The sequence below is a fragment of the Rhineura floridana genome, chromosome 2, assembly GCF_030035675.1.
Source record: "Rhineura floridana isolate rRhiFlo1 chromosome 2, rRhiFlo1.hap2, whole genome shotgun sequence".
In the NCBI taxonomy this organism is placed as follows: domain Eukaryota; kingdom Metazoa; phylum Chordata; class Lepidosauria; order Squamata; family Rhineuridae; genus Rhineura; species Rhineura floridana.
Window position 1 is genome coordinate 94,900,822 of NC_084481.1, and position 144,179 is coordinate 95,045,000.

Consider the following 144,179-nt stretch of genomic DNA (forward strand, 5'->3'; position numbering starts at 1 on the left):
GGGCGATGAGAGCGAGACAATTTGTTATCGATGACCTCCTTCTGCAACACATATGCATTTTATCTTTGTTGTATATAATAAACATTGTTAGAACAAAGTCACACTATTTGCTTTGGTCCTTCCTTTGGGTCTCTTCTGGTTTGATAGAAAATGCCCCTACGACCCCCTTTCCTCGACGCAACCCTAAGGGACAAGGGTCTAGAGGAGATTTGGGTGGGTGGGATTGTAGAATGAGGGGCTGGCAAGGGATTGGTTAAAACTTTTGGTTTCAGGAAACACAGCATTTATATAACCAGATGGCTGCAGGTGTGTTTACAGGCTCAGGAATGAATGAATTGTCCATGGGAGGGGTGGGGTGGGGTCATCAGCGCCCATCCGTCTGACCCTGGAGTGTGTCTGCAAGGGGCAGGAAGAGGATGATGGCTCTATCCACCCAACACTTTCTTTTAAATCCCAGGCAGGCTGCAAAGCGCCCAGCTATCCTCATTTTCCCAGAGGCAAATCTGTGCCACCGTCAGCCTGCTGCCTTTAGCGCCTTCTGAATTACCTGGCACTTTCTTATATTTCGGAGATGTCAATCTTGTTCTTAAGGGGCCCCAGCAAAAGCCTTGCCCTTCTGCACCCCAGCCACTCTTGGCTGAGGACATCAGACCATCCGGAAGAGGCTGGCTGCAGGGTCAAGCCCAAGGGGCCCATCGAATCATCCAGCACCCTGTTCTGACAGTGCCCAACCAGATGGCCCTGTGCGAATCCCAAAATAAGCAGGACCTGAGCACAAGAGCAACTCTCCCCACATGAGATTCCCAGCAGCAACTGGCATTCAGTTGTCTGTTTGCTATGCATTTGGACATCTCTTAAGAGTTTATTTATTTATTTATTATTTTATTTATACCCCGCCCTTTCTTCCAGCAGGAGCCCAGGGCGGCAAACAGAAACACTAAAAACACTTTCAAACCTCATAAAAAGACCTTAAAATACATTAAAATGAAACAACGTTAAAAACAGTTAAAAAAACCAACTTAAAAAACATCTTTAAAAAAGGGGGGGTTAAAGACATTAAAAGACCTATTAAAAGCAGTTCTGACACAGACGCAGACTGGGATACATCTCAACTTAAAAGGCTTGTTGGAAGAGGAAAGTCTTCAAAAGGCGCCGAAAAGATAGCAGAGATGGCGCCCGTCTAATATTTAAGGGGAGGGAATGCCACAGGGTAGGTGCTGCCACACTAAAGGTCCGTTTCCTATATTGTACAGAACGAACCTCCTGATAAGTTCAGAATCAAATTTTGCATGATGGTTCCTGAGATCAAGGAACAGGATGCAACTGGATGCCATTTAGAATCAAGATGGCAGACTGAACTTTCCTACTGGTTTTATCTATATTGTGATACGTGCTATAGGATTGCCATACTCAGAGCAGACTCAATCAAATTAACAGACATCACTTATTTAGGTCTATTCATTTCAGCGGGTCTATTATGAGTGGAACTCAGTTGCATACAACCCGTAGTCTGCTGCTTTTTAAAGTCTGTTTTTAATCGGGGGGGGGGGAGGAGATTAATGAATGTTTTATATTATTATGTCAACTGCTTAAGAGTTTCTCTCTGAATATAACAGAGGAGGGCTATTAGCTTCCTGTCCTGCTTGTGAACTTCCTAAAGACATCTAGTTTGCTCCTGTTGAAAGCAGGATGCTGGACTAGATGGGCTCTGCCATTTGATTCAGCAGGATTCTTCTTATGTTCTTATACATAAGTTTCAAGGTTATAAACTCTGAAGAACAGTTGGTCATTGCATATGGCTGATGTTTATACTTTGAGACCAAATAATCCCACATTCTGTGGCTGTCGTTGATCCAAAACTGGTTATATGTACGACGCATAACTGTGCAGCATGCTATAAAATGTGATGTTTCCTAGAATGTGATGCCTAACTTCACCTGTAATTTTTCATAGATGGTAGTGAACTGTGTGATGAAACACAGCTCCTCCTTTTTTAATTGGAATAATTGTGGACTTTGCATGCTTTGCGATACAGAAAGATACTGAATGAATGAATGAATGAATCTTTATTTTTACCCCGCCCTTTTTCCAAAACTGGAACTCAGGGCGGCTTACAAATAAAAACTACACATAGGTAAAAAAACATACAAAAATATACAATTAAAATAGAATTAAACTACTTGCGACATTAAAACCGTGAAACATACACTTAAGATACTAAGACAATTTAAAACATTAAGAATAGGACCATAGAACGATACAACAGACCTTATGAGGCCCTATCTTAAACATCTTCTAGTCCAAAAGTCTGTCGGAATAAAAAAGTCTTTGCCTGCCGACGGAAGGATAGCAAGGAAGGATACTGTATATAGCCAAGGAGGTCTCAGATAAAAAAGCAGGGCTATGGCACTTTAAAGACTAACTGGTTTTACTATGTCAGAAGATTTCATAGGCAAAATCTTTTTTTCTAGAATCATAGTCAGAGAAGTTGGTAAATATATGCTTGAGTTGAAGAATAGTAGTTTTGCAGCTACAGACTAATATTGGTCCTGATTCTCACTTGCATACGTTGGTCACAATTTGGCTACGCCACTGGGACTCAAGACGGCTGAAAGAGAGTATGAGGCAGGAAGGGAATGTAATCAAACCTCTTTCCCAGTGAGATCTAGCTAAGTGGAGATGAAACATAAGGTAAAATACAGTTTAGAATTCCATTAAAGGCTACAGTCCTAAGCATATTTATTTGACAGGACCTCCCACTGAAAAATAGGGCTTGCATGTGACAGTAAAAGCATCTTTGGGTTCCTCTTGCACTGCGCCATCTGCGAATGTGGCTAACACAGAGCATATAGCACCGAAGAGAGACACACTTAAAATCAAATGTACATGTTAATGCATTATATTGCAGGATGGGGCTGTCCATAAAGTGTGTCATACAGCTTCAAGCGATGGGGAGAAAGTAGGGGATGTGTGAGAAAGGAAGAACTGGAGAATGGCTTAAAGTGGGGGAAAGTGCAACAAGGTAGAGAGGAGGGGTTTATAAAAAAATCCTAAATGTGAATGACACACTTTATGGACAGCTCTAGAAAAAAAGAGGGTTTTCACAACACAATCCTATACAGGTCTACTCAAAAGTAGGTCCCCTTGAATTCAATGAGACTTACTCTGAGTAGGTGGAAACAGGATTGAACTCAGTGTGACTTCCTTTTGAGTAAATAGGATTTTATTACATATGTAAAATGTGATTGTGACACCCTGTCCTCTGCTAAGTTAGCAGCGGTGAATGACTGCTGGTTTCAAAAGGATTCAGAATAATCAATTGATAACCTGCATATTTTTCTCCCCTTGGCAACTTCATCCCATCCTAAACTGTTAATTGTGTTTCTCCAAAAGTGTCCATGTAAACCCAGCTTCCTAAGGTGGAGGATCCAAGCTGCTAATCTACACGTTACAGATTGTGAGCTGAGGCACGGAAGAGGTGTCATCTTTTATCAAGGCTACACAACACACAGCATGATAAACACATTTCACTGTTTGTCATAGATTACCTTGAAAACAACAAGCCGCCCCTTTTCAGTACATATTTGTAAGCAGATTAAAATTCAACAATTTAAAACGGCATCTGCAGATCTTTACCATATTAAAGATTTCGATGTTGGGCTCAACCCCAAATCTGCTGTTCAGTTGAAAATTCAGTTTTAAAATGCTGCAGTGCCTTGGCTTCAATTACATCAGGTCCTCCATTTTATAACTTTAACAATGGTCAAAGCACAAGTTACAAGACCCCTTACGACCTTTCAGACTTTCATAGACAAGTCAGTGAGGTTTGGCAGGGGCACTTTATTTATAATCTATAATATTTTACTGGAAGAAACTGTTGGTTCTCACAAAACTTCCAAGATGCTGTGGGAACAGCACCTTAATCAAAAAATTGACGATGGCTCTTGGCAGGCAATATGGAATAAGAACCCATTAGATCTGTCTCTGCTAGGGTTTGGGAGAATGCTCTGAAGATAATATTCTGCTGGTACCTCACTTCTCCGTTGAATAAATAACTCGCTTTCACTACTTTGCCGGAGGGGGTGTGGGGAGAGATGAATGCTTTTCCACATCTGGTAGTCATGCTCAGTGACTGAAGTATTCTGGAAGGATGTCTTTCAAGAAATTAATATGATAACTCAGCAGTCATTAGCACCGGATGCACTGTTAGCCCTACTACTAACGGGTCTGCTAATGCAGCTTTGCACAAGGAGCTAATTCACTTTCTCCTCATAGTGGCTAGATTGGTGATGGTTGCTACTTGGAAATCTCATGATTCTAATTAACTACAGAGATGGTATCAGGAATTCTGAAGCTTGCTCTAAATGAAGAAGCTGACTAATAGTCATAGAGCAATAAGACAAAGAAACAACACTGATAAGGATTATGAAAGGTGGTACTGTTTTATTGTTCATGCATGCAAGATAATAATTGTGACCTGCCAGCCACTCCTGGACACTTTTGGTGATTGACTCTGGTTGAAACCTATAAAATATAATTGTAGACAGTTATCATTTCTTGTTTTTCCGACTGGTATCACTTACCTTTGTTAACATGCCATTTTTCAGTGGTAGTATCTCTCCATAACAATATTAATAACATTAATGATTCCTTTTGTTCTTCACTGTTGTAATGTTATTTTTGTTATCAGTTTTATTACCATTAATCCTGTATGATGTATGCTGTATTCATTGAAAACAAAGTTTTTTTAAAAAGCAAACAAACCATCATTATATAACACAGTGTAAGCAAGCACTGCCCTATTCTGTAAGAAAATAGGGATATGCTACCAAAAGTGTGACACCTATGAACACCCAATCATTGGCATGGCTGAAACTCTATGTGCACTTACCCAGGAGTAAGCCCCATTGAAAGCAGTGCAGCTTACTTTTGAGTATGTTTAGGATTGCACTGCAAGTCATCATGACTTGGGCAGGACTACTGCAAACACAGTTCTCTTCTATATATTAAGCTCCATAATGACATACACGTGTGTTCCTTTTTTGTACTCATATTGGTTGCTATGGCAGATCTATATGACAGTGGCCTCTCTTCCACCAGAAATGAGAGAGTTCTCTGAGCGTCTCCATGTACACAGACAATTTTTTGTCTTTCTAGTTCAAGCAACGTGGTACATGGTGACTGACAGAGTGCAAGAGCAATCCTTACATTACTGTTCTATTTCTGAATGAATTATCTCAGATTGTTAAATAGGGAGGAATCAAAGCAGGTAGAGAATGCATGATGGTAATATATAATGCTTCAAGATGCTAGCAGGCCAGAGAAACAATCCTTTTATCCCAAAAGTTACAAGTCTAGCCCAGGAAAGATTCAGGCTCTTTGTCTGAGGAAACCATTGATGGGTCTGTTTCAAACTGTACCACTGAAGTTGAATGTCACTGTGACGCCCTTCCCTGGCTCTCCCTGTCAGGTTCCTACCTGCTCATGGCTACTGCCTTTCACTAGGCACCACCAGGGACTCCACCAGTCCGGACTGTCCTTTTTTATGGTTTCTCTCTCCGCTCTAGCACAGATCTCAATAGATCCCCCTGCTAGGCAGCACTACCAGTCACGTTCTACAACCAATGTTCCCAGAGACCTTGCCTGAGTCTCTCTGTCCGGTTACATTAATGACTGCATGCCTATGCTGTTCCCAACCCCCTTGTATCAATGCAGATAACTCATAACTCGGGGTTGCTCTGGATACTTATAATGTTATCTTCTCCTCTTCACCACTGCCACCATTTGTTACTGTTTCCCTTCAGCCTTGGTCATTACCTTACCCTCCCTTCTGGTCTCTGAAACCCCAGCCAAGGATCAGGCCTTCGGTAAACCAAAATAGTATTTATTAAATAACATTAATAACAAGATAACTTTGATAATGATCTACAAGCTTATGGTTTCATCTATTACTGTGATATTTGACTTATTACTAATCCGAACTCCACCTCCCTCTTTCTCCACACTCTCTCGACATACACCAACTCACACCCACCTCCAAACTCCACCAAAACAACCTACTAACGTCCACCCAGATTCAACTGTCATCCTTCCATTTATACTCTCAGCCATCCAAACACTCAGCCAATCATCCAGCATTCTACTGCTCATTTACTCCCCCCTCCTCTTTCATTCCACTTACTACATATCTTCTATACAAACAGCACTTACCATATATACATTAATACAGGAACATCACAGTCACCCATTCACTTTTCCCACATCATACAGAAAATTTGGTTCATTTTAGTCACCTCCTCTGGAAAATGGGGACAGTAGAAACATGGGACGTCTCAAGTCTCCCCACTGAAAACGCTAAATAAATAAACTGATACAGAAACACTAAAATTAACTGAGGTTATAATAATAATTTTATTACTGTTGTTGAGGCAATGCCGTCTGTTTGACTTTCTGCATTATCCTTCAGTTAGTAGGTGTGTAGTAACAAACCTGCCTGTGTACTCACAGCCGGCGTTCTATGTCCTCCTCATGTAATATGAAATAAAACATCAGTACTAAAGATAGCATTGAAGGAATTGTCCTGTTTTAAACTCTGAAAGTCTAAACCAGTTTAGTCACATTTTATGCTGTTTTTTCCAAACTACATATGAAAAGGGCAACTATATTGGTTGTTCTCAACATGTCTGACCCATTCCAATAAAAGGATGCGGCGGTGGGGTGTCTAATGGGACATTTTTTAAAGTGAAGTAAATGTCTATAAACATGTCTGCCTCTTGGCAACTTTGGTCTCTTTTACTAGTACTTTAAACCATTGCACATTTCATAAGAAGCTGCTTTAAAAGTTGAATTTCACTACCACCAAGATAAATTTGGGAGATATATCATTTGGGTCTGGATGAGAAAATCTAGAACTGTTGATTAATCTCAACCAGGGGAATTTACATAATGGTTTCATGTCCACTTACTCTGGCAGTGAAGGCTATCTATGTCAATGAAGAGAAGGTGATATTATTTTAATTACCAGCCTCTGGATACCAAGAATGTTACATCATCCATTTTCATATAAAACAGCAAATACCTTTTCAATGGAACAACATTTGTGCTATTTTTAAGCTTCCTGCTCTCCACATTAAAGCAATGAGTTTGGTGAAGTTATTGCATCAGGGCTGTTCCATTCTTCTGCTCTTGCTTAAGGACATTACACTTCACAAAGTTTACATTATCAGTCTAAGAATAAAGCCCCCACCCCTTGCAGATTTCAATATAATTCTCACACTTTAGTTCACACCTTACAGTAAGATTCATTGGAACACCATTCCTTTAAATTGTGGAGCAAGGGCTTCATAAACTAAACAAAACCTTTTTACTTTTTCTTGAAGTTCAAGATAGTAGCCTGAACAAGGACAGCTCTAACAATTTAGATCCACAACGCATAAATTCCTCTTGGCTTACAGATCTAAAGATTCACCCTCTGAGCTTTTCAAGAGAATCCTTGGTTCAGTTGTGATCACTACCAAACACTTCCCAGTGACTGGATACACTTCCTGTATCCAATTCTGTGATAGTTAGCTCCTTGCCACACTTCTAAATGTGCTCTCCCTGAGGCAGCAGTCAAGTGGATAATTTCCTGTGCTGTTGGATGTATTACAACATGGCAGAGGTCAGCATCTCCAGAGGAGATGAAGACAATCTTGATTTGCCTTAAGTTGAAAACATCACTTGAACAGGAGACCAAAATGTCTACCTTGCTTTATGCATACAACAACAATTAAAGAACACCTGTATCATAAATGATATGGCTAAAGAACCCTTATTGGAGGAATTTCATGGTAAACAACTTATAGCTGGATAGGAGTCTTATAAAAATATTGGTTGATTTAAACGCCTTTCCATTTCTGCTCTTCTGCCCTGGAATGCTTGCACACCAATTCATTTCTCATACATCTACAGCTATTTGCTACTGCATTACAATTGCTATGAGGGCATAATCAAGTAGATGACTTTGCTTGCATTTTGGAAAAGAAGCTGCTAATTATTCTTTCCATATGGTTACAGCAAGCATGTCTGTGGGCTTCAGCATTGTCCACAGTCACAACAAAGAGTCTTGTGGCATCCAAAAGACTAACAAATGCATTATGACATAAGCTTTCATGGACTAGAGCACACATCATCAGATGCATGAAGCATTATCCTAAGTTGCAGTTTGCTTCTGAATCTTGGAGAAAGTCGGTTAACATTCCTCAACTTATTATGAAGCAGTTTTTAACTCTTTCCACCCCCTTGTTTCTGTGGAGATTCCCTTCCCTGATTTTGTGAATGGAGAGCTTTATTTGGCCCTGTCCTACATCAGGACCTTAAGCATATTCAGTGGAGGCTATTCCATTAGGGTGTACAGGACACTGCCCCACCAACCTCAGTCTGCCCTCAGCTAGCCCTCACCTGCCTGCTGCCTTCCTTACAGGGGGAGGCTATGCCTGTCATTGGCTCTGGCTCCAACTGCTGATGGGCTCCCTGCCTTTTGCCCCACCAGTCCTAAAGAGCACTAGCCACCATTGTGCATATCCAGCCTTGTTTACCATCTTCCCTTATTTACTTCCAGTGATCTTCCATTCTCTGTTCTCTTTAGTAATCTGCATTCTTAACAAGAAAGAGTTCTGTGGTACATTTACACAGTTAAGCTGCAATCCTAACCTGATTTACCTGAGATCTAGCCCCACTGAATTCAGTGGGATTTACTTTTCAGTAAATAATATGGACAGTACAGGGATACACATTTCCCACGGGGGGGGGGAGACTATTTCCCAGGGGTAGAGGTTGCCTTGTGTCTGTTCCTAATAAAAGAAAGATGAGAAATGCAAATATTTTAAAGCTATTATATTGCACAATATAGGCTGGCCTTATACTCTGCCCAGATTGAGAAATATTTCAGTCCCTTCAGTTTCAAGAGAGGCAAAAGTACACGCAGATTTTCTTCAATGAGATGTCAGCCCTTTCACTGCCTATTTGGGGGCACACAGTGAGAGGAAACTAAGAACTAGACTGAAGAAACATCACACCTCTGTGCCATACATCCAATTGCACTGAACTCAGCTGTGCTTCTTACAGCTGCTGGGTTTGGTTGAAACACAGCTCCTTTGTCTCAGTTTTAACTAATTTCACTCCAAGTGCATAATAATTTCTCTTTCTTGAACAAAATCCTCTCTGTGAATTACATGGGGCTGATAACTAGTTTTAAGTACTGGAAATGCAAGATAGGCAGATGAAAAATTACCAGTATAACCCTCTTGGCAGATCCACAATTAAGCATACTTATTCATCCCATAGCAGGTGAGCAGCACTCTGGCACAGAGGTTGTGTGTTTGTTTGTGTATGAGAAAGGAGGCCCTAATGCAAAATTTGAATCCACTACATCACTCCACCTCCCATCAGCCCCACACAGCATAAAAGGTCAGGGATCATAGAAGTTGGAGTCCAGCAACATATGGAGGGCCACTGGTTTCTCAGCCCTGTTGTGCTGGCTACATAATCCTAAGAAGTACAGTTTTCTTAACCTGCAAGGATACTGGGAACAAAGCACAGTCACTATAAGTAGGAGTTATTTCTCCATCTGGAGACAGGCGAGAGAAACTCTTCCCACACACCACCTGTCCAAGCTGGGAAGAAGAGAATCGTCTCACTGCAGCCATCCTAGAGTTTCCCAGAAGGCATTGTCTGCCCAGCTCAATCACTATGCAAGCAAAATCACTCCAAATAAACTGGTATATGAAGAGAGAGGAGAACTCCCTTTTCATACAGCATGAACAGCTCTAATAAAATTGTGGTTTTCAGAAACTCTTCTCTTTCCCCTTCAACCCGAAGCAGGGCGTATTGCGTCAGAGAGGATTCTCACCTGGGATCAGAACGTTTAGTTGTCCCTTGCCGCAACCATTCTCCCCTTTGGGACCAAAAAAAAAAAAGGCGCCGCATGGTGGCGGCAGTGAGGCACCGTTTCTGCCACCAGCGCTTGAAAGCACATTTTAACACACTGTTAAAGCATAGCAGCGCGCTCACATCTTTCTTGTCTGCAGCGAGCTGCCGTAGCCGGGCTTTAGCCCACTACCTCTCGAGCTGCCAGCCTCCTTTGCGCGGTTTGAGCGACTCTGTAAGATCATGGCGGCGGTAGCAGCGGCTGCTGCTGTTGCTTCTACCCACCCCGTCCCCGACAGAAGACGCTACCGACGCGGCGGCATGGAAGCGGGTCGGGAGAGGCTGGAGGACGACGGAGTTCGGACCCTCACTTCGGCTGAGCAGGTGGGACTTCGGAGCCGCTCCCAGCTCCTTTCGAGTGGGACTACAAATCCCAGCATGCACTCCGCGCGCGTGTGGTTTGGGCGGAGGGGCTTAGTCGGTTTATCCGAACAGGCAGAGTGATGTCCTGGTTGCCGCATATTCTATATCTTTTGTGTTTAGTACTTCAGAAATTTCGAGGGTTGTGCAGTGGGTAGTTTTTATCTTTGAATGCTGTTTTTTTAAATTTGGTTTGTCTTCTAGTTTGCTCTAGTCCATGCGCTATCTTAGTCCATTTCAAGTAGCCTATTGCCTGTGGCAGTTCATGCATCCATATGTGGCAAGCCGTTTATAGAAACCCATTACATTTTTCCTTCTATGTTTTTGTAGTTGTGTGGTCTGCAGAGTTGTCCACTTTCAGACTCAAAAGTTGGAGTTCCTTGCCTGTACCCCTTGGAGAATTTATTTGGATTTTCTCTTTTGTTGTATCTGCCATGGGAAATCAGTTAGTTTTGTGGGAAAACTGAAGAAAGGTATGATATGGCTGAGTTTATCATACTTTTTGAATTTGGCCCCCAGGCATCCACTGGTGTGTAAGAGTTTATGGACTGGGGCAAATGGATATTTGAGGTGGTTTTTGCAGCTGTGCTTCCCCATCAGTCACACTTGCGCCCAGACCAGCTTATCCCTATTTGTAGTTAGAAATGCACTTATTTATATCTAGACCTTACTGTATTTTGGAAGACTACTGTGCAAGGGGTGTAGTCCAGGCTCTCAGGAAGTCTTAGACCCCTTACTTTTTTGGGACCAGGGTCCCAGCCAGGTCCCTATGTCTCCAATGGCCTATGAGACAATCAGCATGAAAGGGTAGGGTGTAAGCCACTGAGAAGAATCTTCTAACATGTTTCCTTGTCCTTTCCTGCTGATTGGAGCCAATCAGAGTGAAAGGATGTGAGTCGGCCATTGAGAAGACTCTCTTCATTAGCTGACACAGTCCCCTTTCAGGCTGATTGGCTCCTAGGGATGTCTGTTGTTATGGGAGAGGACACACGCAGGAAGGACTGAGGAGTGTGGAGATTATGACAGAGAGTAAGCAAGTTTGGGGATGCTAATGTGAGGGTGTGTGGCATGACTGTCATGAAGGAACCCTGCACTTCTGAATTTGCCATTACGCTACTGATGCAGTGTAACACTGTAACCTGAAAGGCTGCTTACTCTTATGCTTACAGAAGTGGTCTCAGCAAAATATATGGCCGTCCCTATTTATGCAAAGAAGGTGGTAATCGTCATCTGTGCTGAGGATTCAGAAGGATTCAAATAGTGAGGGGATGTATCTCACACCAGTTCCTCTACCCCACCTTTTCACCGGCTGCTATCTCCTGCCACCCACCTTACTTAATTATGCAACGGACCTTCTTTCCTCAACTTGCTGCAATATTTTACAACCCAATAAAATACAGCAAATACATAAACTAATACTAATTTCTGTAATTCTCAGAATATAACTGAGTTTTCCACGTATTGATGATATGTGGTATTAGCTACGATTCTGCACTTACTTGGTAGTAATATTTTTTGCATCCTCTAAAGAAGAAAAGTTCAGTTTCTGTATTCTTAGGGGCCACTGTATTCTTAGGGGCCACTGTATTCTTAGGGGCCACTGTATTCTCCAGAGTGGTCCGTTGTTCGGAAGTGTATTTCACTATATAGACCTTTTGGTGAGTGGACGGCTGTTATAATAATACGATTTATTTTATATAATAGGATTTATTATTTATTGACAATCTTTATCTACAAATAAATGCCATTGCAAGACAAGGCTATCGGAATGGGGTTATTTCTATGAGTTAATAATAAAAAGTAAAACATAGTGACATCTAACACTGAAGATTCACAGTATGGAGAATGTAAACATGGTATTGTGCTTAAATATTACTTACTGTGTTGCAGCATGAATTTGTTTTCTTTCTGAGGAAAAATTTGGTATGGCCACTGCGGAGGCAAGTCCTGACTGCCAACTGGCCATCCTTAGCCTAACAAATGGCTTGTGGGTAATAATAACTGCAAGGACACAAATAGGAGACTGTGTCTTCTTGAGACTTATGTAGTGTCTTCTTTGAGTAGATGAAATAAAATTATGACAAAATTGGCAAAAGCCTTGTACTGCTCCAGCTCAGCCAGCAAGGAGTATTTAAATCCTAATGTAATCTTTCTAGGTTTAGGCTCTATCATGTGTTTTATGTGTGCTCTATACCAAACATGTAGTGCAATCCTCTGCATATTTGCTCAGAAGAAAATTGCTTTGAGGAAAGTCGCACAGTTCTGTGGGACTTACCCTAAAAAGTGAGTTTAGAATTGCAGACTTACAGTGTGATCCCATGTGTCTACTCAGAAGTAAGTCCCATTAAGTTCAATGGGACTTACTCCCAGGTAAGTGTATAGAATTTTAGCCTTAGGGGGTTTGAACCAGGCGTTTTCGCTTAAACCATTATGGGAGCAAAGTTGAAGCTCACAGAGAGTTATTGTAGGAGTTGGAGAAAGCAGGACATTGGTGGGCTGCCCTGACTCCTGTGGAGCCTACCCAAGAGCTCTTACCTACGCTACCTGCTGAATACACAAGCGCCAACATGTGTAAGGGGGGCCTGCCCCCAATGTTCTTTTGTGTGTCACACACCCTGCTTTTATCAGGGTCCCTAATTGTGTGGACAGATCAAGTGAAGACAAATAGAATCCCTACACAGCCCTTTCCTATGGAGGGTTGGAGACTGAATGAAGGGGAGTGTGCACAGTGGCAATCATGGTAGGACTTGAGTGTATAATTGGTGTTCATGTGTTCAGGCAAACAAAGCTGCCTGTTATGTTGTAAAAACCTTATTATTTTGGTCAATAAAAAGTAAATCTTCAGTTAATGCCCCCCCTCCATCTCCAATACTTAAAATTAGAATTTCAGTGGTAATGAAGAACATAACTTCCATAACATTTTTTTAAAATGAAGGGAATAGTGCACCAATTAAACTGTGTTCTGAACTAGCCAAAGCTTTAACATCCTTGGGGACAAAGGCAGAGGTGTAGTTGTCCAGGGTATCAGGGGGTCTTAGACCCCTTCCATTTTGGAGAGCAGGGTCCCTATGTGTCTAGCATCCTACAAGCCAATCAGCAAGAAAGGGGAGTGCATTAGCCACTGAGAAGAGTTTTCTAACATCCTTGTTCTTTCCTGCTGATTGGAGCCAATCAGAGTTAAAGGAGGTGAGTCAGCCACTGAGAAGACTCTTCTCAGTAGCTAACACTATCCTCTTTATTGCTTATTGGCTCATAGGGATATTTGTTGTTGTGGGAGAAGGCATTAACAAGGATCTCATTCTCAACCCTGTAGTAAAAAGGGTGTGTGTGGCTGTGACTAACATGGAGGGACCCCACACTTCTGAATTTGCCACTAAACTACTGGACAAAGGGCTAGAATACTAGCCCCTTCCCAGGCTTTTAAAGCTATTTCTTAACAAATCAGACATAAGTATTTTGAGAGAAAGAAAATTGGGTATTTTTAGTACACTGATATGAACCACAGTAGATAAGCATTTACTGTATTCTTGCTGAGCCATAACTACTATGACATATATTAACTCTCTGCCTTTATGAAACCTGTTTGAAATCTGCACAGTAATCCGTTCCTGACCTGCCTGGCTATCAGCACCTTTGTAACATGCACATTCTTTGAAATGTTGTTTTAGCAGCTGAGAAATATTTTGTTGGACTGTCTTGGTATGCCCAGGAATGGAGCGTTGTTTGCAATGTTCATGGCAAGTATAGCCTTGTAATGAGGTGGTCTTAAATCATAGCCAGCATGGATTTTTTACATTTCGCAATGTTAAATTGAAAATACCCCCCATGCCATTGTGCCGCTTCCCATAAGCTCATTTCAAAACAAAACCTTACAAAACTGATTGTCCTGAACTCAGGACAATACACAAAACACTCATTAAGAGTTCAAAGTGTAAAAACAAGAGAAAATAATCCAGATCCTGTTGGACTTTCTTCTGTCAGTGGTCTCATAATTTGTTGAAATTAATTAAAAATCAGCTATGTTCACAGAGTATCTGTAATCCTTTTACTGACCTTGCCCCATGCTCTGACCTTCATTGTCTGCAGTTTAAAACTTAAAACAATGCCTGGCTGATTTTAATTAATTTAAGAACTTTAACATTGGAGTCAATGATAAGTGTGGGCATGCTCAGTAAGAACCAACTATCAGTGTTCTAAAAGTCAGACTCACAGCTGTTTTGGCTTGGCTAACCGTGGCCACACCCACGCCACACCTTTATTTCACTTTAGACAGTCATGGCTTCCCCCACAGAATCCTGGGAAGTGTAGTTTGTGAGTGGTGCTGACAGTTGTTAGGAGACTTCTATTCCCCTGACAGAGCCCCAGTGGCCAGAGTGGTTTAACAGTCAGACCCTCTTTTGGGGATTGTAGCTCTGTGAGGGGAATAGGGCCTCTCCTAGCAACTCTCAGCACCCTTCACAAACTACACTTTCCAGGATTCTTTGGGAGAAGCCATGACTGTCTGAAATGAAATAAAAGTCTGGTTTGGATGCAGCCAGGGACAACTTTGGTTTACATTTTGGTGGGAGACTACATGTGCCTGCTGTCGAATAAAAAGGTGGTGGAAACTGCAAAACGACAATACTGCTCACAATGTTTTCCTTTTGGAAAAGAAAGGAGCTTTCCCTCTGCCCAGTGCCCACCCATCCAATCCCCTCCCCTCTCCACCCTGCCCTTCTCTCCCCCTTTCCCCCCTCCCTGCCCCTGTCCTGTGTCAGTTTCACCTATCCTAAGCATGATTGTACAGGAGTCAATACCACTGAACTCAACAAGCATGCAAATGATCAAACCTGCCCTTCCCTCCTCCTCCCTTTTGCCCCTGCCCTCCCCGTTCCTTTGTGTCTCCCTCCCCCCCTCCACCTGCTCCATAGTCCTTCCCTCTCCTCTCCCCTTTCCCCCTTCTTTCCCCCTCCATGGTCAGTTTTACCTATCCTAAGCATGATTGCATGAGAGTCAATCCCACTGAAAATAGGCATGCAGTCGATCAGACCTGCCTTTCCCCTTCCCTTCTTTCCTCTCCTTCCTCTCCTCTTCTCATCCCTCCTTCCTCCCCTGCCCTTTTTCTTCTTCCTCCTCCCCTGCCCCCTCCCTCGTGGTCAGTTTCATCTATCCTAAGCATGATTGCACAGGAGTAAATCCCACTGAACTCAATAAGCTTGCAAATGATCAAACCTGCCCTCCTCCTCCCTGCTCCCATTCCCCTCCGCCCTTCTACCTCCCCTCCCCATCCCTCCATGGTCAGTTTCACCTATCCTAAGCATGACTGCAGGGGAGTAAATCCCATTGAACTCAATAAACATGCAAATAATCAGTCCAATCTCAGCAGACTTGCACAAGATCCCATTTCTTACCTCCCAGATTAAAAAGCAGAGAAATTCACTAATAGGCAAAAAAAACCCTTGGGGTTTAAGAATGTACCTATAGTCAACAGCTATTTCTATCAAACTTTAAAAAGCAGGGAAATTGGGCAGCTATAGTGAATGCACTATTTATTTGTTTGTTTGTTTGTTTGTTTATTTGTGGCATTTGTTAGTCCCTTTTTTCCAGCTGTAGAACTCAAAGCAACTTACAAGAAAAAACACAGGAGGAGACCTGAACTCTCTGAGATATTGTACTGCCCTACACATTTGTCAAAATTCAAACACAATTTGGGTTGGTCTTTCACAGTACAATCCACTTCCTGGGTAGCTTGAAAGAATTTGGTAACACGTGCCTTGGAGCATATGGTGAGCAGTGGCAACACTTTAAAGTTTGATAGAAATATCTGTTTGCTATAGGTACAAGGGTCTTTTTGCCTATTAGTGAATGTTTTTTTAACTTGCCACTGTCCTTAGGATGATACTTCTAAAGTAGCAGATGATGGGAAGTTATATCTCTTTCCTGATATACATGCTTTTATGGCCCATGAGCAGCAAGAGATAAAGGAATAAAAGGCTTGAAGCAATACAGGAGCCAGGCAGCAGGCTTGGAATCCGGGGGCTGGGGGCAAAAGGAGGAAGACGTGAAGGCCCCAAGGTTTGGGTATAAAGCATGGGAGGGTGAGCCACAATTAGACCATCAGGTTTCAACACTTGGGTTGCCAAGAGAATAATTGTGTGGATATGGGCAGGAAAGGATCTTTTTGGTATTTACAAGTTACAAGACTTCATAGGATAACTATTCAAAGCATGTTAGCCACAGGAGTGCCATCATATGATCTGGAGTGTGTGTGTTTCAGAAACACTTGACAAAATATGAGGGTGACATTTTTTCCAACTGCTATTGAAACACTCAGCAGTTCTGTTGAGACTAAGGCTTTTTTCCAGTTAGGTTATCACAATTTTATTTATTTATTATTTATTTTATTTATTTTTAAAACTTATATACCGCCCGACTAGCAATAGCTCTCTGGGCGGTGAACATAGATACAATAAAATACAATATAATACAAAACATCAGTCTAAAATCAAATTTCACAATCTAAAAACAGCAAAGGCTAAAATCAAATTACAAACATTACAATCATTAACAAAAAATTAAAATGCCTCGGAGTAGAGAAAGGTTTTAACCTGGCGCCGAAAGGATGATAGTGTCGGCGCCAGGCGAACCTCCTCGGGGAGACTATTCCATAGTTCGGGGGCCACCACTGAGAAGGCCCTTGATCTTGTCACTGCCCTCCGGGCCTCCCTATGGGTCGGGACCCGGAGGAGGGCCTTCGTAGCAGACCGTAGTGTATGAGCCGGTTCATAGCGGGAGAGGCGTTCCGACAGATATTGAGGTCCGCACCATATAAGGCTTTATAGGTTAATACCAACACTTTGAATTTTGCCCGGAAGCGTATTGGAAGCCAGTGCAAGTGGGCCAAAACAGGTGTTATATGGTCAGACCGCTTCGTTCTTGTTAGCAGTCTGGCCGCCGCATTTTGCACCAGCTGTAGCTTCCGAACCGTCTTCAGAGGTAGCCCTACGTAGAGCGCATTACAGTAATCCAAACGTGAGGTTACCAGAGCATGTACTACTGATGTAAGATCCTCCTTACTCAGGTAGGGACGTAGCTGGGCTACCAATCGAAGTTGGTAGAACGCATTCCGTGCCACAGAAGCTACATGAGCATCAAGTGACAGGGAAGAGTCTAGAACGACTCCCAGACTACGAACCTGTTCCTTTAGGGGGAGTGTAACCCCATCCAGGACAGGATATGTATCCACCATCTGATTGGAAAAACCATCCACCATTTTATTGTGTAGCAAATTGTTTCACATGTTTTAGAGATGTCTTGTATTCATTCAGGGTACCTGCGGAAATTCATCTCTGATTTACATCTGGTGGTTTGTTTCTGGGGGAGACATCTTAATTATTGGCCTGGAGATAAAGGGGGCTGTGCTTTAGTAGTAGGACATATGTTTGGAATATGCAAGTTCTTCTCAGTTTCTGGAATTAATCTGTGACAGAAAAGGCCTCTATCTGACACCTGGACTGACTGTTCTTCAGTGCTGGTTGACTAGGTGGACACTTAATCTGATTTGGTGTAAGGTGGCCTGTATTTTTAAGTGGAAAATGTGGTAAGTATTCATGTCAGTAGACTTGCTGCCCTGTGGTTATTGTGTGGTAAGAACCACAGATACTTTCCCTGAGACATATAGATGGTTGAATGGTGGTAATAGGAACATTCACAGCTACCATATACTGAGTCAGACCATTGGTCCATCTTGCTCAGTATCATCTGCACTAACGTGCAGCAGCTCTCCAGAGTTTCAGACAGGAGACTGAGACAGTTCCAAGCCCTACCTGGAGATGCCAGGGATTGAACCTAGGACCTTCTGAATGCAGAGTAGATGCTTTACCACTGAGCTACAGCCCTTCCCCCTAAATCCAGAAAAGACGTTATTGTAGGAGTAGGTTTTTATGTTGTACATCACTTTGTTATAAATTTATGAAGTGTGGTTTAGAAATATTTAAATAAAATGTATATATACAGCACATGATGCTCAAAAAGTCCATTGGTAAACAGGACAGTTGAAAGTTTTCCAGAGCTGCAAGTCTCAAATCACTTACTCTGTTAACTTCATTCAGCTAAAACCTGTCTTATCTTCTTCCATAATAAACATTTTCAGTAATATTTCTGACAGGATATCATTGTGTTTTATAACTGTGCAAAACTTGTAGGGGTGTGGCCCTTTCCTAAGAACTGAACTTTTTGGCCTAGGATGGTCAGACTGTTAAGGTCTTCTCAGAAAGCTTCACAGGCTTATAGCAGCAAAGGGTTTTAAACATCCACCACATAATTCTGAATGAAGACAACCTTGGGAATATGTTAACCACTTAGGTATGTTAGGGATATGTATGTTCACATCAGACTTAATTTTTTCGGTTTTGGCTTATATGTTGTAAGGAGCTTACTATAACCAGGTAGCTAAAGCACAGCTGTGCTCCACTATGACTAAGAAATACTTAATGGGATTGCATACTTTGTGTTAACTTCAGCATGGTCATAGGTTATAACCAAAAACTTGGTTTCTTTTAAAAATGAGTAGGGAACCTGGGGCCCTCCAGTTGTTGGTGGACTCCAATTCATATCAGTCCTAGCCAGCATGGATAGCAGTCAAAGATGATGGGAATTGTAGTCCAATAACCTCCAGAGGGCCACACAGGTGTCACACCTCTGCTTCAAAAACTTGCTTTTCCAACTTTCCTCCACTTGTACATCTGAACGAAAGCCCACTTTGAAAAGTTCCTCCAAACAATATTGATGGTGTAAATAGTTTGCCTGTAGAAGATGAGATTTAACAATGTTGCTTTTATGAAATCAGATTATAAATTGATAAGTAGTGTTGGGTAGACTTGCTGAGTACAGCACTGATGGTGATTTTTTGTTTTTGGCTTGGTTGTATAAAAATGTTACACAGTAAATCTTTTCCAGTGAAACCATGGAATTAACTACACCAGAGTCGTGCAGCTTAAATTATCCTTCTACTGGTTGTAATTCAATCCTGTTAGTCATGGAAACATTTCATTCTTTAAAGCTGAACTGGCTGGACAATGAACAAAATATGACTTTATAAAGCATGCTTAATTGATCATCTTTACCTTGATTATCCCATTTTCTGTATAGGACAACTCTGAATCTGTGAGAAAAGGATTAGTCTAAAGCTAGTCATTCTTTGGATTCATTTGACCCATCCCCCAGTCCAGCACTCAACCCTTGAGAGTCACTCTGAAACTGGAGAAAAGCTAAATGCCTTTCCTAAGGCCCTGAGGAAAAATTTGCTAAAGTCAAAGCACATGTGGCTGGCAAAACACATGTTGGCTGTGTTAGAAACTGAATGCAATTGAGAAACAATCCTGGATTCTATGGCCTAATTCTGATTTCACTTGTTCTTTCCGCCTCCCACCATTAAGGCCAAAGTGGCTGAAATTACAGTTGTCACCCAGTTGATAAGATTACTACTTGGATTTGAGCTGTGTTGCTGGAGGCTTGAGACATCTCTGAGGGGCAATTGCTGCTCATTATCTCTCTCCAGAATCTGACCTTTAATGGAGAAGAGAACCCTCTTCCAATCTGAAACAGTGAGAACATATTAGACAGCAGGGCAAATTAGCAGGAAAGGGTCAATTGAGGCTTTGTTTCCTCAATTAAGCTAAGCTGCAGAATGAGGAAGTGAATGTAAAGGTAGCTTTCTGTGTTCCTCGTAGCCCCAGAACATGAATACTGCATAAACTGGCCAGAGGCCTTCACAAATTTCCCTATTCTGTTGCTGGCCATTTAATGCTGGTTTCTCCCTAACCTGTCTTGTGGAAATCAAGACTGGGGATTTTGATGTTTAGGCAAGTGATTAAAACTAAGTGCATGCACTGGGTCTTGCAATTACTACTTGTAGGAGCTTTTCCTCACGTATCCCAGTCAGTCTCATGACTTGTTGAGCTCCTTTCTCTCTGTCTTCCCTGCTATTACTTCTCTGCCTGACTCGTGGCTCCTAATGGCTTCCTCTCCCCTATATATCTTTCATAGCTGTTCCCTTCCTCTTGCAGGGAGCTGGAGCAGCAGCCTCTTAGAAGATAAAGGATTCTGGAATGCTGTGGTTGCATTAAAATGACCTGCTGCCATAGTTCTCCCCTCCTTGTACCTCTTTCCCACTGGACACCATGATTGTATTGGCTATCTGCCTCTAAGATGCACCCCATTAAAGTGGTGGTGTTTGATAGGTGATATAGCAATCCATGATGCCACTGTATTAGTGGCCATTTTGTTGTGGGAGAGACAGCAGGCAAACTAAGCCACAGCTTAGCTTCCTAGATGCAAGAGCGACAGCAGTGAGTTGTTTACTGTGTGTGTAGGGTTGATTTCCAAGTTTACTCTAGGAACTGTTGAATCAATATATTGTTGTAAGCAATACAGTAGAAAATTGTGCAAACTGAATCTCTTGGTGTCTTCTAAAGGTGCACATTAGTTCTGTTTTCCGTTCTGGGAGTTTCTCACTTGACTGGGAAATGCTCTCTATTGCCCGGTTTTATTCATTTATTTGTAACAATGCACTAAAACTACTCACATTTTATCCTTATAAAGTACTAACAACAAGATTTTATACAGAGGCTAGTGTCATGTCTTCTGCTGCCTAAATATATAAGTAATCTTGTCTGATGTCACCTGCCAACTCCCGATTTTACTCCCATGCATTCTCTCTGGTGGTATATTACATTGCGGAGATGGGCTGAGGTAGGGCTTCATTACATGTCTTGATCTTAGCACTATGCTTTCAAGGGTATGGATGCCAGGAAAGTGCACATGGCCATGAAATACTTTTTTTGTTGTTGTTGCATGATCCAGATGGGCTGTGCATATTGCATGGGTAGGGGTACCCTGGCAGCAGGAAAAAAATATTTCTGTGTTTCCGGCTGGAGTGCTGCATCACTGAACCGTAAATACACAGGAAGCGCCTTAGACCAAGTCAAATCATTCGTTCCATCTAGCTTAGTTTTGACTGGTAACAGCTCCCTAGGACTTTAGGCTAGAGTCTTTCCCCCAGCTTTTCCTAGAAATGCCAGGGGTTGAATCTGGAATCTTCCATGTGCAAAACATGCGCTCTGCCTCTGAGCTGTGGCCTTTCCTCATCAACAGCTGTTGTGTGGATGTGATGTACTGAAGGAGCTATATAAAGGAGCGGTTTGTTATCTATTGCTTTTACCAGTCTCTATGATGATTTTTAAAACTGGAGCAGCAGCAGCAGCAGCAGCAGCCCTCTTGCCCTCTGACATCCTTTTAACAATTACCCACAGCTGCTGTAGACACTTTTGTCCTTGGCATGCCATGCCCTGTTGCTCCATTGGTCTTGTGATGAGTGTTGCTTAGCAGTGTGGTCTTCTGGGTGCATCGGAGGTTCTTGCATTCTAATACTAATGCACAGTGTTCTCTTCACCCTCCCCTCCCATATTTTCTTTGCCTCTTCTTTGTCCCTTTGGCTGGCTGCAGACAAAAGTAGAAGTCATAGTCCAAGAAGTCTTTGACGCTTACAAGACAAATCACCATGACTCGCAGTAAGTTATTGTATCCATGCAACCTTTCCTCTACCTGCAGTTTTAAAAAACAGATCGCTAAGAGCTTTTCATTTTGGTTTTAGAGCCAATTCATAGACTGATTACCTCATCCCACATTGTTCAGGAGGGCCCCCAACCCTCTGGAGAGGTTTGTGTATGTGTGTGTGCAGGCAGCTGCAAGGGGAAGGAAGGGCTGGAAGATATTCCTTCTGTGAACTGCCTTCCTTTCTCCTAGGATTCAAGCGAATGTCATTATATAAAGTTACAGTACACCCACATTTAGAGTACTGAAGACAGTTCTGGTCATTCCATCACAAAATGGATGTAATAGAACTAGCCCCCACACTCGCTGATGAGTATGGGAAGGAAAGCTTCAGCTGGCACAACAGAAAAAACAAAGAATATGCCCTTTGACTTCCCAATCTGCATCGTTCCTCCTTGCATCTTCCTTCAACTTGAATGCCCTTCCCCTCTTATTAAATTCAAGAGTCTCTTTAAGACCCACCCTGGCTTTTTTGAATTGACCCTCTTTCCTTTTTCTTTCTTCTGTATACTGTCTTGTCTTTAGATTTAGACTGTAAGTCTGTGGGTAGGCCTGCTTTTTTAATTAATTTTTGTTCAGCAGTTAATGATTTTAAGGGCACTATATATTTTTAAATACCTAATAACAGCCATATAGCATGAATAAGTAGAACTGATTTTTACCCTCTTGCAGTGCTAGATTTTAGAGTAGTCCATTGAAGCTGGGTGGCAGTAAGTTCAGGGCACACAGAAGGAGACGTTTCTTGATGCCCTGTATTGTTACCACATGAATTTCAGATACCCATTATCCTGGATGGCATTAAAGTAGAATTGAACAAATCCTGTCATCTGTCAGTGGCTATAAGTTATTACACATTCCTCCATTTTCACAGACGGTGCATCTCAAACTGTTAAATGCTGGGACAGGGCACGGCTAGCTCAGTCAAGTCCTGCTTGCGAACTTCCCAAGGGCAACAGCCTAAGAGCCATCAGAGTAGAGGATCTAAAGAATTTCCTTTCCCCGACAGCAGCTCCAGCACCCGTAGAACTGAGGGAATATTTCCAAACTAGACTGTGATGTGGCATGGAAGACAGCAGTAGAAAGGGGGAAAAATCCACTAGCCTAGCGCAAGATGCTTTTTGAGAGCCTGAGCAGTTCTTTGGATGCCAGCCAGAGTGCTGGTTTAATAGACCTTTGGTCTGATCCAGCACAGTAATTTTTATGAAGGACTTGGAGTCAAAGTTTCATGGCAGGCTCACAAAGCGATTAAATATATTTAGGTGGTACTCAATGCTAGTCCTACTCAGAATAGACCCATTGAAGTTAATGAACATGACTAACTTAGGTTCATTAATTTCAGTGAACCTACTCTGAATAGGACTTACATAAATATAAAGGGTTGTATTCAGCTCTTAGCTAATTCTTTTGCTCTTTTTAATTGGTCTGAATGAAAACTCTACATCACTTACATGACTTTATGACACTTTGATAAATTGTATATTTTTTTGATCCTATCCTTCAGGTTTGTTTTGCAACGAGAAAAACACTTCCATTACCTGAAGAGAGGGCTGAGACAACTGACGGATGCCTACGAGGTAATTCTTACAGATTGAAGGAGTTTGCACTGTTTTCTTCCTGCTTATTTTCTGTTAGTGGCAAATGATTTGACTGTGGGTGACATGATTCTGGTGCCGTATCTTGCTTGCTTTTAATTTTTTTCTCAGGAACTTGAGGTATCAAGGGACTTGCTTTTACTGTCTAACCAAGGGGCACTTCTGTAGCCCATGGAAACAAGGGTTGCTGGCCTAGTTAAATCCAGTCTCCAGTAGCCACTTCAGTTGTACTTGTGACTCCTTGGGGGACAGATTTGTTTCCCGTCTTTTGTTCTGTCCATGTGGTGATAAATGAAAAGAAGTATTGATGTTAGCTTAGGGCTGGGCAAATAATGAAGCTGTTTTTAAAGAGTTGTGGAAATTTCCTTCATAAATTGGCATCCTTTCTCCTAAACCTGCTCTTTACTTTCCAGTAATTTTGTTCTGATTCATCTTCACTGTGTTATCTCCCGCCCCCCCTCCTGCTGTGGTGTTAGCAAATGCAGCTGTGTCAGTCACGGATTTCAACAGCTGCTGTTTTCTTCTTTTTCAGTGTCTGGATGCCAGCCGCCCGTGGTTGTGCTACTGGATCTTGCACAGTCTGGAACTGCTTGAGGAACCCATCCCAGGATCTGTATCTTCAGAGTAAGCGTTGTTTTATATTTGACCTCTGTTCCTGCTAAACGCTTAACGACTTACTCCAAGCATCGCAAAATCTGTAATGCAAGGGCAGTGAGCCTTGGCTTTCATTTTTTGAAAGTTCCCAACCCTTTATTGGAAGAAGCTCAGAAATTACACAGGTGGCCTCTGTTGATGGCTCAGAAACCCAAGAGAACCTTTGGGCAGGGCTTTGCATTTTGTTCTTTCACAGTTCTCTCTTTTGCTAACTATTTAATAAAGTTGTCTATCTAGACAATTGCAGGTAAACTTACAACTCAGAAAGCTTGTGTGAGAGAAATAAATGCGAAGGATAGCTTGAAATAACTTCCTGCTCCACTTTCTAACTTATAAATTATACTAGAAATTAACTCCCAGAAGTCTTCATCTTCTTTGCCCAGTGTGTGGCTCTCTGGGCGTGCCTCTCTGCGTGATGCTTGAGAGTGTTTTTTGAAACACAACAGTGCATTGTCTTGTTCGTTTTGCTCCAACAGTGACCTCTCAATAGTTTCTCTCCGGTTAGAAGCTTTTGGTGCTTCTTGTGATCCACATAGATGGTGGCAGTAAGAGCTCAGCTTCAGCCTTTAAGGAAAAGAAGCCCGTTCCCTGTGGGGTTGAAAATCCATGTTGATAGGAGGGTGGTGGTGTTCAGGAGAGCAGATGAGCAAAGTTCTTTCTCTCTGTGAAAAAAATCTTTTTTGCAAAATACTTTTGAAGAAGAAAAGTTCTGCAATTTGTGAGAAGGGAAAACTAGGAAGTTTGGATTGTATCGTGAGCCAAGGATGTGTATAAGGAAGGGGAAAATCAGGAAAGTTGCTGGAATATAGCAGAGCCATATATTTCCACCCAGGAGGAGCCACAAACAGAAGCTTGGGTTATCCAGAAACAGCAAAACAAAAAGTCTCTCTGGTCATTTGCCTTTTTAGAGAGACATATAAAACAGTTGAAATGATGCAAAGTACTGTAGCAATTAGTTGTTTTAAAATGTTTGAGGCTTGCAACCCCACAGGTGGTTCTTTTATCAGGCTCTAGAATATGTTTCAAAATAAAATGGACTTTCAATCCAAGCTATTTTAAGAACAAAAGCCATAAAGGTGAATTTTATCAATTGAATTGAGACGCTTAGGGCCACTTCATACATTAAGTGCTTCATTATGGAAAACGTAGAATATGTATAGGAAAATATGAGATCTGTATATAGTTAATGGCTGTGTTTGGACATGTACTTGTGCCACATCACCACTTTGCCTGCTCTGTGGCTACCCAGACTTGATCATGTTTTAAAATAGTATGACTAGCTTCAGAGTCTTCTGAATTCAGTTGAACTATATCCAGGAGTTACTATTACTGCAAAATGTAACCATTACAGAAAGGAGTCTCTGTTATTTGATCAGCATGCCAAGAAGTTAAAACACCCGGGGTGCTGATTTGCAAGATTGTCGCCATCTACAGTGTGTTGAGTAGATTTGCACTTTCTGTGACCCTGTTTGGTGCTGTAATTATTGCACTGTAATGTGTAACTGCTGGAGTTGTGTCGCAAACATCTCCATATACACATATATCTATTGTGTGTGTGTTAATCTTCAATAAAAATAAAGGCTCATTTTTTGTGAGGGTATGTCTTCAGTATTACTGATTTCTCAAGTTGTAAAACGTGAAGTATGGTAGGTCATTAGGCAGCCAGAATCGGTGCTCAGAACTATGTAACTGCATTTTAAAAACTCAAAAACTTTAAGAACTGGTGCCTTTTTCCTCATGTGCCTCATGCCTTTTAAATTAGCCCCCTGCCTCGAGGCTTATATCTTGCTACTGCTTTTGCTAAACCATTTTGAGAGCTTTTTTAACTGAAATGCAGGCTACAAAAGCTATAAGCTGCCTCCTCTACAAGGCCTTTAGCTTCTGAAGTGTATTCATCGACAATTCACCTTCAGCAATGAGGGTTTTCTGAGCGACTTTTGGGTTGTAGCCAACATAAGTTCTATCCAGAGTAAAATGGAAATGGACTGCCTTCAAGTCGATTCCGACTTATGGTGACCCTATGAATAGGGTTTTCATGGTAAGCGGCATTCAGAGGTGGTTTACCATTCCCTTCCTCTGAGACTGAGAGGCAGTGACTGGCCCAAGGTCATCCAGTGAGCTTCATGGCTGTGTGGGGATTCGAACCCTGGTCTCCCAGGTTGTAGTCCAACACTCTTAACCACTATGCCACACTGGTAAACCCATTGAAATGAGTGAATCTAAGTTAGTCATATCTATTAATTTATTTGGGTCTGCTCTGAATGGGACTGACATTGGAGACAGCCCTTTGAATTGCAGACTGGGGTCGGTTTCGGCTTCTCCCCTCTGAGGAAGTGGACAAGGTGCTTTCATCTGTGAAGCCAACCACTTGTCTTACTGATCCTTGCCCTTCGTGGCTCCTTGTGAGCTGCAGAGAGAAATTGGGCGAGGGGATCAAAGCGGTGGTAAATGCATCCTTGAGAGAGGGTGTGATGCCATCAGCCTTCAAGGAGGCAATTGTAAAGCCCATCTTAAAGAAGCCCTCCTTGGATCCCCAAGTATTTGATAACTTCCGCCCAATTTCGAATCTGCCATTTCTGGGCAAGGTCATTGAGCGAGTGGTGGCCAACCAGTTGTCAGCACACTTGGATGAAACGGATTATTTAGATCCATACCAATCGGGTTTCAGGACTGGTCACGGAACTGAAACAGCCTTGGTCGCTCTGGTAGATGATTTGAGGAGGGCATTAGATAGGGGAGAATCCACCTTTCTTGTCCTCCCCGATCTCTCAGCGGCTTTTGATACTGTCGACCACAGTATCCTTCTGCTTCGCCTGGAGGGATTGGGAATTGGAGGCACTGTATTACAGTGGTTCCATTCCTTTCTCTCCGATAGGTACCAACAGGTAGCGTTGGGGGAGGAGGTATCAGACCCTTGGCCTCATGAAGCCGCTGGGGGCAATCATCAGGAGATTTGGGCTGCAGACTTCCGGGAAGGGTGACTTAGCCTGTGCCTGCTTTTGAGACGGGCTCCTGCCTCAAAAGAAGCTTATTCAGATATATCAGTCAGATTTTTTTTTTTTTTGACTGATTAAACTTCTCCCGGGTAGGGAGAAACGAAGAGATTAACCTCAAAGCCTATTTTTGTTGGGACGACCAGATCTCATTAATTTATGGGACGAGGTCCAGCCGACGAAGGTGGGACGGATTTTCAACAACAAGCTCTATCTGATAAAGCGAACGTTCATCTTATCTTCTAAGAGAGAACGCACTAACAGGCAAGCACCCTTCTTTCTATATTTTTCTTTTACTTGACTTAAATTGTTGCTGTTTAAAAGAGATTTGCCAGATTGATCGGTTTTTGACATCTCACTGGGGAGCCATAACTTCTCTCTGCTACTCACTAATTAATAGCTTATCTCTGTTTTTGTTGCAAAAAGCTGTCCTGGATTTGCATTCTAAAGATATACACAGAAGAGGGATTTCTATTCCAGATTTTTATTTTGAAGAATATTATATTGTCTGAGACTACTCTCTTTTTGGTCTATTTTATTTTGACGAATCTGTTTCCTGACGACCGCCATTAATTGTTTCGATCCTGGGAACTGCATTTTGTTTACTTAAGCATGGAGAGATAAGGCTGTCTGCTCTGTTTATACTGTGATGTCACCAAGTTTGGAGTATTAACCCAATTGTTGCTGAAATAAGAAGTGGTTTTCCTATATTTTTCTTTTAAAATGGCAATTAAGAAAGTGGCTGAGAAGCTGGAAATAACTATGTTTCAGAAAATAATGGATGAGATTGAGATAACGAAACAAAACCTGCGACAGGGTTGTAAGGAGCTGAAAATTGAATTGAGTAAAATGAAGCAGGAGATTAAAGATATAGGGGTCCCTGTGAGAGAGGTGACCCTGGAAGGGGTCCCTGTGAGAGAGGAGACCCCGGAGATTGGAACAAACGTGGAACAGGAAAAAGATTTGGAGTCTATGGACTTTAGAAACAAAATCTATTGTTTGGAGACACAGGAGATTAAAGACATAGGGGTCCTTGTGAGAGAGGAGACCCTGGAGACTGGAACAGGGGTCCCTGTGAGAGAGGAGACCCTGGAGACTGGAACAGGGGTCCCTGTGAGAGAGGAGATCCCGGAGATTGGAACAAACGTGGAACAGGAACAAGATTTGGAGTCTATGGACTTTAGAAATAAAATCTATTGTTTGGAACTCAATGTTATCTCTGAAGAAATTAATGAAGATTCTAGAGATAAAGTTATCAATGGCATGGATAATCTTCTGGACTGGAATGATGTGATGGAGCCCAATATAGAGAAAATCTATGGAATTAACTGCAGCCATGTGACAATGGAAAAACTTTCAAGAGATGACCCAGTGTATTTTGAAAAAAAGAACAGAGATATGATTTTACAGCTGTATTTCAGCAACCTATTCAGAATGGATGGCAAGAAAATATTTGGGATAGAGGTAATTCCCATCAGACTCTTACTATATGACTATGGCTTTGACAGCAAGATTATTATGGAATACTGATAATGGAAGATTGGATACTGAAATTACTGGACTTAACAAGACTACTGAAGATGGAAGATGGAAAATGGAACTAATAGGGATAATAGAACAATGGCTACTGAAATTACTGAACCTAACAGATTCTGATGTGATGGATTAATTGAAATGTTTATTTTGACTATGGTTATGACAATAAGATTATCATAATTAGTAATGAGATGGATTAATCGATATGCTTATCTGGAAAAAAAAATTGATAGATATATTTCTTAAAGAATTGAAACCTCTCTTTGACTTTTTGTGGAAAGAATAAAGTAATGTTTATGAGATTTGATGATTAAGTAAGATAACTACTGGAGGAAAGTGATTTTATAATATGACTTAAGAGACAGGATTGTTATATATTATAGACTTATAACTGATTTGATCTTTGACAAATGGGAAGTCAATATTTTACTCTTTATTTTTTATTTTTGTTTTTTTTTTCTTTTTTTCTTTTTGTTTAACTATTTTTGATTTTGTTTTTTGTCTTTGAATGTTTTATGATTTTGTCTTGTATGTTTTATGAAAATCTGAATAAAAATTATTGAAAAAAAAAAAAAAAAAGGAGATTTGGGCTGCAGTGTCATCAATATGCGGATGACACTCAGCTCTATCTCTCGTTTAAATCTTCACCAGAGTTGGCTGTGGAGACCTTGTCCAAGTGCCTGGAATCCGTGAGTGGATGGATGGGAAGGAACAAGCTGAAGTTGAACCCTGATAAGACCGAGGTACTACTTGTGGGGGACAGGAGAAGGTTGGGCGACATCGACCTGAAGTTCAACGGGGTGAGTCTACCCCTAAAGGACCAGGTCCACAGCCTTGGGGTTGTGCTTGATTCCAGGCTGTCCATGGAGGCTCAGATTTCGGCAGTGATCCGGGCAGCCTGGTACCAACTACACCTCATATGAAGGCTGCAACCCTACCTCCCTGTTCACCAGCTCCCACTAGTGGTACACGCCCTGGTCACCTCTCGGTTGGACTACTGTAATGCGCTCTACGTCGGGTTACCCTTGAAAACGGTCCGGAAATTACAACTGATACAAAATGCGGCGGCTCGACTACTTACGAATAGTCGCCGCCGAGATCACATCACACCAGTGTTGTTCGACCTACACTGGCTACCAGTTGTTTTCCGAGCCCAATTCAAGGTGTTGGTATTGACCTTTAAATCCCTACACGGTTCCGGCCCAGTTTATCTCACGGAGCGCCTTCAACGCCACCAATTATGCCGCCCGACAAGATCGGCCACACAGGGCCTTCTCTCAATCCCGCCAACAAAAACAGCTAGATTGGCGGGTACTAGAGAGAGGGCATTCTCAGTGGCGGCCCCCACTCTCTGGAACTCCCTCCCACAAGACCTCCGGCACGCCTCTTCCCTAAATGTGTTTCGGAAAGCCTTAAAGACCTGGCACTTTCAGCAGGCCTTTGGGGTATCCGGGGAGGGTTAATTGTTATAACTGAAATGCCTCCTGCCCAGTTTTAATATTGTTGCTGCAGATGTGTTGTTTTTTATATTGTATTACTGTATTTTATTAATTGTATTTTAACAATTTTGTAAGTCGCCTAGAGTGGCCATTGGCCAGATAGGCGACGAAGAAATTAAATTTATTATTATTATTATAGACTAGCATAATTTGCATTGCAAAATTTTGTATTTGTGTAGAAAAACTTTCCGATTCTCTAAAGAGTGATCTAATTTAGCATGTTTAACTTTATGTATATTTAGTAAACAAAGCTAACTATTTTGAAGTGGCCATGCTAGCCTAATACTGTATTTACAAGATTTTTTATTTTTAAGACGTTTTGTTTTTGAGATGTTTTTAGTATTTTGTTCTTTTATTTATTTATTTTATTTATTGTATTTGTATACCGCCCCATAGCTGAAGCTCTCTGGGTGGTTTACAGCAACTAAACTTAGTTTGCTGCCCTGGGCTTCTTCTGGGAGGAAGGGAGGGATAGAAGTTTAATATTGATGATGGTGGTGGTGATGATGATGATAATAAATCTTTGACATGTCTTAACCCATACTGTTATATAACCATTTGCTTTGATTCTCTTTGCTTGTAAGATTGTGGCAGTACCTTGGTGTTTTAGTGTTATATTGTTTTGTACTTGGAGTTTGTGTTGTCTTTAAAAGTTAATAAAAATTATTCATTAAAAAACCCTACCTATGTCCCAAATCAATATTTTAAGGATGGGGTAGGGGGGCACAAACCATTATTTGGTTGCAAAGGCCCTCCATTTAGGCAGCTTGTGTCCCAAAACAGATCAGGGGAGAGCAGAACATGTGAAAAGGTGTCCGTGATAGACTTTGTATGTTGAGATAAAAACACTACAAACAAATGGAATAGCATGCCAAAAAATGAAAGGAATCCTTGTTTGCTGTTGAGATGCAGCGAAACGACACTGGTGAGAGAGAACCTTTTAGATGAGGCATTTCAAGTGGCTAGGGTCCAGAGGGTCCTTTGTGCAAGTGCAAGGTCCTCCGTGCTTTCTGCTGATTTCTTCCTCTCCCACTGCAGTCCCCTGTACCTTCAACCCACACGTGACTATTGGGAGCAGCTTCTGGAGTGTATGAAAATGGCTGCAGAGGGAAGTGTGAGGGCCCCATTACATGACTAGAGTTCTGCTCAGGGTGCTCTGGAATGCAACCCAATTAATTTAGTGTGCAAGTATTCATTTCAAATTGTCCTCTGTGTGGCAATGGAGTGTAGTGCCACTGATGCGGTGTCAAAAACTGGTGCTAGTAGAAAAACTATAGGAGGTAACCCACTAATGCATACCATCAGTGCAAGGATTTCCGCTTGTGCAATGAGATCCCCCCCCTGGTACATCTCTGTGCCCTCAAATTTGCTCTAGAGAGTTGAGGGAACCCCTAGAAGGGATTTGGGGGGGAGGGGGGAAGTTGCATTGCGCAAGCAGAAATTCTTGTGCTGGTGGAGCTGTGAGTTGGTGCTACTTTGGATACAATCCCATGTTCTTTATTTCTAAGTTAAAAATGGATGATGCTTGTGTTTTGTTTTGTTTTATGCTGTCTATTTCAAAACTAATCTTGCCTTTGGGTTTTTCCTCTGTGCCTAGTGTGTGCCAGTTCCTAAGCCGCTGTCAGAGCCCCAGTGGAGGCTTTGGAGGGGGACCAGGCCAGTACCCACATCTCGCTCCTACTTATGCAGCTGTCAATGCTCTCTGCATTATTGGCACTGAAGAGGCTTACAGTGTTATCAACAGGTAAAATCATAAGAGTAGGACAGGATCCCATGGATCATCTAGGCCATCTTTCCCCTCCTCTCCTGCTCTGATCCAAGATGCCTAAAGCATCCCTGACCAATGTCTGTCTGTACAATCTTGCTCTTCAGCCTTCCCACTTACTGAGGAAGGTGGCAGGAAGTCCTTTACTCTCACAGCCTTTGCTGCAGTGTGCTGCTTGGTGTCTATATCCACCCCACCGCCTTCAGTCCACTCATTTGCTGCTTCCTGAATATTCCTGTGGCGGTAGGTAGATTGAAGCCCTGCTCTGATCTCAAGCCTTGGAGTCTTTCTTGGTCAAGATGGGAGACCTTGACACAAAGAGTACTTGATGATGTCTTTGTAGGTGGCTTAGAATTTGGTTTGTCGGGCCTCTTGCAGCACATAAACTGACCAAAAGAATGAAATGCCCCACTTGATAGTCCACCTAGACTTTATGTTCCTACATTTGTGTGCAGGGAGCAGAGTCTGCCTAGTGGAGAGGTGGAGGGAGAAAACTCTTTCTTCTGTGCAGCGGTGCTGAAGTCCTGGAAGGAAAGCCTCTGTGTATTGTTACCTGCATTCAGGGGTTAGGTCCTACATGAAATCAAGGAGAGGAGAGTCTTTCTGGCTCTTCTTGCGTTTCTTGGTGCACTGCCTCTCTTGTTCTCCAGGACTGCAGAAGGGTTAGGGTCATATTTAGGGGAAAGTCTGGGCGGTCCATGTTTTTCAACCAAGGTTCTATGGAATCCTTTGGGTCTGCTATCATCTGTCAGGCATTCCACTTCACTCCTCAGGCGCTTCACTTTCTCCTCTTACTCCAGCCAGGAGCCCTCAACTTGAAAAGTGGGAGTGACCACAAGTAACACATGGCCTGATCTAGTCCCATGGTGCATCATGTGACATTCAATGTTGAAATGTTCAAAATTAGTCTTTCTGAGTGCTGGGACAAAACAGGGAAGGGTGCGTATGTCATGATGTATTTATTTGGGTTTATCTTGCAGGGCAATGGTATTGCAGTCTTATTCTGGAGTGTGAGGACTTGCCTTGAATATTAAAGCATAGTGGTGAGAACAAAGTAACCACTGTGAGGAGGAGCTACAGAAACAGCTTTTGGAGGGAAAGTGAGAGGGAACTGATGTTGGCTGGGAGAAGGGGTGCCGTGGAATATCATGACATGTTGCTGGGGTTCCTCAACCAATAAAGAGCTGAAAACTATTGATCCTGAAGCCCCTTTTCACTCACGTTGGTTGATTCTTAGGGCATCTCAGTTTGTTTGTTTTTTCTCCTAATAGGGAGAAATGTTTCCTAATGTTCCTTGAACTTGATTTTCAGAGAGAAGCTTCTGGAGTATTTGTATTCCCTGAAGCAACCTGATGGCTCTTTCATCATGCATATAGGGGGTGAAGTGGATGTCAGGTATGTTGGAAACATTCGAAGTTTTTCTCTCACATAAAGCTAACAGTGGCTTTGGGTTGTTACAAGACTTCTGCAGCAAAGGTGTTCATAGAGTGTTTTATCTTAGCATAGCAAACGTTAATCTTGGGCAGTTTTGTCATCATGCAGCTAAACTTGAGTGGAGGAATAAGGTCCTGGCTTCTAATGTTAGGAAGATTATGGGAGGTATAATTTGCTTTTTACCGCTGTAAGTGTTGTTTAACATTCCTGGTTTGCCTCTCTAGGGGACAGGAAAGGGCAGTCATTGAGAAGCGATATGTTTGTGGTGGGAAGAATGGCACACATGGTCAGAGTTTTATTTTGGTGTAGCAGATGCTAATGCTAAAGAGACAAACCACTTTTTCAGCTTGTACCGTGGCTTACCACTTCAGCTGTGCAAACTGCTGTGACAAAACCAATATAAATGAAGCTCTGGTTGCTCATTCAGGGAAGAATGTAGCTTTCTTTGGATTGTTCTCCTGGGTTTCCAAGAAATAATATTGTGTGAAGGGCCTTTTTGCCTTAATTAACAATACTAAATCCGCTCAGTATCCTTCTGTAGCTAGTAATATAAATCTAGGAAAGCAAGCCATCAGTATCTAAGACTGATGACGGGAACAAATGGATGCACAGGGATAAAGTCTTCTCAATTTAACTCTTGGTGTAACTTCTGTCGTAGTTATTTTTAAACAAAAACATAAAAAGCAATATAGCAATTGCAATGTAAGAACATTGGAGAGAGTGAACATGTTACATCCAAAAATAATTTGGGATGTAGATCAATGTCCAATCATGTTTCCCCACACGTGACCATGTGTGGTAGGTGGTTGTTGCCTCTGTTCTGATGAATTTAATAAAAGGATACCAAGTGATGGAAAAATTGTCTGATTTTGTGCATCCTTATGCTTTTCGAAGTTCACAATTTTTCAGCTAGAACAACAGTTCAAACCCAACCATACCATGTCCAGGGAAAGACCCTCCAGTGTGTAAACCTCCATTCTGATAACCTTTATAAAGGTAAAGGTATCCCTGCACTTGTAGTGCGAGTCGTTTCCAACTCTTAGGGTGTCGTCTTGCGACGTTTACTAGGCAGACCGTATATATGGGGTGAGATTGCCAGTTCCTTCCCCGGCCTTTCTTTACCCCCCAGCAAATGCCGGGTACTGATTTTACCAACCACGGATGGATGGAAGGCTGAGTGGACCTCGACCCCTTTTACCGGAGATTCGACTTCCTCCTTCTGTTGGAATCGAACTCCAGCCGTGAGCAGAGCTTTGGCTGCATTACCACTGCTTACCACTCTGCGCCACGGAGGGTCTTTCTAATAACCTTACCCAGAGTCATTCTATTTAAAAACAAATAATGATTTCTCTCTTCAGATTTTAAAACTTAGTCCTGAGTGTAAAAGGGCTTAACATTCGAGTGCTATCTATGTGGTCTAGATTGTGTCATTTGATATGATTATGACCCCCTAAACGGCAGTGAATCAGTTTGCATTCTTCAATCACGTACAGAATGTAAATAGTCTTGTATTTAAATCATAGGAGTGCCTATTGTGCTGCATCAGTGGCTTCGCTTACCAACATCATCACACCAATGCTTTTTGAAGGGACAGCAGAGTGGATAGCAAGGTACGCAAATCCTACCTCTTGGTTTGCTTTGGAGACCTGGTGCTCCTTGGATTGCCAGCTTTTACATGTGGCAACCAGCCAGCAGTAGGATCATAGAATCATGGTAGAGTTGGAAGGGGCCTATAAGGCCATCAAATCCAGTCCCCTGCTCAATGCAGGAATTCAAATTAAAGTATACCCGACAGGTAGCTGTCCAGCTGCCTCTTCAATGCCTCCAGGGTTGGAGAGCCCACCACCTCCCTAGGGAATTGGTTCCATTGTTGTGCCTCTCTAACAGTTAGGAAGTTTTTCCTCATGTTCAGCTGAAATCTGGTTTCCTGTAACTTGAGCCCATTATTCCGTGTCCTGCCCTCTTGGACAGTTGGGAGGAGATTCTGGCCCCCCTCTTTGTGGCAACCTTTCAAGTACTTGAAGAGTGCTATCATGACTTCCCTCAGTCTTCTCTTCTCGAGGTTAAACATGCCCAGTAGGAATCTAGTGAGCGAACAAGATATTTGTTGTATTGCTGTTTTGGGAAGAAGAATACATATCCTGCTTTTTCCTGTTTTTGTATTTATTTTGAATTAGATGTCAGAACTGGGAGGGTGGGATTGGTGGCGTCCCTGGCATGGAGGCCCACGGAGGGTACACTTTCTGTGGACTGGCAGCCCTGGTCATCCTGAAAAATGAGCACGTCTTGAATCTGAAAAGCTTGTTGGTAAGTAACCGTTTGTCACCCTTGTTGGTCTTCCCTGTGTGCTCCTGCTTCAACATTTCTTCCCTATGGCTTGCATATTGTGGGTGTTTATTATGCTTACTGTACTTTTACTTGGACCCTCATGCATTGTGGGTTTATTCTTGTTGGATCCAGAGTTGCCATGAGCAGAACTCCGCTCACAGGTCATGAAGTTAATTTCAGTGTTCCCTGTAAACCTGCTCCAGACAGTTAGGGGACCCTCCAGAACAATGTGGAAGGTGGTGCAGGGGAGTCCGTGAAAATCCTTCCCCTCTCCTTCCAGTGGGAGCCTCCCCTGGGTCTCACTTCCCTTTCTCTGAAAGGGGTATTCTGGGTCCAACCTTATCTCTCGAGTAGGGACCTTTGTGATCATCGCAATGCCAAAACTTAAGATCCAACTAGATTTTAGTAGCCAGGATTGGGATTCTCCCTTACATTTGCCCCCCTTTTTTATATCCACTTGTTTTAGCAGTAACTCCTCTCATTTTTTGCTACTCCTATTCTACTGCCTGAAGCTTATCTATTCATCTACTGTCCATTATATTATTGGTTTCTTTAAATAGTCCTTCTTCCCAAATAGTCCTTCAGGAGGAAGGGCAGGATATGCATTCAATAAATAAATAGTTTGTCAACATCTCAAATTTGAATTTTAAACAGATCTTTGATGTTCACCAACCTGCTTTTCCATTGTTGGATTGCTTGGTTGCGTGCATCCACATTTAATTTTATTGAGTGCCTCTTCACGTGTTCCATGGCAACTTGAGTGTGCTGGATTTTGCTATAGTAAATACATTAAGCATGAAGGGGAGATATGCGTCTTCAGACATTCATTCTGAATTGGCCTTGGTCGCTCTGATGGATGACCTTTATCGGGAGAAAGCCAGGGGGAGTGTGACCCTGTTACTCTTACTTGATCTCTCAGTGGCTTTTGATACCATTGACCATGGTATCTTTCTGGGCCTACTTGGTGAGATGGGTATTGGAGGCACTGTTTTACAGTGGTTCTGATCCTATCTCCAGGGTCGTTTTCAGATAATAGCATTGGGTGATTGTCTTTCACCCCCCTGGCAGTTCTGCTGTGGGGTGCTGTAGGGTACCATATTGTCCCCCATGGCGTTTAACATCTATATGAAGCCCTTGGGAGTGGTCATCAGGAGATTTGGAGCGAGGTGTCAGCAGTACGCTGATGGTACCCAGTTCTATTTCTCTGTAACATCTGAATCGGGAGAGGCCGTGCAAGCGCTGCACCGTTCCCTGGACTTGGTGGTGGGCTGGATGAGGGCCAGTAAACTGCGTCTGAATCCTAGCAAGATGGAGGCGCTGTGGGTTGGTGGTTCCCAAGTTCAGATAATTGGTCAGTTGCCTGCTTTGGATGGGGTCATACTCCCTCTGAAAGAACAGGTCTGTAGTCTGGGGTGTTCCTAGATCCATCTTTGTCACTAGAGGCCCAGGTGACCTCAGTGGCTAGGAGTGCCTTTTACCAGCTTTGGCTGGTAAGACAGCTACAGCCATTTCTGATCTGCAAAAGCCTGACCACTGTTGTCCAGGCACTGGTAACCTCCAGGCTGGATTTACTGTAATGCGCTCTATGTGGGGCTGCCTTTGAAGTTGGTCTGGAAACTGCAGCTGGTGCAAAATGTGGCATGACTGCTCACTGGAGCAGGGTATCACCAACATATCACCCTGCTGCTGAAAGAATTGTGCTGGCTGCCCATTGCCCATTAGCTACTGGAACAAGTTCAAAGTTGTAGTTTTGGTGTACAAAGCCCTATACAGCTTGAGACCAGGATATCTGAAAAACCGTCTTATCCCTTATATACCCAATTGATCACTGCGCTTTGCAGGTGAGGGCCTCCTGCAGATATCATCTTATCAGGAGGTCCATTCTGCGCAACATAGGAAATGGAGCTTTAGTGTAGTGGCACCTACCCTTTGGAATTCCCTCCCCTTAAATATTAGTCACGCGCCATCTCTGTTATCTTTTTGGCACCTACTGAAGACCTTCCTCTTTCAACAAGCCTTTTAAGTAGAGACCTTATCCCAGTTTGCGTCTGTGTTGAAATTGCTTTTAATATTTTTAAACCTTCTTTTTTTTGGAAAAATATGTTTTTAAAAAATGTTTTTGAGGATGTTTTGTTTTAATGTATTTCAAAGTCTGTTTTTATGATGTTTTAAAGTGTTTTTAGTGCTTTTGTTTGCCACGCTGGGGTCCTACTGGGAGGAAGGGCAGGATATAAATCAAATAAGAAATAAAAATAAATAAATGAATGAAATTCAAGGATGTGTGAGGAGACTGCAGTTATCTGTGACTCGCTAAAGTATGCCTGCTGCATGTAGCGTAGGTCCAGTGAGTACAATGAGCAATAGCGATGGTTGCTTTCTCTCCCTGCTAGCACTGGGTTGCAAGCCGCCAGATGCGTTTTGAAGGAGGGTTTCAGGGTCGTTGTAACAAGCTGGTAGATGGCTGCTACTCATTCTGGCAGGCGGGTTTGCTGCCTCTCTTACATCGAGCATTGCACATCAGAGGTGAGTCTCAGTATCACAAGTTTGTCCGTGATTCCCCAGCTGTGCTGCCTTTCTCAAGTGTTTCCCCCCAAGCTGATAGATGTATACATTTTTGCTTGAGGATGCTAGTGCAAGCGAAAGGCAGAAGGTGAAATTCATCATAGCACTAACTCTTAGTCCATCAGTGCAAGGATTCTTCTTCCACAATGAAATATTCTTACCTCTCCTCCCCACTCAATCTGTTCTAGGAGTTCCCCCCACCTTCTGGAACATACTTGGGGAGAGGGGGGGGCGGATGGGGGGGGAAGTCTCCACATCTAGATGCAAGAGAAGTTGAGTACCGCCTATAGGGACATAAGATGTGTTTCACTGTGGCATTTGCATTTTCTGACCTTGTGAAATCTAATAAATATCAACATTATAGTAGAACCAGAATTAACAAATCTTGGAATTCAAAAGAAGAGGATTTGGGGGACCCTGGAAAAACATCATTATATGTGAAAGTACTATTTCCCCTCTTCCTCAAAACTTTGCCTCCCCACCCCCGTTGTCTCTTGCTCACCTAATTTCCCCCCTGCTTACCTCTCCCAACCTTCACCCTCACACCTTCTTCATCTCCCTCCTACTTAGCTGCTGCCTTGCAGAGTCTTTGTGGAAATAGTGGGCAAAAGGATCTATATACTCTGAGAGGCACAAGGGACCCAGGCAGTGGCTGCACTTCAAGAACTTAGAACATGGCTCCGGCCTAGGAGAAGCCCTTTTGTGCTCAGTGGCTTGGCAGAGGCAATGGGGATGGTGGGTGTGAGGGGAGGACCCAATGGGTTGACTGAGATTAAATGAGATGACTTACATGGCTTCATCCAGTACAGTTCTCAAAGACCTGGGGCTACCATTTGGGCATGGGGACATTCCCCAGTACCATGACGGAAGTGTGTATGCACAAAGCTCACCCTGAATGGGTTTTAGGGAGGGGTACCTGGGAAGGTGATTTCTGGACAAAGCAAGGGGGTAGGTGCTCTCCTTTCTTGCCCAGCTGTCCACATCTAGATGCACGAGGGCACATAGTAGATGATATTTTTGTCAGAATGCACAGTTGCTCCACGGAAATCTCTCCTCACTGAACTAGCAGGGTTTAACTTAATTATAAAAGGCCCTGCACATCTATGAGAAAAATAAGGTTATGGTTAGTTACTAAGCAAAATGATTCATATGTACCAGGGTGTCTCCAATACTTTTCTCAGTTATTGAATGCAGGATGCTCTCTTGATACCTTCTATGTGTCTGTCTATTGATACTTTGCTAAGTTTTCCTGAAATGTCTGTATCTGGCCAGTGCCAGGGGACCAAGTGGAAGGCACACAGGGTGTGAGCTGTTTGTTTTAAACATAGCTATGCAAGGTTGCTGATCCCTTTGGGCACAGCCTCGACATACGAGCACAGCGTGTATATAAGCATCTCTGTTGTGCTAACACTGCACACGTGGGAATTGGCAACAGCTTAAAAGTGACACCAGCATGGGTACGTTGTGTGACTTTTTTCAGTTGGATCTCGGAGACGGAGTAGTAGCCTCGATAAACCATTTTGCACTAATATTGCTTAATATAGGAGATAACTTCAACGTGCATTCTGTTCACAGGCTGTTGTGAATATCTCTGTTATTGTTAACTGGCTCAGATCCACTCTGCAAGCACATGCTGCTACTGCTGTGCTTCCTTTCAACCCTTCAGTGTTCCATCCCCTCCACAAGCTGTTGCTTGCGCTCTGCTCACTATCCTCAGAGCACACTTGCCTTTTCCCATGAGACTGAGGAATGAGGAAATGATTGCCTAATAGTGAAAAGGCAAGGCTGTTGTGAGGACAAGGGCAGTGAGTGGGCGGCAGCAGCTCTCCCCTTGCAAAGTAGAAGAGGTGAGGGAGGAGTGGAAGGAGTCATTCCAGCACTGTGTTCACATTGGCCTCCTGTATCCCCAGTGGAACTCTTAGTTATTGTAGTTTTGTTCCTTTTAGGTGACCCTGCCCTCAGTATGACACGCTGGATGTTTGACCAGCAAGCGCTGCAAGAATACATCCTGCTGTGCTGCCAGTGCCCTGCAGGGGGCCTCTTGGACAAACCGGGCAAGTGAGTATTTTCTCTCGCTGGTTGAAAGTGTCAAGTCACCATAAACAGGAAAACTTCAGCTGGTCATTCAGTGTACAGCGGGAATACTCCTGACTGGGGTTATATTTACAAGCTTTTTTAACAAGAGACACACTATAAAGTGATAGAATATCACAAAGAAGACAGCTATGGGGAACTCTTGGAACTGGCTCCAGAAACCAAGCTTGGGGCTCTGTGTACTCTGCACCGAAGCAAATGAAATTTCTGCCCCGGAGGGCAACCCAGATTTTGTGACAAGCTGCAACCTGCATGAGCTATGTAACTCTGCTTCTCTCTTTGCTTAGTGTGCCCTACTGTTCTGTCACTTCTAGTCATGGGGAGGGACAACTACCTCTGCTGGATATGGAAGACCATTCCCAGCCGCTGGCAGCCCTCTTAAGAGCTCTTCTTGCTGCAGAGATTTCTCCCATGCAGGCTTGAAAGCACATCCCCCCTTTGTGTTCCAAAGGGCAGAATGTGACGCCCTTCCCTGGCTCTCCCTGTCAGGTTCCTACCTGCTCGTGGTTACTGCCTGTCTCTAGGCACCACCAGGGACTCCACCAGTCCGAACTGTCCTTTATATGGTTTCTCTCCCCGCTCTAGCACAGATCTCAACAGATCCCCCTGCTAGGCAACCACCAGTCATGTCCTATAACCAGTATTCCCAGAGACTCTGAATACTGGTATTGTTATTCTCTTCACCACTGCCACCATTTGTTACAGTTTCCCTTCAGCCTTGGTCATTACCTTACCCTCCCTTCTGGTCTGTGAAACCCCAGCCAAGGATCAGGCCTTTGGTAAACCAAATTAAGTATTTATTAAAGATAACAAAGCTAACAAGATTAACAAGATTTCTTCTTAAGGCACATAAGCATATGGTTTTACTCAATACTAATCCGAACTCCACCCCCCTCCTTCTCCACTCTCTCCTGGCAAACAACTCTCTCAAACCCCACCAAGCAACCCACTCAGTTCACCTCATCCACCACCACCACCTCCCAGATTCCACTGTCTCTCTTCCTTTTATACGTTCAGCCATTTTAAACACTCAGCCAATCATCTAGCATTCTACTGCCCATTCACTCCCCCTCCTCTTTCACTCCACTTACCATGTATCTTCTAAACAACCAACACTTACCATATATACATTAATATAGGAACATCACATTTCCCCCCCCTTAAAACAACAGCAGAGTATTATTCCTGTTCCAGGATTTATACGTCGCGTTAACAAATAAAAGTCTCTATGGGGAAAATGTCTTTCTTTGTTCCTCCGTCTGGTCACGTCACTGCAGTCCCAGCCACTTGCCTGGAAAGTCCATCGGCCAGTACATTGTCCTTGCCTTTGATGAACTGGAAGTCCACTTGATAGTCCTGTAGGGCCCAGGACCACCTCTGCAGCATAGTGTTATGGTTTTTCATAGTCTGCAACCATAACAAGGCCCGATGATCCGTAGTCACTGTGAATCTTCGTCCCCACACGTATGGGCGCAACTTGTTCAGTCCCCACACGACCGCTAGGCACTCCTTCTGGACCGACGAATAGTTTTTCTCCCTCGGCGTCAGCTTGCGACTCAGGTACGCCACTGGATGTCTGGTGCCTTCTCTCTCCTGTAGCAAGACGACTCCCAGCGCGAGGTCCGACGCATCTGTAGCCACGATGAATGGTTGCTCATAGTCTGGTGCTATTAATATGGGTCCTTGGCACAAGGCTTGCTTCAGTAGATCAAAAGCCTTCTGACATTCATCCATCCATACCACACGCTCAGAACACTTCTTCTTTGTTAATTCATGCAAGGGGGTTGCTATTTCCCCAAAATGTCTCACAAACTTCCTATAAAATCCAGCCACACCCAGAAATGCCCTTACTTGTTTTTTGGTTAAGGGGATCGGCCACGCTTGTATTGCCTCCACCTTGTTCCATAAGGGGGTGACTTTCCCACTCCCCACCCCATGTCCTACACAGATTACTTCACTCACAACTTTCCCATTCACACAGCACGGTACAGATCTGACTGGGGCATGCTCTCCAGTATCAATGGAATGTCTGGCTATACTGGTTCGGCCAGGTTTATTACTAAAGAGATTCCTATAAGTTTTCAAAACTCTCAGAATCTCTTCTTTTACTTCCTCCTGCACCTCTTCTGACCATTCCACTTGATCTACCCCTCCTTTGTCTTTGCTTTCCTGTACCAAATCTGGAAGTTCAGGCCCACTTCCCTCAGGGAATAAGGTAACTTGCAACACCTGTGCATCCCTGGTATGGTAAGGCTTTAACATATTTACATGAACCACTTTGCTTTTGTTTAATTGGTCTGTGGTGATTACATACGTCACTGTGTCAAGCCTTTCTCTGATGGTATATGGTCCTTCCCAGTTAGCCTGTAATTTGTCATGTTTCCTGGGTATGAACGCCATAACCATATCTCCCACATCATACACACATTCCCTGGCTGCTCTGTCATACCAGTAACTTTGCTTCTCCTGTGCTTGACTCAAATTCTTTTTCACCACCTCCATCACTGATGTTAATTTATTGCGGAATTCCAATACAAAATCTACTACAGATGTTTTGTACTCTCCCAGGGTTCCTTCCCATGATTTTTTTAACAGTTCCAAAGGTCCCCTCACTTTTCTAGTGAACATGAGTTCAAAGGGTGAGAAGCCTGTTGACTCCTGAGGGACTTCTCTGTATGCAAATAAGAAGCATCCCAACCGTTCATCCCAGTCTTGTGGGTGATCTTGAACATAGCTTCTGATCATGCCCTTCAAAACGCCATTGAATCTCTCTGTTAACCCATTAGTGGCGGGATGGTAAGTAGTGGTCTTTAGATGTTTTAGACCACAACATTTTCACATACATTGCATCACTTCTCCCATGAATACACTGCCTTGATCCGTCAGCACTTCATGAGGGAAACCCAGCCTCATAAAGATTTTTAATAAAGCCTCTGCCACTACAGGGGCTTCTACAGATGTTAGTGCTTCTGCGTCTGGGTACCTGGTGGCAAAATCCACCACCACCAATAGATATTTCTTGCCATGCCTTGTGGGTTTGGAAAAAGGGCCCACCAAATCTATTCCCACTCTATAAAAGGGTTGTCCAATTATAGGAAGGGGCTTTAAGGGTGCCTTAGTCTTTACTCCACTTTTTCCCACCTTTTGGAATATTCCACAAGATAGACAATGTTGTTTTACATCTTTGGAGTTGTTTGGCCAATAATAGTGTGCCGCCAATCTCCTCTTGGTCTTTTTTATTCCCAGATGTCCTGCACATGGGACATCGTGGGCTACCTCTAGCAATCTGGTTCTGTATTTGCTAGGTACTATCAATTGCTTCACTGGTTCACATTCATCCTTTCTCTCAGCGGGCATCCACAGTCTATATAAAATCCCATTCTCACACACAACTTGATTCCTCAGTTTGTCAGTGAAAGGAATCTGTTGGGTCAGAGCTTGTTCCTTTATCTGCTTCAAACTTATATCTTTATGCAGCTCTTCCCTGAATTGCTCTGCTTCTTTCTTATCAGAGACCACTTGATACAGTTTGTCTCCTTCAGCAGGCCTGCTAGTGGTTGCTATGGTGACCTGAGGCTGGTTAACAGATTCCACCCTGTTTGTTTCAGCCCCCCTTAATATGGCTTCTTTTTCTCTGCCAATTTGCTGTCTAGTCACTACATATATCTTTCCTTGGGCTCCCATTACATCTCTTCCCAGTATTACTGGTTCTTGTTGCTGGGCATTAATGCCTACTTTATATCGGCCCTCTCGGCCTCTCCAAGTCATTTCCACCAGGGCCACAGGCAAACTTTCTGGTTGACCCCTCACTCCTTGGATAGTCACAGTTTCCTGAGGTAATATTACCTCAGATTTTATTAAATCTGGCCTCAGTAATGTCTGAGCGGCACCAGTATCAAGCAATGCCCAATAATTTGCCCCTTGTACACTCACTTCCTCTCTCAGACTTGAATCAAGGTCTGTTACTTCTGTCCAGTTTATCTGGCAGAACTGAACCTTTTTCACTGTTTCTAAAGCCTTGGGCTCTGTTTTCACTGCCCTTGTCTGAGCAGGATTACTAATGGGGTTGGCAACCTCACATTGAAAACGTAGGTGCCCCAGTCTACCACATTTGTAGCATAATTTCTCCTCACTTTTAGGGTACACAGATCCACTCTGGGGTGTCCTGTGCCCTTCAGATTTTACTGGAGGACTCACTCGCTGTGGTACCACATCCCTTCTGCCAGCATTATATGGTCTGGGTTTAAAATCTCTTGATGGTTTCCCCACCCAGCCAGTTCTGTTGGAGGCGAAGTGATCCGCCATCTCTGCGGCCTCCTGCACCGATGTAGGGGAACGGTCTTTGACCAGGAGCCTTATTTCTGGTGGTAACTGATGGTATAATTGATCCAATATCATGAGGTTTTTCACCTCCTCCACAGACTGAGCTTTGGCACTTGTCAGCCATTTCCCAAATATGTCCATCAGTTTTGCCCCCAGCTCCACGAAAGACCTCCCTGTCTGTATCTGGCAGTTTCTGAAAAGCTTTCTAAAATAATCAGGCCCCGGTCTGAATCTTTTAAACACTGCTTCTTTGAATTCAGCATAGGTGACGGGCCTGTCTGAGGGGAAATATTGGTATACCTCAGCCAATTCCCCTTTAATCAGGTTTGCTAAATACTGCATGTATTTATCTTCAAGTAGCCCCCACAACTGAGCTGCTTTTTCAAAGGTGCTGAGGTAAATTTGAGGATCTTGACCAGGCTCATAGACAGCAAAGTCCTTTGGAGTAATTTTTATTTTTGCTCCATCTCTGTCCTTTCTTGTTTCATCAGAATGAAACTTCTCTCTTTCAAATTTTAACTTTTCTACTTGTAATTCAGCATCCACTGCTCGTTGCTTCTCCCTCTCCTCAAACCCCATTCTCATTCTCTCAGTTTCCATCTTCAACTTCTCAGTTTCCAACTCCCTCTGCTTGTCTTTTTCCTCAGCCTCCCATCTTAACTTCTCTCTCAAGTACTCTATATAAGCGGGATTGCTTAAGTATCCTTCTGGGGTCTCTTCTCTGACAGGTTGTTTTTGCTGGGCAGTAGCAAATCCTGTAAGTGCTACCCTCAATTCATCTACCCCTTTACCCTTGTGAGGTAAATTGAATGTTATGCACTTCTCCACCAGCTCCTCTCTTTTCATTTTTATGTATTCAGCCATGGTGTTTGAGTTCACTCACTCTTTGCCACACACGCTTTGCCAGTCACTCTCACAAATAATCTTGTTTTGTTATTTCTGTTTGCCACACCACTGTTAGGGATTCTCTAGTATTCGTATCTCACTGCTACAGCCAACACCTGTGACGTAGTCTCCTTTGTCACCACGTGTCTTTGGGATTCTCTTTGGTTCGTATCTGGATTCTCTGTTGTTCGTATCCCACCGCTACTGACACCACCTGTGACGCCCTTCCCTGGCTCTCCCTGTCAGGTTCCTACCTGCACGTGGCTACTGCCTGTCACTAGGCACCACCAGGGACTCCACCAGTCCGGACTGTCCTTTTTTATTGTTTCTCTCCCCGCTCTAGCACAGATCTCAACAGATCCCCCTGCTAGGCAACCACCAGTCACGTCCTAATACTGGTATTCCCAGAGACTCTGAATACTGGTATTGTTATTCTCTTCACCGCTGCCACCATTTGTTACAGTTTCCCTTCAGCCTTGGTCATTACCTTACCCTCCCTTCTGGTCTGTGAAACCCCAGCCAAGGATCAGGCCTTTGGTAAACCAAATTAAGTATTTATTAAAGATAACAAAGCTAACAAGATTAACAAGATTTCTTCTTAAGGCACATAAGCATATGGTTTTACTCAATACTAATCCGAACTCCACCCCCCTCCTTCTCCACTCTCTCCTGGCAAACAACTCTCTAAACCCCACCAAGCAACCCACTCAGTTCACCTCATCCACCACCACCACCTCCCAGATTCCACTGTCTCTCTTCCTTTTATACGTTCAGCCATTTTAAACACTCAGCCAATCATCTAGCATTCTACTGCCCATTCACTCCCCCTCCTCTTTCACTCCACTTACCATGTATCTTCTAAACAACCAACACTTACCATATATACATTAATATAGGAACATCACACAGAACATATCCATGTAATATGATGAAAACGTGAAAATAAATTCTTTTGCAGTTATAAGGGCCAGGAAATTGGCTTTGCTAAAATAAAAGCTGAGATGCTCAGGAGGCTAAATTCTAATACTAAATTTAATGGGCTTTTTGCGCTAATGGATTACCCAGTGTGTGTGTGGTGGGAGAAGCAGTGCAGGGTACACAAGGCCTCAGCAGTGCAGAATTCTAGCTAGCCTCTTTCTCCAGTTTCTTAGTTTTCAGTCCGTGCTGCCCATGTTTTCATAAATGTCTTTGCTTCCAAGAAAACGTCATATAACATACAGATACACTATCTGTAAATCCAGATATTATTCTGGGTTGTATCCAATGCTCTCCATTTCTTTTCTCCCCTGAGTGCATGAGCAAAGCTGCAGCGCTGAGTACAGCTCATACTATGTACATATACATATACACATGTACACTCTCTCTCTCTCTCTCTCGTGTGTGTGTGTGTGTGTGTACACACACACCTCTAGTTATCTACTTTTTGCATTTATATACTGCTTTTCTGCCAAGGCACCCAAGGCAGTTTACAATTTTAAAATACTCAAAGTAAATGGCATAAAATACAGAGCAGCATAATCCTCAGGCCAACTGATTGTCTCTTCAGGAGCCGATGGAACGTGCTCCCTAGCCTGGGCTTCCTGGCTTATGCCTTCCCTCACAACCCCCAGTCAGGGAAGGGGTTCCCCAACAGTTCTCTCTGGCCATTGACGGTCCCTTCATGATCCCATGGTATGTGCTCCCATTTTGTTCAGGTGCAGCTCCGTAAGATATATAAAAATATATCCCGCCTTGCAGGAAAGCGTTGTGCTTGGATTATCCAGATGTGGAAGGGAAGACAGCTGTTTAGTCAGAGCTGACTATGAGCAGCTGAATGGAAGAGTCGGGCTTCCAGTTTCTGGCTTACCTCAACTTTGTGCATGTTTCTACCTTCAGGTCCCGGGATTTTTATCATACCTGCTATTGCCTGAGTGGGCTGTCAATAGCGCAGCATTTTGGCAGTGGAGACCTCCTCCATGAGGAAGTGCTAGGAGTGCCAGAGAACCGCTTGGTAAGCTTTGCCCAGATGCAACTGGTTATATGTCTGGGACTTAGGAATGAACAAATGTAAAAGTAACACAGACTGATCTGTCCATCCCTAAGTCTGTTCCATTCCATTTAATCTGCATTTAATCTGTGATTTGTTTGTTTTTTTAAAAATTCATATGAATATTTAAATACGCAGTCCTGGAATATTTTGACACAAAACATGTATTTTCTGAAATTTTGTCTCAAAATACATTATTTTTAAACCCGTTTTAACCTAAAATACACATTTTTAAACTATTGTGTTTAAGCTGAAAAGTGCATCACAAAACAGGGAAGACCGCAAGTGGATTGATTCCATTTACTCTTTTGCCACCTCACACTGCACTGATGATGGCACCTCTCATTGCCTTCACAGTAGGCAGCTTTCAAGCACTCCTGCTGTTGCTAAGAGGCATAAGATAGGACAGGGACACTGAATCTCTTTCTTTCCTCCTATAGCCATGATAAAGGATCCTCAGACACAGCTGCTCCTGTTACTGAGGGAGGCAGGTGATGGTTTCCACAGGCAGCAGTAGGCCTCAAGATTTTGTTATCTCTACATCTTTCCAGCCCCACCTCTTAAAGACTAGAGTAGAAACATCTCAAATTTCCACATACCTGGTGTGTGTGGTGGTTTTGGGTCTCCTTTTATTTTAACTCTTCTCACCAGTAAAGTGTGCCAGAAATTTGGCATAAACCGTCCCTCTCTGTGACATCTGCTGCATAGCCAGTGGCAGAAAATGATGCCACATAGGACTAGAAGTGGGGGGGGCAGGGGGAAGGATCCAAGCAGTGCACTTAACACACTAAATTTTTGCAAGTCCTGCAGTTGTAATGCGTGCTTAATTTTTCAGCATATGAGGCAACAGGGTTTGACAGGACAGGAGGAAGGGGAATAATCCCCATGATTTGGGATAGGGCATAGTGAGGATAAAGCGTAATGTTGAAGGAGAAGTACTTGGTGTGAGGCTTTTGTGTGGGAGCTCCAGGCATGGTTTCTTTTTGCTCTCTCAGCTTTCAACAGGCATAGCCTTCCTGTTCTCAAACGCTCTTCTGCGACCCCCCATTCCGAGCCAGAGTCCCCTGCTGTGTGGTATGCGTCAAGTATGAATATAACCCTGAACGATAAACTCTGCTTGTCTTTGTACATTCTTTATCCCTTCATGGGAAATGTTCCTCTTGTGCTGGGAACATTTTGAGGAGAAGCATTTTCTTGTGAGAGTGCTGTCTTTAGTATTATTTAATTTATTGTCAGTGCCTTGCTCTTCCTCCTCAGAGAGGCTTGTGCAAGGCCAGCTCCAGGTTTTTTTGGGGGGAGGGGCTTGGCAAGATGCCCTCTCTGAAAGGGGGTCCTTCCCTCCTCTCCTCTGGTCTTACTGCTCACATGGCCAGTGAGTTGGTGGGCAAGGGGGATGAGGAATCCTTACTGCCAGCCTGAGGGGAGAGGGCAAAGGAACTAGCCATGGAGTCTGCAGTTCCTTGCCTCTGTTATTGCTTGTCCACCTGTGTGGGTGACAGGCAGGCAAGCAAGTGGTGACAGAGTAAAAGGGGCCCAGGTCAGCCCTGGGGTTTTGGCATCTTCTCAAGGACGCTGACTCCTTGTGAAGTTGAACTTGAAAATATATGGATAATGTCTAGTTAAACTCTCAGTAGCTAGAGTGGAGTTGAGGAAGACTTCTTCCAGTGGTCAGGAGGCAGGAACCTGTGCAGCTCCTTACACTTTACTATGTCTACTAAAAGCAAAATATATGTACAAGCTGGCTTGATTTCCATAACTCATCTAGGCTGACAGATTAGGCTTTGCTTGCTATAGAACTGGGGGGAGCAGACACAGTAACAACTATAATTTCTGTTTGTTTCCTTCCCCCCCCCAAACAGCAGCCTACACACCCTGTATACAACATCTCCCCTGACAAAGTGGTGCAAGCTGTGATGCACTTCCTGAAGAAGCCTGTTCCAAGTACAAAGGAGGACCCTGTTGCTGACTGAGAGGAGCTGTTGCCCTTTGTAGACACTGTGCAGTGTGTTATTCTGCCCTTCTCAGCACATGGTGCTGCAAGTCGTCTTGGCCATTGTGGGGCCCAGCCACTGGACTCAACCTTTTTTGTGTTGTGTTTTGAGAGAGCTCTGCTAGCCATACCAAAAAACTGATCAGCTTTCAATACCTAGTAGCAGATTGGCTGTATGGTGGCATATAGTTGGCAGCATATAGCTGGTCACTTTTATGGGGAGCTCTCTCGCCTTACAAGCAGGAGCAGTTTTGGTTTTGAAAAAATGCAGCATGTTAGTATCTTAAGCATCTGGCAAACCAGCTCTGTTGTTTTATTTGCACTATACTAAGCATCTTAGGAGGGCAGCTTCCTAATAGGCTGAATACTGGCCTGGCCAGAGTTGGTGCCCTGATCTCATACCCTTCCAGGCAATATCCATTATGTCAATTTATATACTTCCTGAGGTATCTCAAAATACAGCTAGTTGGGAGATGGGACCCCGGCTTCGGAACTCAAGCATATTCTGAATCAACACTGTCTACTTGTGTGTCAGCTGCTGGAGCATCACAGGGGTGTGGTTTTGGACATCCCCCTTGTAGAAAGCTCTTTCCATCGTGTAAACTGGTGTTGAAGGTCTCACTCTCTGCATTGAGCAAAAAGAGGCAGATTGCAAGATTCTGCACAAAACTTCCCCCCCTTGCATATTGGTACTAGCCTGCCTTGGGGTGGGACTTGTGACTGTGTCATGATGTTTGTGCATTTTATTAAAAATATACTAATTCCTTTCTTACTGTTTGTCCAGATGCAATTGTTCCTAGAGCTTTTTACTCATAATGTGTTTAAGGTTTTAATCTAAGTCTGCTAGGAAGATCCCTTGGTGCTAGTCCACATATTTGAGAAAGGGGTGGCAAATGGGATCTGACCTCCCTTCCATCACCTGCAGGCAATTTTGATAGGTGGGTAGGGCCGCCTGCCTGTCAGTCACCTGACATCAGGTGAAGCATTTCCCTTTGACTGCTCAGTTTGAAATCAAACAGTGCAGGCAAAGGCACAGGGCTTTTCAGGCATGGTTGATCAGTGATGACTGCAAAGCCTGCTTTTGGCAAGGACCCATCTTTACCTGCCTGACACTTGACAGGAGGTGGGGATGGCTGCGGGAAAACAGCCGCGCAAGGCAAATTATGACCCCTGTGAGGCCTCAGACCCTGAGCTGGACGTTCCCCAGTGCTGATTTAGCCATATGGTCCCTTATATGCATTCCAAGTTGTACAAGTGGAATAGCCTGTCATATGTGGGTTTTTTTACACATGTATATTGGCTCACCCCAAACACATATTGGGAGTGCTTCAGTATGTAAATGGACAGCAGCTCCAGGTCTGCATAAGAGGCCCTTGGCTTTTGATGGATCTACTGCCATGTTGCTTTTTAAGATGCACTTAACAGCATCTGTTTCTAATGAATGGTCTGAAGCCACGCAACGGTTGTGTTGAATCTAAGGAGGCCTGATATAAACCCTGCCTGGAAACTATATGTCAGTTGAACTCTGGAGGAAGTGAGGAGTTAAAGTGTAAATAATCCTGTCCTTCAACAAGCAGTACAGACTAATACACAACCTGTAAAACTTCTGTCATCCTTAATGAGTACAATAGTGGCTTCAACAACAGGGCTTGAGATTTTAGCTCCATGCAGTTGACACTGTATAGAGCAGCCTTTCCCAAGCAGTGTGGCTCCAGATGTTGTTGGACCACAATTCCCATCTTTCTTGACCATTGGCAATGCTGGCTGAAGCTGATGGGAGTTGTGGTCCAACAACATCTGGAGGCACACTGGTTGGGAAAGGCTGGTATAGACGGAGCGGGGCTGTTGTCTTCTTGTAGCCTTTTCCATATATCGAGGGAAAGTCTGAAGGGGAGAAGCTTGATGAATGAGCATCAGCTCTTCTTGTGAGTCTACGGGATTCGGGCTCCTAAGGGCAGCCTACGTGTGTCAAGCATCCTTCTCCCTGCCCCCTTTCAGACCTTCCTGCAACATCTAGACAGCATGGGGGATGTTGCAAGGAGGCATAACACCTATACAAGGCTAACATGACAAGAAAAAGTCAATTTACCTCTCAGGCAGCTGCTATTTCTTGGTCTACTGACCTTGGAATGATACTAAAATAGAAATAGCATCTTTGTCTTCCGTAGGCACTTAGATTTATTATATGGGGCAGCCTTCCCTGTTCTGATACCCTCTAGATGTTTTGGACTACAACTCGGTCAGCTTGGCAGTGCTGGATGGGAATTGTAGTCCAAAGATTTGGCAGGCATCAGGTTAGGGGAGGCTGATACAACGTAATATCCAGAGCTGCTACTGCCACCAATGGACTTTAGAAACCTAAATCTATTGGTTTCAGTGGGTCTACTCTGAATCCAACTAATGTTTATCACCCATAGACACTGAAAAAATCTGCATGATTTTTTTGTTTGGACAGGCACACCTATGTCTGTCCTCTGCTGTGCATTGTTGTTCTACTTGTAGTACTTGTGTAGACAAGAATGGCTTCTGTGTTAGGGATGCTGTCCACAAATTGTTACAGCCTCTTTCTGTGAATGATTCTTTGGGCTGGTACACTCAGCTCAGTGCTACATTGGTTTTTCTCTCTTTTTGGGTGTACCTGTACCTTGAGCAGCTAAGCCAGGGCCTGCTCAAATAGACGCCATTTTACCACAATCCTAAGCACATTTAATTTGAGAGTATGTTCCATTTAAATCAATGAGGCTAACGTCCACATTTATTGGGATTAGCATGTATTGTTTTTACTTTCAATCAGGATGCGGTGTTAGTCATTCGTCTTTGGGTATTGGTGACAGTGAATGTGCTTTAAGAATCTATCCCTTAAATCATGCTGGTATCTGAAATGAGGTGAAATAGTGACTTTAATTGCCTGTTCATTTGCAGGGTTGTGTGTGTGTCATTTTCTTAGCAGTAAGGGTTCAGCCTCCTCCAATCACTGCCAGCTGTTAATCATAGCAAAACGTAAATTGTTCCTTCCCGTTCACACTTGTGGTGAATCCTGGGTCAAACTGTGTTAATGTTTTTAGCCCCAATCTCAGGTAGATGAGTATGACATCCGAATGCTTTGAAGGAGAAGAATTAAAGTGTGTTGAACTGCTGATTGAAACTTTCAGTCCTACCTCAAATTGCCAGTAGGTTGGTAAAGCTGTCAGCAGGCTGCATGTGTGTCCTTTGATTCCATGCAAATGCTGAGCAGCTGTAGAATTTGGTGTTGGGTGTAGACTTGGCTGGATAATGCTTGGTGAAATCTTTAAAGGAAGGGAGATACTAAGAGAATTTCTGAACAACAAGCATAGATGGATTTAAAACAGCAGCACCATGTATCCTTCCCTTCACTAGCAAAAGCGGATTATGTTAGACAAATAACTGCACATGGATCTATGTAATTCATACAGAGGGGGTATAATCCAGCTTTTCGGATACAGAATTTGAGGTTCCTTTGTGCAAAACTCAGTGCTATTTACAACACTATTCACCTCTTCCTCTATAAATGATCATGGCTTCCTCACTGTCTTCAAAACCTTTGCCTGACAATCTGAGCAGGATCTCTGCATGCAGCTTCCACGTAGCCAGGACTGACTAGGCTGCTGTGTGGACAAGACTTTGAATCGCAATAGATCTTCTATGCAACAGTGAAAAGGCTGTTTATAAAAGTTATTTTCCACTTAGGGGGAAAATGTGATTTTCAGGGAGATGTTTGTGCATATGTAGCAAAGCATGCACTTATTAAAGAACAGCTAACTGGATGACAACAGAAGTGGTGTCCTCCACTGTAAACCAGAATGATAGGTTTAGCTGGTATGAAACAGGAATGGGAAATCTGTGGCATTCAAAATGTCGGACTACATCTCCCATCATCCCTGATCATTGGCTAGGCTGACGGGGGCTGATGGGACTTTTCAGATGTTGTTGACACCAAAGTTCCCCATCCCTGCTTTAAATATGAAAAGGTCAACTTACTGATGGAGGCAGCTTTGTTTACATGTTCAGCAATGCCAGAGTGGTTAGTCCCACATTAGTGAAGCAAGGACTCCCTGGACTTTTTAGCTGCACTTGTGAGATGTGCAATTTTCCTAACACAATTTACCATGGAAGTGGAGCTAGCATCTCAAGAGGGCTAAACTTCTCCCTCCTTACAATGTTTTTCTGTATGCAAGAAGAGTCTGTTACCATGAGGAGCATTTAAAATGGGGTTGTCCCACTAGCACTTTGAAGTGGTGTAGTCTCTTATATTAGAGACTGGCCTAGAACCTAAGCTACTTTTTGCAAGCCTTGAGTTCTACACAGTGTTTTCAACAAGTTTAAAACCAAGAGAACCAGAGAGGTCTGCCTGTAGAAAACATTATCCTTGATTGTATGGTTGAGGTCACAGGGAGTTGAGGCTGGTGTTCTGCTGATCTGATTGTTACAGAACAAGGCCAGTTTCCAGCTGTCAATGAGTTGGGCTGTGAGAGGAAATGCTTCCTGGATCCCTCTTCCTCGTGATTGTTCTAAGAGATGCTTCACCCCCACCCTCTTGCATATTCCATCAGTGCTGTGCTGAAGCAAGGTCTATCACCCTCTGCATTTCAGGAGCTGAGAAACCGCTAGTGCCCATTTGTGGGTTTTAGAACTGCTAACAAGCTAGACACTATACCTTTCAGGAAGCTTGCATACATCCAGAAATTGAGCAAAATCCTGGAGATGCATGTGAGGCTGTAGCTGATTGTGCTGCAGTCCCAAAGGAGGAAGCACACAGGGCCAGGAACTGTTGCAATCTTTAACATGAAAACTAGGAAGGAACTAGTACCATTTCCTGTTACATATATGTATGACATAGCACACGACATGATGGTTTGTTTGGCCATCTGCTTTAATTTTTTATGAGCACCTTACTGCAAGGGTACTTTGAAACCATGAGAGCAGACACCTTCTAAGACCCATTCCAAGATAACACAATTCACAAATAAGTAATATACCCAATATATGAGAGCACAGGGAAAGACTGTGTCTAGATGCAATAGAGGACAGGGCTCCTTTACCTTTAAAGGTTGTATAAAGATATTTCTCACCCTTATCTGACAAGCTGCAGCTGCCAATATTTCCTCTTCCATGCAACTACTACTCCCTTCATCCTTGACCACTGGCCTTGTTGGCTTGGGATTATGGTAGTTGGAGTCTAACAGCATGTGGAGGACCACAGGTTAAGCACCCTGAGTGTAAAGAGCTGTGAGCAGCTAAGGCAGAGACCTCTTAGGGGCAAGAAAAATGGAAATGAACTGCCTTCACGTTGATCCCCACTTACGGCTACCCTATGAATAGGGATTTCATGGTAAGCGGTATTCAGAGGGGGTTTACCATTGCCTCCCTCTGAAGCTAGTCCTCCCTAGCTGGCTAGCGCCTGCTCAGCTTGCCACAGCAGCACAAGCCAGCCCCTTGTCCGCAACTGCCAGCTGGGGGGGCAACAGGGCTCCTTGGGGCTATGCAGCTTGCCCACAGCTGCACAGGTGGTAGGGCATGTAACCCGAGCCACTCACTGTGGGGTGATCTTTAGCTGGCCCTTGACACGCAGGAGACATGAGCGGGGATTTGAACTCACAAGACTCTGGACTCAAGCAGGATCTTATTCCATACCGCACCTACAATATTACACAATCCTTAGACACAACTGGTTGCTTAGTTTCTGGACTACTACCTTGGGTTTAAGTGTGCTCCCAAGTAAGTGGCTGCTTCCTCTTGAATAGAATCTGCTCATCAGCTCACCAGCTCACTTGTAACATCCCCGATAAGGATGGACCAATGGGACACTTTGTCCCCAACTCCCGCCTCAATGTAGTTTTTTAACCAGAGCCAACAATGTTATAGCACTAGCTTTAGGGCAGGGGGCACCAGCATTTTTGGACCCATGAATATATTTACTATTTTGAGAGCATCATGGTCACCCCCCATCTGCTTATTTTGCCCTTCATCTCCCCCCTCCATGACAGAAACACCCACAGAGAATTTACTTTTACAAGTCAGATCCGGTAGAATTAAAGCAGATCCTCATGAATTTGCATGATTTAACATGAGGTCACCAGAAAGCTATTAATAAAGCTTACATTGGCAGACTGCATAGTAAAAATCACAGATCCAGTGCTTGCCAGCTTCATAAAAACACTGATCCAAGGCGCAGATCTTTAATTTTTCTACAGTATAGCAACAGAACTACCAACAAATCAATGAACAAATAATGCAATTTTAAGAGGAGTTGGTTTACTAGCTCTGACATGCATGCACGCAAATCTTCCCTCTCTCCATGGTGGCCACTTCATTTTCTTTGCCCTAGTGTCAGCAGTTGCTCATCTTTCCCACCAACCCCCCGTTTTCTGTTCAGCTGCTGAAGTGCCGGTTTGAGCATTGATGAGTACATACATATAGGCGAAAGAGGAAGGGGAAAGAGCATTGGTTTTCCAACCTCTTCTTCGGCTGTATGTACAAACTTTTCAAGGGAGAAAAAGGCAACCACCCTTGCCACCTCATGACAAAGGGGGCAGAGAGGAGAGGGTGGGAGGAGGCTCAGAGGCTTCACAGACACCATGTTGGTGACCAAGAGGCAAGAGGATCTTCAATGAAATTTAGTGGGGAAAGCACTGCAAATTTATTCTTCTACCCAGGGCAGGAATGGGGAACCTATGGCCCTCTAGATGTTGATGGGCTTCTTCTCATGAACTCTGACAGAGTTTGGAAATACTAGAAGCACATACTCTGCATCTTCTGATGTTTTCCTTTATAAAATTAAAATAGTAATTCTATACATACCTGGGAGTCAAGTCCCGTTAAACTAATTAGGACTTGCATCTTAGTAGACATGTATAGCTTTGTACCAGAAGCATATATACTTTTGAGACTGCAATCTTATTCTTACTTGGGAGTTAAGTTTGTATACCACTTAGAAGAGAATACTATGCATGATTTTTAAAATCATCATGTGTAGACCCTTACACAAGCAGCTGAACACAGGTATAGCTGACTTTCTCTGCTCCTAAAGATACAGAATCAGTTTCAGGCCCTGAACGTGGCAACCCTAACCACGGCACAAAGAGTGGTTTGTTCCCATATAGTTATGAGAGAATCCTGTACTGGGGAAATGCTTGCTCCTGCCTGCCTCCTTCCCCTTGTGTAGCTCAACAATAGCTTTTTGTAGCCTAGCCACACAACATCTCATGATGTGGTGCATCCTTAGCAGTACCTTTGTCCACACTTGATGAGCTAGCGCGGTACCACCATCAACACATTAAGCAGCGCTACATGGTGGTGGAGGTGTGCTGGACACAGCTGTCACTGGGAGGATTAGTCTTTTACAGACTAATCCCAGTATGGCTTGAGAAGCAAGTCTTACTGAATTCAGTGGGGCTTACTCCCAAGTAGGTGTCCAGAGTTGAGCAGCTTTAGTCTATCAAGTTTTTAATGCAATATTCCATTTATTAACCAACTTTGCAGAATTGATTTGTTTTATGATCCCCCTATCCCACTTGTACACCGCCCAGAGAGCTATTCGCTATGGGCGGTTTAAAAATGAAACAAATAAAATAAAATAAAATAAATTGTTCTCAGGTACAAGACAACACATGAACACCCCTTGTAATTAAGTGGCATAAAAATTGCCTAAATAAATCAATAGGCTTCCCTAAACAGATGGGTGTTTCTTCTAAGTAAATATACACAGGCCTGCTCTGTAAATTTCATAAATGTACCAAATACAATTTTATATATGAAGTTCTAAATTATGAATTTTATATTAAAGCAATAAAGCAAGCACTGCATATATTTGTTTTCAAAATTTCCACAAAATATTACGTTTTTTCCTCACGGCTTAAAAACCTCCAGAATTTTTTTGCATCTCAGCTGAGATCCTTTTCCCTTCCATCATCTCACGTTCTTTAGGAACCCAAAGCCCAACAAAAACGAGAAGGCTCCCACCATACCTTCCAACTTCAATAAAGGTGGATAGCTGGGCATGCATGCTGCCCTCAGAACAAAAGAAGGCAACCAATGTTTTCCCATTGGTCTTAGGGCATACCCTGCTAGATAAGGCAGGCAGGCCAACTTCACTAGACTGCTTTCATATGAAACTCACCATAACCCCCTGGCACAACACAAGGTTTCCAGACTTTTAATAGTTTGAAGCATTTAGCAGAGGCAATCTGTCTTACCCCTACCAGAAGAGCTATACCGGTCAAAGTTCTTCCTTTGTTCGATACACCTACTAAAGGCACAGCAGCACTTTACAGTAACTCTCCTACATCAAAGGAGTGCAACTTTTTTGGATCTCAAATAACTGTTGAGTTTGGGCAGTTATCTCTTCTGAACCTGGTCAACAAACTCTCTGCCTGCCTATCAGTATCTGGGCTACCAGCCAAGGTTTCAGCAGAAAATCTTGATCTTTTCAGTAGACGGTTCAGACCAGTGTAACCACATGGTATGCTCCAGCACTAGCCAAACTGGATATATGGACATGAAATTATACATGCAAGTTTCCAAGGGGTAGTGTGGCAACAAAGCAGAAGAGCAGCAATTGTGAGAAGGAAAGCACTGCTCCCAGTGAGTCCAAGTAGCTTTTTTCAAAAGCTCCACAGAGCGAGCTGTGATGTATCCTGGGTGTGATGCTTGACAAGGGCTGAGCAGTAGCTTTTCCATCAGAATAATTCATGGTTCTGCCCAGACAATGGACACATTAACTTGGCCTGACATGTATGGAATCAATCTGTAACCCACACTCCTAGTATTAAACTATTCAATCTACTTAAATGGCTTCCACCTACTCACATATACTGTTTATTCCTTAATAAAACTAGAATTTTACTGAGTTTTCAGCCATCCTACATCACCTATTCTGCCATCATACCACTGGGCAAAGTCAGCCTTTGGTTTATTTCAGAATGAGAGCTATGGTTTAGACAAGATGTCTTTCACCACCACCTTAGGGACAAATTAGGCATGGCATTTCCATCCAGGCCTATTCAGGGTTCTCCATCCATGGTAGAGGATGGCAAAAAAGTTTCTATCTGGATGCATATAACAAAATAGGTTCTAGCTCAAATTCACAAGTCACTAAATCCCCAGAAAGTAGAAATTGTTACACTCAGAATATTTAAGGGAAAAGCACCTCCTCTCCTAGGTTGTTAGTTGACTCCCAATCATTAAGCGACAAAACAGCAGAAAAGCACATCTTAAGCCTCATGAGTGATTAAGAACTTTTTTCTTCACAATCCAGAGTTCTGTCCTCTTACCAAGACAGCAACATCATCTGAAAACTATGTATGACATGAACAGACTCATCCAGGATCCAAACTAAGTCTGTTGGGCATGCATGGGATATGGAACCTGGAGTATCTGAAGAATGCCTTTCACACACCATCACATGGTCCTGGTTAAGCTAAAGTGGGTTTTACATCTTAAGTTTAGCATACTGTTTGGTTTTTTTTTAATGTTTGGGGATTGCAGGTAAAAAGTAGAATACAAATCTACTGAATAAACAAATGTAGAGCCCTGTGTTGAGAATCAAAAGGCCATTTCCCCAAATATACATTAGGGATTTAGCTTTTGTGTTTTTGGAGTCCCCAAGATGTTACCCATCCTAATTAATGGGAAAATGCAAGTGTAACAGCTAACAGGCATACCCTCAGCCGGCAACTGTCCCAACAAAGACACCAGTACCACTCACAAGGATAAAATACTTTTTTATTTATAGTCTTATAGTAAAGGGAAGCCTTAACTTGCAAGACAATTCTTGGGCAGTATGTACAACATACTTCAGTTCTGTGGAATAGACTCACACCTGGACAGAGACCAAGCTACACTTGTATACACTAAATTCAGAAAACATCACAAACAAGAGTGGGAAGAAGACAAAAATATAAGGTCACACACACATACACACACACATGCACACTCATGCACATGTGCGTGCACATACACACATACACACGGCGGCCTTTGCTCACTCACAGCCTGTGCCCCTTTAACTCACGTGGGTAACTGGCCCATTTTCCAGAGGGCAGGAGGTCCACGCTTTGATGCAGTTATTAGTACCAAGTAACAAAGCTTGTGGTGTATTTACATTATAAAAGCTGGCTCTATTTCTGAGAAATTCAAAAAGAGGGAAGAATTGATCATGGTATGAATCTGTAGCTTCACATTACCAATGTCCGCAGCAAGAGGAGGAATCTGACCAGAATGAGTTTCCATAGAAGGAAATAAATACCAATTAATCACTTGCCAAAATACAAAAAGGAAATCCATCTCCCTGCATCACTCTGAATCCTGCACCATCACTTCAGGAAACGAGGGACATACATACCGAGTTCTGCATGACCCTCTCCCACACCAAGATTCTTCAGGGGACTTTTGGCTTTGTTGTCATAAATAAAAATATTTTGATAAATGCGACAGTGAGACTGGTGCAGCTCTAGTGAAAGAATGGAGAGGTCACTGTCCCCACACAGCCCAGGCAATCACAGACCCATGAATTCATCAAATGGTCTGGGCATTCCTGACACTAGAAACTTGCACCCATGAGGCAGGACAAGGCAAAACTACATCCTGCTCCAAGCTATGGCTGGTATCTTCCAGAAGGCAAGCTGCCAAGCCAGGGGTTTGGGTTAATTCAAAAGGGGGCAGGCCAAGGAACAGCAGAAGCTGCAGTCCAAGAGCCTCTACTAAAGAAAAAAAAAAGGAAAGTCCTTAAGCAGCCAGCAAGTGTCTAATGGCAGCGGGAACTGAGGCTTCTTCTAGCTGGCCTCCATACGAAGCTTCTTCCGGCTCTGAGGCTCTTCCAGCTCAGACTCTGAACTGGAGTCGGAGCCTCCATCAAAGGCCGAGATGGTACTGCCCTTGGGATTGGTGTAGAGGCTGTTGTCTGAAGAGGAATAGTTGGCCTGCAGCTGAGCACTTGACCTTGCCTTCTCCAGTGCACGAACTAAAATGCAAGAACAAGAATATGGAAATGGACAAGGGAAAGGCAGGCAGTACATACAGAATCACAGACATGAGTGCATGTTCACATATTAGCACTTGGCTCAGAGAATTTTATGGATTGATTTGGGTATTTCTATCCTGCTTTTTAAAAACAGCCTTCCCAAAGCAGCTTACAACATAGCCAAGATAGTATAAATATAATTTCAGAAATGATTTTTTAAAATTCCTAAGTCTCTTCCAGTTTTATAACTAAGACTGGTACCTCTTGGGGGAGGATTGAGAAAAAACTGGAAACATACCATCTTCTTTCAGGGTCTGATACAGAAAAAATGGCAATTTGGGGGGAAATTCTGTGAAATAATCATCTATTGGAAAAAGCTTAGTGAAATTATGTTAAATGCATTATAGGGACATTATTTGTGTTCTCTCTCTCTGCATACATACACACACTTCTGTATATGTCATGCAATTGTATCCAACTAGGTTCTACTCAGAGTAGACCTACTGAAACTAATGGACCCAAGTAAATCATGTACATAAGTTCCAATGGGTCTACTCTTACAACTAACATTGGATGCAACCCCTAACATTTACATACAATTTCTAAGCCTCTATAATCATACTACTAATACAATAACCTTCCTTTTCCCTTGCCATACTGCTGAGTTTCTATTTTCAAAATAAATCAACCAGTACAATTTTACATGTTCATTGCCAAGCTGGACATAATGCACTTATAAATGTCATGCTTGACCCTATCTGCCTGCTTCCTCTGGGCAAAAAATGGAACTTTTGTGGTCTCAAAAAAACTAGGTACCCAGGAGTTGCTGGAACAGGGGCTTCCCATGTGAAAGGATAAACATCATTACTGCTCTTAAAAATGTGGAATGATGCTATCATGATTGAATCTGAAATGCAAGGAATAACCTTTGGTACATACTACTGGCAGTTACCTTCAGTGACTCTCTGAAATCAATGGGTCTACTCTGAGTAGGTCTAATGTTAGATATTACCCACTGTTTCACAGTAACAGTTATAGTCCTACTGGGCTCCTACTGGGAGGAAGGGTGGGATAGAAATCTAATAAATAAAATAAAATAAATATTCATTACAAAAAACCAGTAGTTAACTATAAGCCTGTTGATTATTAGATTAACCAGAGAGTTGCTTTCAAGTTAAATGTTCAGCCCTGAGTCCTGGTGTATGTCTACCGGCTTCTGAGGTAGTTGGCTAGGATGCACGAATAGGGTCTTGTCTGCAGATGTATTCAGAATGTGGAACTCTCTGCCTTGGGAAGTCTAGCTCCATTTTTAGAATGTTCTACTGCTGACTGAAAATCTTATTTTTTCAGCAAGCTTTTGACTTACACGCCATTTAGCAACGACTGCTAGTTTACTCCTTTTATTGTTTGCTGCTCTTTTGTTCAATTATTTTTATAATTGAATTTTGATTGTATATTTGGTTTTAGTTAAGTAAGCTGTCTTGCACATATCCTTCTGGAATTGGAGAAATCGAGTAAAAAATTTCTAACAAATGCCTGGTATAACCTGAAATGAGCCTATGAAGTTCAGTGCTAGATCCTGAAAAGTCCTTCAACATATCTTTACAACTATTAAGGGGTCATTGTACAGACCCTGTTCCAGGTATCAGAACAAGAGATCAGATGGTTAGCTTCTTAAGGTTAGATAATGCTGTGCTTGCACATACGCACACCAATAGGACTGCAAAGTTTGCTACCCCATCTTTTTTCCTTCTTTCTGGTTTTAAGTTGTTTTTATGCATTGATTTTATCTTGTCAAGTCACTTTGAAACTTTTATTGTCCAAAGCAACTGATAACTGTACTAAATCATCATCATCATCATCACACATCCACTGTGAGCAGCAACTTACCAGGCTGCTTTAAATGTGGCATAATTATCTCACATGGCAATTAAAGCAGTCATGCAATACTCTGTATGCTTTAAGATGGGAACATGCTACCTACCTTGCTGTTCCAGCAGGGCATTCTGGCGCTTTAAATCATCTATGTCCTGCTGGTGTGTGTGGTTTTTCCGGCGCATGTACTGGATGTACTCTGTGGCTTTATCTAGGATTTGGGCCCGGGATGCCTGTTGCAATAGTAGGGAAAAAAAACACCAGATAAAGTCCTAGTTCACACAGGCATTAAGTCCGATACTCCCTTTTGTAGGGAGACTAGGGAGCTGGTTCCTCAACAAAGTCCACATTTGACGGAGGTGCAGCCTTAGAGCCCATGTAAGATTTGCAGAACTCTAAAGACAGAGAGGCTTTGAGACTCAGGATATGTTAACTGTTCAGCTCCTGATTAGTACAGTTTTTTCTATATAACGACACGTGGTCTCAACACTAAGCAATAGCAGATGGAGAGATGAATGAAACTCCTACAGGAAGCTATAGACTTGGATCATTGCCTACACCAACAATTCTGTAAGCAAATCCTTCTGTGCCCACACAAACTTCTTTAGCAAAGTGGAAATGCTTCCAACTGCTATTGAGTATCCACAGAACAATTTGATATTTTCCCTCTCAGAGATAAACCTAAATATAAATATAAATGATTCCTATGTATGTCATCAGTACTTGAGCTTAATGATCTCTGACCATCAAAATATAAACGCTCAAATCATTAATGGTGAAATCCAACATTGTGCAAGAAGGACCACTTCTACTCTGCACTGCAGCCCCCCTCCACACCCAAAATTGATCCAGAGGGTCCCCCAACCCTCCCAAGCAGATTTTGGAGCATGCACAGTGGAGGAGAGGAACAGGAATGGGAAGTCCCACTGTGCAAGCAGAAGTCTGCTCCACTCTTGTATGGACACCACTGGAATTCATCCTAAAACAGTTATGCAATTCTCTGCAGCACCTATACCTCCCCAGGTTTGTATTTTCACTCAGCAACTGACCAGCAAACTTAGCAGCAATCTGAAACTGTATAATAAAGTAACTGCTTACCTGTTCTCATAAAACACTCAAGTTTGAAAATACTCTTGGAAAGTTTTTCAAAGCCGCTTGTAGCCTGTGTGTGTCTTATATGCATTTTTATTGTAGTACTTATATTTGTACTGAAGTTAATGATTGGGAGGCTCAGGGTGGGATGAGAAATAAGAAAGGAGATGCAGATGGATGCAGCTGCAGAGAACAGTCTAAGAATCAGCTGGAAAGAAGGGGGAAAGGAAGGAAGGAGAGTCCCAACTGGAATCATTTTTGCAGAGAATACTTTCTTCATTGCTAGATGCTGGTGGAGCAGACAAACCTGCCCTGTAAAAGGAGAAGCAGCCAGACTGTATTGTCCAAGGGGCCAGTTAGAATGGTCTCTTTTGATGGGCTTGGATTTCCCATCTGGAAGTGAGAAGAGAATTATATCACATGCTCCTTATTTGAAGTTGTTTTGTTGTAATATGCTTTAAAGTTTTTTGTTTTTAGTATGTTTGAGTGCTTTTAGTGTTTTTGTTTGCCATCCTAGGCTCCTTCTGGGAGGCAGGGTGGGATAGAGATTTAATAAATAAATAATAAATAAGACATTTTATGAAAGGCACTATTACTCTCATTAAAGTATGTAAAGCTCAAACTTGAATAAACAGATTTGACAGACTTTAAAGGTACAGGGGTCCCTTGCTCAAGACAGTTGCATCTATTTTATTTAGCAAAATGTATCATTTAACTGTAAAAACCTCTAAGTGGTCCACAGATTTGGACTGCATTACATGAACAGAGTTAAGTATTTAGTAGTGTCATTGTTCCTGTGTGGAAAGAGGAAGGGTAGCCAAGCACACCCCACCACCTGTAAAAAAAACCAAAAAAACAAACCTGCCTCTTTTAAAGCACTGTTAGCAGAACTGTTTCAAAACATGAAACAAGACTGATAAACAGCTAAGTTTTAGTTTCATTTTCATATTGTGAATATTAACAGCACAAGTATTTTTATGGTGGTACAGTAAGATGGTAGACTACAGGTAATATCAACATGTATTTGAATGGCTACATTTATATTAGTCATTGTCTTACTTTTCAGACATTCCAGTTTTTAACATTTGCTTTTGGCTTTTATAACAGGAGCACACAGCTCTAGTTAAAACATTATTATATAAGAACAAAGAGATGCAGTTATCATTCAGGATCCAGGTGGCCACATACATTGCTAGTGTTTTTTTTAAAAAAGTAATGACAAGATCAAAGTTCTTTCTCATTTTAATTGGATCTATCCAAAAGGGTCGAAATTATTTACTCTCTATTGCTAATTTAGCTGGACAGCGATGTATGCCAAAACAAAAACAACCTCTATGAAGATCTATACCATCTACATAGCTTTGTTTTTAGTTTGATTATATTCCATTTTTCAGAATTAAAAAAATGGTACTTGCTGATGTCAGACTATTTTCCCTAAGACTTGCACCACCCTTGTACTGTGAACAACCCTGCTTATATGCAAATCTCACACAGCTTTACTATGTTGCATAGTAAACTGAATGGGTTGTCCTTTATGAATCCGTTTTGGGATCACAAAAACTATAAAATTTGTTTGCATATAAATGTACCATTGATTTTGCTTTGCTTGTGTGTGTCTGTTTACACACATTTATAATTTTCTCCTTTGTAATATTTCATGATATTGGGCACAATTTGGTAGAAGTTAAACTAGATTCTGCACATTTTTTCTTTTCCTATTGATGTTTGTAGCATTTTTTCAGAATGCAAATTAGGCTGGGCAAAACCCTGTCTGTAATTAGCCAATGAGAAACAGCAGCAAATATGTAACTTTTGCTAATTAAATCAAGTGACTGTACTTCCCCCAGCACCTGCATGCATCAGCCTAATACTACCCACTACTTTATGGCCCATGGTCTCAGTATAATTAAGTATTTCTGCAGTGTCCAGCCTGCCCCAGCTAGGTAATTATATTTGTGAAGATGCCGCTGGCCAGTGATCACCAAGTGACTAACAAGCATGCAAACTACTTCTGAGCTGGTGTAGCATAGTGGATAAGAGATTGAGGTATCAAGCAGAAGATCCTGGTTGGAATCTCTCTTCTGCCATAAACACAAGAGGTGGATTTAGGCAAGCTACTGTCTCTGCACCTCATCCTGCATATTGCAGGGGTGCGTGTGGGATTAGTAATGCCAACTTTTGTAAAGATGACATTTAGATAATGCATATGAAGTGCTTTGAACACTCGAAAGCACTACACAAATGTTATTTATTACTACTAACCAATGCAAATTTAAGCAATTCACTATTTAATTCTCTACATTTGGAAAAAAATCCACTGTATGCCTATTGCTCATTTCTTTCTAATGAACTACTATTGCAACTCTGAGAGTTACGCAAGCCAATCTGAAACGTATAGGTTCTGCTAGAACTGAATTCAAACCTAGGAGACAACAAGCTCCCACTTCAGTTTATTTGATTGCTTTTAGCATCTTGGAGGCAATTTACCTCAAGCCTGTACAACAATTTTTACTTAGCTCATATCTGGTTTTCAGCTAACTAGGTTGCTGGGTCTCAAATGTGCTTTGAGTTTATCTATTAAACTTGAATTGCCTAAACTTCTTACAGAAACCTGATTTTGTGCTGAAAAATGGAAGCTCTAAGTTAGATTTGCATCCAATCACATTCCAGTAAAGCATCCTCCCATTAGAGCCGAGATGGAATGAGGAAAGATTCAATCACAGACATGGCATATTTACTTATTTAGACACATTTTACACTGAATATATAAAAGTATAAGCAAGAATTTAGGCCCTTAACCAAAGTCACAGAATATTGGTTTCATGGTTATTCATTTTAATGCAAAGTTCCAGAACCATGCCCTATTAGCATCAAGAGCTTTTCTGTTTTCAAAAACAGAAGCTGGGCTTCAAGTGGAACATAAGGAGCCTGCCTTTTCTTAGAGACAGATCATTTCTTCTATGATCAGTGGCAGGAGCCCTTTTAATTCTAATTGGGTGCCAAGTTGAAACTGCAAAGGTGTGCAGCACACATCCTCAATGGCTGAGCCACTGTTAGAAATATATTATCCCCTCAGAAACTGGAAGTTTAAACTTGAGCAGTTTTTCAGAAGCATTGTAAGATCTCCAGCTAGACTGACCTTTAGAGATTGGAGTAAACTGGCAGGCAGGTAAATTGGGGGTTTATTGTTTATTCATGTTTTTTATTATTTTATTTCATTTTTTAAAAAAATTAAGTGTTACCTGTCCCAAGGGTTTGGAACAGAGCAGGTTATAATTTAAAGTGCTAAAGAGGCCATTATTTGTCCAATTTAGCCTGTTAATCAATGTTAATCTAGCAAACCATATGCTCTGATCAAAATCCAGTCATGCTTTAAAATGGTTATTTATGCCCAACTAGTTGCACTAGAACAGGGCTTACCAACACGGCACCTAAGCGTGCACAGAGACCTTCCCTGGTATCCACAGGATTCCTTCCCTCTGTCCCTTCCCCCACTGAAATTAGGCTTGAAATAAGCATTCTATTGTAGCCAACAGCATTGGATGCAATGTGTGTGCGATCTGTATGTGATGCCCTCAACAGTTTCTCCAATTTGCAAATGTCCCCACGGATCCCAAACAATTAGTGACCTCTGCACTACAATGCGGATGTATATTATTATATGCAATCAGATGTGCATCAAATAAATTATAACTAAAGCTGGCATGTTTACATAGCAAAACACCACTGCTAGGGTTCCACACTATTGGGAGTATTAGATCACTGTAGATATTAAACACTGGTGTTGATCGCATGATGTCACTGCATCTCAGATATACAAAACAATACAAGCAGCATGGCTTTCAAATATTTTGACCCCCAATGGAGTTGCCATCATCACACACAAACCCTGCCATCATTCACCCAGAACAGGGCCTAAAGTTTGTTTGTTTGTTCCTCCCAGTAGAAACCCAGGGCAGCAAACAAAAGCACTAAAAACACTTCAAAATAGCATAAAAACAGACTTTAACTATATTAAAACAAAACATTTCAGACGTTTCAGACCGTTAAGTACTCAGAAGCTTGCACTAGCCTCAAAGGGGAATTCAAAAAGCAGAAAGTTAGGTCACATATTTTAACGAACAGATTGCCTATATTGATTATTTAAAACATGTACAGGCCACATTTATGAGCGAAACACGCTCATGAAAACTTAGGCTGTGTACATACTATACATTTAAAGCAAATTTAAAGCACATGAATTCCTCCAAACAATCCTGGAGACTGCACTACAGTTCCCAGGATTCTTTGGGTGAAGCCATGTGCTTTAAATGTACGGTGTGTGCACCGCCTTAAAGAGTAATACATAAAAAATACAGAGTTGTGTCCAATGCTAGTCGTACTCAAAGCAGACCCACTGAAATTCATGGACACAACTAACTTAGGTCAATTAATTTCAACTGGTCTACTCTGAGTAAGACTTAGGGGATACAACCCACAAATTGCAAAGGTAATATAATAAAATAGCATAAAAATAGACTATATACAACAGAGTCTTAACAAAAACCAGCAATAAAAACCTGAAATCTTTGTCTGCGTGACCTGAGTAATAAATGGGTGTGTCTTGACGTTGTCTAGGACAGTGTAATCAGAGGTGACTGCACATAAAAAATCCTGCCTATCAAGCTAAGTACCTTGTACTGAGCTTCTGCAGACAACTCTGTAGGCATTCCAACCACTGATGATTAGCAGAGCACCATTTCCTCATTCTTTTTCAGGACAGCCACTTTAGCCCTACGGAAAGCTTGAAGTTACCTACTAGCATTATATGTTAGTTCACTTGCAAGTCTAGAGAGGAAGGACAAGGAAGTCAATCTTCACACATTCTCTGCAGATCTAGGGCTAACTCATACAATCACTCTACTCATGGATGATTGCTTGTTCTCCCTGTCCAGACTGAAGGATGCTTGTCTGAACTGTTTGCCACAAGCCTAAACTGAAATTGTACCTGCTACTGTAAAATACTTCTAAACACAGATTGAGGGGCGGTGTGTGCTCATGGCAAAAAAATCAAAACAACCCTACACCAAAAGCAAATTTCAATGTGGGTAACAGAAAAAAATCAACAGAGAGGGCTGATCACAAGCCAAGATTCTGTAAAACCACCCTGCATCACCATCATAGGTGAAAGAGGAGGATGGGAAGAGAATAGCAGATCTCCCTGGGTTTAGCAGAAAGAAGAGACATATTTTTAGTTCCATTTTTCCTTCTGTTCTTCCATGTTATTCATTTAGATTTAAGCCTCTGAACAAGGAACTATTTATTTTATATCTATGTAATGCTGCCATCCAGCCCTATAGAGCTAAATGAAAATAAAGGTTGGCCACAAGGGTGAGGAACCTTTTTCAGTCCAGGGGCCATATTTCCTTCTGGACCACCTTCCCATGGCCACATGCCAGTGATGGATGGGAGCTACAAATGCCAATTTTACCTTTGTACGGTAGGCTACCTTCTACACACTTACACTCATCCCTCTCTATCCTTCATCCAGGCAAGCAAGAAGCATTATCAGAGTTTAAAACACACACACAGGGTGCAAAGCAGGGCTGGTGAAAGATATATGGCTTGGGGAGAGCTCCAAAGTTCAGATTCAGCTCCCAAGCCTCAGGGTCCTCACCCTGATTTAAAATACAGGCGTTGGAGGGGCAGGTGAGGAGGAGAAGCCTATCATCCTCTACAACATTATGCAATTGCAGGCAGCAGATGACCAGACACTCATCATAAGTGACAGAGGGGCTTGCTGCCAGAATGCAGGGAAATGGACCATCTCTTCAGGGCTGTGAAGCCACATGGCAAAAGCAGCCCTAAGAAACAAAAGGCAAAGACTATAAGTTATTTAGAAATGCTTGATGAAAGGATAAGTTACTTGTCACGACAATAATTCACCTTCATTTCACTATGAACCTTTGAAGCAGCAGGTACTTTTTTAAAGCAAACTATTTGGGACCTTTGCAGAATTACCTCCTAAGCTGTACTGGCACTGGCACTGGCTCTTTCTTGCTCAGAAACCTGATCCAAAAGGGATCAGGGCATGATCACAAAGGAATTGATCACAAACATACAGCACCCAGGGGAAGCTCATCACTTCTCTCAATAAACTCACCTTCTCTCCCTGAAGCGACGGCACAGAGTCCCGCAGGCTGTGGAAACTGTCCTTGATGTGGTCCCTACGTTTGCGCTCTAGTGCATTGTGGTGAGCACGTTTGTCAGCCTAGGACAGACAAAATGGACAACAAGCATTAGGGTCCTCACTGTCCCAGTGGGTAACAGGCCATATGCAGGCCATTAGCGTGCACATAGCAAGAAGGAAGGGTCTCCTGAGTCAAGCCCTGCTAAGGAAGGAAAAGAAACAAAGGGGTCAGCAAAAGAAGCATTCAAGGCAGTTAAAGTCCAGAGCAAGCACACAAAACAAGTATGATTAGTAAAGAGGAGGGCGGACTTTTGCCCTGCAGCATTTCTCTTGGTCAATCTCAGCTCCACATGACTGTTCAGAAAGGCCTTTGTGCTATCCCCTGGACTGGAGACTCTGTGTCCCCAAGAGAGTACCAAGCATTCTGAATATGCTACAGGACCCTTCCCAGTACCAGGAGTTTCTGGGGATTGTACTATAAAGAGACTTCAATTGGAATCACCAAAGCACTGCAGTATACATATGGAATATTGTCTCATTTAGTGCAACTGTTTATAGTCAAAAACAAGAAAAGATAGAACTACTTGGTTCAGCCATAGTACCACAGCTGAGCATTTAAGGCTCAATGCCTTTCAAAACCCAAAATTATGTACTTGATCAAAGTAACAGACTTTATGCATAAACACTTGCATTATTTTTATGTAGGAGCTCCATGAAGATAGAATTGCTGCTTCTACTCTGAAATTTGAATGGCAAAGGATGTGAACACAGTTGAAAGTGTGCCAAAGGCAGCTAAGAGAATTCCTGGGAGACAAAATATTCCGAGTAGGATCTCATCTACTGGCATATGCAAAATCAGCTAGTCCTCACCACCCAGCATGCCCCAAGTAGTCACTTGCCACTACCTATATTCAATATTTCTCAATAACCATTCTCTACCATATACAGAAGTACATATTCATCAGGCCCTTTGAAGTCAAATGTATGTACAAACTACTCCCTATCCCAAACCACAGTGGGCACAATAGATCCATGCCACTTAAAGCCAAACATAGTCCAAGAAAAGATGCAGTTTTAAGTTTTGCACCTGAATTTCCTACTGGGAGGAAGGGCAGGATATTAATTTAATAAATAAATAAATAAAATCTCACATTGGAAGTAATTTTTCCATTAGCAAAAAGACACATTTCTGTTTAATCTAATCCCTCTCTAATTATTTAGACTGGTAGGGGAAAATGCATTTGAGTGTATTTTTTGTTATTGTTGGAAGGACAGCTTTTTTAAGCAGCTTTGTAGTTTAATGGGACTTGTAGGTTTTTAAGTATTTCTGCAGCAAATCCCATTTATACCACCTCTGGTTTTCTCTTCCGCTTCTCTGGATTGACTAGTGATACCCTTTTGTTCTCATTGCCATTTAGGGACAATTCAGGTGGCACAATGAAATCAAATTATGATTAATGGAACCCCACCTTTCAAATGCCAAGGCAATCTCCAGTCACACAGGTTTGGCAATGATCCCACACCCAGCTCCTGACGCACACAACAGATTGTCTGCCAGATGTAAACAAGCACTCTGGGTGTGGCTGGACCCCAAACCCAAAGCACAGAGAACTTTTCTGTCATAGTTCCCTTTAGATCAGCTTGTTAGAGACAGAACTGGACTAACAAGGAGTGATCTAATCTTATCCTACTACATAGGCCACTGAAAGGTCCAGAGTGTTGTGGTAGCAAAGGAGTGTTGCAGGTCACTTGGTGCAACCAGATTGCTACAGCTCATGAGAAGGAGAGGAATGAGAAGCCAAGAGATGCCAGTGAAACGAAAGGATAGTAATTGTTAGCCCATCTACAATTATGAAACCTTGTGGATTAGAGATCTAACTTGCAGATCACCCCCGTGGTAAAAGGGATCTTCTAAATCCCAAGTTCACATACACCATCTTCAGAGATCTCAAGCCAAGAACTCATCTGAAGCAACAAACTAGATGGTTAGTCAAAGAAGAGATGACACAAGTCATGCCAATACCTATCCTCAACATGAACAAGGAATAGGAAAAGTCACTAGTGTTCTGAAGGTGTCAGTTAAGACCATGCCAGAAAAGAAAATGTACAGCTAAAATTAGTAAAGGTGATGCATAATGTGAAAGAAAAACAAACTTTTCTGCAAGTCCCTATATTGTTAATAAAACTGCCAAATTATGGAGTTTAAGGAGATAGTCTTCCATAAATTCTGGCTTTGTAGGCATTCACAAAGCTAATGCAAAGCAAGTCACTGCTACCTGAGTAGCTTTCAAGAGATCAGGGAGGTGGAAGAAACTAGTAGAGTCACAAATCCGCTCACCCTAATCGCTGAGTGGCTGCACTGGTTTCTAAAATTATTCAATGAGCCATTAACATGACCCTGGTAAAAATATAGTAAAGAAAAACATACTGGTGATATTATCTGCACCCTGAGGAATAAAACAAGGAATGTATAACGCTATCTGACACATAGTACTGTAGTCAAGTTACCAAAGAATTATAACTCCAGTGACAGAAGTGCTAGAAGTGCAGTCAATTTCCAATACAGGAGTTAATTTTGAGATGGTGTAATAATGATTACTGGTTGCATATATAATACCACTTTCTTACAGCTAGAAGTACAGAGAGGTAGCCGCAGAATCTTCCCCTCGACAACAGTAGTTGTAGCTATTTCCAATTACCCCTGTAATACTTGGCAATGCGTGTGCTTATGACAGGTCTCTACTTTGGTGTAATAGTGAGGATAAAAGAAGATTTAAGAGTGGAAACAAAAAAATAGCTGGAGAGGGCTCAACATGGACAATCATAAACAGACATGATAGAAGGTCACTTTCCCTAGTTGCCCATGGTCCTTGGCTTTTTTAGCGCTGCTACAAATCTTAATGGCAGATGCAGTAGCACTGAGATACTCTAAAAACTGATATGTTATCACATGTCCATTCAGGTAATTTTATTGTACCTTGAGATGTCAAGAGCCACTTCAACTAGCCAACTTCACCAAGCCTAAAGTAAATAAGTATGTATTGTTCTACTTAAGAACTCTGTTGCCTTAATTCAAAGTCAAACCATAAAAAGCTTTGACCATTGAACATATTATCCTGCTCCCCATTTCAAAGTTGGCAATCTTTGTAGGTGGTTCTAGGCAATTCTAAGGAACGCAGACAAGCAGTATAGTGCAGGTGAGCTACTTTTTCTTTTCTGATTAGCCTAATATCACACACTATGGCCAAAGTGGCATAGATACCATTGCCTGTGGTATGCTAAAAAGTCGCTTTATAACAACAGACTCAGCCAATAGTGGATGTAGCACCTGGCTCTCCGCAAAGTACTCATGGCAAGGATTCAAAGCGAGCAAATTGCATTTAGGAAAGACTGCCAGATCTAATCCAATGAGTTCTGGTTGGCACAAGCCAGAGTAAATGCTGAATAAGGATAGCAAGAAAACACTGGTCTCCATTCATTAGAGCAAGGTGGCTCACTGCCATGCCACTCTCCATTACTACCTCATCAGCTACTTTCAAAACCATTGGACTGTCCAGGAAAATATCAGCTCCTGGCAAGGACAGGGGCTAAGAAGAGGGAGGAAACTAATATTATTCTGTCCTAATAGAGATTACCTGACAATTAGAACCCTTTGTAATGTATATAAACTCATGGGAATGAGCATATTCAATCAGAAAAAATGTAGAATTTAGCTATGAAGGCCTAATCCTGGTTTTATAGCTTGCCAGGAGTCGAGCAGTTCGATATTAATGAGAAATCTCATTCTTTTATTCAGGTAGATGTGTAGGTAGCCAGATCAGGAATTGTATGGTTCAGCAGTGACTAGGCCCACATTGCACCAATCACTGGGAATAGTCTCTTCCCTTTGAAATTTAGTCATAACACTGCACTCTAAAAATTTCATGATGGTGATGGTTCAGTCTTTGGTAGCTGAAAAAATGTATTTATCACAGTATGATGGGCAGTTAGTGACCTTTACATTCTGCTTTCTTTCAACCTGCACGGCTCTTAAAATAAGCAACTACTGTATTGTAGACATACACAGCAGCACAACAGTCTTTGAACCACATATGACAATGGCACACAGTAATTTTATCCTCTCAGTAGACAGACTCAAGCTATCACAGAGTCACCGACCCAAAAACCTACAAATTAATAAGAGAGAGGGAGAGAGCTGGACATGATTCCATAATTCGTTCCATGCACTGCCCTAAAGCAGGATTCTTCATCTTTACAGCAGGAGTGGCTAGCATGTGGCCCTTGAGATGCTGGTTCAGTCCAACACCCATCAGCCACAGCTACTATGACCAGTGATGAGGAATTATGGGAGATGTAGTTCCAACACTGGAGAACCACTCCTGCTTTACAATACCCCCAACTTTTCTCCTTAAAAATACAGTACTAGAGGCAATGCATATAGTCACTGAAAACAAGACAGTTCACAGAAACATGAATTCTTCTAACATTATTCCCAAAAGTCTATATGGAATGGCAGCCACAAGCCTTGGATCATCTTACTCAATTGAAAAAGATTTCTTACTTTCCTTTGCATACTGCATAGGTGCCTTCAAACCTCCAGTCCATCTATGCATCACAAATTAAATTATGCATTGATGCAATGAACTCAAACAGAATTTGTTCTACTAAAATAGGTGTATCCCAAGTACACTGAGTAAATTCTATCATGGTGCTCACCTCCTCACAGGAATCAAAAGGTGTTTGGTATCTGCTAGGAACATCGCTGCCATATACCAAATCAGATCACTGATTTATCTAGCTCATTATTGTGTACACGGAGTGACAGTGGCTCTCCAGGATTTCAGACAAGGGTCTCTCTCAGCCCTACCTGGAGATGTTGAGAATTGAATCTGGGACCCTCTGCATGTAAGGTGGATTCTTTACTACTGAACTATAGCTCTTCCCACTGAAGGATTGTACAGTTAGAAAGCCTATTTGCAAAAATGGGAGAACTTGAAACAAAACAATCAATCCAACTACAGAAAGCCTGTAGGGGGCTTTTTGTTTCTAAACACATGGCTTTTAATCCTATGAGGTAGTTGCTTTTCTCTCTTAATTGGTTTCTCAATACCTGTAACTCCACACACGACTTTACCAAAATAAAACAAAGCAACCTTTTCATTAAATTAAAATAATTCATTACTCATTTAAATCAATGCAAGCATTTACACAAAATTTTGAAAACTGTTGATTTTCTCACCTATTCTGCTTTAGTCAACCTCCTAGCAGATCTCTGTGAAACATCACCCACTGGCTAAGGCCTTCAATCAATTGAAAGGGAGTGTCAATAGTTTAAAACACTTCTGATTGTAGAAGTATTATACACCTACCAGAAAGAAAGTAGAAATAATTTTACTTCTTTCTTTAGTGAAATGAATTTCTGTGGTTATTTATTTCACCATGAAGACAGAATTCTTCTTCTAAAGTATATTTTTCCGTGTAGTATAATAAGGAGCAACAGGCATTTACGCCTTGCTTATTTGTTAACCCAAGTAAATATTAAGCTGGACCTCTTTACATTCTTAAGATGCTGAAGACAGGGAATTTGAATAGGTATCTGTCAACAGCAGTTGACAAAAAAATTCTCAAGGTGGATAAAAAACAGTAATTAAAAACTAGTTTTTTTTAAAAAAGTTATAAACATTCTTTAGAATGAAATCCTAATTTAACACAAATGTTAAGATTTACACTTACAGTCTCTTAAAACTAAATCACAAACATTTATTAAGCACATTTACTATTAAAAAGAGTGTTTTTCTAAATAAAAGACACAGAAAAACATACTGAGAAAAATATGTATTTTGGCAAAATATTCTGATGTTAATCATTTTAAAAAGATGACTTTATTGTGGGCATCTTACTGGGCACAGGGCAGTGGGTCCAGAATGCCCTTTTGGTAGATTCCTCCTATTTGTAGAAGGGACTGAGATTAACTAGAGGCTCTTGCTGGAAGAAAGGAGGGGAGAGGGAGGTTTTTTGTTCATTTCTCTTGCAGCCCCCTGTACCTAAGGGTACCCCAACCCTCCAGAGCAGCTTTTCAGGTGACACAGCAAGTTGCAGGGGGAGGAGGAATTGGCAGAAACAGCCTCCCCTCTTTTCTTCTAACAGGAGCATCCCATGACAGAAATTCAACTCAAAGAACTCTGGATCCAAGTCAGTAACTAGTACGTCATCACAGGAAGTAGAATTAAGAAGATGCCATCCTGAATCATCCACAGAGCCCATATGGGTGATTTTGTATTACTGTATCCAAGCTCTACAATGTTTTCAGCTTTCAAATTATGGATATTTATGACAAACAGCAAGGACATTCACTTGTCACTGCTGTTTTTCTTTTGTCTACTAACTAATCTTTAACTTTTAATCTCTTATGGTACAGAGAAAAAAAATCAGGCAGTTATCCGGTTCCCTCTAAGCAGGAACAATATTGCGGCCCATGTGTACCGAATGACTAAAAGTTTTGGATTATGCTGCTAGTTCGTTAAAAAGCTGCATTTAGTTTCAAGTCAATTATGTTTTGCTATAGCAACTAGCTTGTATGTTTGTTCAGTAGATAGGCGGATCACAAAATAGGAAACTTGATTGGATATTTTTCTTGGCAATTAAGTTTGAAATCAATCCACCCTTTTCCTAAAATGCTTGCTATATATTAATCTCTATCCTCTTCTTCACTTTTATCCACACTCAACAAGCAAAATTACTGATTTAAATTTCTACCTAGGCCATGATTCACAAGTTTCTAGGGTTAGCAATGTAACTGTGACAATACAACATGGCAACAAGGAGAGTACCTTCCTTGTGCCAAAGTGCCACACTACACTACAAGAAACTTTCCAACAAGCAAAGGTGACACAGGAAAAACATATCACTCTGTGGTATGAGTGGCCATTCTATAGGGTCAACAAAGAAAGCTGCACATATATAAACTAAATATTCAGCAACTGAATATAAGGCAGAGTAAGCTGCTTTGTGGAAGTTTTCTGTAAAGGCCAGCGTTTTCACTATAATCCACTAAAGAGATTAAACACCAAAATAAGAGAATTCCCAAATTCTTGCTCATTAAATCCCCTGGCAGCAGCAAAAGAAGGGGGACTCTTCCATAGCCCTCTTGGGCAGTCTGCGGTCTTCAGCATACTACTCACAGCAAATCCTCAGAACCGGAAACCATGCTAAGGTATTTTAAAGGCAGTACAGATTTTATTTTATTTTTAAATACACTTAATTACTCATGGATTGCCTGCCTCTCTAGATCTCCCACCCCTCCAGACAGTCTAGCTTTATTTCCTTTTTACACAAAGAAATAAGTAGTGCTGTGCTTTATGCAAATGTGGGTAATCCCCCCCTCCTCAATATATGGTTCTCACCCAATACACTCCAAGCCTTCTTTTGGGGAGTGGGAGGTAACTCAAGAGGGAAACTGCCAAGACTCTCATCATCACCTTTCCCCATCCACTGCAAAGTTTTGGTTTTGACCTTCCCTGTAAAGTATTTATATACAAGACTCGACACTACCCCTCCCCAACATTTTGATCCCTCTCTTTGCCTTCAGCCCAACCCCCTTCAACTCCAAACATCTCGTTGTTCCCTTCCCCCTCTAATCCCTCCCCCCCCCCGCTGTATGAGGCCTAGATAAAATCTCCTCAGCCCAGCCCAGGAGAAGCTCCAGACTCCCCCCGCCACAATCTCTCCCAAACAGGTGTCTGTCTCTCTCTCCGTCCCCAGACACAAGCGCCCACCCGCCTCTCTTAGGCTAGACTTAAGGCCAGGACGGGCCATTGCCAGGCAGGCCCTCTTTCGTTCCACATAACACCACCCCGCTCCTCCTCCTTCCCCAACCCTGGAAGTGGCTTTGGCTGCCGGGCCGCTCTCTCTGCCTGAGGAGCCGGGGGAGTGGGGGGGTAAGCGGGTACAGGAGAAAGGACAAGGAGGGGGCCGGGAAGGGTAGGGGGGCTACGCGAATGAAAGGCAGAGAGACGTACCGCAGACTGAAACCTCGGCTGCTCTTCCTGCAATGAGAGAGAGACAGAGAGAGACAGAGAGACACACGCGTTACTGTCAGTGCCGCTCAGCCCCACCCGCCACCGACTGACACTCGCACCGACTGACTGACCGACCGACCAACGCGGGGGTGCGGGGGAGGGAGAGACGGGACAGGGCCGGGGAGGAAATGGGGTGAGGAACAGGACGGGTAGGTAAGTAGGAGAAAGAGCGGCGTGAGACTCACGTCGCTCTCCACCTCGATGTCATCGTTATCGCTCATGCTGCCGATGCTGCCGTCGTCCGGCCAAGCCCGCTCGTGGGCTTCCCTGGCAGGCGCTGCGGGCCGAGCCGCGGAGAGCGACAAAAACAGCCCTCGCGCACGGCAGCCAGCACAGCAGCAGCGTCGGCGGCGGCAGCAGCAGTCTCTGCCCCCACCTCCTCCGTCGTCGGCGTCTTCTTCGTCTCCTCCTCCAGCATCAACGGCACACGCACCTCGTACCGCACGTGACGACTAACCCCACACTGTCCACTCGCTCTCTCGTCGGCCCTGTTGCACCGCCAAGCATGCTGGGAGATGGAGTCCGCTTAGGCGCACATCACTAGCGACACAGTGAGACCCCTAACTATACTTCCCAGCTGTACCTAGGCAGCGCAGTTCCGTCGAGGTCACCGCCTGCGCTTGCGCAGTGCTGCCGAAGTGCATTATGGAGGTCGTAGTCCCTAACAAAGAGGCTTTGCTTCCCGGCAGTCCAAGGAGAGGACACGTGGATGGGAAACAAGCGAGCGCGATCTGTTTAAGCACCCTCCTTTTTCCTCCCCCCCTTCTCCCATTGACTTGTGTTTGTTTGTTTAAAGAGCGGGTAGTGCTGTTCTTAGGAAGAGGAAACATAATTGTGCCAGAAGTGGCTTTCTTCTATTTACATAAGCCACACTGGATTGTTTCTATGCAAGAGAATCAACACATGGAAACAAACAAGCCATTTAAAAAATGGTAACACTCAGAAACCAGTGGGGGAGTATGTCGGGCTCCCTGGATATTCTGTAACAGAATGGAAAGTTGCCATACTTCAACAAAAAGGTTTCAAAGGGAGATTCCAGCATAAAGTTGCTGAGTTGGCTACTAGGGCTCAATGGACTGAGAATGGCTAGCTCAATACAAAGAATCACTGTCCGTTTCTAAGTGTTTATGTGCACTGTTCATCCTGCTCTACATAACAGTTTGTTAGCACTTAGAAGTGATCACACTCACTCATATTTGAACACATCTCCAGCCCACCTGAAACTAGTTTTCATTTATGTTTCTCTGTCCCTTGCCTTGTTGGGCCTTCTTGTCTGACTTTGTAATAACACCCCCTTTTTGCAACTGAGGATAATGTTTCAAAGTATGCTCTGTTCCATTAAAGCTTATGCCACGATAAATGCTTTAGCTTTTAAAGTGCCACCATGCTCTTTTTTATCATAAGAACTGATGGTTGGATCTGGCTAATCTAAATGAGAAATAGAAAAGCAACACTTAGATGTGCCATTATTTCTCAGAAAATGCTGTTACACGAGATGGATTGCCTTACCTTTTCCATGTTTCACAGAATTGACTCCCCACATTAAATGATTTGCTGCAGTTATTGTATTTTCTGACTTTACCATTATTCATTTTTCTAGTAACTTCAGTAAAAGGTCTGTTTCCCTATCTCAGGTTGCACACAAGATACATCATCTTCTACACATAGAAAAGTAGTAGGCTTACCTAAGGTATGGATCATTTACATGTGCAATATAGTTATTTTGAGCTTAGCCAGTAGCCACACACGGGGCCGGATTAAGCTGAGGAGGGCCCCTAGGCTGATTGGTGTTTCGGGGGCCCTTCTCCTCTTAGATCCGCAGAAACAGCCACAGGAGGGATCGTAGGACAGGAGCTTCTGAGCTGCCTGCCGTCCTGTCCCATCCCCCCTGCTTCACCTACCTTTCCGCTTTTTTTGCGGCTGTGCGCACTGTGTGCACAGGTTTGCCATCAATCAAGATGGCGGCCAAAGTATCCCTAAGGAGCTAAAGCCTCTGCCACCATCTTGGTTGATGGCAGCAATGCGAGCATGTAGCACGCATGCGTGCCATCAACCAAGATGGCGGCAGAGGCTTCAGCCCCTTAGGGAAACCTCGGCCGCCACCTTGATTGATGGCAAACTGCAAAAAAACAGTGGAGAAAAAGGAAAGTGAAGTGGGGGGATGGCGGGCGGTTTGGAAGCTCTTGCATGGGCCCCCAAGAGCTCCGGGCCCCTAGGCTTCAGCCTACTAAGCCTAATGGATAATCCGGCCCTGGCCACACACCTAAAGTTTAGCATATGGATGCCTAACAAAGCACACTGGTGGCATGGGAAAGTAGTCGTGTTGACTATCCTTAACCAGGATGCCAACAGGATTTCTTGGGCCTGGTACATTACATGGATTGAGACTCTGTATCCCTTCCCCCTACAATTTATTGGCAAGAACTGCTGCTTATGTACATAAATTAACTTAGCCTAGCCTACCTCAGTGATTAAGAGTCTTTAGCAATATCGCTACCTGCTAAGTGTCAAAACCTTAGAGCTGCCTCCATGTTTTGCTTTATAACATTCTTTAGAGATGTCCAGTTGACCTACTTAAAAAAAAAAAAGCTATGAGTCAGGAGAGCCTGCTGGCTTGGGGTCTGGTATATCTGTACCCCTTGTCAGCAGCCATGTCTTCATCTGTTTGCAAATTTTTCTAAGGAGCTTTCAGAAAATTAAGAAAATATTCACTGTTTCTGAATGACAGCAGGGAAGTCTGCTTAAGAAGACCAGTTGTTTGAAACCCTTTTGTAGAGTTTGGGACTTATGCCAACAAACTGTGTGTCACAGGCAGAGAAAAAGACCCTTCTCGCTGGCTTTGTCTTAGCCACACCAGCCAGATGCTGTTTAGCTGACAACATTCTTCATATTGGTATCCACCCTCTGCTTGGCACTTAAAAAAAGATTTAGAGTCTCCTTCACCATAGACATTCCAAGACAGCCTGTTCTCCACCCTGTTCCACTTTTTAATTTCTAAAAACTTTTGCTGTTGTTATGTCTTCAAGGTAATCTGGTTTTAAGTGCATTCGGGCAGATTAATGTATTTCAGGGTGTTTTGTTTTTTTAAATGCCTTCTCAGGCACACAGTCCTTTCCCTGCCTGCACAGTTATGTCATCCCCATTTGTCTGGATGGGAAGCGGTGGAATGCACAGACAGAAAATGTGTAATAGCTTCTGTAGTGTGAAAAACCAATTGCAATTCTACTTATAGCTTAGAGCAGGACTGATGAACCATTTTGGCCTGGGTCTTTGACATATAGGTGGGGCAACCCTGTCACTCACCTGACATTATTATGACTTTAGATTATTGACATGTGACTTCTCCCACCCCATCAAAGTCTTGGATTCCTACACCAAGCAACGGGTTAGACTTAACGGCCTTATAGGCCCTTCCAGCTCTACCACTTTATGATCCCTTGCACAGTGCTTCTCAAGTGGCCAGCAGCCACCTGGCTGTTAGACATTTGGGAAGCACTGCCCAAAGCACTTTGCAAACCCCAAGCATAGGGCTAAGAAAGATGCTGTCTGCAGGTATCAGCTACATGATCATGTTCTGTACAGGGAACTCAACTCATACTGTCAATCCAGGAGAATCTCTACCTGCCCCACAACTGCTGTCTGGCATGGGACAGACAGGAGTGGTGGTGGGGAGAAGGGTCTCACAGATCAAATTGGGACCCGTGCTTAGCCAAATTGGGCCCATGGGCTGGAGGTTCTCCACCCAACTTACAGCAAAAAGGCAGTGACTGAATAGTGCCCAGGAACTGTCCCACTGAAAGAATGTGCCTTATTGACAGGTGTTGCCAGACTTTTTTTATGTTGGTACAATTAATCAACATAAATTGAAGATAGGGTTTTATCATGTGAGCACTGGGTGTCAAATAAGCTGGACCAGTTTTGTGGCATCTGCATATTATCTGAAATATAATACCCACTAACAAAAGGGCCAATTGTGATAGGCCACAGAAAGGCCACAGAAAGACCTTTCCCAGACAAGCTACAGTCAAATATATGAAAATGTACTGAGACTTTATTGCCAGTTGTTTCTGAAGAATAAGAAAACATCAATATAATCTCCCTTCTTTGTGCAACCTCCAGGAGCTTACACATCTTAAGCATTGATGTTTTGTACCTTGTACTGATTTTTCACAATTCACTTAGGCTGTTCTGTGGGAAAATGCCTGTGGATCTGGTATCTCCCATCCTTTGGAGATGGAGATCAGGAATGCAGGCAGAGATTAGGCAGGGAAAGCATGAAGAACCTTTGTCAGCAAATGTGGCTTTCAATCTTCTCCTTAAGCTAGAGCATGAGCCCAAGGGGGCTGAAATGTGAGAAGCGAGGTAGAGGAACAGCTCACAGAGTCTATGGTCCGAAGACAAAGTTGAGACATAGCAGGCCAGGTAACCGAAAGAGGACTCTAGCAACTGAGAGAGGCTGAAGCCTAAGGCATTTGAGAGTCATGTCCCAACCAGGACAGATGAGACTAGGGCAGGAGCTAGCCCACATTATCCCTGCCTTCCTCCCCCAGGGCCTGCTCATATAAACATCTGTTCCTGCAGTGAAGTTGGTTATGCAGGCCATTCGGTCCCTCCCCTTCTGAAGAGCCACTCTCCTCCTCGTCTTCCCTGTCGGAGTCACTTTCATCAGAGCTGTCATCTTTCAGGGAGCAGTAGCCCCGCACCTTGTGCCGTGGCTTGGGAATCTTGGGGAGGCGATGCGGGATTAACTGGGCTACTTTATATTCCATCCACAGGTAGGATAATACTGCCACTACTAGAGTAACGAGCATGATGGATAACTTAGCCTAGAAGGAAGAGAGACTCCCATCAGTTAATTAAGGGCAAGGGCAGTTGTTCCTTCGCTTTGTTCTACAGGTTTGGCCCAGGACAGGTGTGGGGAACCTTTGGCCCTCCTAATGTTGCACAACTCATCCCTGGCCAGTGCTCATGCTTGCTGGGGCTAATGGGAGTTGTAGTTCAGCAACATCAGGAGAGCCAAAACGTTTCCCCTATCTAGCCCAGGAAAAGGACAACTGTGATCTAGGCAGAATTAGGGATAGGTGGCTCCTGGTGCCTTCTACTATCCCTTTCTCCTCTTGCCTTCAAGTTCCTCCACCCCACTCCTGGCTTTAGATCTATTCTCCTTTTATCTCTGGGATAGAGGAAATTGTCTCATTCCACCAAAAGCCAGAGAAGGCAAAGAACTCCCTCAATGCCAGGTTCCCCACGCACCTTCATGGGCAGTCCAGACCACAGATAAACAACAAAGGTGGCCATGGCTTGCCACCAGTGGTAAATGGTGAAGATGAAGTCCTGCCGCCCTTTGTTTTCATAAAGTATCCCCAGGAGTGCTGTGCAGAAAGAAGGGCGGGGAGGGGGAAAGAGAGCAACTAGATAAAGTGACCAATAACATAATTATCACCACAGTCTGCATTTTATTTCCTTCTGCCCTCATCCCGTACATTCCCACCACCACTACTCATAACATTTAATGATTCTGATGAAGTGGACTGTAGTCCATGAAAGCTTATGTCTTAATAAAACATATTAGCCTTTTAAGGTGCCACAAGACACTGTTGAATTATTTATGTTTTCCTCATTACTAACTGGTTGGAAAGGCTATAGGAGGACTGGAGGATAATGCATCTTATAAAAATGCCCCCCCCAAATGCAACAACCATGGAAGAATTTCTTTGGCGCAGTTACTACGGGTGTCCACACATTCCATTCAACCCATGTACAATGTGTGTACATGAACAGTTGAGCTGTACACTCATAGTTATTCACAGATAATATTCAACTGTGTACAGCAGGGCCCCGCTTACCGGTGCTTCACAATCCAGTGTTCTGCTAATGTGGCGGCGGGAAATTCCCCTTTTAAAAGCTGATTTTGTGGCATTTTGCGACATTTTCGTGTCATTTTTGCACGGCAGCCCCATTACAGTCTATGGGTTCTGCTTTACAGCAATTTCCGCTTTACGGCGGGGGACTGGTCCCTAACCCACCGTATAAGTGGGGCCCTACTGTACACAATACCTGTATAAATCCACAAGCGTATACTCTTTCACACAGACACTTGTACATGTGTAAAAACAGCTTGTACCTGTGTTGAGTGCCGTGTGTGAACAAGCCTCTTGCCTTGCTCTATTCGTGATCAATGATGAATTCAAAGGAGGTAACAAAGTTCCAACAAGCCACTACCTACCATTGGAGTATTTAGAACTGACTCTCATCAAATAACCAGTATCTATCACACCAACTGAGAGTTGCTGGTACCATGGTACTTATTCAGCTCAGCTTGATGTACTTTCTAGTCTAGGGGAAGCCAGTGTGATGCCCTCCTGACGTTGCTGAACTACAACTCCCATCATCCCTCACCTTTGGCCATGCTGAGTGGGGCTGATGGGAGTCAGAGTCCAACAATTTCTGAATGGCACCTGTTGGCTTCACTTATCCTAGTTTATGAAAGGGACAGCAGCAACTACATCAAGTGCTCAATCTGGAGCAGAATGGGAGCAAAGCTCAGTCTGCAATCAGTGGTTAAGCCTCTGTTTTGCATGCAGAAGGTCCCAGCTTCAATCCCCAGCATCTCCAGCTAGGGCTGGGAGAGAACCATGTCTAAAATCCTGGACAGCTACCACCAGTCAGTGTAGATGGCAGTGAGCTAGACGGACCAATGATCTGACTAAGGCAACTTCCTATGCTCCTAAAGAGGGGCAGGGCTCATGCCCTCCCAAACAAAAGGGGCATTATTTTACTCACAGCTGAGGCCTGTCTTGTTCAGGGCACTGCCAAGACCCCAGAGGGCAGCCACCAGATAGAGCATGGCTGCTTCGCCTAAGCTATGGGCGTGAGGCTCCCAGCAGAAGAGGGCAATCAAGAGGATGACATGGACAGAGGCTCCAGCAAGCAGGGGAACTTGGCGAGGCAAACACAGCATCGAGAGCCCCAGGACGGAGCAGACAGCAGACGAGAGTCCATAAGTGGTGAGGATGTAAGCCATGCGTTCCAGGCCGATGCAGCAGACACCATAGCTCTGAGACGTGGAGAGAAAAGGAAGCTTTGGTTAGCGCTGAGACAGGTTTTACCCAGCTCTTCCCATCTGCTGACCTGAGAGGAGCACACGTACTAGGGTAAAGCCAGTGCAGAAAAAGACCATCTCAAACCCACTGTATATGAAGAAGAGGATGAGGTGGCGCAGGCGGTAGTCTCGCATGTGCTTGAAAGGCAGCTGGAAGATGTTGCCCCAGCCAATGCTGCGCAAATCAATCTCCTCAGTGGGGCGATAGGCTGAGCCACACAGGAGCAACACCTGCAGAAACAGGAAGTCACATGGTTGAGACATCAGGAAATGGGCAAGAACAACCAGTGTTGAGAAGTCCTCCTCTCTGCCTGTAAATAAGGGATGGGGGAACCTGTGGCCCTCCAACTCCCATCAGCCCCAGACATGTCCAGTGGTCAGGGATGATGGGAACGAGTCCAGCAGTTACCTGGAGGCCCACAGATTCCCCATCTCTGTTGGGAATGTTTAAGCAGAATTTCCGGTGTTGTTTCCACACACTCCAGTGTCACCCAATGATGTGAGTCAGGGAAACACACAACCAGATGATGTCACAACATTTGGGAAGTCTACCTAAATATTACAGACAGGGCAAAGAGAATTCAACTAGGGTTGCTGTTTTCACTAGCAACCCCACATCTGGATTAATTCTACCCCTTGTAAAATAAAACAGAGAATGGATCATACACACCCACCCCAGTAATTGCATTTATTCCCCTAATATAACCCAATTCATATCAAAGGGACAGTTCAAATATGACCGCAATTCATGTAGCACCACTGGAAAGCTCTTGCCTGAGTTAGCACTCCATGTGGCTACAATAACTTTAAAAAATTGTTGCTTTATATTCCAGCCCATACATGTGGGGCACCCACTCCCAGCTAGGTAAAGGCAGAGGCAAAGCTGGTGTGGAGGTGCTGCTGTGGAAGTGCTGCATATACATGGGCCAATACACTGGCCCAGGTTTGCGTTTCAGCCTGGGCCACTGTCCTCAGCTAGTCTGGAATTTGGCCACACAACCTTCAGGGCTTCAAGAGAGTTGCAGAAATGCAAGATAAATCACATGCTTATTTGCCAACTGTGTACACAGTTTACTGGGGGGTGAGCAGGGGTTGCAGAATGTATTGCTTTTACCATTGATTCCATGATGACCACAAGCATGGAGAGTTAAATCCATGCCTTTGCACTTTTTTGTCACCAGTTTCATACCAGAAGCATGGAGAGGAAGGCCACTCCCATGAGCACACTCTCCACTGTGATGAGCTCGCTGCTGCGTGGCAGCTTCTGTAGAACCGTGGTGTTGAACCCTGTGAGGATCCCATGGCTCCCAGCCCCTGCAGAAGAAACAGCAACTCAGACACCAACAGGCCTAGCTGGGAAAATATTCCAGGAATCAAGGATCTGGCGATCATTGGTATAGGACAGGGTGGGAATCATAGAATTTTAGTTGGAAGGGCCATTGAGTCCAAGCCCCTGCTCAACTCAGGAATCCAAATTAAAGCATCCCTGACAGATGGCTGTCCAGCTGCCTCTTGAACGCCTCCAGTGTTGGAGAGCCCATCATCTCCCTAGGTGATTGATTCCATTGTCATACTGCTCTAACGGGAAGTTTTTCCTGATGTTCAGCCGAAATCTGGCTTCCTGTAATTTGAGCCCATTATTCCGTGTCCTGCACTCTGAGATGATCAAGAGATCCTTGTCCTCCTCTATGTGACAACCTTGCAAGTACTTGAAGAGTGCTATCATTTCCCCCCCCCCAAGTCTCCTCTTCTCGAGGCTAAGCATGCCCAGTTCTTTCAGTCTCTCCTCATAGGGCTTTGTGTCCATTCCCGATCATCCTCATTGCCCTCCTATGAACATGTTCCAGTTTGTCTTAAGGTGTGGTGTCCAGAACTGGATGCAGTATTCAAGATGAGACGTAACCAGTGCCAAACAGAGGGGAACTAGTACTTGATATGATTTGGAAATCTTCTGTTAAGGCAGCCTAAAATAGCATTTGCCTTTTTTGCAGCCACATCACCCTGTTGGCTCATATTTGGCTTGTGATTAACAACAATCGCAAGATCCTTCTCACATGTAGCATTGCTGAGCCAAATATCCCCCATCTTATAACTGTATTTGGTTTCTTTTTCCTAAGTGTAGAACTTTGCACTTATTCCTGTTAAATTTCATTCTGTTGTTTTCAGCCCAGTGCTCCAGCCTATCAAGATCACTTTGAATTTTCTTTCTGTCCTCCAGGGTATTAGCTGTCCCTCCCAATTTTGTATCATCTGCCAATTTGATAAGCATTCCCTGTACCTCCTCATCCAAGTCATTAATAAAAAAGTTGAAGAGCACGAGCCCTGCCACACCCTGCTCATTACCTCCCAGCTCTTTGCGAAGGAACAATTGATAAGCACTTTGAATACAATTTTGTAGCCAACTGTGGATACACCTGATAGTTGTTCCATCCAGCCCACACTTAGCTAGCCAGCTCCCAAGGGTCACAGGTGGCAGAGTGTGGGCAGTCAGGGGCTGTATGTCAGTAGGTGTAGCTGGAGGCAGCAATGGGCATGGCTTAGGCCATTTATGCACGCACACACACACACCTCCACGACTCCAAGTTTCCCCACCCCTCTGTGTTTCTCCATATATTTTTTCCATTAACTGTGTGGGTAATTTTGGTTAGTAACCCCACCTCCTACTGACATGTAGGCAGGTAACTTTAGAACAAGTTTCTCTTTCACGTTTCCCCTCCCCCCCCCGCCAAGATCTCTGACAGGCAACTTACATCGGGCTCTATTTGCCCAATGGGGGTTGCACAGCTACCTTACAGCAAGCCAGCTAGTGGGTCCTAAGTGCCCCCTGGGAGCAAAATACATCTCGAGTGCCTGGTGCACACTTCTCTCTTCTGGTGGGGAGTGGGACACCTTTTGCAAGCACAGGGATGCCTTTTGCAGGTGTGGATCTATGGGATCCACACTTGCAAAATCCTTTCCTTTCCTTGCACAGACAGGAAGGGGCCTGCCCCCCTCCTCACCCAGGTAGACATACCCTTTGTAACGTAAAAAAACTGGCAACAGGGCAGGAAATAGGAGGGAAAAACCCTACTGGACAAGAGCAAGGTGATTTTGGTGGAGGCCAGCAGAGCATTTCAGTGGCAATGGGGAGGGCCAGCTAACAGACCGCACGCTGACAAGTGGCAGGGCCATATATGGCCCATGGGTTGCTGAACCGTGGTGTAGGAGCTATACAAGATTAAGGAGCTGATGGTCTCCAAGAAGGAAATGGCAGTATGTATCATCCTGACAAAGCTATGCTCATAGGGACACAGAGAGCTGCCTTATAGTGAGTCATTGGTCCATCTAGCTCATTACTGTCTACACTGACTGGCAGCAGCTCTCAGGGTTTCAGACAAGTCTGTCCCAGTCCTACCTGGAGACATGGGACCTTCTGCATGTCAAGCAGGTACTTTCCACGTGAGCTACGGCTCTGCCCCTCATAAGTCGGGATACTCACCACACTGGCGCACATTGAAGAGTGTGTGGTTCAAATCAGAGAGATGCCACTTCAGGAAGAAAAACATGGGAAACTGGGCACAGACAAAGCTGAGCTGGAAAACAGGGTGAGAGAGGATCCAAGATAAACCAACCACAGGTGGGAGAAAGAGAAAAATCTAAAGCATAGATAGCGAGAGGGCCTCCCTGAACTTTCAATATCATCGACAGCTGCCACTTCCCAGCAGACAAGGAGGAACTATGAGAAACCCACACATACACACATTGTTACCCCAAGAGGCACTAAAAAAGTTTTAACAGAGCTCTCACATAGAAGAAGGCATAAAAGATAGTCTGGAAGCCAATGATGTAGGAGTTGTAGGCCCCGCGTGGTGCCTTTCTCTGCTCCTGGACATGTTCCAACTTGTAGTGTGCATATTCATAGTACTTCTGTGCCATCCTGTTGAGACAAGTAGCACATAAAGGGCCTATCAGATGGCCGGCAGCCTCAGACTGCTAGGCCCTCTGCTATCTCCCAAGACTCACTCTAGACGAGGAATGGGGAGCTTGTTGCCCTTCAGATGCATTTGGACTACAACTCCCATTATTCCTATGCTGGCTGGGGCTGATGGGAACTGGAGTCCAGTGACATCTGGACAGGTTCCCTGCCCCTGATCTAACATTTCTCCTCCTGTGGAAGTGGCCAAGAAACGCTTCCACAGGTTGGCGCATCCAGAACATCTGAAACCAATTTACTGCATTCATGATGGAATGTCTCAATGCTAGCGCCAGTCAGGAAAGCACAGTATAGTTTAGGAGAGTCACCAAGTGATCAGGCTAGTCGATATGGAAAGAGCCATGCAAAGATGCTCATGTACATCTTTCAACCAAGTGTTTTTCCCTCTTCCCACCCTGCTGCAGCTGGCTCACCGGGTGATGTAGTTGCCCATGGAAGCCCAGAGTGGCACAATGGCCGCCCCGATTGCCACAGCCGACGGCACCAAGGTATAGTAGCGCTCCCAATAGTTGGTGGAGACAAAGAGTGCGTAGACACCCACTGCCAAGAAGAACATCCATTTGGTGCCAAAGAATCTGGAAAGATGGAAGGAGAGGCAAGTGTTCTCAGTTGGGAGAAGGTCAAGTTTTTAATGACCGTGGGATCACTTGGGTTCTGGCTACCTCAGGGCACAGGTTTTTCTCCTGCTTCTTAGAGAAAAAATGTCTATTCCAGCCACAGTTCAGGGGCTCATAAATGGTATGAAGAGCACTCCTTTTCCCAGAGGGGTTATCAGGAATTAAGGGCAGAGGAATACCTGATGAGGATCGGAGTATAGAGCAGGGCAAGAATCGGTGTGACGTTGATGCCCATCAGCATCTTGCTGTCAATATTCTGCAGTTCCAGGTTGCTATATTTCACCTCCCGGTAGGTCTCATCATAGTGCAGGATGAGCTGCATTTGCAGCAGGCCTAGGGGAGACGGCATGGAAGCATAAGCATCAGGCTTAACCTGGTTCAGAACAGGCGCCACACTATTTAACAAGATCCCCCTCTCATAAAAAAGGATAATACTTGCTGAATCTCCAGAGCTTGCACCAAGGCTGCAAGATATAGTCATGCTCAGGAACAGAGCTGACTTGTCCAGAATCCCTCTGCTTACTTCCTCAAGGAGTTCAACACCACATTGAGACCCACATCATCCCTAGACTCTAGAGCCAAACAGGGCCAAGTGATTGAAAAAATAAACTCCTGTTTATTCTTGAACGCCAAGGCAGAGACCCAGCCACAGGCTTCATCATGATGTCAAGTTGCTGGATCCCAAACTGCCACTAGAAGTGCTACAATGAGGTTGGCAAGTAGATCCTTCTTCCAGAACAGCTTTGTTTGTTTCTCTGCTACAGAGAAACAGAAATGTGCAGGGAATTTGCACATCCCGCTCCTTCACAGCAAGGTAACATCCAAAACCTCTCTTGGATCCAAATCAAATGTGCAAAATGAAATGAAAGCAGACAGTACTTCTGGGACTATGCTACCAGACTGCATTTGTGAGGAAGACTGTGTGTTTAGTGCTTCCACACATGAAGACACATGCAATTTCCTAAACATCAATGTCACGTCCATTCATTTCCATGTACAAGGGCCGTGGAAATGAACAGAGATTTGAAAACAGTGTTGCTTGGTGGACAAAGCCCATAAGCAAGCAAGCCAGCTATTTACAATCCCAAAGAGTCCTTTTAATCTACAAAGCAGCACTTTCCTCATTTTTAAGACGTAATGGTTCAACAAATCACCACTAAAGATTTAACTTTGCAACAGACCACTTCCTTTTTAATTTTATCACAGCAAATCAACATTTTCCCAGTGGGTTTTGGCTTCCATAACATCAGCTTGAATCAAAAGAGGAAATGAGACTTCAGCAAAACAGACTTTGCAGTCTTGGTTGAGTGTCACAGGAGAGGTGGCAGAATCATTACATTAGCAGCGATTATGGCGCCATGCAAGGAGCCCATCGCCTTGTATCCTAGGTTGGTGTAGACACTGGGACAAAATACCTGTGCATTGAATAACTGGAAGAGCACTGAGCTGGCAGAGGAGTAGACCAGCAGCTGATAGCAAGGATAGGAAACAGAACCACAAGAAACAGACAGGCAAGAAGATAAGAAGAGCCCTACTGGATCAGGCCAAAGGCCCATCTAATCCAGCATCCAGGACTAGACAGCCAACCAGATGCCTCGGGAAAGCTCACAAGCAGAACCTGAGTGCAACAGCACTCTCCTGCCTCTGGTCCCGGAGATAGTTATGTAGCCATCGTGACTACATCTTGCAATAGCACATTCCAGAGGTCAGTTAAGTGCTGCGTGAAGAAGTACTTCCTTTTGTCTGTCCTGAATCTTCCAATATTCAACTGCATTGGATGACCCTGGATTCTTGTATTATGAGAGAAAGAAAATAAACTGCTCTTTCTCCACACCATGCATAATTTTATACACCTCTATCTTGTGTCTCTCTAATCCACCTTACTTGCCTTGTTTTTCAACTAAATAGACTCCAGCACTGTAGTCTCTCCTCATAGAGGTATTGCTCCAGTGGTTTGGCGCTTAATGCAGACATTTTATTTATTTATTTATCTATAATTTGATCTATATCTCACCCTTCCTCCCAGCAGGAGCTCAGGGCGGCACATCAGTAAACATCAGTAACGTTGCTAGACCCTGGCATTTCCTCAGCCAAGCAGCCTCTACGACAACCTCTTTGTCGTATAAAAAGCATAGGGTTTTTCAATGCCCACAACTGTGGCTGTGGACTATGCCATGCGGGGGTCCCCTCTTCACCTTCTGTCCTCTCTGCATCTTCTCAGCAGGCCACAACCTCCATACTGTGGTCGGGCACTGCTGATCATCCACTCTTGCCTAACTCCAGTCACTGGATCCTCGATTATTCTTTCCAGTTATCTGGTCCTCCCATGCCTCACTGCTCCACTAAGTTTTTAAGTTGCTAGTCGCCTTGAGAATCCTAGGATAAGGTGCTGAATAAGTTAAATAAACCAGAAGTACTAAAATGACATTTGGGAAGTAAATGTCCATTCAATCTGCTTCTGGTGCAAAACTAGTTCTCTTATCATAACACACAAGTGCTGATTTAGGCATCTGGTAGCCACAGGCGACTCAGAATTCCATACAAGTGAGCAAGCAAACAGAAACCAAGCAAGCTGGCCAAGGAGGAATAGACTGCTCTGTCCTCCATCTGGCTGGTAGATTTTTTTTTGTTAGCCTGCTGAGAGGCTAATTGCCTGCATTTTTATAAAGAGCCTCGTAGCAGGCTAGTAAAACCCCCCACAAACTAATAATTTTGTAGTCTTATTTACAAGGCTGATGTTGTGCCTCTAGAATATGAGTGGCTCACCTATGGCCCATGGGCCATATTTAGCCACCCCCAAGGTTTTTGTGAATCCCATTTTTTAAAAAAAAGGTTAATGTAGGTTCCCCCACAGTGATGCCAAGAATTTTTTTGTGGCCTCCCAAGGTGCCCCCTAAATTTATAAATATATATCTGAATGCTCCTGTAGGTCCCCTCCTGCAATTCTATGATACCAAAAGGTATTTGTGACCCTCCCAAATTTTTCCTTTATTTTTTTTTAATTAAAAAATCTGATTTTAATAATAATGAATGATAAACATGTTATTTTAAAATAGTTTATAATAGCTGATGGGAAAGTCTTTTAGAAGGCAGTCTTGGGAACTGCCCACTTTTATACTTCAACCCCTGGAGGGTTACCATGGGTCACTGCAGGCCTCACCACAAAAAGGGTAACCACACCCAACCTAGATGTGTGGCTGGCCCTGCAGATCTCATGCAGAGTAGGCTGTGAATCCAGAGGCAAGAGATGAAGAAGCACATACCTAGAAAGACACCATAGGTCAGCATTGCTCCCACACTGGCTGCCACAAGGTTCTTGATCACGCCAAAACGCTTGCGGCGGAAGTACTTGGACTCCTCCTCTTCTTCATTGTACTCAGCGTGAGCCCCCACAAAGTCATCCAACTGGAGACAGAAGCATCAAAAGGGGTTGAGAGGACCACCCTGACCAACCTCCAAGGCAGGCAAGCAGCCACATTCCTCAGAGGGAGAGAAGGAGACATGCAGTTAAAGAAAAGGCCATCACTAAGGGTAAGGAAGGTAACCAAACTGTACTGCAAGTGCTGTTCTCCATAGCAAGACTGCTTCTACTTTTGATTTATTTGGCTGCTGGAAATAAACACAGTGCATGTGTTCTTGCATGCATGCTGAAGGACAGCAGACATCCATTTCAAAAATGAAACGTTAAACATGATGACCACATATGCAGAAAGTTTTTTGCTCCGCATCAAAGAAAGCAACTCCCTCTTCTTGTTCATCCAAGTTCTGTGTTGTTGTTTCTTAAGAAAAAGTAGATCTATATTTAGTTTCCACATCACGGATAGGAAAAAGATAGTTTTGCTGCAGAGGAAGGATTGCATACGACTTCCCCCCCCATTTCATTTTTAATCATGAGAGCCGAGCAGCTCTGATTTGAAAGGACACCTGCAGAGGAAGGATTGCCTGCTACTCCCCCCCCCACACACTTTCATTGGAAATCAAGATATATGATGAGCAACTCTGCTTTGAAAGAACATCAGCAAAACGCGGTATGTTTTTAATGATAGAATATTGTTTTCAGCACAAGGGTGGCTTTCTTGGAATTTTCCCATTTTCGTTTCTTTTCAGGGCAACAAATGCCTTTGCTCCTGAGTGTTGCTTGCATGGGAACGCTCATCCTAGAAAGAGGTTTACAGAGCAATCCTAAATGGAGCTGGAGGGAATCAGAGCAGCACAGACGGTCAGGGTGGAAGGTGGGGGGGTATTTTTTTCCCTGCATGAGCTGTAGGGATGGCACAGCTGAGGAGCCCGATGACAGGCAAGTGGTTTCCTTGGGGGATCCACAGGGCTTTGGATCTGTTTCAGGGCTTGCTGCTGGTTACCCTAGCAGATCTCTCCTACCTCACTCCTGGCTGTGATCACCTCTGCTGGCAGAGCTGACTGCTCTGGACCCTAACCACCAGCACCCACCATCAATATCAGGGCAGGGTATAGGACTGCAGCCTTTATTAAAAAAAAGTTTAAAATGTTCACAAAGTAAAATGAGCATTCAGGAAGGATAGGAAGGTGTCTCTTATCTTTAACATCACATGCATCCACCAATGAATGCTCATAACACAACTGTATTAAGAACATAAGAGGCCTGCCACATCAGGCCAGTGGCCCATCTAGTCCAGCATCCTGTTCTCACAGTAGCCAACCAGACACCTATGGGAAGCCCACAAGCAGGACCTGAACGCAACAGTTCCTGTGGTTTCCAGCAACTGGCATTCAGAGGCATACCAGCTCCAACCTCCTATCACAAGCACAACAGGCACACTAGCTGGGTGAACATTGCATTTTCCCAGTGACAAAACATTGCTGCTTAAATGTTGGGGGAAATGCATCATCCCTACAGCAAAAACACTTCCTTGGGGAAAAAAATTCAAGGTTTTTGCAACTGCTGGGAAAACAACTGCACATTTATTATCCTAAAAAAATACAGTACTGTGAAGCAGAGTCCCAACCATGTTGCAGTAGCAAGCAAGAAAGGCAGTGTGGTGTAGTGGTTAGAGTGTTAGAGTAGGACCTTGAAGCCCAGGGTTTCAACCCTCACTCAGCCATGAAGATCACTGCCTCTCAGCCTAACCTACCTCACAGGGTTATTGTGGGGGGAGAACTACATATGCCACCTTGATCTCCTGGAGAAAAAGGTGGCATATAAATGCAACAAGCAAACATGATTTCACCATATCATTGTGAAGGAAAGCCCAGCAAATGTTATTCCCTAGCTAGAAAAAAGAAACCGGAGGATCTATCATCCTGCTCAACTTAATTAATGGGAACCAAAGATACCTTTTATTGTTACAATTTAAATAAATTTATCTCCGCCCACCCTGCTTAACCTCCCCATTTAGCTGACAACAAAAGTAACACATATTGCAGTTCTACAGGGGTTTCCTGAGGAAAAAGCCTCATTTCATTTAGTGAGGCTTACTGGCTCATATGTAGGACTGCACTCTTCACCCACACATTTCAATTCATTAGGACGAACTACAACTCCCATCAGCCCAATCCAGTGGCCATGCTGGCTGGGGCTGATGGGAGTTGTAGTTCAAAAAAGTAACTTTTCCAAGCTCTGATTAGGAGTACTTTTACCTGAACCTCTGCGCCGTTCTGGATAGGCCCATTTAAAACGTCGATCCCCTGGCCATCGGGGGGCGGCCCGTTCCCCAGCGCCTCTTCATACACGTTGGCACCACCTGCAGGGAACACGCGAAGAGGAAACCAAAGACTTTGACTCCGTCGGCTTCTTTCCTTTGCTCGGGATTGGCCGCGGCAAATTGCATATTGCAAATTGCTCCCTTTTCTGCAGGCTTGGCCGATTCTGGGCCAGTTTTATCAGAAGCTCTCATTTGTAAAGGGATCGCTCTTTTCTAGATGCATTGAACGACTTCCTCTTTATTTCTGAAACTTCGGCTTACACAAAAGAGCGAGACTCCCAGGCAAAGATACATGCGCGAGTACTCGAGTACTCAAACAGATAAAAAATGTAAAGCTTTTGTCAACTAAATCGGGACTGAAACCGATTTCGTGCTGGGACCGGCAGGGATTATACTCAGGCCAATTTGTGTGAAAAGATGCCAGAATAAAGCTGCTGGCATAACACCGGATTCTAGGCAAGAGAGGGCGCATGGAGAAAGTTGAAACATACAAAGGTCGCCGAGTGGTTCCCTCCCAACTTTAATCCAAATCCCCACCCCACCCCACCCCACCCCACGAATCAATACCGGGTTCCATGGGGGCTTCAACGCCGTCGCTCCTTCCAAAATAGCGGAGAGTTCACTTCGCTTTTCCGGGTCCACTGGGGTGGAGAAAGGGAGGAGGGGAGTTCTTAAAGAGGTAGGAGTGGCAGAAAAGGCAACGTAGGAGAGGGTACCATTTCATGTAAATGTAAATTTCATGTAAATTTCCTTTTGAATCCACAAGTTTTGCACTTTGGGCACAGAAAGATGAATAAGTGGAAGAAATTTTCAGGCGTAACAGCACCTCTAGAGTGAATTAAACGTACAAAATGTTGCATCTTGCACAGATGGAAGTTCGTGGAGAGGCTGGGACCTCAACTGATGCTGCCAAATAACTAGATAAAAATAGCATCACCTGTAAGTGGAAATACTTATTATCTTAATCTGAGCTGCATGAATGGCGAAAGACCATAAGAAATTCTGCTCCTCTCCTAACACCACGCAGCCCTGGTGCGCTTGAGTGGAGGCTCGCTTGGGCCACGGGGAGCACGCCGTCAGCCTCGAGCAGTTCTGCGAGACCCTCGAGGCCCACACCCGGCCCGCCCAAGCTGTCGCCGCCGGGGCCAGAGGAGGTGGAGGTGGAGCAGGAGAGGAAGCCCCCACCGCCGAGGAGCGAACCCGGAGCGAAGAGATGCCCCTGTGGTGACAATAGCATGGAGCAACTATGGGGTGGTGGTGGACAAGAATGGAGGGAGAAAGGAGCTGGAGGACACAGAGGCAGCGGTAGAATGGACATGAAGAACTAGAGCGGCAATAAAATCTGCACCAGCAGTTGGAATTTACAAGCGGCTGGGAAAGAGGGCTTGTCATCGCTGCCCTCCTTAGCATTTCCCTGTTGCTGCTGTTGGTCTCTTCTGGAGGAGATAAAAGGCAGCCCATTGTAAGACATCTAGATGGTGAGAGGACCCTTCTGCTCTGAACTGTATTCAAAACAGGCTGCTGAGGCTCCTTCAAGTGCAGCAAGATGAGGACCTGAAGCTCTATTGCCTGTTAGCTCTCTGTTTGCTTTGTACTTAGGTTTGTCTAGATTATTTCTATCGTAATACTGAATGTTTGCTAAATTGTTTTTGTCCTTTTTGAATGCATTGGTTGCTTTGTAAACTGACTTCTTTCCCCGCCTCAGTGTTTTGTATTTTGATATTTTGAATGTTTGTTGTAAGCCGCTTTGGGCACAGCTCACTGTGGAAAGGCGGCATATAAATACACTCAAATAAATAAATAAATAAATAATGTAAATGTACTGCTTTCAAGTCGATTCTGACTTATGGCGACCCTATGAAGAGGGTTTTCGTGAGGCAGAGAGGCAGTGACTGGCCGAAGGCCATCCAGTGAGCTTCATGGCTATGTGTGGATTCGAACCCTGGTCTCCCAGGTCGTAGTCCAACACCTTATAAAGACATACTAATCTTTAGGGAGCGGTGTGCGAGAGAGCGCTGCAATGTTTAATCAACTAAATGGTTAGATTAAGAAATTAAAATACTCTGTTTGACTAAAATGCTCCTGATAAAGAGGGCATGAGATTTTTGTTTTGTAAGTTTAATACAGATACTTACAATAGCTTCAAGTGGCAAGCACCATTTAACAAGAGGCATCCACTCTGGTCTCACACCCTGAAGGGAATGCCTCTTCCAGAATTATGCCTGCTACCACTCACCCATGCGTTCTACAGAAATGAAATATGTTGTTTGCTTCAGATTATTGTTTTAACGCACACATGGACATTTAATTTATTCATTCGTTGGTCCAAATCCATGCAATTAAGATTTGTAGAGGGCAAAAGCTCTAACATATGGGGATAACGTACCTGTACCAAAATGTTGCAGTGTTGACTGCTTTGGGGAATGTGGGGGTTTTTTTGCCTCATCATCCCTACAGAGAAGCTGACCCCCCCCTGCTAATCTTAGGGTACAGTTTGATTAATTCTCTTCCGTTATTCCAGAGTTTGTTCTAATAGCCCAACATTTCTACTTATATCTTACCATATAACATCAGTCCAGGTCCAGGGAGAAGCATGCAAGAGCAAAACAGCCTGGACAGCTTCTAGGGTAGACTAATTCCTACCATATTGTTACAGGATTGGAGGGTTGGGATGGATGATGTCTTTAGGTCCCCTTTCCAGCCTCTGTTTTGGATCTGTACAGGTGGAGTTTTAGCAGAGAAACCTGAACCACTGATCAAGCAACTTCCTTTCATAAGACTATAGTTATGGCCAGCTCAGTCTGTGAGTTAACGAGCTTGTTGATGGAGTGATCTGAATGTCAAATGATGCTATAGGAACTCTGCTAGGAGGGCAATGTAAACCATAGGAATTCTTTCAGGAGAGTGGCCCTCCTCTCCCCCTCATCCTGGAGCCAAGTGGCCTGTGTATTAGTGTTAGTTTTGAGTGAAGCTGAAAGCTGAAAAAGACTGAGAGATGCTTGCTTGCTCCCTGTGTTGAACCCCAGGCTATGACTGAGAAGTTTCCCTGGAAGCCTGGTGAGGAAGCAAGATCTGTTGGACTGTTAATGCTGTGAACCCCTCCACCTTATGCTCAAGTTGTATATATGTGAGAATAAACCATATATCCTAAAGACACCATAGTCTCCGCTGACCTTCATTCCAAGGAAACCAAACCTTGGGTAAGTGCATGAACTCCTAGAAGTCTCACACTGCTCGGAGACGGGTGCGTGCAACAATATAATTTACAGTGGAGATGGGCACACATCAAAGCAGGACATGTAACAGAGAGCAAAATATGATGCATACAAGGCTCATGGTGAGGCTCAGCAGAAAAGCTTTGTTTTCTCCATCTCTCAATTCCTATCTCCTCCACAATTTAATTCCCTGTTCCTTGTACATACATAATGCAGCAGTCCAAGCAATCAGGATGTGTTCTGCTAAATTCATTCCATGTCCTACAGGCAAATATGGTTTGAGGTCATCGCGTGGATTCCTGGAAGAGTTTCTGTAGCTTTTTACAATGCCTAACAAGCATAAATTGCACTGGCTAAATTCTCCCCAATGTGGCACCATCCTAATTGGAAGCTCCACCCATAGAATACCTGCCTATCATATGTGGGCGGGGAGTCCTGGCCAAAAAAAAGGCACCCCCCCCAATTTGACATGCACAATCCTGCACTTGGCTTGTGTGACATATATACACTACCGGAACGCCCACAAAATGATATGGAAATATGGAATGTGGTTGTAGGGGTGGACTGTAGCTGAGTAGCTGGATGGGCCATTTCCTCCCTCTTTCTCTTCTCCCTCTTCCCTAGACCCTCACCTCTGTCTCCTGTTCCATGTGCACTCAATTGACTCCTTTCTCTCTTCCCTTGCTGGGCATGCAAGTAGGGTTGAAAGGGGACTGATGTTATGGCTGCTAAAGACACAGTCTACTATATTATCTTCCCCTCACTCTCAGCTTTCAGACTGCACTACAAAGGAGGAGGGATTGGAGGTGGAGAGGCAGACCTACAGAGGTGTGAGGTGTTATTTTGATTTAAGATGCTGCGGACTTATTATATCATGGGTGATGGACCTCTGGCCAGTGGGCCTAATTATGACCACATCCACACCATAAATTTATTACACTATTATTCCATTTTAAACACTCATGGCTTCTCCCAAACAGGGAAGGGTAGTTTGTGAAGGGTGCTGAGAGTTGTTAGGAAACCCCTATTCTCCTAATCAAGCTACAATTCCCAGAGTTCTCTAGGAAGAGAGACTGACGGTTAAACTACTCAAACTGTAACTCTGTGAGGAGAATAGGAATCTCCTAACAACTCACAGCACCCTTCACAAACTACCCTTCCCAGGATTCTTTGGGGGAAGCCATGCCTGTTTAAAGTGGAATAATAATGGAATAAATGTATGGTGTGAATGTGGCCTAGGTCCAGCAGCAGGCCTCCCCATTTGGCCCCCGAGGTCATTTCAGTCAAGCCAAGCCCGCCTGCCCTACACTGGTTGTCAAATGTAATGTCAAATATGGAGCAGGTAAAGATGTGCCTGCCTGCCAAAAGCAGGGTTTTTAGGCACAGCTGATCAGCGGCTTGTCAGTGCTTGCAAGGCCCCCTTCCTTTGCCTGTGTGGTTTGATTTCAAACCATGCTGGCAAAGGAAAACACTTCACCTGCTGCCATAGTGATGTCAGATGCTGACTGATGGGTGCTCCTGCCCAGCAGTCAAAATGATCTGTGGGGATTGGGGGACCTAAGCATCTGGGCCACTGGAAATGGTTCCCCATCCCTGTATTATTATACAGCCACAAGAGTGGATGTATACTATAGCCAGCATGAATTTTTCACATTCCGCAATGTTAAATGGAAAATACCCCCGCATGCCATTCTGATGCTTCCCATAAGCTCATTTCAAAACAAAACCTTACAAAACTTATAGTTCTGAACTCAGAAATGCTTGCTTAACAACCCTGTCAATTTTCATGGCGATACACAAAACAGTCAGAGAGAATCGAGAGTTCAAAGTCTAAAAAGAGAGAGAGAAAAACCTCAGAGCCCTTTTGGACTTTTTTTTGCCAGAGTTCTCATAATGTGTTGAAATTCATTAAAAATCAGCCATGTTCACAGAGTACCTGTAATCCTAATACTGACCTTGCCCCATACTCTGACCTTCATCTACTGCAGTTTAAAAGTTAAAAAAAAATGCCTGGTTGATTTTTAATTAATTTAAGAATTTTGGCTGGAAGCTTATTATAACGCGGGGCATGCTCAGTAAGGACCAACTGTCAGTGTTCTAAAAGCCTCACAGCTGCTGGGCTTGGCTGATAAGAGGGCCACACCCACACCAGACTTGATTTCACTTGAGACAGTCATGGCTTCCCTCAAAGAATCCTGGGAAATGTAGTTTGTGAAGGGTGCTGAGAGGAGACTCCTATTCCCCAGAGAGAATGGTTAACAGTCAGCCGCTCTGATTGAAGGTCTGTGAGAGGAACAGGGCATCTCCTAGCAACTCTCAGCACCCTAACTAACTACACTTCCCAGGATTCTTTGAGAGAAGCCATGATTGGCTTTGAGCCATGGCTTTGAGAGAAGCCATGATAAATTCTTTTAAATTGTTTTTAAAAGATGTGTTTTTAAATTTGTATATTTCTTTTTATTGTTTTTAGTTATTGTAAACCGCCCAGAGAGCTTCAGCTATGGGGCAGTATATAAATACACTAAATAAATAGATAAATAAATAATGATTGTCCAAAGTGTAATAGAGGCCTGGTGTGGATGTGGCCAGAGACAGCTTTGTTTTAAATTTGTGTGGGAGGTAGGGTTGCCAGGTTCAGGGCCTGAGACTGAGTCTGTATCTTTAGTAGAAGAGAAAGTCAGCCAAGTGCAGGTGTTCTTGCAACAATGTAATGGGAAAAACCACAAGGTAGAATTCTCCCTACCCCCTGCCCAACTTTGAAAGATACAGAAGACATCTTGGTTGCCAGGCCCAGCCTGGTCAGTTTTACCTATGCTAATCATGATTGCATAGGAGTATATCCGATTCAACTCAATAAATATACAAATGATCAAACCTACCTTTTCCCTCCTTCCCCTTTCCTCTCCCTTTCTCCTCCCCTCCCCTCTTCCTTCTTCTGCCTCCCCTGCCCACTCCAGCCCTCCGTCCCTCTCCCCCGGTCAGTTTTACCTATCCTAAGCATGATTGCACGGGAGTAAATCCCACTGAACTCAATAAACATGCAAATGACCACATCTGTCCTTCTTCTACCCTCCCCCTCCTGCCTGCTCCCATCCCAGTCCTCCCCTCTGCCTTTCCATCCCTCCCTCCTTCCCCTCCTCCCTTCCCCATCCCCTGTGGTCAGTTTCACCTATCCTAAGCATGATTGCTGTGTGTGTGTGTGTGTGTGTGTAAATCCCACTTAACTCAATAAGCATGCAAATGATCCATCCATTCTCAGCAAACTTGCGCAGAATCCCATTTCTTACCTCCCGGATTAAAAAGCAAGGAAATTCACTAATACGCAAAAAACCTTGCGGTTTAAGAATGTACCTATAGCCCACAGATATTTCTACCAAACTTTAAAAAGCAGGGATATTGGGCAGCTATAGTGAATGCACCAGGGGAGCAGGAGACCTGAACTCCTCTCTGAGATATTGTACTGCCCTACAAAGTTGTCAAAATGCAAACACAATTTGGGTTGGTCTTTCACAGTCCAATCCACTTGCTGTGTAGCTTGGAAGAATTTGGTAACGTGCCTCTGAGCATATGGTGAGTGGTGGCAACACCTGTAATCAGCCCAAATAATAGAAAGAAGATATATCCTGTGCTGATCTTGTTTTAGCCGGAAGGAAGCAACATTATTAAGACAGTTGATATGGTCACTTTAAATATGTTTGATTTACTTTGCAATTTTAGTGAAGTTTCCTATAGGAAATCATTTTCTTTTGCTTTTGTTTCTATGAATATGTGAAGTACAGCAACACTTTGCAAAATTTATACTAAAAAAACTCCAAACATAATTGTGGAATAATGGCAGTGACTTCTGCAAAATAGTCTCTAGTGGACCTCAGAAGTATCTCAATTTGCACAAGATAAGACAGTGGAAGGTGAAATATATTCTAGCAAAATTCTAGATGTGCTCTATGTTTTTAATTGATCGTGAACACCTTGTCTTAAATAAAGTGGTTTAAACATAGCAGGCTGAAAACATGCATCCTCTTTTTTCCAACAGCTAGAGTCATTGCTGAAGTAGCAACATATTGTGATCAGTCTGATTTTACATCAGTTTCAGATTCAACTGTTAATGCACCCAAAATAGAAATAGAACATAACCTCCAATATAAAACACAAAAGGCTGTCTTCACCATCACATGACAATGACCAATAAAAAGGCTTTGAAATTAATAAAAATACATTTGACACAGATTTCTAGGATGAATAAGGAGGGGGAAATTTTTCTGTTTTAGATTCTCTGTAGAAACATTAGTAACACAGGAAAGAAGCAAAATAAGAAGAACACCAACAAACATACAAAAATATAATTCTTCATCTTTGGAGATGGCAGGTGTTGCCACCACTCACCATATGCTCAGAGACACATGTTACCAAATTCTTCCAAGCTACACAGCAAGTGGATTGGACTGTGAAAGACCAACCCAAATTGTGTTTGCATTTTGACAACTTTGTAGGGCGCTACAATATCTCAGAGAGGGGGTCAGGTCTCCTGCTCCCCTGGTGCATTCACTATAGCTGCCCAATTTCCCTGCTTTTTAAAGCTTGGTAGAAATATCTGTGGGCGATAGGTACATTCTTAAACCGCAAGGTTTTTTGCGTATTAGTGAATATATAGATAGTATAAACAGAGGGTTCTTGTTCAATGCAAACAATTCAACTCAAATTCCTTTTGCATTCTATTTAGCCCTACATTTCGGTTATCATAAATCCTGGCGCAATACTAATGAAAAATTATTTTTAAACAGTGGAAAGAAAAGGTATCTGTAAGGAGCATTCTGATGCTGCAGGATGTATATGTTTCTATCAGACATCCCACAGGTATCCTAGATGAGTTCAATCTATGAGCATCACCATAGTGAATAATGACACTTCCGTACACATGGATCTCAGCTTTTTGCAGACTCCTCAGCCACCTGCAGGAGTGAGTGGGTGGGGAGATGGTTTGTACATGTTTCGTGTTTCATTTTCTCCAAGTTCCATTTCTCCTGTGGGTTATGCACATACTTCAAGTTCCCTTTTAACTTCTGCTTTTGAGCACAGTCATTTTCAAACTTTCATTTTCAGCTCTGTGTAGTTGGTAGACATGGGTATAAAAGGTTTTTGACCAGTTTCCTTGAACACATTTTATTTACTCATTTATAAATTGCCCTTCCTCAGAAAGAAGCCATGATGATGTTTGTCAAACATATGAACAAAATACAGCAAAACAGTGCTAACACACACACACACACACACACACAAACCCATTTATAGCAGACCAATTAAAAAAGCAATACCTGTATTGCTGATGAGGAGTACACATCTTATTTGTCAAACTGCACAAGCCTGGGCAAATAAAGATGATTTCAGTTGGTGTCTGAAACCCAACAATGTGGAAGACAAATACACCTCTAAGAAGATATGATTCCAGAGTTGGGGCCCAACCATTAAGAAAGCCATTCTATGCATCTTCTCACCCCAAATCCTGGCACAGACAAATGATCAAATTGGTTCCTTTTGAAAGAGGTGCTCCTGCAGATATTTGGGGCCCAAGCCATATAGGGGTTTGGAAACCAGCACTAATACCTTGAACTGAGCCCAGTGGGACACAGGCAGCCAGTGCAGAATTTTGAGGATAGGTGTTACATGATCCCATCTTACTGCTCCAGTTAATAACCTGGCAACTGCATTCTGCACTAGCTGCCACCCTGTTCCTGTTCAAGGGAAGTCTGACATTTAGTGTATTGCAATAATCTAAACAAGAGATCACCAGAGCATGAGTTATTGACAGCAGGCTATCCCAGCCCAAGAATAGCTGTAGCTGGTGAACAAGACAGAGGTGCAAATAGGTACTTCTTGCCATTAAAGCCACCTGGCCCTCCAATGACAATGGTGGACAAAGCGCTCTTGTGTGGATAAAGGCACACATGGAAACAGTGACCCACGTACAGATGAGTGCCCTAATGTGAACGCAACCAAAACTTTCACAGAGGTTCAACTATATCCGGTCTTTATTGAGCATGCATTATTCCAGGGCAGTTATACAACAATGAGCATTCATTATGAATCCTGACTGATTTGCTTGTGCAGTGGTTATACATTTTCATGATTAGTTCATCCCACATTTTCAGTGCATTTTTCTCTGCCACTTTCATAATTGTAAAAAGTCTGGGTTTTTTTTAAAGTAGATTTGCTGTGCCAGGGCAAAGAGTGCCTTAATTCACTTTAATTGCACAAATTTACATTTCCAGTATGCACTTGAATTTCTCCGGCAAAATGCTGTCTGTCTGGAGGCAACCACTATATTTGCTACTTCTTTTTCAAACCCTGTTTACCTTTCCCATCTTAGGCCAGCCCTACCGTTGGGCAGAATGCGGCAGGTGTCTCAGGCATTTGATGCTGGTGAGGGGGGCACTCTTCCTCCTGAGAGCCCACATCCTCCTGTGCCTTGGTGGCAGAGATGCCTGCTTGTTGCTAGCCTAGGCTATTTGACTTGTCTAGTTGCTTTCTTCTAACATGTCACAGACAGTTTCACTTGGCAAGGCCCCTAACTGAGCAAGCAGGGAGGAAGGGAGCTAGTACATGCCACACACTCCAGCAGACATCATGTATGTGCATTTGTTGTTCTACTCATGTGACACATGGCATTGGCAACTTTGCTACACTGCAGCGTTTGTTTGAGTAGGCAACGAGCAACCACCAGATGGAGTGGTGTGCTAGCAACTGGCAGCTAAGTTTCGGGGGGGGGGTAGAACTCTGTGTGCTGGGCGACCTGGCCTGTGCCCCCTAAGCTAGCCTGCTGGCCTCAAGTATGATGGAAAAACGCATTCCCATTGCCAATATTAAAGTGAGGTTCCACTGCTAGTCTGGCTTCTGTAAGTGGAATATGGGTGCGAGTGGGTGCCATCTTATCCTTTGCCTCAAGCAGCAAAATGTCTTAGGCCAACCCTCCTTATATTAACAGAGTTTGGAAAAGTTACTTTTTTGAACTACAACTCCCATCAGCCCAATCCAGTGGCCATGCTGGCTGGGGCTGATGGGAGTTGTAGTTCAAAAAAGGAACTTTTCCAAGCTCTGCTTATATATATGTTTGAGGCACGGGAGCTACTTCCATGGGTTCCAGCCTCATACCACTCTATTCACTTAAGAACAGGATTAATAAAGGACATGCAGAATGAGACGGTTGCTTCCAATACAGCATCATCTCCATCTCAAGTGGTCTATGTTTTCATCTGTAACAGGAGCAGCACAGGACTGGGTCACGGGGAAGTGGCTCCCTCAGTGCAAAAGTGACACGTGATTTGGAATTTTGATCTTCCTTAAACAGTACTCCTAATTTTGCAAATTTGTTTGGAGGTAGTCAGGATCAAGGTTTGAAGTTTTAACTTAACCTTAGCACTTCATTGTAAGAGGAAGAGAGGGCAGACAGGAAGATAATTTATTCACTGAAAAGTGGAGCAACTTTATTATGCACTAGTGTAATGAGACATAGGAAAATATTAACCCCTAGGTAATAAAGGAAACCATTTAGCAACCTGTAGAATAATCTAACTTGTCGCTCCTAAAAAATAAACTTAGCACTCCATAAATGTTGTGCTTTGCCCACTCCTAGTACCCCCTCTAGGATGCACACCTTAATGTGGTGAGGGAGTTTGAGAGTGTCAAAGAAGCTGAGAGCAATGCCATCAGGAGTCTAGACCAAGAGGCTAGACTCCTAGCAGGGGCACCCAAGGCAGAATGGTCAAAGCTGAGACACCAGACTCAGATGCATCCAAACTCAGAGGAAGGCAACAGTAAACTGTCTCTGAATACCTCTTACCATGAAAACCTATGAACAGAGTATCCAAAATGCAACATGAGATAGTGCTGGAAGATGAGACCCTCAGGTCAGAAGGCACTCACCGAGCTACTGAGGAAGAACAAAGGACAAGTACGAGTAGCCCAGATCCTGATGCTTACAGATGTGAAAGGTGAGTCTGGAGTTGTACACCATACACAACAGGAACATGGAATGTGAGAAACATGAAGCGGGAAAGTTAGAAATTGTCAAGCAAGAAATGGAACATATCAACATTACAATACTTGGCATGAGTTAATTAAAATGGACAGGAATGGGACATTTTCAATCAGGCAAATACAAAATATTTTATGCAGGAAATGAGAAATTAAGAAGAAACAGGGCTACTTTAATAGTGAGACATGATGTAGCAAAAGCAATTAGGAGCTACAACGCAAGGTCTGAGTGAGTTATATCAATGAGATTGAACGGGAAACCTGTTAACATAACCACCATCCATGTCTATGCTCCAATGGCAAACCCAGAAGAAGAGGAATTGGAAAGATTTTATGCAGAAGAACAGGAAGAAATTGATCACACACCAAAACTATATGTGCTGATAATCATGGGAGACTGGAATGCAAAAGTAGGGAACAGAGAAGAATTAGGAATTGTGGGGAAATAGGGCTTAGGAGATAGAAATGAAGCATGAGAAAGACATTGAATTCTGTGAACCCAATAATGTGTTTCTTGCAAACACATTTTTTGAGCAACCGAAAAGACAACTGTACACCAAATGGTCAATATAGGAATCAAATTGATTATATAATTGGTAGCAGAAGATGGAGAAGTTCCATACTTTCTGCAAAAACAAGGCCAGGAGCAGACTGTGGTACAGATCATGAACTGGTAATATCGAAAATCAGAGTAAAGCTAAAGAAGAAGAACAAAGCAATCATAATGCCAAAATACCATTTAAATAACATCCCAGAAGAATATAAAGATCAAATAAGGAACAGATTTGAGGCTTTAAACTTAGTTGACAGAGAACCAGAAGAACTATGGAGTGAAGTCAGAGACATTATCAGGGAAGAATGCAGAAAGAAATCAATGGATGACTGATGAAATAAAAGGAAGATGGAAGCAATACAATGAAGGCCTCTATAAAAGAGATGCAAGGATGACAGATTCATTCACTGAGGAACCATATAATGAATAACCAGGAATTTTAGAATGTGAGGTAAAAGCTGCTCTTAAAATACTTGGAAGAAACAAATCACCAGAAACAGATGGCATACCAACACAGTTGCTAGAAGCTACTGAGACTGAAACTGTCCAAATTTTGACAAAAAATTGTCAACAAATATGGAAAACTAAACAATGGCCCACAGACTGGAAGTGTTCAATATACATCCCAATTCCAAAGAAAGGAGATCTCAGGGAATGCAGTAATTATCAAACTATTGCCTTAATGCCCCATGCAAGTAAAGTAATGCTCAAGATTCTACAACAAAGGCTCTTACCATATATGGAGAGAGAAATTCCAGACATCCAAGCTTGATTCAGAAAGGGATGAATATCACAAACATATGTTGAATAATGGAATGGACCAAGGAATTTCAGAAGAAAATCACCCTGTGCTTTATAGATTACAGCAAAGCCTTTGATTGTGTAGACCATGAAAAACTATGGAATGCTTTAAAAGAAGATGCAAAAAGACAATACCTGTAGCTTAAAAGAGACATCAATGAATGACTGATGAAACTCTTAAAATGGTTAAAGAGAGAAGGAAAGGAAAAGGAGACAGAAAAACTGTCAGAACCCTAAATGCAACAATACAGCGACTAGTACGTAGGGACAAAGAGAGCTGTTACAATAGTTATTGTATAGAAATAGAAGAGGACAACAAAAAGGGTAGAACAAGAGCCTTATTCCAAAAGATTAGAGAAATGAAAGGGAAATTTAAACCAAGAGCAGAGATGACAGGATGACAGATTCATTCATGGAGGAACCATATGATGAAGAACCAGAAATTTTAGAATGTGAGGTGAAAGCTGCTCTTAAAATTCTTTGAAGAAACAAATCACCAGGAATAGACGGCATACCAATACAGTTGCTACAAGCTACTGAGACTGTCCAAATTTTGACAAAAATGTGTCAACAAATATGGAAAACTAAACAATGGCCCACAGACTGGAAGTGTTCAATATACATCCCAATTCCAAAGAAAGGGGATCCCAGAGAATGCAGTATCAAACTATTGCCTTAATATCCAATGCAAGTAAAGTAATGTTCAAGATTCCACAACAAAGGCTCTTATCATATATGGAGGGAGAAATGCAAGATGCCCTAACTGGATTTAGAAAGGGAAGAGGTACCAGAGGTCATGTCGGAAACATATGTTGAATAATGGAATGGACCAAGGAATGTCAGAAGGAAATCACCCTGTGCTTTATAGATTACAGCAAAGACTTTGACTGTGTAGATCATGTTATGGAATGCTTTAAAAGAAATGGGAGTGCCACAGCATCTGATTGTCCTGATGTGCAACCTATACTCTGGGTAAGAGGCTACTGTAAAGATAGAATATGGAGAAGCCGATTGGTTCCTAATAGGAAAGGGTGTGAGACAGGGATGTATTTTATCACCCTATTTGTTGAATCTATACGCAGAACATATCATACGGAAAGCGGGATTGGACCAAGATGAAGGAGGTGTGAAAATTGCAGGGTGAAATATAATTTAAAATATGTAGACAATACCATACTACTAGCAGAAACCAGTAATGATTTGAAATGAATGCTGATGAAAGTTAAATAGGAAAGCACAAAAGCAAGACTACAGCTGAACGTCAAGAAGACTAAAGTAATGACAACAGAAGAGTTATGTAACTTTAAAGTTGACAACAAGGACATTGAACTTGTCAAGGATTATCAATACTTTGGCACAGTCTTTAACCAAAAGGGAGACAATAGTCAAGAAAACAGAACGTGGCTAGGACTGGCGAGGGCAGCTATGAGAGGACTAAAAAAGGTCCTCAAATGCAAAGATGTATCACTGAACACTAAAGTCAGGATCATTCAGACCATGGTATTCCCGATCTCTATGTATGGATATGAAAGTCGGACAGTGAAAAAAGTGGATAAGAGAAAAATCAACTAATTTGTAATGTGGTGTTGGAGAAGAACGCTGTGCACACCATGGCCTGCGAAAAAGACAAATAATTGGGTGTTAGAACAAATTAAACCAGAACTATAATTAGAAGCTAAAATGATGAAACTGAGGTTATCATACTTTGGACACATCATGAGAAGACATGATTCACTAGAAAAGACAATCATGCTGGGGAAAATAGAAGGGAGTAGAAAAAGAGGAAGGCCAAACAAGAGATGGATTGATTCCATAAAAGAAGCCAGAACTTACAAGATCTGAACAGGGTGGTTTATATAACAGATACTATGAAGGTCGCTGATTCTTAGCGTTGCCATAAGTCAAAATCGACTTGAAGACATATAACAACAACAACAAAGCCTTTGGTAACAGCATGATTGATTTTGCACAAGTGAAGCTTCTACCTACTAAATAGAAGTTAGGAGAAGCTTCCTTCCTGAATTTCTGCTTGTTGTGCAGTAATTAAAGACACAGGAGCCCTCCCAGAAAAAAAAAGTGGTTAGCAGTGATAATGGAGACCCAGTGCTATAGAAGCCAATCAAATCCATGTGTATACCAGCCACTAGAGGGAGTCAGTAAGCCACAGAAGTCTTAGCCTTGTTTTTGTCTGTTGTTAGAAAGATATATGTGTGGATCGCATCTCCTCCTAACTCAAGGGCATCTTCCCAGCCTCCCAGGGCTGGTGCCAGGGGTTTTCAGGCCCCTTTGCCAATCCTTGGAGCCTTCTGGTCTGCTGCTGCTCCTCCTCTGTGCTACTGCTGCTGCCTAATTCACTTGGCCTCCAGGAGGAGAAGGCAGTAGGGATGAAAAGTTCTGTCCAGTTCTCTCAGTTTCTCATTTTTCCAAACTTAAATTCAGTTCTCCACATTTCTGCAGCAAACTGCAATTTAAAAAAAAAAATCCTCATGAAAATTATCCAGCATTTCAATGCACATTTCTCCGAATAAACACATTTTTGTAGACAGTTTCTAGTCATATAATGCATTTTTATATGTTATTTTCACTCATACATTCATGTTTATGCACACTTTCCCCTAACATATGCATTTTTGTAAAAAAAAATTCATTGGCAAACTGTATTGCAAAGTCTGAATAAGTACAAACTTTGAAGGATGGCTGTGCTTCGGTTCTCACATTGTTTTAGAAAGTGCAAATTTGATAGATGCGGTTTCAAATGTGATCCGAATTGAATTTCTCACCCATTCCTAGTAAGCAGTGAGAGGAAGGAGCAGTGAGCTCCATGTCCCTTGTCCTCTCCCTCTGGGAAGTGGTGTGGATTGGGCCCAGAGAAAGTTGCAATCAGATCAGCAGTGGCAACAGTGACAAGAAGGAGGATGTGGTTGCAACTCAGGAGTCCCTAAAACCTTGGTACAATTTACCAACCCTGCTCCCTAATAATGGCCTAATCTAAATGTTAGGACTTTTACAGACTAACTTTAAGGAAGGGATGGGAACCTTTGACCCTCCAGATGTTGCTGAACTACAACTCTCATCATCCCTTACCATTGGCCATCCTTGCTGGGGATGATGGGAGTTGTAGTTCAGCAACATCCAGAGAGCCAAAGGTTCTCCACTCCAGCTTCAGGGCTTAAAGAGTTGTGCAGAACAGGACCAGTGTCTATATTTTTTGTGCTTTCTGATTAGCTTCACTTCTAATTGCCCCAGAATTTATCTAGAGGCTCTTCAAAGTCATACAAAACTTGGTACTTTTTTTTTTTTTAAAGGTCAGCACACAACAGGGCTTCCTTGATTTAGGTTTCCTGACGTGTCTCAAGTTCTCCTTTTGAACCCTGGGGAAGAGATCAGATTTTTAAAATAATAACTTAGATAAACTGATGATCAAAACATTTTTGCTTCCAGAAATAGGTTTACTTTTTTTTTTTTGCTGAAGTTTTCCTAAATATTTGACAATAGGGACAGACATTTTATGTCTCATTTTATGTGTCAATATAGGTCACACTGGAACTATATCAGAAGGAGGGTTGTTGCTAAGTGGGCATACTTGACTTACGCAACATGAAAACAAATTAACACTTGAATGAATGTGGGTTTGCCAGGCTGCCGTTGGTAGTTGTTTTGGTTTTCATGTCTTCTGGACTGCTGCTTCTGCAACTTCCTGTGTATGAGTGGAAGTGGCAGCTCATAGAAGCCTTTGTTGTTTGTCATCACTGAAGTGTAGCCACATTTTAAATGTATGGCTTAGCCTCATTATCACACTTTAGCAATTAAGGTGTTAAGATCTGCTTGAGAGCCATGTGGGTTTGAATGTAATGTGCTAAGTGCACATAGTTGTGGTATTCACAGAGAAGGACAATTCTGGCATTGGAAATATTTGTTCACCAATATCATTCTAGCAGATCGGGGTAGGAAAACTCAGGCCTGGTGGTCAAATGTGGCCTTCCAAGTCTCTCTGCCTGACCCTTGGGACTCTCCACAAAGCCACACCCCCTCCCTAGCCACACCCCTCTCTCTAGACCCCTCTCTAGCCCTGTTTTGCGCCCTCCTTTAGTAGTTTTGCCTGGATGGAATATGTACTTGAACTCTGATAATAGTGCATGACCCACACCACCGAAAATGGTGAACTGGTACCAAAGGAACTAATCTGAAAATGAATAAGTTAGACCATATAAGCCCAGGAGAAATGAAATCAACATTTCTGTTAACGTGCAATTGTGCAATTTTTTGTTAAGTTACTGTAGTTGACACTCAGTGCCATGCACAAAAAGAAAGCAGCAGACCGGACTCAACTCTGAGGCATACTATAGGGGACATTCTCCTGGTGGTGTGCAAGTGTCATTTGTGATGACCCAATGCTTATTTTGGGGTGCACAGCTACTGTACAATTAATAACTGCAGACTGTGGTCATTGCACATTGATGTGTTTTGCGCAAAACCAACACCTTTTGCCCCAGGGAATTATGATGCATCTCGAAGGGGAGAGCTTCCCGGTGATGGAGATATGTGATATGAGGTATCCTAACTCATATTTTGTGGTGTAGGGTCAAATAAACCATCTAGGCTATTCATGCAGCAATTAGTTGAAAAAGGAACTGGGCACCAAATTCAGGATCATAAAAAGCACATAAGATAACCACAAAGTCACCACTTATTTTCCAATTGCTGAAGTACAGATCTTGCCAAAAATCACATTCAACCTTACTCAGCACACTTGGCACCAGTTTCGGTCCTCCTGGCTCACGTAGTTTAATTCTTCTTGCTTGCCTGAATGGAGGCGAGGGAGGGGTGTGTGTGGGTGCAGAACTAGCATTTGAATTCATTACTCTATGCACTTTTGCCTGGCAGGTACACCCTGGACAGTTGTCCAGAAGGGAAAGGTTCCCTATCCCTGTAGTAAATATACAGGTCAGTTATCTCCATTGGTAGTGGAAAATATAGGACAGCATTCAACGAACACATCCCGTCTGTTCAAGGATTAGCACAATGACACTTTCCCTATTCTCCTCCCAATGTGCATGCCCTGCACCCTCCCCAAATCTGCTCCAGAGGGTTGGGGGAACTCCTAACTAGGGGGCATGGGAAGGAGAGGGGGGGAAAGTCCTGTTGCACTAGCAGTAATCCTTCTGCTGACAGGACCCTGACTTAGCACTGCTTTGGATGCAACTCATATACAGATAAACAGGAAAAGATAGCAGTTACTGGGAGCCACAAGTGGGAAGAGTGCTCTTGCGCTCAGGTCCTGCTTGTGGGCTCCCACAGGTGTCTGGTTGGCCACTGTGAGAACAGGATGCTGGACTAGATGGGCCTTTGGTCTGATTCAGTAGGGCTTTTCTTATGCGTACATGACAGAATGAGATTTACAGAGTTCAAAGGGATCTTGGAGATCATCTAGTTCTACTGACTGCTCAAAGCAGAAATCATAACTTCGTGGCAACTCAACATTCGAGTACAACTAAAGTCAATCAAACTACAGAGTCCAAAGTGTTGTTACTTAGGGTAGAAACACACTCACTGTTCTGCCGGTTTCAGTGCATCCCCAGGCTTGAGAGTCCACAAAAGCTTATGCCAAAACAATGTTCTCAGTCTGTATCTGTATTGGAATTGTTTTTAGATGTTTTATTATTTATTTATTTATTTGATTTATATCCCGCCCTTCCTCCCAGCAGGAGCCCAGAGTGGCAAACAAAAGCACTACAAACACTTTAAAACATCATAGAAAGAGACTTTAAAATATATGAAACAAAACATCTTTAAAACATTTTTTTAAAGCTCTAAAAACATCTTTTAAAAAATGTTTTAAAACATATTTTTTAAAAAAGAAGGTTTAAAAACATGTCAAAAAGCAATTCCAACACAGCTACAGACTGGGATAAGGTCTCAACTTAAAAGTCTTGCTTGTGTATCTGCAGCCCTGGGCTCCTTTGGGAGGAAGAGTGGGATATATATATATATACTTCTGTTTTTGAGCTTTACATTTGCATAATGTTTCTTCCACCACAGTGAGAACTAAAATAGTCCTGAAAATGTCAGCTTTTGTTTTGAAGCGTGATTCTGTGATATGAACATTTCATTCAGTTTGAATGACTGCTGTCAAACTGCACTGAGAAAATTGCAGAAGCTTTGAGTAGGAAGAAACAAAGCATTATTTCCTGTGCCATGGACTCCAAATTAGCATTTTGGAAAACTTGCATTTGTAATCTGAAGCTGGTAGAACAGCTTTATCTGGCCTTCAGTACAGATTTTCTTATTTTGAAACTACCCAGGAAGCGCTGCACGCATTGGGTTAAACAAATCATTTGGTAAAATACACTTCCCCATATAACAAGAATTACGTAAGAAAGAAAGAAAGATTCATTTCAATGTCAGGGGTGCACACACAGAACTGTATCTGACATTGCAGTGCATTAACATGCCCTTTCATACACAGGAACTCATCTATATTAAGCAAGAAGCCTCTGGATCAGATTGTGTAGGCTCAGCTCTTAAAAGATGCTATAATACAGAAACAGCTAGACAACACATACCGGTGCCACAAAAAACATTTATAGGCAAGTATCATGTTCTTGAACACCTCATCCATTCAGGGATTGGGGCCCAATTGTATGGGAAGGCCACGTGTTTGGAAACATGTGGCCACCTCTGCTGACCCAGACTGATCTCCTGAACCAGGTATGGGGGACCTTTGGCCCTCCAGATGTTGCTGAACTGCAACTCCCATTATCCCTGCCCATTGGCCATGCTTGCTGGGACTGATGGGAGCTGTAGTAAAGGTTCCAACTTCTATCCTGAACTTTTGTATAACAGACAGCAGAACCATGAGGCCGTGGGAGTCAGATTCTTAAGTGGCAGAAATGTAGGCAAAATCTTGTGCATCTCGGTGCCTAGGGTTGACTCTTTGAAAACCGGCCATCCTCCTTGTCTCAGGCAGTTCTGCAACAATTTTGTTAAATGGTTTTGTTGATATGTTTGAAACAGAATGCAGCTGTAGTCCCTTGTGACCTAATCATTCCCCAGTTGCACCCCTTTTCTCCTGCCTGTGAGAGCCAACAGGGCTCTCATTTTGCTTCCCATGAGGCAGGAGGGGAGGGTGGGTGAATGGCCTGGAGGCAGCAGAAGAACGAGTAGCTTTCCTCACCCTGGGGCCCCCAGATGCTTTGGACTAATGGGCAGAGATGATGAGAGTTGTAGCCCCAAACATCTGAAGGGCACCAAAATTGGGGAAGGCTAGACAAGAGAATCAAGAACTGCTTAATCTTGTTTAGCCACACAGATCTTAAAGGGACAATGAAGAATCCTGGTTGTCTCCAGCCATGTCAGCCGCACTATTGGTGACATTTTCTTTACACTGTTTCCTAAGAAGAAAGAAAACTGATGCGCTCAGTGTTTTGTCAAAAACTCCCATGACTAGCAGATTGGCCAAAAACAAGCTCTACAGAGGGCAGCCAGCTTGGCCTACTTTTTATTTATTTATAAACATTTATACTCCACCTTTCTTTTCATGATAGCAACCCAAGGCAACTTACATATACTGTAGTTCCCAGATAGTCTCCCATCCAGGCACTGACCAGACCTGACCCTACTTAGCTTCAGCAGGGTGCTGGTCTCATGTGCCTTCAGACCATAGCCTGGGACCTTCTGCTTCATATCTACCTCTGTGGGGTTTGCAGACCTCCAAACCACTACTCTGTAAAGTATTACAAAGTGCTTATTGCTTCTTTGAAGTTTCCTGAATAATGTAATCAGCAATTATTTATTAAATAGATAAATCAACAATGGCAGCATTTAGCAGAGTACTGTGTCAAAGCTTATCTTAGAACAAAGAGGTTGTCAGAGCTCATTACCAAGCCATGCTAGAAGACAAGCCTCTAGCCTCTGCATGGGACGCTAATTGTGGGGTGGAGTGCACCCCAGGCAGCGATGGGAAGGAGGAGTTAGAATCCTTCCATGAGCTGGCTGTCGCAAGATCACCCACAATCCTGTGTCAAAGCTTATCTTAGAATGAAGAGGTTGTCAGAGCTCATTATCAAGCCATGCTAGAATTTTCATGCATAACAAAAAGTTCAGAAGGAGCTTGCATTTGCAGTTCAGGTTTTTTAAATGGCAGTGCAAAGCATCCTCATGGTTTTGCTTTGACCAAAGCCCCAGAGATAGACTTTAAATTACTGCAGATATTCGCAACGAAACCAAACCCTGATCTGGGGCCAGGGAGTATTGGGATGTGGTCAATGGGTAACGAATGTGCTTGGAAACTGAATCTTTGGGAGAAAAGAAGCCTATCAGTCCAGCCTATAAAGTCAATAATCTAGAATACTTTAATTTAAACTGGGAATAAACATGTCTAAACCAAGCCCTTGGTCCCTTGCTGCCTCTAACACTCCTGCTTTTCTTAAATATTTTGAAATGTGGGTGCGGTGGTAAACTGATGCCCATCAGCCCCTGTCCTCCCTAAATTATAGTTTATTTAAAAGTTTCCTGGCTGCTCTTCACCGAAATCTTCCCAGAGCAGGGTTCGATATAAAAAGCAAAATACATAATCAAACATAAATTATATAAACTAACAAAATATTAAAACAGTGACATAAAGAACACAAGCCCCTCGGATCCACCTCCAGGAAGAGATGGGGTGCAGGTGGGGACACTATCCTTATTAGAGGGGACACAATAGGCCTTTGGCACCAATGCATGAGCTGAGGGTTTAGTAGAAGAAACCTGGGCTGGCAAGCTAACTTAGCCCCCTTGGGAAGGCTGGCAACCACATTCCCCTGCTGACCCCAGCAAGGCAGCAATCAAAGAGGCCATGTTTACCTAACCTTTGCATTTGGTTGATTTGGCCTCTATGTGGGGTTTAGATCCCCCCATGCTGGATGTCCTTGTGGGCATGGCTTCGTGCTTCTCCACGTGATTGGCAGACATGGCTCTGTCCCTTCCTGTCATGCCAGTGAGGAGACATGTTGCCCACTCCAGACTCACCTTTCAGTCACCTGGTAGATGTATTGTACATTCTGGCCTTGCCCTCCTGATGATTTCTGCTGCCCCAATCAGGCAAGGCACCCTAACAAAACTTTCAAATAGCATTTCAAAGTACTTCATATACCTTCTCTTGTTGTAATCCATTCAAGAATCTAATAAGGCAGATCATACGTTCTACAGGAGATAGCCTTAGTAGCTGAGCTGGACTTGACCTCTGGCAACCATCAGCTGGTCAACATGTCCATACTTTGCCCACAGTCCCTCAAACAGGGTCTAAGCTTCTCTGGTCATATCAGCCTGGCTGTGTCGAGTCTCCTACTTGAACAGGCCCAGATATACCTAGGTGACAGACTAACTGTGAATCTGGGGTGCCACAGTTTACCCTTTCCTGCTATTATAGTATAACAGCTGAAAATGGTAAACTGTGGCAACCCAGATTATATGGAGAGGAATCAAAGACCCTGCAGGCAGCTTCCTAGAAGAACCAGTGTGCTCCCTGGGGGACCAATTGGGCTGCCAGGTGGGAAGAAGGGTACTGGAGGGGGAGGTAAGGATTCTGGATATAGTTTTAGTTGCTCCAAAGATCCTGCTGTTTATACTGGAGCAGCTATAGTAAATTAATGCGACTGGACAGCATTTCATAATTGGTAAGGCTTTATCTTTTTTTTTTTAACATTGGGAAGATTGTTGTTGTTGTTAGTCTGGAAACCCCAGAATGGGTAGCTGAAATGGTCTGTTGATGACTCAGTCTGCAGATCTACCTCTTTAGAGTATCCGGATGGTGGAATGTTACGTATTTTTAAGGCCTTAATGGAATTTCTCCAGTCATGACTCACTATACAATTGCAGGAATTGGTATCCCACTAATAGTATCCTGTAAGCGAGGAATTATGATAATGTTCAGGTGGGTGTGAATTAGCAGCATCTGTCTATAGCTGCGGTGTACTCATATGTAATAATAGGCAGCTGGCCAGCAGGTACCCAACAACTCAGGAACAGAGATTGCTGTGCATTTCAGCTGCTGTGTGATTAAAATGATGAATGTGAAAGTTTTTTTAGGATAGGAGGGGTTAGCTGAAAAGGTGGAGGCAGGTGAAAAAAATGTTGAAGCTACACACCAATATAAATTAGCATGATGGCAATTTTTTTCTCAGTAATGTGATAACAATTATGATGACAACAGTAATGGTTAATGGCTAAAGAGTGGCTGTTATGGAAGGAGAAAGTCAAATCTCCGGTAAAAGGGGTCAAGGTCCACTCAGCCTCCCATCCATCCGTGGTCGGTAAAATGACTACCCGGCACATGCTGAGGGGTAAAGAAAGGCCGGGGAAGGAACTGGCAAAACCCACCCCATATATACGGTCTGCCTAGTAAACGTCGCAAGACGTCACCCTAAGAGTCGGAAACAACTCACACTATAAGTGCGGGGACACCTTTACTTTTTTGTGTCATCAGCAGAATGTTGGAACTGAAACCATGCAGTCTCCGTAAGCTACAAGAGAGCCAAGGGGAAGGGATAACAAGATGGTGGTATGGAGGTTGAATTTCAACATATTTTGTTCCAGGATCTAACACTACAGACAGCAAAAATTAAAACCATGAAAGCTGAAATCAGAACCTAGTAATTTAAAAAAATATATCTTCCCAAGTAAAAGTTTATATGTATGTGTCACACAAAGTGGAGACAAGTAAAAAATTTTAAGTGAGATGACTGCACCTTTCCCTGGTGATTGCAGCTACGATTAGCTGCGAATTGACAGTTTTTCATCACTGCCAAAAAGATTGGTGTGTGTGTGTGTGTGTGTGTGTGTGTGTGTGAAACTATCATGAAGCATGCATGCATCTTTATGCAATTTCTTCCATGTCCCAGCAGATGATGGTGAGCTCCTGTCTGCAGATTCTGCTGATAGAGATATTTCATGGATTACAACAGTGTTGGCTGGGGTTGACAGGAGTTGTAGTCAAACACATCTTCAGGGCACCAAGTTTGTAAATGCTGCCTTACCCACTCTAGTTTTAGGGGCAGCTGAGGTTCATTCCTCTCACCCACCCCTCACAACTTTTCTGGACAGAGACCCTGTCCTCTCCCTCTGGCTGTGAAAACAAGTAGATAGATGTAATAATAAAATATTTGTTGTTATGTGTCTTCAAGTCAATTACGACTTATGGCGACCCTATGAATCAGTGACCTCCAAGAGCATCTGTCATGAACCACCCTGTTCAGATCTTGTTGTACAACTCCGGACTCTCCTTTCGCATCTGTGCACATCAGCCTCTGGGCTTCCTTTCGGCTTTGACCCAGCTGCGCCATTAGTCACAGCGCTACTCGTACTTGTCCTTTGTTCTTCCCCAGTAGCTCATTGAGTGCCTTCTGACCTGAGGGTCTCATCTTCCAGCACTATCTCATGTTGCATTTTGGATACTCTATTCATAGTTTTCATTATAAGAGGTATTCAGAGGTGGTTTACCATTGCCTTCCTCTGAGTTTGGATGCATCTTAGTCTGGTGTCTCAGCTTTGACCATTCCGCCTTGGGTGTCCCTGCTGGGAGTCTAGCCTCTTGGCCTAGACTCCTGACGGCATTGCTCTCAGCTTCTTCAACACTCTCAAACTCCCTCACCATGTTAAGGTGTGCATCCTAAAGGGGGAATAAAATATTACTAAAAAAAACCCTACATAATAACCCAACTGAAAAATATTACTAAATATTAAAATATTACTAAAAGTCTATTAATGTAACTAAAAACACTTCATAATGTGACTATTAAGGATTGTTTTTCAGTTGGGTTGTTATGTAGTTTTTTAGTAATGTGATGAAATAATAAGTTTGGATTTTGGTTAGTTCAACAATATTTGGGGGAAATAGTTTGCGGTTATGAATAAAGCAAACCTCCAATTTTATTGGAGCAATCAGCCAGTGTGGTGTAGTGGTTTGAGTGTTGGACTAGTATCTGGGAGTCCAGGATTCAAATCCCCACTCAGCCATAAAGGTCACTGTGTGTCCTTAGGCTAATCACTGTCACTCAGACTAGCCTACTGCACAGGGTTGTTGTTGTTAGAATTTATTACCCGCCCTTCACCCAAAGGTTCCTGTGCAGGTTGCAACAATTTTAAAACACCTAATTAAAACAGTTAAAAACAACCTAAACAACATCACAGAAAATAGAATGGGTCCTAAAAATATGCATCTTAGGTGCTGAAGATCAGGGTAAAGTGATGCGTCTTCAGCATTTGTCAAAAGTTGTACAATGAAGTTGCCAGATGCACCTCGGTGGGGAGGGAGTTCCACAGCTTAGCCACAGAGAATGCCCTCTCCCGGGCCACCATCCCCCTGAGCTTCCAAGGGTGCTGGAACTACTAAAAGGGCCCCCTCTGCTGATCTCAACACCTGAGAGGGTCTGTAGGGCAGTTTGTCAGATATTTGGGACCTAAGTAATTTAGGGCTTTAAACACGAATGTGAAAACATGAGGACAAAATGAGGAGGGGGTAAACCATGACTGCCACCTTGACCCCCTTGGAGGAAAGGTGGGATAGAAATCTAATTAATAAATAAACCAGAGCTTGGAAAAGTTACTTTTTTTGAACTACAACTCCCATCAGCCCCAGCTAGGGCTGGGGCTGATGGGAGTTGTAGTTCAAAAAAGTAACTTTTCCAAGCTCTGAAATAAACTATGTGAGGAGAGGGGGAGATAAGCTGCCACGAGGAAGAATTGATATAGAACACATATACTGGCTATTTTGGCCTGTAGGCTGGCCCTGCCAGGTAGCAACCCAGCAAGTCTCATCCCAACCCAATCCCGTCCTTATTCTTGCCCCTCTCCACCAGTAGACTCCTCAGTGTGTGAGAGAGCAGGCAGCAGATTTTGGGTGTTCTGATAGGGCAGCAAATTGTTGTTTAATTTGGTATTATTATAAATAGAAAATGCAGTATATGAAAGAGCTGCCAAAAAAACAGGAATGCAAAAGCAAACATAGCAAAGCTTTCTAAAGGATATTCAAGAGGACTCCATTAACTGAGACTGGGATATTTGAAAGAGGCAAATATTTGCCCCAGAATGGGATGATGGTCAATGGTCCTTATGTCACTTAAACTGCAGCAAACCCCATGACATCAGTAAGACTTCCACAGAGAGAATAAGGACTAAGCATTAAAGAATTAATTATGAGCAGCTGGAACAAAGGAGATGATCAAAGTAATTTCTTGTATTCATCATCCAATGAGCAGTACGTCATCTGGTCACAAAATGAGGGTGGATCTAGTTCACAAATTTTGGCAAAAGGACATGACATGTTGGGTATTTACTCTGCACCCTGAAGAGTGGACTGATTTTGGCTGATAAGTACAAATAACCTAAAATGTCACACAAATAGCTCTCTTGGTTGGAGGCCTGCATGGATGGTACACATACCTTTCTGGGACAAGGGTTAAAAATTCACTGAGGGAGAGCAGGAGACTTTAGGGAGGAACCTCAGTGGCACTGTGGCAGAGCACATGCTTTGCCTGCTGTAGCTCACAGATTTGATCCCTGGATATCCAGTTCGAAGATTCAGGTAGCAGGTGATGGGAAAGACCTCTGCCTGAGATGAGACCTTGGACAGCTACTGCCACAGTAGACATCACTGGACTAAATGGACAAATGGCTTTACCTGATATAAGTCCGCTTCTTATATCTCTTAGGACTATGCATGACAATTATTTAATATATACATATTTTTTATTTTTATATTAACAGAAGAAAAATGCAAGGAGAAAAGGAAAGTTATCCGCTCCCCTTAATAAGAAGAACCCAGCATTCCATCAAAAAAGATAATCATAATCCATCAAGCTTAATACAGTATACATATTAATCTAATCAGTCCATGTGTCCAAACAGGTATTTAGATTGTCAATTATTAGATTTACGTTCAAATGTGGGAAGGGCAGTAAGATCCTTAGACCATTTAATAATAGATGGTGGGTGTTTATCGTTCCAACCTTAGTCTCTTTGCAACCATAAGGTAGGATCCATTTTTGTATGATCAATTTTTGTTGTCCATCCACTAGTCCCCACACCACAGAAATGTAGTTTAAAAGTGCATAAACATCTGCAATTATCAAGGGTTTTTCCAAAACAAAGTTAATATGGATTACAATTTCTAACCAAAAGGGAGACACCACAGGATACAGCCACATCACACCTTTTAATAAAACACCTCTAAGATGAGTCAAGAAGGGAGCCGTGTCTAAGGCTGAGCCATCTGGTGGTGATCTTACAGGGCGAGGGCAAAAAAAGGAGTTCAGCTGGGGAAATAAAGAGACATGGAATGGGTCTGATCTGAAGGGAGGAACATGAACACTGGGTCTGTTCAGAGAATTTCATATTCAGTGTCAACCTTCTCCAACCTGGTGCATCCAAATGCTTTGCACTACAATCCCCATCAGCCCCAGACAGCATGACCAGGGGAGTTGAAGTCCAAAATATCTGGAAAGCATCAGGCTAGGGCTGTTCTATACTAGCTCTGATCACTCTACACACCACAGGAAAAGGCTATAAAAGACTCCAAAGAGATCCCTTGATCTAATGCGAGTGATAATATCTTCAAAGCCACATCTATCAGTTGCACCCTGGATGTGGAAAGCCAAATGTGAGCTTTCCCAATATAAGATTAACTTCAGTACATATTCAGCCATCCTTTCCCAAGTATATATCTCCAGTTGTGTCCATCTTCTGATGAAAGGATGTTTGGACTAAATTATGTCTGCCTGTAAAAAAGTAGGATCGCCTCCCATCCAACTTTGAGTACTGATTTGGAGGAAGGAGAAGAGAATCAGTTCTGTTTCAAAGAGATCACTACTGAATGGGCATCAGATTTTAAAAAAATAATCCATTGGTCTTCATAAACATATCTAGATCAGTTTAAACCCGGCTAGGTGCCTTGCTTCCACAATTGTTCAGGAAACCATTCCAAAATGGGTTAAAATATTGATGGTTAGAAATATTTTCTACCACTCTTCAGCTTCTGTTTATATATACTTGTTATCGTACATTGATCTGACAAAAGTAATTTTCTGTCTTCTGTACTGCTTGCTCCCTTGATGTATTTGTAATATGCTATCAAATTGTATCTCCTGTTTGTTGAACTGCACAGCATCTACTTGAGTTTCTCTGCTTTCCAGCAATTCTTCACACTCCCTAGGCCCAGTGTCTCCCCCGCACATTTGCCTCTTTCTTTCACCAGTGCAACAGCCAGTGTGGCGCAGTGGTTTGAGTGTTGGACTATGACCTGGGAGACCAGGGTTTGAATCCTCACACAGCCATGAAGCTCACTGGATGACCTTGGGCCAGTCACTGCCTCTCAGACTCAGAGGAAGGTAAACCCCCTCTGAATACTGCTCACCATGAAAACCTTTTCATAGGGTCACCATAAGTCGGAATCGACTTGAAGGCAGTCCATTTCCATTTTTTTCACCAGTGCACAAAAGGCCCAATGCACACATAAAACAATCATTCATTGCTCACTCCTACCTAAACAAATACCCATGTTCAGATACAGATACCCACAAGCACCCACACAGATATATTCTTGCTGCTACGTCAGCTTTAATTTGAGCCAGACCTCACCAGACTTAAACCCTAGAACCAGGAATCATTACTGAAGGGGCAGATATTCTTCACTTAGTGTGTGGCCATGTCTGGAATTTGAGCAGCTGAACAAGAATACAAATGTTCTACATCTTTTTTCACTATCCACTTAGATCTGCTTTCTCCATCACAACCTATCTTGTCTCCCTCTTTTTTTGCCTCCAAATACTTTTAGTGACAACAGTGACTCCAGAAGCTCCTTTCAGCACTGGTCTAGTCTGTTGTGAAGAAACAATAAATAAGGAAAATAACATATTTCATTTTCTACTGGGGGTTCCTCCAGTCTGTCACTATTTTGCGGGAGAGATTAAAGTGCATACTGGAAATGTAGGTTTGCACAATCAAAATGGATTAAAATGCTCTGTCGCCCTAGCACAACAAATCCACTTCTTAAAAAACCCAAGCTTTTTGCAGTTTGGAAAGTGAGGAGGAAATGCATTTTAAATTGTGGGATGAACAAATGGTTAACAGGAAGATGTATAACCACTGTGCAAGCAAATCAGGATGAATTCCTATTGCCATATAATCTCCCTGCAAATAAATTAGAACAAATGCTCAATAAAGACTGGACATAGTCTAACCAGTGTGTAAGCCTTGTGCAAGCAAATCAGGATGAAAGTGGAATAAATAGACCATCTGGAGAAGCCCTTAGTAACCAGAAGCAGTCCCCTCAGGTCTGGGATGAGGGGGAATATCTTCCAGGTCAGAGGATATGACTTGCAGGCACACTTTAGCCACAGTATCTGTTACTTTACAAATCGAGCAAATGTATTACACCCCTTCCCCTCTGCCAGCGTGGCACAGAAAATATCTGTGTCTTTTCTCTCATGGGGTGAAAAGCAACTGGGAACTCTGATTTTGATAGAAAGAAACAGCCTATAGAAAAAGTTAAGTCCCTCTTGACTATGCAAATTCTCAAGGATATCACAGTTTCTCACAGCTGCACTGGGTTACAAGAGGGGGGGAAAGGTAGAGAAAATATTGATGCCAATGACCATCACCTATAGTATCATATACAGTAAGGTTTGCCAACCTTTTGGGGTCCATGGGCACATTTGCAAACCAGAGAAAATGTCATGGGCACCACATGCATGCAGCAAGTATCCTCACCCCAGCTGTAGTCTCATTGAAATTGCCTGTGTCACAAATAGGCTAGATAAAAACCAGCTATTGGCTAAAGACAACTTTGTTCAAGCCTGATTTCAGTGAGGAGATGGACCCTTGGGTGCCAGGGAAGGCCTCTGTGGGCACATGTGCACCCACAGGTGCCACGTTAGCGATCCATGATGTACAGAGAGCAAAATAGTAATAATAACAGCGTTGTTATGAGGATGGAAGAAATAAGAACTGGAAAACACTTTGAACTATTAAGAGCTGGACAATTATTAGTCATTTTATTTTAATCCTCAGGATGAGGCTAAACCTATGCTCCAGTAAGCTGCTACACACACACACACTAAGCCAAATACCAGTAGCTTCTCTGCATCAGGTAACTTGGCTTTACAATCTACACATGCTTGTATTTTAATTGTGGTTTTATCTTGTTGTACACCGCCCTGAGAGCTTGTTGCTATAGGGCAGTTTAGAAATGTAATAAAATAAATAAAATAAATATAAATAAATAAATAAATTTCCAGGTTCCATACTGAGTCATGCTCAGCAGCAGCTACATGGTTACTAACCCTCATGAACAATCCTTTAGGGAGGCAGTATACATGGAGAACTGTTTGGTCACTGACTCTCACCATGTCCCTAGCAATTATAAAACCAGAGTTGGGATGAGCCCTCACAAGCCATCAACCTCTTGTTTTAATTATATGTATATATTTATTTAAAATGTCTAAATTACACCTTCATTCACACATGGATTCTAAGGTGGCATAAAAACAAAAATCTATACAACATTAAGACAAACAATAAAAATTAAAGCAACATAATACAATCAAAAGTAATAAGCAAGAAAATATTCACAATACAGTAGATTTAAAAAGCCTGGGCAAATAAAATGTTGTAGCCTGGCACTGAAAATAGTACAATGCTGGCCCCACTCTTGCTTCCTCTGGGAGGGTATTCTAAAGCTGGGGTGCTACCAATGAGAAGGCACTCTTCTTTGTAGATGTATACTACACCTCTTTTAAAGGTGGAACCCGGAAAAGGACTTCACTGCTTAACATGCAGTTGATATTATCCTGCTTGTCCTAGTTTTACTTAAATATTTTCTTGAACATTTCAAGGAATGACATTCCATAACCATTCCAGGCATCTTGTTGCTTTGTTGAATTGCCACACTTTTAATGGAAGATCTGGGTGTGGACTCTCAGGTCCCCACAGAATAGCTGAAAAATGGCAAGGGTAGGATGCCATTTGGAGGTGAGATGAAGAGTAAGGATGCTTAACCTTTCCTCTGACTACCACTTCTCCACTGTGCCCACTCATCCACAGCCACTTTTCCTCCCACCATAACAAATATTGTTTTTAATGTTTTTAATTGTTGTAAACTGCCCAAAGAGCTTCGGCTATGTGGTGGTATATAAATGAATAAATAAATAAATAAATAGGCATCAAGGAATCCCAATGGGGACAGGGGGCCACAGGAGAGAAACAGCAGGTGGGGAAAGGGTAAAATATTCACCATGTCTTCCCTTTGCACCGTTTCCCCTTGCTACATAGAGAGGAGAAAGGTCCAATTGCTCCATCTGCATATGTATCTCAACCAGAAGCCATATGGGTGATACAGATTTGCACCTGGGTTTATGTTGATTGATGATGATACAGGACAAATGTAGTTATTTAATTCATTGTTTTTATACCCCACTTTTCCTTCCAACAGCTCAGACTAGTCAACAGACTATAGTCCTTTGACTAGACAGCACTCAAGGCCAAATCTGGTTAGCTTCAGCAGGAGGACAGCTGAGATTCCTTCAACCTGTTTGAGTCAACCAGACAAAAATTGTTTTCCCTAAGCTTTTGTTTTGTTTTACTTGGCCCTTCCATCATAGACATCCTCTACTCCTATACTCTAGTGTGTGTCTGACTACTCCAAAACTGAGGATGACAGTGAAGATTGGCAGCTGGGCAGGCAATCTTAGGGTAGAGACACTCACTATTCTGCCAGTTCCAGTGAGTCTGCACCTGTCTCTTCTGAAACCGGGGGCACACAATACTAGTCAGACCTTGCCCCTTTTTTCTGTAAAACCTGATGAGAGCAGCTTGAGTACCTTTTAAAAAAAATCAGATTCAAAGAGATTTTGCAACTGATCGGCAGATCAACCTGTTTCCTCTCCAGGAGTGGCCAATGGAAACGCTTTGCTCTGGCGACTAGTGTGTTCACAGCCTTAGCTTTGTCCTTCAGACAAGGACTTCTTAAATCCAAGAAAAACATAACATTGTCTTCCCAACTTAGGATATGACCAGATGCTCCTAATTGTAGGGATCAGGCATGCTCTTGCAGAGTTTCCAGTCCCCACAGTTCACGATGAACATGCTTGATTTCCTGAGTTGCGTCCCATGGTGTCTTTGGGTGGGTCTATTTCTTCGGAAGAGAGAAGGAAAGCAAAAGCAAAAGGAGATAGAAACACAGAACCCTAAATGCAACAATACAGCGACTAGTATGTAGGGAAAGTTAGAAATTGTCAAGCAAGAAATGGCACGTATCAACATTACAATACTTGGCGTGAGTGAATTAAAATGGACGGGAATGGGACATTTTCAATCAGGCAACTACAAAATATTTTATGCAGCAAATGAGGAATTATGAAGAAACAGGGTTGCTTTAATAGTGAGACATGATGTAGCAAAAGCAATTAGGAGCTACAACGCAAGGTCTGAGTGAGTTATATCAATGAGATTGAACGGGAAACCTGTTAACATAACCATCATCCAAGTCTATGCTCCAATGGCAAACACAGAAGAAGAGGAATTGGAAAAATTTTATGCAGAAGAACAGGAAGATATTGATCACACACTAAAATAATATGTGCTGATAATCATGGGAGACTGGAATGCAAAAGTAGGGAACAGAGAAGAATTAGGAATTGTGGGAAAATAAGGCTTAGGAGATAGAAATGAAGCAGGAGAAAGATGTATTGAATTCTGTGAACCCAATAATGTGTTTCTTCAAAACACATTTTTTGAGCAACCGAAAAGACGACTGTACACCGAATGGTCAATATAGGAATCAAATTGATTATATAATTGGTAGCAGAAGATGGAGAAGTTCCATACTTTCTGCAAAAACAAGACCAGGAGCAGACTGCGGGACAGATCATGAACTGGTAATATCAAAAATAAAAGTAAAGCTAAGAAGAAGAACAAAGCAATCATAATGCCAAAATACAATTGAAATAACATCCCAGAAGAATATAAAGATCAAATAAGGAACAGATTTGAGGCTTTAAACTTAGTTGACAGAGAACCAGGAGAACTATGGAGTAAAGTCAGAGACATTATCAGGGAAGAATGCAGAAAGAAATCAATGGATGACTGATGAAATAAAAGGAAGATGGAAGCAATACAATGAAGGCCTCTATAAAAGAGATGCAAGGATGACAGATTCATTCACTGAGGAACCATATAATGAATAACCAGGAATTTTAGAATGTGAGGTAAAAGCTGCTCTTAAAATACTTGGAAGAAACAAATCACCAGAAACAGATGGCATACCAACACAGTTGCTAGAAGCTACTGAGACTGAAACTGTCCAAATTTTGACAAAAAATTGTCAACAAATATGGAAAACTAAACAATGGCCCACAGACTGGAAGTGTTCAATATACATCCCAATTCCAAAGAAAGGAGATCTCAGGGAATGCAGTAATTATCAAACTATTGCCTTAATGCCCCATGCAAGTAAAGTAATGCTCAAGATTCTACAACAAAGGCTCTTACCATATATGGAGAGAGAAATTCCAGACATCCAAGCTTGATTCAGAAAGGGATGAATATCACAAACATATGTTGAATAATGGAATGGACCAAGGAATTTCAGAAGAAAATCACCCTGTGCTTTATAGATTACAGCAAAGCCTTTGATTGTGTAGACCATGAAAAACTATGGAATGCTTTAAAAGAAATGGGAGTGCCAGAGCATCTGATTGTCCTGATTTGCAACCTATACTCTGGACAAGAGGCTACTGTAAGGACAGAATATGGAGAAACCGATTGGTTCCCCATCGGAAAGGGTGTGAGACAGGGCTGTGTTTTATCACCCTATTTGTTGAATCTATATGCAGAACATATCATATGGAAAGCGGAATTGGACCAAGATGAAGGAGGTGTGAAAACTGGAGGGAGAAATATCAATAATTTAAGATATGTAGACAATACCATCCTACTAGCAGAAACCAGTAATGATTTGAAACGAATGCTAATGAAAGTTAAAGAGGAAAGCACAAAAGCAGGACTACAGCTGAACATCAAGAAGACTAAAGTAATGACAACAGAAGAGTTATGTAACTTTAAAGTTGACAACGAGGACATTCAACTTGTCAAGGATTATCAATACCTCGGCACAGTCTTTAACCAAAATGGAGACAATAGTCAAGAAATCTAAAGAAGGCTAGGACTGGGGAGGGCAGCTATGAGAGAACTAGAAAAGGTCCTCAAATGCAAAGATGTATCACTGAACACCAAAGTCAGGATCATTCAGACCATGGTATTCCTGATATCTATTTATGGATGTGAAAGTTGGACAGTGAAAAAAGTGGATTAGAGAAAAACCATCTCATTCGAAATGTGGTGTTGGAGAAGAGCTTTGTGCATACCATGGACTGCAAAAAAGACAAATAATTGGGTGTTAGAACAGATTAAACCAGAACTGTCACTAGAAGCTAAAATGATGAAACTGAGGTTATCATACTTTGGACACATAATGAGGAGACATGATTCACTAGAAAAGACCATAATGCTGGGAGAAAACAGAAGGGAGTAGAAAAAGAGGAAGACCAAAGAAGAAATGGATTGATTCCATAAAGGAAGCCACAGACCTGAATTTACAAGATCTGAAGATCACGACAGATGCTATTGGAGGTCGCTGATTCATAGGGTCACCATAAGTCGTGAATGACTTGAAGACACATAACAACAACAACAATTTCCTGGGAAAATTAACCTCGCTCCCATCACCCAACCAGAAACATAGGAAGCTGCTATCTAAAGACGTATCCTTGCCAGCCCTACCATAAGGGAGAGAGAGGTGGCAGCCTCAGGCAGCTTATTTTTGGTGTTGTGAAAGGACAGCAAATTCTTACTTATTTATTATTGTTGTATGCTTACTGCCAGGGAGGGGGAGAGGTTTTTGTGGGATTTCCTGCCTCAGCAGGTGTCAAAAGAATTTGTCCAGCTTGACTTGGGACTGGAAGAAGCATTTGTCACTCTGCTTCAGGCAACAAAATGTTATCTTAAGGTGGCTATGGGACTTAAATCTGACTTAAATCTGCAATGTAAACCTTTCTGCAATGCAAACACACTATCTTACCCTTCCTGTTGTGGATTTGGTACAGTGATATGACAAGGACTTCAATTTGATTTGCTTAAGTCCCAAGAAATCAATGGCACAAGTTAGTCAAGACTCAAAACTCATTAATATGCTTTGGATTGCCATCGGCAGAAGATAATGTTTGGGGAGTGAGTGTTTCTGCACTCTAAACCCCTCTTCTGATATAGGTTTTTTACCTTCCCCATGTTTTGTTCTATTGCCCAATTTATACCCAGCCCAGAAATAGATTTCTTAGTAAATGGTTAGAAACTCCTCAGCTTTATTCACTAGATGAAAAAATCATCTTTTTAATGTCCGATCATAATTTGGAAGTAACCCACAAAGTAGCTCTTTTTGTAATAGCAGCAAGAAAACTTAGGGTCAATTACATTGCCCTATGAGATATTACATAGACAAGTTCTCCTGCATGAGTTCCCCCTTTAAATGTTTCTTTTAAATGTCTTCACCTGATTTTAAATTATTGTATATGTACTGTTTTAATTTGCGTTGGCCTTTGGCCCTGCAAACAAATAAATAAAGAAAGAAAATATAAAACACATTATGCTCCTGCAAATGACCTATTTATTGAGCATTCATCCAGATTTGCTTGCCAAAGCTTATGTGGAGGTTATACTATATGTGGCCTTTATTAAGCATTCATTCTGATTTGTTTGCAGGGAGGAAACATGATACTTGAATGATGTTTACATGCCTTTCCATTAATCCTTCATTTATCCCACAATTCCCTAACCACAAAACATTTTTTTTTAAGTGCTAGGGCAACACACTTAAATTTAATCCACTTTAAATGTACAGATCTACAGCCCCTTCAGACATTTTTTTCTTACCCATTCATGATGATTTATGCTCATGATGCTATCAGGGCAGTTACACCCAATCCCACTCACAAAGCTGTTTGTACCTACAAATGTTTTGGGGCAGTCACCCTGCTTCATTTCCAATCAGTGCCTATCCTGTAACTTCCTGCTGAAATCTGGTAACTTTTTGAGTGCCTCCAGACTGCTCTTTTAATGAGGGTGGATTCTGCAACATATTCTTGACACAATAATAGTGCATCAGTGGTGGATTCATTCTGCTTTCTTCTGCGATGCTTCCCCAATGCTCTCTCATTATTGCTGTCCAGAGAGCTGCAGCACAACAAAAGTAGGACCAAAAAAACCCCCAAACATTTGTGGTATAAAAAGTTTCAGGATATCAGCAGGAAGTTGTGGGGGATACACCGACTGGAAATGAAGAAGTGTGACCACCTTAAAAGTTTTGCAGGTATAAACAGTATGGAAAGCAGGATCAAATGTGATCACCCAATAGCATCATCAACACAAATCATGAATGTGCAATGAAAAGGACGTCTGAAGGAGCTCTTTATGCTACAGATGTTGTGTTTTATTTTTGTTCTGCTTTTGCTGCATTACAGCCCCTTTGGATGGCAATAATGTGGTCACATTGGGAAAGCATAGCACAGCCTTTCCCAACTAGTGGGCCACCAGATGTTGTTGGACCACAACTCCCATCAGCCTCAGCCAGCATTGCCAATGGTCAGGAAAGATGGGAATTGTGGTCCAACAACATCTGGTGGCCCACTAGTTGGGAAACGCTGGCATAGCAGAACTATTAATAAAGCAGTACTCTGTGCTACCTGCACTGTATGTTTTCTGTGGGTGGCCCAAGAAAGGGTGGAAAAGAACATGACACCCAGGTATTTAAATTGCTTGACTTGATCTATATGTTGCCTGCCAATAATCCACTTATTTGACTGAGGGCGCCTAGAGAAAACCATAATCTTGGTTTTACTAAAATTAATTGTCAGCAAATTGTCCTTACAATAGGCCATGAAGACACGTAATAAACGCTTGAGTCCTATTTTTGATAGAGACATAAGCACAGCATCGTCTGCATATAATAGTAAAGGGCATTTGGTCTCTGCCAAATTTGGAGGGTGAAAATCAGAACTTAGGCAATATCCAATCAAATTGTTCAAATAGAGATTGAATAGGGAAGGGGCTAATATGCAGCCTTGACAGACTCCCTTAGTAACAGGAATAGAATTTGTCAGGTTACCTTCTAGTGCATTGGTGGAGACATTTGATAAGATAAAGCAATCTCTTGTCAACAGAAGAGTGAAGCAATTTGAGCCACAGTTTGTCTCTAGGGATTGAATCAAAAGCTGACTTCAGATAGATAAATGCTGTAAACAAACCATTTCCAAAAGAGGTCATATATTTCTCAGCCAAATGGTTTAAGACTACACAGTGGTCAATGGTAGATCGACCCTTTCTAAAGCCTGCCTGTTCATTTCCCAAAATATTCTCATTCTCTGTCCAAGTGGCAAGCCTCAGGTTCAGATAACTAGTATATAGCTTACCCACTATCGACAATAGACTGATAGGTCGATAATTTGATGGATCTTCCCTAGCCCCTTTCTTAAAGATTGGTATTACAATAGCCTCTAACCAGGCTAGGGGGAAAAGACCAGTATTATTAATATGCGTAAATAGATTTGCCAAGAGAGGGGCCCACCAGATTATGTTCATCTTCAAAATTTCAGGGGCGATTAAATCGGTTCCTGGAGCCTTTCCTGATCTGAGGCGAACAATAGGAGATTTTATTTCAGACTGTGTAACTGGGAACCATGTTGGCAAATCATTAAGGTCTAAAAAACAAGAACCAGTTGGTAGATGTTCCCTAGCTTCTGCAAACATTTTAGAAAAATACAGTTCCCAAATGTCGGCAGAGATGTTACAGCTAACTGGGTTTGATGCGGTGCCAAGAGCACCAGTAACCAAAGCCCAAAAGAGTTTAGAGTTATTGTTTAATGAGGAATCGATCAGTGCCTTCCACTCATTTTGGACTGCTTGTTTTTTCTTTTGGGTTAGCAGTGATTTGTATTGCTTTTTAAGCGAATAATATTTTTGGGGTAGGGCTTTAAAGTTTTCCTTTCTATATTGGATATACACATCTCTCAGTTGTTTTTTCACTACCTGGCACTCCTTGTCAAACCACTTAGGGGCACTCTGCTGTACTATTGGTCTGGAAGTAGACTGTTTCGGGCTTAGGACAGGTTTCAACAGGGAAATCAGTAACATAAGGATTTAAGGCAGCGGAAATTTCAGTAGCTCTTAAGATAGCGCTTTTCAGTTCTTCCCCTGCAGGGGAATTTAGTAAACCAGTGAGCTTAGTGTTTACATCTTCGGACCAATATAGTCTCTTATGCCTAAGTTTTAAAAGTTGATATCTCTACAAATAGTTAGAGTTCAAGTGAATAGAAGCTGATACAAGAGTAAAACTGAGAGGTAAATTATCACTATCAAGCCTGTCTCCAACCGAAAAATCCTTAATCAGGCTGGAAAGAAAGTGGGAAATCAGCACATAATCAACCACACTACTTCCATGTCTGCATACATAAGTGAATTCAGTACAATCATCAAAATTATGGTTTCCATTCAGGATTGAGAGTGCAAGTCGCCCTGCCATTTGTGTCAAACATATACCACCAAAGTTCACTTTGAGATCTTTAGAGCTTCTATCGTGGCTAAAGATATAATTCTCAGTATCAATTTCCTCCCATAAACTGGATGAAAAAAGTGTATTATTATTAGGTCCAATTCTTGCATTAAAATCCCCCATTAGAATTATGTGGGCTCCGGGAGATTTAGATTCTATTTCTTTGATATATGACTCCAAGTCTTCCCAAGCCCGTTTTATGCCATTCCTAGAGGGAAGAGGGGGAATATAAACATTGATAAACAAAAGGGACAAAGATCTAAACTCAAGTAAACCACCCACGGCAATTTTCCTACAAGGCTGAAACCATTTAATGGTTGATTGAAGGGAGGTGGATATCAGTATAGCCAGGCCTGCCTTTGCTTTACCTTTTCCGTTGTCCGGCAGGTAACCATTCAAATCATTTTCTTAGTAAACCAAGTTTCCTGGATGAAAATCACATCGTAAGATCTTAGAAAATCGAGAAACTGAATCTCTTTTTTTTGTGGCCCATCCTGCAACATTCCATGTGAGGATTTTAAGCTGGTTATTAGTCATGTTCCAATCTTTCTGTTTGACCCCAGGCCATCTGTTAAATGGAAAATTAAAAAAGCAGAATAAAGGATCATCTTGATGAATACTCTGTCAGTCAAGCACAACGATCTGGTCCAACTCCCCATACTCATCCACAAAAACAGATCCTATTCCTTTTGGGGGCTTAGTTGGCAACTTATTAGTTGTAACAGTCTTGGTAAATTATCATAGTGACATTCCTCTTCGTGAAGATACCTTGCTTGTAACCATTCTGCACTTGTCATTGCTGACACTGACGGGGTGGTAAAATTATATTCTTTGGTGAAGGAGCAGCTCTTCCCTAGTTTGTTGTTATCCCTTATATAACAGTCATTCTCCTCAATATTTGGTTGATCAGCGCTCACTTTTTTATTTGATATCCTAGGCTGGAGGAGATGGAACTTTATCTAGGGACCAAAGGTGCATAAGAGTGTCTTGCAAAGATGATAGTCTAGCAATAATTTCTTCCTGAGACTGGTATGGTAGAGCTAGAAAGGAGATTAAAAGATCATTTTCTTCTGGAACAAGGGAGACTCTGGGCTCCTTTACTGTGAGAGATGTTTCTTGCTTTGTATGCTTTGTACTTTGGTGGTTTGGATTATGGTGCTGGTCCTCCAACTTAGAATCCTCCAGGTTTAATTGTCTCCCTTCTGCTCTCTTGGAAGGGCGATACCAAGGTACTCCATATGCGGACCGGCTGTGTCCTTGTGGTGACGAAGTTGAAACATTGACACGTCTTTTTTGTATGTAATTTTTATGGGGAGGATTGCAATAGACTGCTCGGCCCAATTATGAGGAACTTTCCTGGCAGGCCATTGGTCTGGTTTCTGAAATATTTCTTACCTGATTTTAATAAGTCTACAACAGAGTCAGTGGCTAAGTTCCTCTTCTCTGCCCAAAGGAGTCGCAAGAGGATTCTTTTCTTTTAACTGCTATTTCTTTTATGTTGTACTTTTATATTTCTGTATCTTAACTATTTTGACGTTTTATTGACTATTTTATTTGAATGGGTCTGTGACCGTATATTAATAAACAAACAAACACTTTAATAAAGCAGAATAAATCCACCAAGAATGCACTATTACTGTGTCAAGAACATGTTGCAGAATACACCTGCAATGAAACACCAGTTTGGAGGGCCCCTAAAATCTTATGCTTGAATCACTTATTCAAAATACTTAACAATCTTTAAAAGACCTTTAAGGCTTAGCAACTCATGTTTGCATGTAATGCATAGTTAGCTCCTAAAAGTCCAGAGACCTGAAGGGGGAGATTGTTCTGAATGACACCCAGTTGCAGGTGCAAAGGTATGCAGCAGACCTTGGTGGGTTATTACCTTGTTGCAGAAATATTCCATTAAGAGATTTGAGGTGGATTTTCCTGAAGGGATGTCACCGGGAACAGGATGTTTATGCATCTATATTTAATATTCCTTGACTCATCATGCATGCATCATACATGGCATTTCCTCACTAAGGTGCAGAATTCACATTATAGAAATTATATAAATCTTCTTTAGTGGCAATGGAATAGATTTTCTCTCCTGAAAACAGCTTTAAAAACAAATAGCGATATAGGACCTACACCTTAAAACCCATGAACAAATGAAATGTGTTATGTGCCGCAGAAAAAGTAAGAGGTTCTTGATGAAATTCCTTCCAGCACTCAGTACCTTGAGCAGCTACTGTTACTGTTCCAGAAACAAATGTAAGCAGGTCAGCCTTGGCCAGCTCAGTTTGACACAAGGTATTTAGACCCCAGGGGTTGGAACTTACTCTCCATGTAATCTTGTTCTAACGTTATCAGAATAGTGCAGAATGTAGCCACATGAGAATTCACATAATTGGTTAGTGCCAGTTATGTAAATAGCAATCAATGTATTGTTGCTTTTTACAGATGCATTACAGATAAGCAGTCTTCTAATCTGAGAGCTTCTAATGCTACCCCATCATTGCTCTTCTGCTTTAATCTACATGCAAAAGTGCAACTGACTTGCCAGTCTCACACTTTTTCTATGTGTACATCCTGCTAATGATGCATCCACACCATTGGGCGTGACATAGGGCTCCTTCCAGAGACCAGTTTATTCGGCATTCATCTTGATTTGCTTGTATAAAGCTTATGTAGTGGTTAGCATTTAATAGGAGGGACTTTGTGCAATTAAAGTGGATTAAAGGACTATGTGCATCAAATCCACTTAAAAAAATAGAACTGGACTTTTTGCAGTTTGGAAAGGTAACATGCCAGAAGTGTATAAAATAGTGCATGATATGGAGGAAGTGGACAGAGAAAAGTTTTTCTCCCTCATAACACTAGAACTGGACATCCAGTGAAGCCAAATTCTGGAAGATTCAGGACAGAGAAAAGAAAGCACTCCCCACACTTCACACAGTGCACAGGAAAACTATGGAATTCCCCACCATAAGAGATAGTGATGGCCACCAACTTGGATGGCTTCAAATCAAGACTAGACAAATTCATGAAATAGAAGACTGTTAATAGCTACTAACCCAGATGGCTGTGTTCTACCAGCTGGGTGGAAATTTGACAGGTTTTATGTCAATTTCCATTTCCTGTCTTTGAAGCAGCAGCTTTAATAGATACATTAATGTCATTTCCTTCCCTCCTCCTGATGTTACCCCTTAATTGTCCTAGGTGTTTTTTTAATGTTAGAATTGTGCCAATAGAAGGAAGTGCCCCTGCCAGTGAATATGGTTCCCAGTGGAAATGAAGGCTAGTGAGATGGCTCTGGATCCAAAACACTCTCTGCATTTCTTAAATCACATTTCTTTTAAAAACACATATAGAGATAAAGGCACCCACAGCTGGAGATGTTATTGTTATATTTATTTAACAAGATTTATCTTAATTTTAAAAAAACTTGGTTTACATAAAATATTCATTAAAAAGATGTTAAAGCAGTAAAGATAATAAAATTATCAAAATATAGATGAAAATCAACAGATGATGATGATGATGATTAATTAATGTATATCCTGCCCTTCCTCTCAGCAGGAGCCCAGGGCAGCAAACAAAAGCACCAAAAACATTAAAATATCATAAAAACAAACTTTAAAACACATTAAAATAAAACATCTTCAAAAACATTTTAAAAAGGTTTAAGAACATATTAAAAAGCAATTCCAATAGAGACGCATACTGGGATAGGTCTTAACTTAAAAGGCTTGTTGATTTTTAAAAAATCAACTTTTGATTTTAAAATTATGTCTAGGTAGGCTTGCCTAAACAAAAAAGTTTTTAACAGGCATCAGAACTGTACAACAAAGGCACCTACCTAATACTGACAGTCAGTGTGGTGTAGTGGTTAGAGTGCTGGACTAGGACCTGGGAGACCAGGGTTCAAATCCCCACTCTGCCATGAAGCTTGCTGGGAGATCTTGGGCAGTCGAAGTCTCTCAGCCTAAACTACCTCAAAGGGTTGTTGTGGCAATAAAATGGAAAAGGATAAAATGGAAATGCCACCTTGAGCTCCTTGGAGGAAAGGAGGGATATAAATGTAATAAAATAAACAAATAAAAAAAATTGATAGGTAGAGAAGGCCAGAGAAAAGGCGCTGCCACACTAAAAGATTGCACTACTCTTCTATTCTTCTCCTAAACATTGTAATTTCTCTCTAGTCTGAGAAAATGCAGAATTCCATATTCTCATGTGCATTTAGCCGAGTAGGATACTTCATTAGTAGTATTTGTGTTACGGGGGGGGGCAAGTGAAGACCACCTCACAGTTGGCTGTAGCTGGAATGTTTCCCCCCAGGGCCATTCTGCCACCAACTTCCTTGTCAGTAGATAAAGGCTCCTTCTTTGCTGGCCTTTAGGAGGATTTCAAAGACATTATTCTGGTCTGCATTCAATTAATTTTAGCCTACTGAGCTTTTAACTGAGATTTTATTTCCTTCTGCTATCTTAGTTGTTATTTTAATGATTTATGCATTGAATGTTATTAAATGTTTTACGGTTTGACTTTTTACTCAGTATTTTAAAGTATGTTGTAATCTGCTTTGTGAGGGTTTCACTCTAAAAAGTGGGCTACAAATCTATGAAATAAATAAAGGTTTGTTTATGTGAACGGGGCAAGCACATGTTTAACACACACGCAGTTGCCCTGCATGTCTGTTTTGCAGTCCTTGACCTGGAATGCTAGTGCATAGCAGCCCGATCAAAACCCTAATCTACCTCATAGGGTTGTTGTGAGGATAAAATGAGAGCCATGCATGCCACCTTGAGCTCCTTGGATGAAAGGTGAGATATAAATGTTGTTGTTGGCATTGTAAACCATCTATTTAGACCAGTGGTTACAAACTGAGCAGGTGCCCTTTACTAATTTTTACAATTAAATAATTTTTGTGACAATTTTCCATTAGGGCTCACTTACCCATTCTGTTGACAAGAAAAAAAAATATTGTCTTTACCTCAGTAGTTTCAAAGGCAAAATTGTCATGTGTTTACCACATTACCACCCTGGGCTTCTGCTGGGAGGAAAGGCGGGATATAAATCAAATAATAATAATAAATAATAATAACATTTGACTTTGGAAACTGAAGAATTCCATCTTATACACAAGCCTGTGACTCATCTTGGAGAAACAGTTGAAAAAAGATTGTTGGTCACAGATCTGGCAAACTACTTCAAAGATTTCTGTTTGTTCCACCGGGTACTTCCAGGCTTTCGCTACTTTTGGATGGGATTCAATTCAGGTTGCACAATTACAGTTGATTGAGAGATCTTGCACAACAAACATGCTTCCTCCCAAAATCTGACTTTTTATGGCAAGAAAAGTGACAGGAAAATGCATTATATAAGATAACATTTGCTTGGCACAACATTGTCCAACTTCCCCACAAACAATTCAAAATGAATGCCCACTAAGCAGCTGACACTAGATGCCTCCAGACTGTCGCTATTTTCTGGTAGGATTCAATCACATACTGGCAAATTGAGGTTGCACAACTATAGCTGATTGAGAGTTCTTGTGTAACAAACCTACCTTCCCAAAAGACTAGACTTTTTGCAATAAAGAAAGTGATGGGAAAATGCACTGGAAAGTGTGGGATAAAATTGCTTTGATGAAGCGTCTTCTAACCTCCCTGCACAAATCAGATTGAATGCTCAATAAGCAGGTGTTCTAAAGTGACCAGAGTAAAATAAATGCAGTGTAGACCTGGAAGCTATTGCTATGCTTTTACTGCTGCTCAGTGATGCAGAGGGGAGCTGACAATATGTACAGAGACCCAGGGCCTGCAGGAGAAAGAAAGCATCGCCCCAAGGGAAGGAGAGGTTGCTGCTGCTGTGCTGCTGCTGCTGTGCTGCTGCTGCTGTGCTGCTGCTGCTACTGTGGGACCACCATCTCCACCACCCTTCCCTGAGGGACTTCTGCCTGGCAGGACCAGGCCCCAGGTACCCAGCCAGCCAGGACTGATTCTTACCACCTGTCCCTCTTTGGAGGGATACATAAGCCGGCTGGCTGAGGTGGCCTGGGAGACCCAGGGCCTGCAGGAGAAAGAAAGCATCGCCCCAAGGGAAGGAGAGGCTGCTGTGCTGCTGTGCTGCTGTGCTGCTGTGCTGCTGTGCTGCTGTGCTGCTGTGCTGCTGTGCTGCTGTGCTGCTGTGCTGCTGTGCTGCTGTGCTGCTGTGCTGCTGTGCTGCTGTGCTGCTGTGCTGCTGTGCTGCTGTGCTGCTGTGCTGCTGTGCTGCTGTGCTGCTGTGCTGCTGTGCTGCTGTGCTGCTGTGCTGCTGTGCTGCTGTGCTGCTGTGGGACCACCATCTCCACCACCCTTCCCTGAGGGACTTCTGCCTGGCAGGACCAGGCCCCAGGTACCCAGCCAGCCAGGACTGATTCTTACCACCTGTCCCTCTTTGGAGGGATACATAAGCCGGCTGGCTGAGGTGGCCTGGGAGACCCAGGGCCTGCAGGAGAAAGAAAGCATTGCCCCAAGGGAAGGAGAGGCTGCTGCTGCTGCTGCTGCTGCTGCTGCTGCTGCTGCTGCTGCGCTGCTGCTGCGCTGCTGCTGCGCTGCTGCTGCTGCTGCGCTGCGCTGCTGCTGCGCTGCGCTGCGCTGCGCTGCTGCTGCGCTGCTGCTGCGCTGCGCTGCTGCTGCGCTGCGCTGCTGCTGTGGGACCACCATCTCCACCACCCTTCCCTGAGGGACTTCTGCCTGGCAGGACCAGGCCCCAGGTACCCAGCCAGCCAGGACTGATTCTTACCACCTGTCCCTCTTTGGAGGGATACATAAGCCGGCTGGCTGAGGTGGCCTGGGAGACCCAGGGCCTGCAGGAGAAAGAAAGCATCGCCCCAAGGGAAGGAGAGGCGGCGGCGGCGGCGGCGGCGGCGGCTGCTGCGGCTGCTGCGGCTGCTGCGGCTGCTGCTGCTCCTTTCTTTTTCTTTCTTTTTCTTTCTTTTGTGTGTGTGTGTGTGTGTGTGTGTGTCGATGCAATTTGAGATGAATGGGTGCCTGATTATATGAATGTATGTCTGAGTGAGTGTGTATGTTTATATGCTGTATATATGGCTGTATATATAGCTGTTTTTATACGTTTAATTGTTGCATATTTTAGTTGTATTATGTGCTTCGGAGAGAGTTTTATCCATCAGGCGGGGAGACTTGAGGGGGCCCCAATTGCCGTAGTGACGGGCAAAGGAAGGTATGGCGCTGTGAGAAGGACGTGCCAGGTAAGGGGAACGCGGTCCAGACATGTTGTGGCTGTGCCTTGTTCCGGTCCTTCCCACACCCGCAAGGTCATTGGTAGTCCTCTCAGCCAACTCTCAGATCTCCAGTTGCTGTTATTAAATGCCAGATCGGTATATAATAAAACCTCCCTCGTCCACGATTTGATTGTGGATGAGGCAGCCGATCTGGCATGTATAACCGAGATCTGGGTGGGTGAGCAGGGAGGAGTTGGTCTCTCTCAGCTCTGCCCACCGGGGTACTTGGTTCAGCATCATGGTAGATCTGAGGGTCGGGGAGGTGGGGTTGCTGTCGTCTATAAGAGTTCCATCTCACTCACCAAGCACCATGTTCATTCAGTTACTGGCCTGGAGTGTTTGCACCTTGTGTTGGGCCAGAGGGACAGGCTGGGAATCCTTTTGGTGTACCGCCCACCTTGCTGCCCAATGGCTTCCCTGAGCTGGCGGAAGTGGTCTCGGATATATTGTTGAGGTCCCCCAGACTAATAGTACTGGGGGATTTCAACATTCATGCCGAGACCACTTTGTCTGGCGCGGCTCAGGACTTCATGGCTTCCATGACAGCCATGGGGCTGTCTCAATATGTTAGTGGTCCAACACATGTATCGGGGCACACTCTAGACCTTGTTTTTGCTACTGAGCATGGGGAAAGTGATCTGGATGTGGGGAGTTTTACAACACTCCCTTTGTCATGGACAGACCACTGCTTGCTGAAGTTTAGACTTTCAGTAACCTCTTCCCTCTGCAAGGGTGGGGGACTTATTAAAATGGTCCGCCCCCGGAGACTAATGAATCCTGAAGGTTTTCAAAGGGCTCTGGGGGATTTTCCGGCTGATAGGACTGGCGCTCCTGCTGAAGCCCTGGTCGCTCTGTGGAATACGGAGATGACCCGGGCTGTAAACACGATCGCTCCTGCACGCCCTCTCCTGTGTAGAGCTCATACAGCTCCATGGTATACTCAGGAGCTGAGAGCGATGAAGCAAGATAGGAGGAGGCTTGAGCGGAAATGGAGACGAACTCCCGACGGATACAATTATGCGCTGGTTAGTGCTTCGACTAAGCTCTATGTAGGAGCAGTGAAGGCAGCTAAAAAACATCATTTTGCTGCCACTATTAAATCATCTCTTTGCCGCCCAGCGGAGCTCTTTCGAGTTGTCCGGGGGCTTCTCCATTCAAACCCTCCGGACACGGTGGAATCATCGGAGGCCCGCTGTAATCAGTTTGCCGATCACTTCCAGAATAAGATCTCATGTATCCGCCGGGACCTAGACTCTCAAGTTATAGCAGTAGATCCTAGTGAGATGTCCGGAGCACAGTCTTGTCCTGTTTTGTTGGATGAGCTTCAGTTGGTTCAACTCGAGGACGTGGACAAGGTGCTCGGACAGGTACGTGCAACCACTTCGGTACTGGATCCTTGCCCCTCCTGGCTGATAAAAACTAGTAGGAATGGAACAGGTAGCTGGGCCAAGGAAGTGATAAATGCCTCTTTACGAGAGGGAGTGGTCCCGGGCTGTCTGAAAGAGGCAGTGGTGAGACCACTCCTGAAAAAGCCTTCCTTGGACCCAGACAATTTTAACAGCTACAGGCCAGTGGCGAATGTTCCATTCCTGGGCAAGGTCTTGGAACGGGTGGTTGCTGGCCAGCTCCAGGCGCTATTGGATGAAACTGATTATCTAGATCCATTTCAATCGGGTTTTAGGCCCGGTTTTGGCACTGAGACAGCCTTGGTCGCCCTGTACGATGACCTATGTCGGGAAAGAGACAGAGGGAGTGTAACTCTGTTGATTCTCCTTGATCTCTCAGCGGCTTTTGATACCATCGACCATGGTATCCTTCTGGAGAGGCTCGCGGAGTTGGGAGTTGGAGGTACTGCTTGGCAGTGGTTCCGCTCCTACTTGGCGGGTCGTCTCCAGAAGGTAGTGCTTGGGGAACATTGCTCGACACCGCGGGCTCTCCAATATGGGGTCCCGCAGGGGTCAGTTTTGTCCCTCCTGCTTTTTAATATCTACATGAAGCCGTTGGGAGAGGTCATCAGGAGTTTTGGAGTGCGTTGTCATCAGTATGCTGATGACACGCAGCTCTACTTCTCCTTTTCATCTTCTTCAGGTGAGGCTGTCGATTTGCTGAACCGTTGCCTGGCCTCGACAATGGACTGGATGAGAGTTAACAAACTGAAGCTCAATCCAGACAAGACTGAGATGCTGTTGGTGGACGGGTTCTCTGATCGGATGGTGGATATATACCCTGTCCTGGACGGGGTTACACTCCCCCTAAAGGACCGGGTTCGTAGTCTGGGAGTCTTTTTAGACTCTTCCCTCTCACTTGAGGCTCAAGTAGCCTCGGTGGTTAGGAATGCGTTTTACCAACTTTGGTTGGTAGCCCAGCTACGTCCCTATTTGAGTAAAGAGGACCTTACATCAGTGGTACATGCTCTGGTAACCTCACGTTTGGATTACTGTAATGCGCTTTACGTAGGGCTACCTTTGAAGACAGTTCGGAAGCTACAACTAGTGCAAAATGCGGCGGCCAGATTGCTGACAAGGACCAAGCGGTCCGAGCATATAACACCTGTTCTGGCCAGCTTGCACTGGTTGCCAATATGTTTCCGGGCTAGATTCAAAGTGTTGGTATTAACCTATAAAGCCTTATACGGTGCGGGACCACGATACCTTGCGGAACGCCTCTTCCGATATGAACCGGCCCGTGCACTACGTTCTGCTACGAAGGCCCTCCTCCGGGTTCCAACTCACAGGGAGGCCCGGAGGGTGATGACAAGATCTAGGGCCTTCTCAGTGGTGGCCCCCGAACTATGGAACAGTCTCCCTGAGGAAGTACGCCTGGCGCCGACTCTGCTCTCCTTCCGGCGCCAGGTCAAAACCTTCCTATTCTCTGAAGCATTTTAAATTACACTGATTTAATTTTAAAAATGTTTATTGTGTTGGATTGTTGCTTGTATTTTAGTATTGTTTTGTTATTTATTGTATTTTTATGCTGTTTTATGTTTACCGCCCAGAGAGCTATTGCTAGTTGGGCGGTATATAAATTTAATAAATAATAATAATAATAATAATACAGTCTGCAAAGCCAATTTCCTCTATGGTGTCCTCTTGCTGGTGTGTATTTTGGTGTCCTGAGTTGTATTTCCAAGCATGGTTTTGAGATGTGCTTCTGTGGGTACTGTCAGTAGAGCAGTGGGCATCTTGTTGAGATCAAAGGATCAAGCTGCCTGTTACTTAATGTTTATTGGGTGTAAAGTTTAAATTGTGTTGCTTTTTTATTGGAAGATTAGTTGTTTTTTGTGATGTTGTATTGATCATTGTAAAGGCTTATTGATTTCAATAAATAAAACACTGACTGATGCTAGTTACTTTAAGCTGCTTTGAGCTGCCGTGAAAAACTTGGGGAATAGTTTTAAAAACAGATAAAATACAGTGCACATCTTTTTTTTATTGCCTGTAGCAAAAAGCAAATGTGCACAATGGAAACATGCAACATGAGTATTTAATAAACCATAATTAAAGCCTCTTCATAAA

The 144,179-nt window shown here is 43.0% G+C and overlaps 3 protein-coding genes across 10 annotated transcripts; 1 reads left to right on the forward strand and 2 right to left on the reverse strand.

The window, feature by feature from the left end:
• Positions 1 to 10,023: 10,023 nt before the first annotated feature.
• FNTB (farnesyltransferase, CAAX box, beta) lies at positions 10,024 to 50,371 on the forward strand. The gene is made up of 12 exons (XM_061609489.1): positions 10,024 to 10,290; positions 21,811 to 21,875; positions 23,420 to 23,492; positions 24,043 to 24,134; positions 31,790 to 31,936; positions 33,269 to 33,352; positions 34,915 to 35,001; positions 35,569 to 35,698; positions 38,110 to 38,242; positions 40,228 to 40,339; positions 47,459 to 47,573; positions 49,469 to 50,371. Exons 1-12 carry the CDS (start codon positions 10,150 to 10,152, stop codon positions 49,577 to 49,579), a joined length of 1,290 nt encoding a protein of 429 aa, XP_061465473.1. The 5' UTR covers positions 10,024 to 10,149; the 3' UTR covers positions 49,580 to 50,371.
• Positions 50,372 to 59,323: 8,952 nt separating this feature from the next.
• Positions 59,324 to 78,384, reverse strand: MAX (MYC associated factor X). 7 transcript variants are annotated; one of them, XM_061609491.1, is made up of 5 exons: positions 78,168 to 78,384; positions 77,732 to 77,758; positions 69,687 to 69,794; positions 62,562 to 62,691; positions 59,324 to 60,577 (listed from the first exon to the last, which is right to left on the reverse strand). In XM_061609491.1, the coding sequence occupies exons 1-5, from the start codon at positions 78,207 to 78,209 to the stop codon at positions 60,390 to 60,392; spliced, it is 495 nt and encodes a 164-aa protein (XP_061465475.1). In that variant the 5' UTR covers positions 78,210 to 78,384; the 3' UTR covers positions 59,324 to 60,389. The 7 variants fall into 7 exon arrangements, with proteins under 7 accessions (XP_061465475.1, XP_061465477.1, XP_061465476.1 ...); XM_061609493.1 differs by having other exon boundaries at positions 77,977 to 78,382; XM_061609492.1 differs by having other exon boundaries at positions 62,562 to 62,685; positions 78,168 to 78,380.
• A 3,436-nt stretch (positions 78,385 to 81,820) lies between these two features.
• On the reverse strand, positions 81,821 to 96,215 carry UNC93B1 (unc-93 homolog B1, TLR signaling regulator). 2 transcript variants are annotated; one of them, XM_061609499.1, is made up of 12 exons: positions 95,732 to 96,215; positions 95,100 to 95,203; positions 92,747 to 92,888; positions 89,663 to 89,816; positions 89,280 to 89,441; positions 88,680 to 88,809; positions 88,372 to 88,465; positions 86,083 to 86,207; positions 84,942 to 85,124; positions 84,575 to 84,848; positions 83,045 to 83,163; positions 81,821 to 82,617 (listed from the first exon to the last, which is right to left on the reverse strand). In XM_061609499.1, the coding sequence occupies exons 1-12, from the start codon at positions 95,739 to 95,741 to the stop codon at positions 82,309 to 82,311; spliced, it is 1,806 nt and encodes a 601-aa protein (XP_061465483.1). In that variant the 5' UTR covers positions 95,742 to 96,215; the 3' UTR covers positions 81,821 to 82,308. The 2 variants fall into 2 exon arrangements, with proteins under 2 accessions (XP_061465483.1, XP_061465484.1); XM_061609500.1 differs by lacking the exon at positions 89,280 to 89,441.
• Between the last annotated feature and the right edge of the window lie 47,964 nt (positions 96,216 to 144,179).

Excerpts from the sequence above, each read along its gene's own strand:
- UNC93B1 (XM_061609499.1), bottom strand. Across the intron at positions 89,442-89,662 it reads TATACTCCGATCCTCATCAG|ATTCTTTGGCACCAAATGGA; the intron begins GTATTCCTCTGC and ends CCATCTTTCCAG. Across the intron at positions 86,208-88,371 it reads CTTCAATGTGCGCCAGTGTG|GGGCTGGGAGCCATGGGATC; the intron begins GTGAGTATCCCG and ends TTTCTTCTGCAG.
- MAX (XM_061609491.1), bottom strand. The coding sequence starts at position 78,209 with ATGCTGGAGGAGGAGACGAAGAAGACGCCGACGACGGAGGAG. Across the intron at positions 77,759-78,167 it reads AGACGCCGACGACGGAGGAG|GAAGAGCAGCCGAGGTTTCA; the intron begins GTGGGGGCAGAG and ends CTCTCATTGCAG. Across the intron at positions 69,795-77,731 it reads AGCCGAGGTTTCAGTCTGCG|GCTGACAAACGTGCTCACCA; the intron begins GTACGTCTCTCT and ends TGTCTGTCCTAG.
- FNTB (XM_061609489.1), top strand. The coding sequence starts at position 10,150 with ATGGCGGCGGTAGCAGCGGCTGCTGCTGTTGCTTCTACCCACCCCGTC. Across the intron at positions 21,876-23,419 it reads ACAAATCACCATGACTCGCA|GTTTGTTTTGCAACGAGAAA; the intron begins GTAAGTTATTGT and ends CCTATCCTTCAG. Across the intron at positions 40,340-47,458 it reads CTCTTGGACAAACCGGGCAA|GTCCCGGGATTTTTATCATA; the intron begins GTGAGTATTTTC and ends TTCTACCTTCAG.